The sequence below is a fragment of the Sceloporus undulatus genome, chromosome 2 (assembly GCF_019175285.1).
Source record: "Sceloporus undulatus isolate JIND9_A2432 ecotype Alabama chromosome 2, SceUnd_v1.1, whole genome shotgun sequence".
Lineage (NCBI taxonomy): Eukaryota > Metazoa > Chordata > Lepidosauria > Squamata > Phrynosomatidae > Sceloporus > Sceloporus undulatus.
Genome location: NC_056523.1, coordinates 84,910,711 through 85,054,889, shown reverse-complemented (window position 1 = coordinate 85,054,889; position 144,179 = coordinate 84,910,711). Strand labels below are relative to the sequence as shown.

The 144,179-nt window shown below is 41.0% G+C and overlaps 3 protein-coding genes and 1 long non-coding RNA gene across 9 annotated transcripts in view; 3 read left to right on the top strand and 1 right to left on the bottom strand.

Moving 5' to 3' along the window:
* CYFIP2 (cytoplasmic FMR1 interacting protein 2) overlaps nucleotides 1-3,729 on the top strand; it is a 101,972-nt gene extending 98,243 nt beyond the window's left edge. For all 4 annotated transcript variants that reach the window (XM_042451370.1, XM_042451371.1, XM_042451368.1 and 1 more), the window contains 3 exons: nucleotides 1,098-1,336; nucleotides 1,780-1,927; nucleotides 2,637-3,729. In XM_042451370.1, the coding sequence (XP_042307304.1) occupies nucleotides 1,098-1,336; nucleotides 1,780-1,927; nucleotides 2,637-2,804 (555 nt within the window). In that variant the 3' untranslated portion in view covers nucleotides 2,805-3,729. The remainder of the gene's footprint in view (nucleotides 1-1,097; nucleotides 1,337-1,779; nucleotides 1,928-2,636) is intronic.
* Nucleotides 3,730-22,198: 18,469 nt separating this feature from the next.
* Nucleotides 22,199-39,632, top strand: NIPAL4 (NIPA like domain containing 4). Its single transcript, XM_042452867.1, has 6 exons — nucleotides 22,199-22,428; nucleotides 31,203-31,451; nucleotides 35,913-35,969; nucleotides 36,803-36,893; nucleotides 37,429-37,589; nucleotides 38,856-39,632. Exons 1-6 carry the CDS (start codon nucleotides 22,374-22,376, stop codon nucleotides 39,458-39,460), a joined length of 1,218 nt encoding a protein of 405 aa, XP_042308801.1. The 5' UTR covers nucleotides 22,199-22,373; the 3' UTR covers nucleotides 39,461-39,632.
* A 4,993-nt stretch (nucleotides 39,633-44,625) lies between these two features.
* On the bottom strand, nucleotides 44,626-131,026 carry ADAM19 (ADAM metallopeptidase domain 19). Of its 3 annotated transcripts, XM_042453609.1 has the most exons (23): nucleotides 130,863-131,026; nucleotides 126,636-126,721; nucleotides 119,052-119,122; nucleotides 93,508-93,586; nucleotides 89,461-89,537; nucleotides 83,819-84,011; nucleotides 82,750-82,815; nucleotides 79,140-79,211; nucleotides 76,828-76,994; nucleotides 74,887-74,971; nucleotides 69,969-70,108; nucleotides 68,158-68,335; nucleotides 66,044-66,133; nucleotides 62,501-62,696; nucleotides 60,677-60,785; nucleotides 59,573-59,777; nucleotides 58,988-59,065; nucleotides 57,131-57,239; nucleotides 56,674-56,818; nucleotides 54,804-54,885; nucleotides 53,576-53,791; nucleotides 50,438-50,590; nucleotides 44,626-47,642 (listed from the first exon to the last, which is right to left on the bottom strand). In XM_042453609.1, exons 1-23 carry the CDS (start codon nucleotides 130,957-130,959, stop codon nucleotides 47,589-47,591), a joined length of 2,748 nt encoding a protein of 915 aa, XP_042309543.1. In that variant the 5' UTR covers nucleotides 130,960-131,026; the 3' UTR covers nucleotides 44,626-47,588. The 3 variants fall into 3 exon arrangements, with proteins under 3 accessions (XP_042309543.1, XP_042309544.1, XP_042309545.1); XM_042453610.1 differs by lacking the exon at nucleotides 53,576-53,791; XM_042453611.1 differs by lacking the exon at nucleotides 130,863-131,026 and having other exon boundaries at nucleotides 119,048-119,122.
* LOC121923301 lies at nucleotides 95,688-103,111 on the top strand. Its single transcript, XR_006102353.1, has 3 exons — nucleotides 95,688-95,812; nucleotides 98,903-99,000; nucleotides 102,379-103,111. It is a non-coding gene; the product is annotated as an uncharacterized LOC121923301 (long non-coding RNA).
* Nucleotides 131,027-144,179: the final 13,153 nt, after the last annotated feature.

Below are 144,179 nucleotides of genomic sequence, written 5' to 3'. Positions count from 1 at the left end.
AGGAGGGAGCTGTGTTTATTCAACCATGTCAAAGGGAATGAAACAGTACAAAATTAAATGCTACACATTGAGCTCATCATTAAGTAATAACAGGTGATTCCTTAATGGGAGGTGTGGTTCTCTGGTTGTCAAGATATATGAAGCTGGAGCAGCACAACAAGCACCTTGTGCAGATTTGGATGCTGTTGTAGCATCCTTTGCAAAGAGAAGCAATCTAGGTCCTTGCTACTACACTCTTTATTCATTTAATTTATTCAAGATTTAATACCAAGATGAAATAACTGTATCTTGGCCAAAATGCCTTTAATTTTTCCCTGTGCTACCCCATCTCATTCTACCATCCTACCTCCCATTTCTATGCTACATATTTGTATTCTCATCATTTTACTGTTCTACATCAAGTGAAAGCTTACAACCTATAAGAACAATTCTCCAGACAGTGGTCCCATGAACCCTTATTCAGTTTAATGTGCAAGAGTTGCCCTATTTATATGGAAAGAGGTGGATTTTTCTAGCACTGAGTACTACAAAACTGGGCAGACGGAGAAATCCTATAGAACAGATACTAAAAGTAACTAGCATTGATATGTAGACTTGGATTAATAATTCGCAATAACCAGTGGTTACTAACAACATTTTAACATATAGGTTTATAAAAAATATGACCATATGTAAACTACACTGTGTAGCAGTTGAACGTTTGCTACAGATGCTACAGTAACAAGGTATCACTACAAAACTGTAATAGTGACTTATGCAGCATCAATGCAATGTGCAGGAAATCTTGAAGATTAAAAAAAATCCTGATAGAGAAGCAAATTTTAGCTTTCCTTTTCCAACATATTGTTGCTTTGCAAGGACATCCTTAAGGTAACAAAACTATGGATAAAATCAGCCCCTTTCAGACAACTATTTCCTTATTTTACATAATAAAACAGCTCAATGCTTAGTTGATGTCTGATAGGAGCAAAGTCCTACATTAACTCCATTACCAAGTGCAAAACGCTGGGTGAGGATGGGAAGGGTCAGAATGAAAAGTTTAAAAGGAAATGACATCTAACACCACCTTCTGCTGTTGGGTTTTCCTTCTTCTTCAGCAAATAGCCATAGCCCGTGAAGGAGACTTACTGACCAAGGAGAGGTTATGCTGTGGCCTGTCTATGTTTGAGGTTATCCTGACGCGCATTCGGAGCTACCTCCAGGACCCCATCTGGCGTGGGCCTCCCCCAACCAATGGTGTAATGCATGTTGATGAATGTGTTGAGTTCCACCGACTCTGGAGTGCCATGCAGTTTGTGTACTGCATTCCTGTGGGAACAAATGAATTTACTGCTGAGTGAGTAGGCCCCACACTACACTGAACTGAAGTCTCATTAACATTTGAAACTATAGATCTTCTCCACAGATAGTAAAAGCTGTAGCAGATCTGCAAATGCTTATGTACTCAAATTTTGGCTTTATGTCAATGAATGCAGGCCAATTAACCAGTTGGCTTGTGTCTCTGATTACAACTTTCTATCTTGGGTCTAACTGTTGAATCAGGAAAGAGAAACAGGATTCCCTAGCTGTATCTTCTGAACAACTCTCACTGGTTGATCTGAGATCATAACTGAATAACAGTTTTCGTTACATTAGCTTTTAAATTCATGCACTTGTTTGCTGTTATTTTAGACAGAATTAAACAACCAGGAATTAATCAATTACAGAATAAGCAACAATAGCATAATGTCAGTCTGTCATGATCTCAGTAATTTATACCTTGTTGTTTTCCTCCTCTAGACAATGCTTTGGAGATGGTTTGAACTGGGCTGGTTGTTCAGTTATAGTTCTTCTGGGTCAGCAGCGTCGCTTTGATCTTTTTGATTTTTGTTACCACCTGTTAAAGGTGCAGAGACAGGATGGGAAGGATGAAATCATAAAAAATGTGGTAAGTCTGGGATTGAGCAATGAGATACAGAAACCTGCTTTAGCAGGTCATACTGCTTGTCCATCTAGTTTCTTTCTCCATTTAGTCCAGTATTTTCCAAATGCATCTGTGGAAGTAGACTTAAGTCTACAAAAGCTCATGCTGCCAACTTCTTTCTTTCAGTTAGTCTCAAAGGTCTCTCTACATACTTGCCCACTATTGTCTACTCTGATGAACTGTAGTTCATTGGGGTATTGTGCTGAGGTTTTCATATTATACCACCTGATACCTGGAGTAGAAGATGTCTTTACAGCATATGAGATCATTTATTCATTCAGTATTGTTTGTACTGACTACCAGAGTTTCTCCACTACTAGTATTTTGATCAGAGGTGGGAACCCACACCTTCTTCATTTAACTCCCATCACCTTTAACCAACATAACCAGCAGTGAGGAATACTCATAGTCCAACAATATCTGGAGAGCTGCACCATTCACACCCCTGTTCTTGATGTTAAGAAGTACCATCAAAAATATCAATGGGTAGCTGAAGCATCTCCATATAAAACTAGGAAGGATCAGCACCAACCATCAATTTCTCCAGTTGTCTTTGTAGTTTCTGTCGGCAACAATCTAGTTGCAAAAACAAAGGCCAGTTGCTCACCTTTCTTTTCTTTTCTTTTCTTTTCTTTCTTTCTTTCTTTCTTTCTTTCTTTCTTTCTTTCTCCAGCCACTTAAGAAAATGGCTGACAGGATAAGGAAGTACCAAATTCTGAACAATGAGATTTTTGCCATTTTGAACAAGTACATGAAGTCAGTGGAAACAGACAGCTCTACAGTTGAGCATGTGCGTTGCTTCCAACCTCCCATCCACCAGTCTTTGGCCACCACCTGTTAAGTGGCTGATGTTGGAAATGCAGCATGAATATTTGTGTCTCTCCATCTGAAATCAGTGAAAAAGACGATACCAGATCCCAGTGAAGACCTGGACGGGAACACCCGAGAACACAGATTTGGCAACAATGCAAATGAGGATGGACTCAGTTGACAAAGATACATTTTCCTAAAAGGCCCAGTTTGAATGCATGTTCTTCTATATCCAATGTGGCGAGGAGCAAAATGTGTTGTTTTTTCCTCTTATAGTTTCTTCAGATTTCATAATGACCCAGAACCACCCAGTCAAGCACAAACTGTATGGTGTTTAAAATTAGTGATTGTTATGACGATTCCAGTTGAGGTGGCCAGTGTTTCAAAATGTTGGAAGTCTTCCTCTGAATGCACAATAAGGTAAACAACATTCCTGCTTATATAAAAATGTGGTTTCATGATATGAGTCTTTAACACTTGGATGTAATTAGTTTTCCCCCTTGCAGTTGATGGGAAGATTAATGCATGTAGTTAAGCATTCCCACCCCACCCCCTTTGGAATAAATGCAGTAGAATAATTAGAACAAACAGTACCTTTTTGTATTCTGGGAAATTCAGTAATTAGTTCAGGATTGAATATCTAAGCATTGGTAATCAGGTGGTAATGATATTAAGAATACACCCAACATGACACTTGGTCCTTTGCTTTACAGCAGGTAGCAGTTGATCTTTCATGAGTATATATATGCATTCCACAAACATTTAGCTAACAAGCTCCCTATGGCAACTCTGTCTGTGTGGACAATTCATAAAGTCATGGGCTCATATTAGAGTCCCTCCCACTGATGCCTTTTATATGATAGCCCTGCTTAAATATTTGAAGGGATTTCATATTGAGAAGGGAATAAGCTTGTTTTCTGCTGCTCCAGAGACTAGGACCCAGAGCAATGGATGCAAGCTACAGGAAAAGAGATTCCACCTCAACATTAGGAGGAACTTCCTGACAGTAAAGGTTGTTCGGAGTGTAGTGGAGTCTCCTTCCTTGGAGGTCTTTAAACAGAGGCCGGATGGCCATCTGTCAGGGATGCTTTGATTGAGAGTTCCTGCATGGCAGGGGATTGGACTGGATGTTCCTTGTGGTCTCTTCCATGTCTGCAATTCTGTGATTCTATGTCAGATACATCTGCTGCCACCAGTACACCCAAAAGATTAGCCTGTATAGTTTGTTAAGAATATACAGTGCGCCTGCGTTAAATTCAGGTGCGTCATATGTGGCTTCCAGCATACGCTGGAAGCCTGTGCCAGAAGAAGCCATGGCGCACCCCGAAAAAGTAATGGGGCGTGCTGCAGGTACAAGTCCCATTACTTCCAATGGAGCTCCAGCATACACATTTTTTCCTTACACGGAGGGGTCTGGAATGGATCCCCCGCATAAGGAAAGGGCACACTGTACTACCCACAGGCAATAGAAATAACATGACCAACATGAGAACAAAATGCAAACTTGGAGAAACAATGCCATATATTTCAAGCAAAAAAGTAATGCATACCATAGAAAACTCAAGCTAATAAACTAGAATCTTTCCAGATCCTTTATATGATGATAAACTGGACTTCAGGTTTTAAGATGAATCCAGTGATTCAGACCTAACACTACTGGGTCATAAAAGGATAAGAAATAAAATCTTAAGGAAATAATTTCTTTCTGTGACTGTTAGGCCATCATAAAGCCGCTAAGTAAAATTTAGCCATGTAGTTTGGCCCTGACTGGTGTTACTGTTTATGGAAGAGCTTTTTAGAAATGCTGTCCTCTAACGTTTAGATTGTTCCAGTTTAATGTTCAGCAAGCAAAGGACAGCATTTCATTTCCCATCTCATTTACTCTCCAAAATTAATTTTAAAAATAAACTTTAGAGAGGTAGTTAAAACTCAACCACTTTCCTCATTAGATGTTCCAGAGAATCTATCAGAGAAGTCAGCAAAGGGCACAGTGTACCAGAAAGTACTAATCTGCTACCCACAATATAAGGAATGGGATAGTGCAAGAACATACCCCAGTTAGTTTCGTGGAGGCTTTTTTCAGGATACCTTATTGAGAAAGTATACCCAACACTACATCAGAATTAACACAATAGAATTCTATCTTATCATGTTGAAAGACATGGTCTCTTTCAGTAATAGGACAGATCTTAGAAAATCAGATTGCTTCAGGTTTGTCATTTCTTCTTAGCCTTCTCTCAGCAAGGACAGTCTCCTTGCACCTGATAGATTTCAGATGCTTCTGTCTGGGGTTTTCCTTCATCACCTCACTATACAAACATTAATTGCTTTAATTGCTGATGTTTGGTAGATCAGTGACCGATGTTATGAACTTAGAGACTACAAACAGGTTTCCCCTCTTGTTGGGCAGAAAGCACATAAGGTACAATATGTTAATGCTCTGTCTCTGTTCCAAGTGAGAATGTTCTGTCTGAAAGAGCAACAGTAACATAAAATTATGAGCATGAGTGATACTCCTGTTGCAAATGCCTTTGTGGTTTTAAAGACTTGTAATGTGTTTGTACAATGAATCATTAAAATATGCATCCACAGAACATGGGAGCATATTTATGAGTCATGAATACTGAGGAAACTATTCAAACTGAAAGATACTTCTTGTACATTTTGATATGAAGTCAAGGCATGGCTTATAGACATCACATAGGCGGGTTACACACCGCCAAAAAATACGTATTCCATATGTATTAGGGTTAGGAAGGGGCGGTGCTTCCGCACCCCCCTAACCCTAGTATGTATGGAATACGTACAATATGGCAGCGCCCCTTCCACATGGGGGCTGCCATATTAATGTAACGGACGCTCTGCGTCCGCACGTGGCGCACCAGAAGTGACGCTGCGAGGGCGCCCTTTGGCACTTGCGGCGCCTCTTCCGGGGCCCGAGAAGGAGCGCAATTTCCGTGCTCCTTCTCTGCAGCGTCCAGGAGTCGCGCCGTTTAAAGGCTGTATCTCCCGGACGCTGCAGGCGGTGGCGGAGCCAGACCGCCACTTTTCAGCGGTCTATAACCCGCCATAGAAATTGACTCAGGCAAGAACAAAGAGCAAAGGAGCTGAAGAGTGTAAAGGGAAGACAATGTCCTCCTTTCACTGATCATTTGAAGCTTCTATGGGAAGAGTTTAGGGGCTTCAGGATTTTTGTGGGGAGCACATGCTGCAGTGTGTCACTTAAGCTAATTAACATCATGCCTCCAGGAGCCTATGACTTTAGAAGAAAACTACTCCAAACACAAGTGTATAAAAATGCAAGAGTTAAGAGTCCAGCCATAATAGGTAACTGTCAGGTTGTAAATGCTGGCCTAAATCAAGGGATCCTGTCAGATATTTGTCATATGCATCTCTCTTTTCTTTCTGCTTCACAAAAATGTACCTTTCACTCACTCTTCAAATGCTTTCTTTTTTAAAAAAAAAAGTTAATGAGGAGTGATCTCTTTCAGTTAGAGGATATTGATTCACTACACAATGCAGCAAACAAGTGGATAACTACAAAGTCAGGCAGGGATAAGAGTGAGAATCTTAATCAGATATTTTGAGAGCCTCTCTGCATATGCAAAACATACTTCTTCACAATTGAATCGGTGCATCCTTGGTACTTTCCCTCTCTCAACCAAGACATCATGTCTACCAGAATCGGGTAGGCCTGTGACATCTCCATTTAATGAACAGAATCCAATAAGCCCCTCCTCTTTTCTGTACTTGTTGTTGTGGTTCTTCAAGTTGGTTCCAACTTATGGTGTTTTCTTGGCAAGATTTGTTCAGAGGGGTTTACCTATGGAGGTCATCACAGAGGGTTTATCCTGTCAGAAACTGATTTAAATGGGAAAATCCCACAAAAGCAGGATTGTTTCACATGACATCACACATTAACAGTACAGAAAATGGACAAGTCCAACAAAAGATGATTATTTTCACAAACATTGGGGCATTGACCATAATCCAGCATTAACCCGCATAGAAAGTGGACAAAATTGGTTGCTTTTTACTTTCAGGATTCATCCATGAGTAAAGAATGCAAATTTTGTCCACTTTCTTTGCAGGTTTTTTCACATTAATGCCCAATGCCCTTGATGGTCTGAAAACGATCTCACTTTGTGATTTTTCTGGGATTTAGGGCAGAAAAATGAAATGCACAGATATAGGATGGGCAACACCTGGCTGAATGAAACTATGTGTGAAGGGATCTAGGGTCCAAGTAGACCACAAGTTGAACATGAGTCGCAGTGTGATGTGGCGCTAAAAGGCAATGCAATTTTGGTTGCATCAATAAAAGTATAGTGTCTAGATCAGGGAAGTAATAGTGCCACTCTATTCTGTTTGGTCAGGCCCTACCTGGAATACTGTGTCCAGTTCTGGCACCACAATTCAAAAGTGTTGAGAAACTGGAGCATATCCAGAGGAGGGTGACTAAAATGGTGAAGGGCCTGGAAACCCATGCCTTATGAGGAACAACTTGAGAGTGGGATGTAAGTCGAAGGCTTTCATGCCGGCATCCATAGTTTTTTGTGGGTTTTTCGGGCTATGTGGCCTGTTCTAGCAGAGTTTCTTGGCCATGTTCTAGCAGAAACTCTGCTAGAACATGGCCACATAGCCCCAGAAACCCACAAAAAACTTGGAGCTGGGGATGTTAGCCTCGAGGACAGAAGGTTAGAAGGTGATTAGAGTCCCTCCCACTGATGCCCTCATATGATAGCCTGTTTAAATATTTAAAGGGATGTCATATTGAGGAGGGGAGCAAGCTTGTTTTCTGTTGCTCCAGAGAGACAAGACCTGGAACAATGGATGCAAGCTACAGGAAAAGAGATTTTACCTCAACATTAGGAGGAACTTCCTGACAGTAGGGCTGTTTGACAGTGAACAACTCCCTCAGAGTGTGGTGGAATCTCCTTCCTGGAAGTCTTTAAACGAGGCTGGATGGCCATCTGTCGGGGATGCTTTGATTGAGAGTTCCTGCATGGCAGAAAGGTTGGACTGGATGTCCCTTGTGGTCTCTTCCAACTTTATGATTCTATGAAAGATAGAGTTAATTGCCTGGTATAATGTGAGGAATAATGTGAGGAAAATACTGAGTAAGTTCAATGCATTTTCTAGCGTTTAAAATAACTTGCCCACTGTTGGCCCTTACCAAGAAGTTTTCACCCTGAGATATCCTGTTCTGTGAATCTTTGCCATCATAATGCCTTCATTGAATGTTATTCATGAGATAGGTCGGATACATCCTCCTTCATCTACACTGTTAAGTTATGTAGGGGGTTGTGCTGAAGGGACTAGGATTTCCACCTTGCAGAAAAGTATAACATCCAAGTCAGCCATTCCAATGCTCTTCTGGGACTATAAATCAACCATTAATGATGCCTCCAAGCTCACAGTAACCGCACACACGAGAGGGTGATGATCTATCTCAGCTTATACTGGCCTTGATTCCAGCTGCAACCCAAAACTCTGCTGTATCTTTGCACTGGACATGCCTACCTGGATCGTTACATCCATTCCCTGTTAACACATCATAAATAAAATAATAAATAAAAATTTATTTTATACCCCTTCCATAGATCAGGGGGTTGCAGAAAACATCAAAAACTATACACGGGTTAAAACAATTACACACAACAGAATAAACCCCGTTCCAGTCCCTTGCCACAGAAGAGGAAGGAGCCCTGGACTTGATCGGGAATCAAGCTGAATAGAAGGTTTTTAGGTCCTTTCTAAATGGCAGGGAGGTGGCCGAGCGGAGCTCTGTGGCAGCGTGTTCCAAAGGGCGGGGCGGCGATGAAAATTCTCCTCGCGGGGAGGTCAACCTAGAGACAAGAGACATGGGTGGAACTCCTATAAGGAACACACTGTTCTTATTGATGTAAAAGTATCTATTTGGTGGAATCACTGTGAAATGCATCTCCCCATTTTATTTGGGTGAAAAGATGTTCCTTTCAGACAGCTGGGAAACACTGTCTGTGACCCAAATCTCAGGTGGAAGGACAATGTTATTTTGATAAACCAAAAACAGGAAGAAAGGGATTAAGCAACACCTTCCCTGCTACTTTTCTGTGCTTAACTGGAGGTATATGGTACTTTTTCAGTTTAACGTGATCAAGAGGAAGAAGAAAAACATGCATGTAATGTATAGATTGGTTCTTAGTGTTAATAGTGGAGGGAAAATTTTTTAATCTATTTTGGAAAATAAGTCCTGGCACGAGTCATGTAAGGCTAAACCAGGCGAGACAAAGTGTTCAGGTTTTCTCGCAATGCTAATGAAACAGCCATGGTCACTCTATAACTATCAGGCTTTCCGCTTGGTTTTTCATGACTGGGTGTATACACTGAACAAGCTCTGTGCAACCATTTCCCTTTCTCAATAAGACTCTTGAAGGTATCATGGTCCTTAATCCTCTGTGTTACTCTGGTTTTAATATATTCGTCTATTTAAAAATATGAGCAAAGTATTGGTTTTTAAAAAAAAGTTTGAAGAAAAAAATTGCATAATTCTCAATGTACCATATTTATGAAGTATGTCCAGGATTTTTGTACAATGGATTTACATTTAGTTTATGGTGCCGTATATTTACAGTAGTGATCAACTATGGTGTTTGATTCATGAATCACACTGGTATGCAGACAGAAAAGAAAATGATATATATGTTTTGTATGTTTTGTTTTTTCATTGTTGATCAATAGACATTTTTTTTCACTCCATTCAAAAGCTTCTGTAATGATAAGACACCGGAGTGGTGACATACTTATTGTTTGACAACTTCCCAACATGTGTACAGCAAAAGCTGGGATGAATCCTCTTAACAACGAGGGCAAAAAAAAAATTCAGTGGTTGTAAACAAAAGGGCCAAGAATTATGTTTGAGCAAGGTAGGGTCTGTGGGCACCAACAACTTAATTGCTATGGAGTTGGACCGGAATCCTCCAGTGTTGCTGTTGGAACTGGCTCTCCCGGTAGAAGCAGAACCACTGCAGAACAGTGCCTCCAATTCTCATCACCACAAAGCTGGTCCAGGAAGATATCATGAGCATGTGGTTCAAAAGATTCTGTGAGATCCAGGATGATAACAGGATGCCGTCCACTCCTTTCCCTGGAGGAGGTCATCAATCAGAAGCGCTAAAGCCATTTCAGTGCCATATCCTGTTCTGAAACCAGACTAAAATGGGCCCAAAGATGAAGTCACAGTCCTTGGTCAAGGTAATTACCAAAAGTGATTAGAAGGAAAACAAATAAATTGGATTTATACTTCAATTCCAATCCTTATGAAGTATAACAAAGACATAGAAAAAGTGGATGGATGCTCTATGGCTCTTCCAACTCAAAATTCTTTTATTCATCTCAAGGAATCAGAAAAAGCTTCTGGGTCTTCAAACGTGTTCACAAGTTTGCTTGGGTCTTCAACTATATTTATAGTACTTTAACCAGCTTGGAGACCTCAAGTGGAACATAAGGAACGCTCACTCAATTCATAGTCTAAGGTTGAAGAGACTGCAAGGCCATCCATCTCTCTGACATGCCAAACACAGTCAAAGCATTCCCAACAGATGATCATCCAGTTATGCTTAAAATTTCCAAGGAGACTTGCCACAGCTTATGTTCTACTTCAAACAGCTCTTCAAGTTGATTGGATTTCTTTCTGTAGTTGAAAGAGACTCTTTGAGTCTAGGATCCTGCAAACATGGCTATAATCCAAATGAATATAATATGGTGTGGATGCCAAATGGGATGAATTACACCTTTAATGGGAAGTTGCTGGAATCATATGCTCATACCTTATCTGAAAAAGTACAACAGAATCTATTTTTGGAGCATGGAACGCAAGTAACTGGAACCGTATGAGACATGTTCTAATAAGTTAGTGGTGGCATGTGATACAGGCTGCATGTGGCCTGCATACCAGGGCACATGCCCCCAGGGCACCGAATCTTCTCTAAAAAAATCTAAAAGAATCCGCAAAGAAACTTTTTGGATCAAACGATTTCAAAACGCATGAAATATCAAAAATATAGTGAGCCTGCCATATCGGGGGCAGCCATCCGAGATTTGAGCTCCCGTGCAGGCCTGCCCCAATTAGTGAATGTGGCCCTGCCCTGGGCACATTATGCGGCAGTGCTGTTGACTAATGACTTGAGTCCATGGTGTTTTTATTCATGGGGTGGGGGAGACAAACAAAATCTTGAATGGAAACGGCCCTGTATGTTCTGGCCTTGGTCCCGTGTGATTTTAGTCCCCAAAATGCATATATTAGCAGCTGAAAATGGCCTTCGCCCATGACATGTCCCCCCCCCCATGACAAGTAATTATGCCTCATTTCCACTTACATTTAAACCATCTGTGATTGCTTTCCTCCAGATAGATGAATCAATTCCATATGGTGCCTCTCTATGAAGCAAATTTTCTAATCCCAGATCATTTTTAACACTTTCTTTTCCACGCTCTGAATCTTTTTTTAAAATATGAAAATATTGCATCTTGGTGGCCGGTTAAACACCATTTGCAGGAGAGGAACCTTTTAGTGTATTCCGTGCATCTAGTCACATTTCTGGCCCTTACCATGGTTGCCTCAGGGTCATGACCTGTGTCATAGCCATTTTGTGGCATGCTACATTCGAATTCACTTGCTGATTGTCCTGGAGAGGAAACTCCGCGCAGATTAAAACAGTATGCCAACATGCTTGCAAAGAATGTGGACAATATCGGGGCTTCCCACCTGGATGGCACCATTGATGCCTGTGTGTTGGTGGGCAGTGCATCCGCCATGAGACAATGGGACTCAAGGTCTGCTTTTTTTCTTATCCGTTCTTTTCTTATCAGGGGGAGGGGTGCGGAATGGATCCCCAGCAGATACAAGGGTGGACGTATGTTAAAGGCTTGTAATCACTATTAATTACCTTTTTTTTATTTATTTATTTTCTTTTTTTTTGCTTTGCCTTTACATCTTTTTTGAAAAGTGCCTTGTTTTTATCCTGCCAAACCTGGTCACCTTCCGCCACACATACACACAGACACCATTTGTGGTCCGTCAGCCCTCTTTATTCACATATTCCATGGATTCAACCATTCCCGGCTGAATATAATGTGTGTGGGTGTGTGTTTTGTGTGTGTGTGTTGATTATATATATATATATTAATATATATATTATTATTTATATTCCAATAAACAACCTGGTTTTGCCATTTTTATAAAAAGGAAACCATTTTACTAGGCTTTTGGTATTAATCAGACCTGGTATCCACAGATTGGGTATTCATGGGGGTCTGGAACCAACTCCATCAGATACCATGGGTCCACTGTAGTTCCCTCTTCATCTACCCTGCTTACTGTGAGCACAAACAGTATGCCTGGTGGAATTTTGTTAGTTTCTTGGTATTTTTTTCTTTTACTTCATCCTTTGTAAGGAGGCAGACAGCGGGAGGAATTTCACCCAGGAAGTAGGCCAAGAAGGAATTGTTCGGGGAGCGTGCAGCTAGAGATCGATTCGAAGCTCTTTCCCTATCAAGGGGGATGAAGAAGGCAGCATGGACAGACTTCAGGGACAGAGCAGGCCAAGCCTGAGATCCCAAAAGGAACAGCCACTGCTAAACCTGTAGGAGGCATGTGGTCATAGTGGGGGGACTCCTTGCTGAGAGGTACAGAAGCAGTGATTTGTAGGCCTGACAAGATGTCTCGAGAGGTGTGTGTTGTCTCCCAGGGGCAAAGATCCGTGATGTGACAAGAGAGGCTGACAAGACTGGGCAAGCCTACTGACCAATACCCCTTCCTTTTGGTCCACGTGGGAACCAATGATACTGCCAAACATAGCCTGCAGCACATCCAAAGGATTACGAGGCGCTTGGTAAGAATCTGAAAGGAATGGATGTACAGGTTGTCATCTCGTCTCTTCTGCCGTTGAGGGCACGGTCCAGGGAAAGGAAGAGGAAAATAGCGATGTAGTAAACAACTGGCTTCGCAAGTGGGGGCCGCCACAGAACTTTGGATTCTTTGATCATGGGCTGCGGTTCCATGAGGAGGGCTTCTTGCAGCCAACGGGTTGCATCTCCACCCAGTTGGAAGAATTTTTTTGCCAACAGTCTCAAGAACTTGATCAGGAGGGCTTTAAACTGAGTCGTCCATGGGGAAGGGAGGACAATATTAGGAAGGCGAAAGGGCTGGAGGAAATAGTCAGACATAGAGGACAACAAGAAAAAAAGTGCAAGGACCCCAACAGTGGGAGGCAATAAACTTGCACAGCACAGTAATGGGGACCCGTGGTCTGCGATGCCTCTACACAATGCACAGAGCCTAGAAATAAGCAGATGAATTGAACTCCTAGTACGCAAGAAATGATATAATAGGCCTCACTGAAACCTGGTGGGTGAGTCTCATGATTGGAATGTGGAAATAATGGGTAAACCTTTAAAGAGAATAGGCCAACAAGAGGATAGCACTATATGTCAGAGATTTACACCAGTGAAGAGATCCAGGACATCTTCATGGAAGCGAGGGAGGCATCTGGATAAGAATCAAAGGGGGAAACAACAAGGATGTTACGGTGGGAGTCTACTATACCCCCAGTCAGACTGAGGAATTGGTGATATCTTCTAGAACAGATACCACACGTCAGAAAAGAGATGTAGTAGTATGGGCGACTTCAACACCCTGATATTTGCTGGAAGTCAAACTCAGCCAAATCCAAGGTCTAGCAATTCCTCACTTGCCTGGAAGACTGTTTTCTGCCAAAGGTGTGAAGGCACAAGGGGTACTATTTTGGATCGATCCAACCACAGATGACTTGGTTAAGGGTGCAAGTGTGGGATCATTCGGTGAAGTGACATGTTCTCCTGGAATTTGTTATACATGGAAAGGAAGCCAGGCATAGTCAACACGCATTCTGACTTAGGAGAGGATTCAGTAAACTAGAGAAGTATTGAGGGTGATCCGTGGTCAAAATACTAAAGGGAAGGGAGTTCAAGACGGATGGATTTCTCAAAAGAGAGATACTGAAGGCACAATCTCAAACAGTTCCAGTGAGAAAGAAAAATGGAGGTGTTCAGAAACCAGGTGGATGACTAAGGAACTTCAACTGAGCTAAGTTTGAAACGGAAATGTATAAGAAATGAAAAAGGGAGGAAATCACAAAAAAAGATTCAAAGAAGCAGGCATTGTGGGTTGGTAAGTAGAAAAGCTAAGCACAGAATGAACTCGCTTGTCGAGAGGTTAAAAACTATAAAAAGGGCTTTTTTGGATATGCCACAGCAAAGAAGAAGAAGAAACGGTAGGGCCTGTGTGGAGAAGTGGCAAAGCTAACAGAAGACCAGAGAAAAGGCAAATTACTCAACATCTTCTTTGCCTCAGTCTCTCCGAAAAGGCAAAGGGTGCTCAACTGAGGATAATGGAGCAGAGACAGAAAAGGGAATTCAGCACAAATAAGTAAAAGATAGTAGAGGACTACTTTATCTAAATGAATTTATATCCAGGACCAGATGAACTACATCCAAGGGTACTAAAAGAACTAACAAATGTATATCGGAGCCATTGACATCATATTGAAACTCCTGGAAAACAGGAGAAATCCCAGCAATGAGGAGGGAAGTTGTCCCATCTTCAAAAAGGGGAAAAAAAGGATCCCAACATATCATCCAGTTATCTGACATCAATACCAGGAAGATCGAGGATCATTAAACAGAGAGTCTGTGAACACTAGAAGGATGCCATATCACAAAAAGTCACATGGGTTTCAGAAAACAAGTCATCCGACAATCTGATCCTTCTTTGATAAAATTACCAGCTTGGTGAATGAAGGGAATGCGATATAGATTCTTGATTTCAGTAGCCTTTGGCAAGGTTTCCCATGATATTCTTGCAAACAAGCTTGTAAATGTGGACTAGACAAGTTAACTGTTAAATGGATCTGTATGGTTGACCGGCGAACCCAAGGGTGCTCAACATGGCTCTTTATCAGCCTGGAGAAAGTGACCAGTGGGGTCCCACAGGGCTCTGTCCTGGGCCCCAGTGCTATTCAACATCTTTATCAATGACCTGGATGACAGAATTGGGAGATACTTATCAATTTGCAGATGACACCAAATTAGGAGGAATAGCTAATATCCAGAGGACAGGATAAACATTCAAAATGATCTGAAATACTAGAAAGCTGGGCCAAAACTACACAAATGAAATTCAACACAGAGAAATGTAAGGTACTGCACTTAGGGCAGAAAAATGAAATGCACAGATATAGGATGGGACACACATTGTTGAATGAAAGTACATGTGAAGGGATACTAGGAGTCCAGTAGACCATAAGTTGTACATGAGTCAACAGTGCGATGCGGCAGCAAAAGGCCAATGCAATTTTAGCTGCATCAATAAAAGTATAGTGTCTAGATCAGAGACGTAATAGTGCCACTGTATTCTGCTCTGGTCAGGCCCCACCTGGAATATGCACCACATTCAAAAAGGACATTGAGAAACTGGCGAGTGTCCAGGAGGGCGACTAAAATGGTGAAAGGTCTGGAACTTTGCCCTATGAGGAACGACTCAGGGCTGGGGATGTTTAGCCTGGAGAAGAGAAGGTTAAGAGTGATATGATGCCCTGTTTAAATATTGAAAGGATGTCTTGAGGAGGGAGCACTTGTTTCTGCTACTCCAGGAGAACAGAAACCCGGACATGGTCAACTAAGAAAGAGTTCCACCTCAACACTGAGTCCTGACAGTAAGGCTGTATGTACGACAGTGGATGGAACAACACTCCCTTAGGAAGTGTGGTGGATTTCCTTGGAGAGGCTGGATGGCCATCTGTCAGGGATGCTTTGATTTTGATTTCCTGCATGGCAGGGGGTTGGACTGGATGGCCCGTGCGGTCTCTTCCAACTCTATGATTCTATGTGTCCCTAAATCTTACCCTTGACTTATCCATGGCCACATCAAAATCATAATCTTGTCCCCCAAACCTGCCCTTGACTTACATGAGGCTGACTTACACACAAGTTTATGTGGTAGCTATTAATTAGCTGCTTCATTCCTCTGTTGACTACAATATAAACATTTATTGATTTATTGAGCAGTTGATTTGTTCATTAAAATGCCTGTTGGTTTGGAAAATCTTTCAATAATTCAACAATATGAGATAAGGTATGGAAGAAACAAAGGAATAAAACATTATAAACAAACTAATAGAACAGGTAAAAGGCTTATGAAGGGGACATCATTAAAACTCCAAAGCACAGCAGACTATATCTAACTGATGGATATTTCAACCACGCTTCCTTGAATTCCCAACTTTTGAGCATGGGTATTTCTCTTTTAGTGCTAATATTAGATTGTTGATACCCAGACTCATTCCATGATTTGTCTTCCTGTGCAGTGGAAGTACAGAAAGCCTTCTTTGGACATCAGCTGGCATTAACCTATACTCCAGATTCTTGCAGTTTCTTCAGACTCACAACACCTGGTTTGAAAACTAGTATTTCAAGTGTAGCTGCATTGCTGAGAGACCAACATTCTGTCAAGAAGTTTCATGGGGAAGGATGGGGTCTTGTTCTAAAAGGAGTCATTTGAGAAATGACCCCACTTCACATGGGTTTAAATGCACAGTTGGCAAGACAAATCCCCTTTCTGCTTAAAACTGCATCAACAGAAAATTTTATATTGGTTTAATCCACAGATTACCCCCACCATGACAGTTGGGCAAGACAAACTACCTAATATGTTCAGGGAAGAGCACCAATATATTTTCCTTCCTGCTGGGCATGTAAATACTAAATACATATTAGCTGTTTGCAACCATAGAGGAGTGTAGAGGAGGACGAAGAGCCATAGGGCAAAATTCAAGAGCTAATCCCAACTGCAGTAGACTCATTGGATCAATTGCTGAATGATATGTAGAAAAACTAGAGCTAAGATGCAGAATCTTAACCCTGGCTGGAATTATGTGGGGAAGGCTTTCTTTACACCCAGCCACCCCCAGAGATATGTTTGGAGAGGACCTTCTCAGTAGCTTCCCCCAAATTGCAAAATTCGCTCATATAGGAGGATGAATTGGCCCCCTTGTGTGCTTTCTTTCAGCCAGCAGGCAAAGACCTTTTTTTTCAACAGCGTTTGAGGGATCTTACTATGAAAGAAGAATGTTTGAAAGTTCATGTGCACTGTAGAAATAATGCAGTTTGACACCACTCTAAATGCCCTAGCTTCATCCTATGGAATCCTGGGATTTGTAGTTTTACAAGGTCTTTAGCCTTCACAGGAAAACAAGAGGTGTACTCTGGTGTTGTTAACAAAACGTTGTTAAGATGTGCTATTATTAAAAAGGCTTTTATTTTTCCTGCTGACGAGTTTCTGCTGGTCTCTTCTATGACCAGGGTTTCTAACACTGAATCAAAACATTTTGATTTAATGTTAAAACTGGCCACATAAAGAGAGAACAAAAGAATCAGCTCTTGATGAAGGTCTTCCCAAAATGCATGAGCAGGATAAATAAAAGCCTTTTTAACCAGTGGTGTCATTAGAGTGGTTGTCACCCGGAGTAACTCATGGTGTCAACCCCCCATTGACCTCCTCCCATACCATACCGTACAGAATCCTCAATTATGCTTATTTGGACAAATGTTATTCATAAATTGTTATTCCCATATACCACTGAATGTAATGCTAAGAGCTGTGTCATGAACAACTAGCAAAATTAAATGTATACCTTCAAATTACAATATCATACACACAACCTGAATGTATTTACATATACAGTCTGCCCTCCCCATATGCAGGGGATCCATTCCGGACACCCACCCACCCCGGCGTATGGGGAAAAGAGAGTATGTTCAAGCCCCATAGAAAATAATGGGGCACGCAGTGCAAGTATGTGCCCCATTATTTCTGCTGGGGCTTGCCTTCCGCATAAGCTCAAAGCTGCGGAAGGCAAGCCTGCCCATAAGGAGGGCCAACTGTACATAATGAAGTTTTGGTTAAAGTGTGATGTTTTAAAATAAAATTTTAAATAAGAAGTTTTTAAAATTTAAAAATATATATTTTTAATTTAAAATTTTGACACTTGAAATTTTAATTTAAAAAAATTCTGGGGCCTCTCCTTTGTCCTCCAACTGAGCTTCACCCCACTCCCACCATCTCTTAAATAATTTTAAAGGGAAGCAGATGAATGCCACAGCCCCTTTCTGTCAAAAGGTAGGTGTTTGAGGACCAGTGATGTCACCGCACCTTAGGGTGTCATCTGGTGTGATTTGCACCCCCCGCACCCATCTAGTGATGCCATTGTTTTTAACAACAGCACAGCTTAACAATGTTTTGTCCACAACATCTCTCATTTTTCAGCTTTAGCCTTTGCAGCCAAAGAGTGCTGGTACCTCACAAAACAAAACTACAAATCCCAGAATTCTAGAGGATGGAGCTATGCCAGTTAAAGTGGAGTCAAACTGCATTATTTCTACAGTGTAGATGCACCCTTAGCAAGGTGTGTTATGCTTTTATCCTTTTAATGTTGTTTAATGTATTTTAAACTGTTTAGCATTTTTAACAGAGCTGCTTATTTAAAGGTTTACATTTTTAAAAGAGAAAACTTGTGTATCAAATATTTTATTATAATAAGCTGTATTTTATTATAATCTACCAAAGGTCTCATATTGGGAAAGACAGGAGAGAATTAATTAATTAGAACAATTCATAAACAGAAAGCAGAATAAAAGTTAGTAAAAGACAATGGCAAATGTGTATGTACATGTGTACTGCATTAACTTATGCATATGCTTAGTACATTTGTTCACCTTCTCTACAGGAATATTTCAGCAGCTTATGTGCACAATGCACAACCACCTCTTGTATTACCTAAGACTTCTATTCATACAAGATCTTTTTTGTGTTTAATTTCTGCCCCAGGCAGCTTATATGGAAAGATGTGAATAAAGATCAGTGTGATTGTCTGAGGTGCTTCATTTCAGTTTAGCCAAACAAAAAATTAGGCAACATTGTGCCTAACTGGAAATCTCCATGCAGAAAACCTCATGTATTAACTCGTATTTATTTTATTTTTCATTTATCTACTTTATATCTCATCTGTCTCCTGAATGGGACCCATGGCAACTCACAATTTGAATTAAAACAGGTACATTCATTATGCATAGATCATGAAAGGCTATGGAACGGCCTTAAGGACATGGGAATGCCAACACATCTAATAGTCTTGATGAGGAATCTGTATTCAGGACAAGAGGCAATAGTTAGAATAGAACACGGAGAAACAGAATGGTTCCCAATTGGCAAAGGGGTCAGACAAGGCTGCATCTTATCACCTTACCTATTAAGCTTATATGCAGAACATATTGTAAGAAAAGCAGGCTTGGACAAAGAATGAGGAGGAGTGAAAATAGGAGGAAGGAATATTAACAATCTAAGATATGCCGATGACACCATAATACTAGCAGAAAACCTCAAAGACCTGGAACAACTACTAAGAAAGATCAAGGAAAAAGTGCTGTTGAACATAAAGAAAATAAAAATAATACCACAGAGAACAAATTTGAATTAGACAATGAAGAAATAGAAATAGCAAAAGAATTCTCATACCTGGGATCAAACATTGATATAAATGGAGACTGCAGCCAGGAAATCAGAAGAAGATTAATAATGGGAAGGGCAGCCATGAAAGAACTAGAGAAGATCCTAAAATGCAAGAATATACAAATGAGCACAAAAGTTAGAATCGTACAAGCCATTGTATTCCTATTACCATGAATGGATGTGAGGGCTGGCCAGTTAAGGAGGATAGGAGGAAAATCAACTCATTTGATATGTGATTCTGGAGAACAGTGCTAATGATCCCATGGACGGCTAAAAGACAAACAAATGGGTCCTGGAGCAGATCAAGCCAGAAATCTCCCTAGAAACCAAAATGACAGGAATTTTAATGAACAAAAAGGGAGGAAGGCTGCATGTGAGATTAATGGACTCTATTAAAGAGATCACAAGTATGAGTTTGCAGGAGTTGGACAGAACAGTGGAGGACAGAGGGTCTTGGAGATGTCTCATCAGCAGGGCCACCATGGGTTGAAATCAACTCAAAGACAGTTAACAACAACAAACATTCAGTCAAACCTAATAATAATCATAATAATAATAACAACAAACTTAAAAAAACCTACCATATAAAAACTCCAAAACTTTTAAATAATATAAAATCATTTAAAAACCATAACAATAACAATGTAGAACACAGAGTTCACAGCAGATTTTTCTGTACAGTCACTTAATCCTTATATATCTATTGAAGTAAAAAGATCTTTATCTGTCAGCAAAAGGAGAACAGGGAAGAAGCCAGCCTACACTTACAATGAAAGTGGGCTCCATGTTAAGAGCAACTATTGCTCATGTCTGGAAATCACACATGCCACTCTGAAAGCCTTTACTACACCTGAGTCCCACATATATAGGCACTAGCTACAGTTCATGTCATCTATTTGATGTATTCATTTGGCCTGGTTACATTTATCAAAACAGACGTTTTGCACAATCTCCACACCTAATGACTACACCTTCTCTGTTTTGAAGGCTGGTTCACCTAGATGTGCCCACAGTGGATTACTCACGAGGCATGGCACTTAGTCACATGTGCAAGATGCACTGACAAGTCTATACCACACCTTTCCATTAAAAAATGCCTGAGGCAGCTGACAACAAATCCACATGTAAAAAACAATATAAATTTAAATGAATAAAAAGAATTCATACATATAAATATGCAATGTCACAGTTTTTAAAATATCTAAAACTCACACAAGGGGCAGATTTTTTAAAAAAACAAGTTAAAAGTACAGGCTGGAATCCTGTTACTGATTTCTCACAGTAGAAATTGGATTTATGCCACTGTAACTCACTTTTTTTGTCATTGCAGAGGCTGAATTTCTTTACCAAGGCGGGGTACAGACCGCCCAAAAAGGTCTGTACCTGTACCTTGTTTTGCCATGCGAGGAAGCCACAGTGGACAAACCACACAGCTTCATCGCGTGGTAAAAAGAACCCACAAAAAGCAGGTTCTTTCTGTGGTGCCATTGTGATGCTGCAGTGCGCCAATGGTGCACTTGCAACGTCACAAGGGGGCGCGATGTGCGGACACTAAGCATCCGTCACGTCAAAATGTTGGCGTCCATGTGTACAGGGTGCCATTTTGATGCCCTTGTCATGTGCTAGGGGTGAGGCACGTATGGGCAGTGTGCCCTCAGCCAACCCCTAGCACATGATGAGGGTGCACTATAGGGCTGTCTGTCCAGGGCCCAAAATCCCCTCCCAGCCCACACTTCCTCAGCTGTAGTTGATGGAAAAGGTGAGGGGAGCAGCAGCAAGCATCCACTCCCTGATGGTCTTTGGGCATCTTGCTATAAGAATATACACATGTCAGCTGCTCCCTTCACTGTCCACCAACTGGGAAAAGGATGCTGAGAAAGGGTGGATTTTGGAGCGGGAACGGTCAACTATCCTAGTTATGCCTCCCAATACAACTCATCCCAGTAGGCCACACGTCTGTTTATGTAACATACCCTCCAACATTTTGCAGATGAAAACCAGGAGGGATGTGTCCAAGCAGCATCAGAGTGTGGTCGAGATGGCAAAATGAGAAGAAACGCCCAAACTAGGAAAGGCTTGCCTCAGTTTGCTTTTGTCTGAGCCAACTGGCAAAAGGGCCCTGGCTTCTTCCACCTGCTGAGCTCAGTCTGAATTATTTCTCCACTCTGAACTCTTCAGGTTGCAGCAACTGAAGTAACCTGGGGAAGGGAAGAGGAGAGAGGAACTGGGACATTTTAAAAACCACTAGGGATGTGGAAGAACAGTAAGGGCCCAAACAGACAGGCCAAAATAAAGCTGCTTCGGGTCACTTTGAGGGTATGCTGTTTAAATGACACACGCATCTTAAGAGGCCAGAAGCTGCACCAAATCTGGACTGGAGCATGGCTTTGGCATGGCTTCCGGCCCCTTAGGACACATGCCTTATTTAAAGAGCATACCTCCAAAGTGACCTGAAGCACCTGTCTGTACGGCCCCACAGTTGGCATTGAAGCACTGTGCAGACAGGAATAAGGCGTAGCAATATATATTTGGTTACTCCTCATCCCTCCTGCTGCTGCCCCTGTTCCACCTCTTCCTCCTTGACTCCTCAGCCCTGGATTTCAGAGGAAGGGGCTGGCAAAGCCACCTCTGGGTCTCCTCCTCCTCGCCTAAAGAAGAGAAGCCCACCATGAAATGAAAGGGAAATGAGGGGGCCGCCCTGAGGCGACCTGGAGGGAGGCCCACTAGCCCCACACTCCTCCTGGCGTCTTCGCGGGGCAACCAGGAGGAGGAGGAGGAGGAGGAGGCGGAGGTGGAGCCTGCTGCTGCCCTGGCTGAGTGAGGCGGCAGGTGAGCCTGGGGCCACTTTCCAGCTCCCTCCCGCTGCTGACGAAGGAAGGGACGCAACAACCCACCCCCAGGTCCCTGGGCCCGTCTCCCTCCGCCTCTGCCCCTCCGGCTGCAGATTTGGAGGATGCTCTGAGCTCGGGCAGAAGAGGAAGCAGCAGCAGCAGCAGCAGAAGCAGCCGCCCCTCCATGGAGCGCCCAGGGCCCCTGCTGCCGCTGGCGCTGAACCGAAGTTGTGCCGAAGGTGAGGCAGGCAGGGAAAGCGCGGGAAGAGGGGCTGGGGGGGGGTCCTCCTTTTCCAGGAGGACATGCCCCATTCCCCGCCTTCTGCCCGGGAGGAATGACAACATGCCCTCCTCCCTTTAGAGGCTCACCAAGAAGCCTGGGTTTATCTTTGGCTGCATCCACACTGGAGAAATAACCCAGTTTGGTACCGCTTTAGGTCTTTGTCTGGCTCAAGGCTATGGGATTCCGGGAGTTGGAGTTTGTTGTGGGGCCCAGAGCGGAGCCATTCCCAGGGTGACCAAAGAGCCTCCATTCCCAGGACATGTCCTACATTTTAATCTGCTGTCCAAGAGGAATGTCCTCCATTTGGAGCAGGACTAAGAAACACGGGTTTCTCTTTCCAGGAGTGTTTTGAGCTTTTCCTTGGTCGTGTCCCCCCATTTTTCTTGAAGGTCCTCCATTTTGCCAAGCCTGGTCCTCCTTTATGCCCATCTCCCTCCCCTCAGGCTGGTGGTCCATGAAGCAGGTGAAGGCGCTTTGGCTGGTTGGAGCCTTTGGGGGTTGGGGGGGATTGTCGTTGCCAGCCTCCCTCCGCCCCTGTGGGGCCCAACAGGCAAGGGCAGCTGGGCATAATAAGCACAAGGAAGGACAGGGCACCATAAAATGGGGGACACTGGACAAAAATGACATGACAAGATAAAAGCTGAAAACACTCATATATATCTACGTTCATTCTATCTGGTTTATTCACAGCTATATTATGTATGCTATAGTTGATTGTACAATCAACCGTATTTTTCTGATGAAGATCTTTGTTAAAATACTTTGTCAGCTTTTGTTGTTGTTGTGTGCCTTCTTCACAATGTTTCTGATTTATGGCAACCCTAAGATGAACCTATGGTTTCTTGACAAGTTTTGCTCAGAGAAGGTCTGCCATCACCTTCCCCTGAGGCTGAGAGAGTGTAACCTGCCCAAGGTGATCCAATGGGCTTCATGGTTGAACTGGAAATCGAACTCTGGTCCCCAGAGTCATAGTCCAACACTCAAACCACTGTGTACTCTTGAGCAAGACAGATACTTCAAATTGTACTTTTCTAGCTACAAGCCCTTGAGCCTCCCCTTCTCACTTTCAAAATGGAAGATATTTCAGAATTCCTCCCAGACCTCTGGACAGAAGGTTGAAGTGGAGAACTTGTCTGAGAAAAGGAGGACCTCTAGTCACCTTGTCAACACGTAATATTTCACAGGTACGCACATCTAGATGATTGGAAAAGGCAAGAATGGAAGCGTTCTCCTTGGCTTCCCAGGAGTTTGGTAAAAGTGCACCTGAGAAGAGCAGCCAAAAGGAGCTGCTGGTTTTGCAAGAGGGCCCTTTCCCACTTTTCTCCCTCTGCAATGCATGAGGAGGGGGATTGAGGACAAGCATTTGCTTTACTGCAACCGATGCGGTGATTCTGAGGTCATACTAGAAGCAAGGGTAGACTTTTACAAGACTTTTATCCCATCACCCTGCCTTAATCCTTTAAAGAGGAAAAAATGTGCTGGCTATTAAAATTTTTAGCATGACCAGTACTCACTTTCTTTTGTATTTTATGTTAAGGAAAGGCTTCTGCTTGTGACAAATGGAAGATTTTGTGGAAGGAAGCTTTCCTTCTTGAGGTTTCTGTTAGGCCTTCATGGGAGATCCAACACTCCCAGCAACACACCCAGGAAGGTGGGAAGAAATCCTGGTAGTGGACCTTATCACACTACTAGTGAAATCCCAAAGAGAAATGGGATTTAAACGAGATTTAATTTTTAAAAAAACACCCACAAATGCGAGAAGTTTCACACGAAATGACTGCCAAAGTGAAATAACATGAAGGTACAGTGAAGGTAAAACAGAGAAAAACGGCAGCTTTTTACTTTCGGGAAGTTCCAAAAGTAAAAAGCTGTCATTTTTCTCCATTTTCACTTTAACTTCACATTATTTCACGTTAACAGTGATGTCACATGATAAATTTCCTGCATTTGTGGGTTTTTTCTAATTTAAATTGTGTTTAAATCCCGTTTCTCTTTGGGATTGCCCTAGTGTGATAAGGTCCTATGATTTGTTGCTGGTTTATTACCTGGTTATTGCTGGGATAAGTCCTTTTTAATCATGATAAAGTCCACAGAGGCTGGTCAGAAATCAGAAAAGTAAATCCAGTGAGATGATCTCCTAAGGACCTAACATCTCCTCTCAGCTATGCCTATAAAGCTGATATCCACCCTCCAAGCCTTGATGTATGATCCACCTTTTCCCCCCAGACTGGGACATTAACTGGGATATGTTTAATATGAAATTAAACATATATTTGAAAAGGATTCTTTCTACATTCCAACTTTTTATTTTGAAGGAAAAGCAGCCCATTGGTGAGGCGAGGTGATCAAAAAGTAAATACTACTTTTTCCCTTTTGCCCTACCCTATAAAGGCTGGCTCCAAGTCTGGAAAATTGCTTTTGGAAGGCTATAGCTCCTAGAATTTCCCAACCAGTTTAGCCATGCTGGTTGGGAATTTGAAAGTTGTAGCCCCTTTCTGAACTTTGGGCAGGGTGGAAAGAAAGAAAAGCAAACAGTCTGCCGCACCTACTTCCAGAAAAGTCCTGGAAAATTCCCCCTGGCTCATAAGTCCTCCTCTGAGTTCTTCTGCTAGGAGAGAACTAGGGAGTGTGTATGGAAGAGAAGGCAGTGGCTGCTCTGACCTGGTTTCCTGCTTGCTTATCCTTACATCAGCTTGGAGGAATGGCCATAGAAAGAGTCGCCATCTCAGCCTGATCCGCTTCTCCCCAACCCTCTTACCTCTTCAAAGGTGTGATACAGGGATTGGGCCCAACTAGTCCTAGTCTTCCATTCCAGACACCACAGAAGTGATTAACCCACAAGGCCCTGTCCTTAATTGTGCAAAAAGAAGAAGATCAGCAACCCTTGCAGGTTATCAGGAAGAGGCAATCACTCCTCCATTCCTGGGTACCTCAGAATCCAGCCCAGCCTTTCTGCATCTAGGGAGTTTATCACACAGGGAGAAATTAGAAGTTTAAAATGGTAAGAAATCATTATTAACTCACAGATGTGCAAATGGGTTTCACTTGTGAAGTGCTGTTATCCCATGCAGAATCTAAGATCAATCTGCACTTATGAGCAGATTGATGGAACCAAATGTGCTTCCATCCCAATAATGATAATATATCCCAAAAAGTGATCAAATGCACAAATGATTTTCACACGTAGACCACAAAAAATCTCTCTGTGTGTCCGTCCATCCATCTGTGTCTCTGCCTTTCCCTGGTTATGGAGGAAGGCTGAAGCAGGAGACAGACAGGCGTACATAGGAAAGAGTGAGGGGAACTCAGTATTTTCTCTATCTTGCTTGCTCTGTCCCTGCATTATTTTACTTGTGAAGTTGAAGACTTTCATAGTTGGCATCCATAGTTTTTTGTGGATGCCAGCCACAGATGCTGGCGAAACGTCAATAATAAACTCTTCTAAAACATGGTCACATAACCTGAAAAATCCACATGGTCACATAACCTGAAAAACCTCAGAGGAGGAGCACAAGTCAGTGAATGCGAGGATGAGGTTACTGCTCCTCTGGCCTCCTATCATGCACTGTCCAATGGATGAATGAGTGGGCTGAGGCAGATGCTCATCCTCTCACTCTAGGCAGTAGAGGAGTCCCTGCTGGGAGCTAATGTGGTGTAACTGTTTGACTCCTGGACTAGGATTCAAATCCTAATATGTTCTGGAAAGCTATTGGATAATCTTGGCCAAGTCATCCTCTTTCAGCCTCAGCAGAAGACAAAAACCCCTCTGAAAATATCTTGCCACAAAACCCTCTATAATAGGTTTGCCATTAAGTAGTCAGTTGACTGGAAGGCACATAAGAACAAGTCTATGCTGTTGTGCCCAGAGGGAGAAAGCCAAGAGAAGTAAGTGCAGGGAGGAGTAGCTGCTGCCTCTTCTTGCTTGCAAACTTCCCTGCCTGCCTTCAGAAGGGGTAGAGCTCAGAGCAAGTGCCACCGTAGGCACTGGGGGTCAGAGAAGGCTTTGGGAGCATTGGGTCTGAGGATTTCTCTTTCCTGCCCCTTCTTTCTTTTCTGGCCTTTTCTGAAGGCATAGGAAAAAGAAAGAAAGGTGTGTGGTGGTAAACCTTCTGATCACTTCCAGTTTGGGGGGGGGAAAACCCTCCCTGTCCTCTGGGTTTGAAACAGAGCTCCAGGGGCGTGAAAATGATGGCCAGTTGTAGGTTTCTGGGTATGTCTGTTTGTTTGGTTTTAGGACCACTCTGTGGGTTGCTGTTTGCTTCTTTCCACCCTATCTCTTGTGGGGGGTTTTCTTCAAACTATAGTGGTAATTTTAAATATGCTAAAAAGCCATAATAGCCATCTGAGGCGATTCCACTTCTACCTATGCTGAGGGTGGAGTCAAAGTTAAGGTGACAAGAGAAGCTGGTGCAGAAGATATTTTGAGAGACCATGTCATGAGAGTGACTTGTGAATTCTACAGAGTGATGTGTGCTCCTTAAATTACAGTGTATATGTGCTTTAATCAGTGTTTAAAAATTTATAAAATGGAATACTCAGTCAGGCACAAAGAATATAAAAGATGGTTCCTGCCCCCCCCCCCAATTCTTTTGCCACTGAATTTACTGTGTAAATAAGTCTTGTACTGTATTGAAGTATGTATAAAATTACCAAGGGAATACAAACACAGCAAATATAAGAGTTCTAGGAGTGAACACTTTTCAAAATCTCACTTTCTGAAAAGGTAACTATGGCAGGTTACAGACCGCCAGTTTGAAAAAGGGGCATCTCTTCCAGACGCCCCTAACCCTATCATGGACAGAGTCCGTGACAAATGGCGGCGGCCATTCCACACAGCCACCACCATATTGATGTAGCAGACTCTGTGTGTCCGCACGTCGTGCCCCGGAAGTGACACCGCGAGTGCGCGACTAGCGCCTCGCGGCGTCTCTTCCGGGGCCCAGGAAGGAGCGTGATTTCCACGCTCCTTCCTCGGAGCATCCGGGAGCCGCGCGGTTTGGCCGCTGTGGCTCCCGGATGCTGCAAGCAGAGGCAGAGCCAGACCGCCGCAATCCGGTGGTCTGTAACGCACCCATGGGAGCAGAAAATGTCCCTCCAAATAGCAATTCTGTGCCCTAGTAAAATTTTCCTTCAGTTTTCAAATTTCTAGCATTTCAGAAAATGAGATGTTGAAAATTGTTCACTCCTAGCACTCTTACCTTTGCTTTGTTTGTACTCCCTTGATAATTTTGTCCATCCCTTTTTGTTTTAGTTGCATAAACTGTATTTCTAAATGCTCAACTAAGATCTTAAGTTACTGAAATTCTGAAAATTTGGGGACTGAAGAGAGAAATGTCATGGGAGTACAAAATTATTACCACTGAATGGGTAATGCTCTCATTTTGTTTCTCCAAAAAGAGTCACAAATTCAGTCCCTAGACTGAGAAGTGAGTAAACTTTAGATCAACCGCCTGTGATTCTTTCAGGCATTTTGTCTGTGAGTCCAATTGGAGGTGGGACATATTTGTCAGTAAACATGACCTACAGTAAACACGACCTACATCTTTTTGTGGGCCTTTACAGACAGGCCAAAATAAAGCTGCTTCGGGTCACTTTGGAGGTATGCTGTTTAAATGATGCATGCGTCCAAAGCTGCGCCAAAGCCATACCCCAATTCTTAGGACTGGAGAGTGGCTTTGGCATGACTTTCGGACTCTTAGGACACATGCATCATTTAAACAGCATACCTCCAAAGTGACCCGAAGCAGCTTTATTTTGTCCTGTCTGTATGGGGCCTATATATCATAGTTTCCATGTAAGTGATACATTTATGTACTTATTTTTGGCTTCAGTGGTTTTTTATGTACCCTGACCAGGAACTTCTGAGGCCCTGTCCATACATAAAGCAGGGTGGTGTGTGTATGTGTGTGTGTTGAATTTATTTTCATTTGCTTCCTGTTGCTACATCAATGACGCTTGCTGAATTAGAAATAACAAGTTTTAAAATTTGTAAACTAAACAAAAGGAAGCACTAGAGGAGAAACAGGAGAAGGTGAGGATTGGAAATGAGGTGACCATCAGGAGGCAGGCAGGGAGATTGGACACACCCACAGTCACAGCCCATAAGCTAAGATTCCCACAAATGAACCAGAATGCCCCACTCTTATGACCTACACTCATTGAGACTTAAATTAAGAGGAACAAAAGGGCAGCGTTTGGAAGACAAAACAAGGAAAAAGTAATGCTGAACAAAGAAAGCTACAAATATCTCTAAACAGACCCATCTGGAAGAACCTGAAGTGGTAAATTCTTATGGTACAAAGAGTAGATGATATCGCTTAGTAGGTGGTGGAGATGTTCCTTTCTACATCTCATGTATACTAAACTTCTAGCAAGTAAAAACAAGCAAATTTACACATGAGAGAAAAAATGTATCTGCAAAGGCCTACAGCTATGTCCCTTCAAAGAGCTTTGCATTTACTGATTTACTGGTTTTCTTCTCACAGAATATCACAGAATTGGAAGTATGATTGGTGCCCATCCTCACCCTTCTCCTTTCTTGCTAGGAGACCTTTGCTTTTGTGTATGTTAGTGGTACTGTCAATGACTGAGGAAGGAAAAGGCTAGCTTTTGGATGACATTAAGACATTGTTCTTAAGATAAGAATTCACTTTTTGTTTTCTGGTTCACAAAGGCTGGCCTGTATCAGGCAAAGTGCCAGGGTCTAAGCAACATGCCACATTTGCATTTCTCTCTTTGCTGCTTAACTGAGTATTTATGTTTGATGGAAAAAATCTGTCCATAGGTAGATTTGGTTTTCTTGTTTTCTCAGGAAATCTGCTATGTCCCTCTTATCCTACAGTTACAGAGCTGTATGAAACAGATTATGCACAATTTTAGTTTGTCTTTCCAGGGTTCCTATGCCCATAAGAGTTTGTGTTTGTATTTATTTATTTAATGTCAATACAGTGCCACAGCTGGGTGACCTATGATACAATATCACTTAAAATGTAGAAACAAATAAGAGCCTAGGATGAAAAACAAAGGAATCCAGCTCTTGTCCTGCCCCTCAACCTCTAAATACTTTTTGAAATAAAAAGCTTGGATCTATGGCTTGAATGGCTCACCCAGACAAAAAGGCACATCTGTTTGTGCATAGCAGCCCCACCAGTTTCCCCACTGCTTTACTACATCACTTTACAAGTGGATATCACTTTTTGATCACTTGACACCCAGGAGTAGATGGAGAAGGTTCTGTAGTGGTAGGAAAGAACCAGAAAATTCTGGATCCACTTGGCCTCCTCCAGATCTGACCTAATAGATTTTCACCTCCACCCTGAAAGCTAATCAGGAAGATGCCCAATAAACCTTTTGCATCCATTCCACAGTCGAGGTTCAGCCATGGTGAATCTTAGGAGTTCATCACACTGCCCTTTTCTGTCCTTCCCTCCCAACCTAGGCACAAGATGAAAACTTTTAAGCATGGATTACACACCTCCATGCCCAGGCCAGAGGAATCCCGTACCCAATTTGGAATTCTCCCATACTTTGCAAAGAATGGGAAAACCCTGTTCTTTCAAAACGTGAGGGAAAAGTCCAGATCAGCGACAGGATACCATGATCCAGTACAGGATGCCTCCAGCCTGGGCACAGAGGTGTGCAATAAAATCCATGCTTAAACGTTTTCATCCTGTGCCTACATTGAGAGGGAAGGATGGAAAAGGACAGTGCTATCAAGTCCTTAGAGTGACCCATCATACTTCAAATGGTTGGGGGAATCATAAAGAAATATATATCTCTGGGCACTTGTGCTGACCTACTCATTTATTTAGTCACCATACTGTATTGCTAAAGGGACAAGAATAGCCCAGTTCCCTCTCTGCTTGCTTGTAGCAGTTAATGTAGCAGACTATCCATGATGTAGGGAGATCAGCACACTCAAGCACTGCAAGAGCCATTTAATTGTAAGAATCATTATCCATCCTCCCCACCTATTCCTATGAATTTTGTGGTTTCCTATGCCCAGTCCTTAGCAACCCCACTTTTAACCACTCATTAAATTAATGTAATTCTAGCAATCAACTTCTTAAAGAGCTTTCAGTAATCTCCACCTATCCTATATGAAGATCTAAATGAATAATTGTCTTGGGTGTGGGAATCACAGAAGCTCAACAGTTATTCTACCTTGGTTGACACATCTTAGTTGTGCATGTTAATAGTAAATTATTATCTGATATAACTTGATGAAAAGCTGTGTTTTTTTCTCATTAGAAATAATATTTCATTTCGCAAAAGTATGCGATAATTTTTCACAGTCCCAGTTTTAACAAGGTTTGGTTTTAACACAGACTCATTAGTCTTAGCTATGAAACGTTAACATTTTCTGACTTTTGTTTTAGGAAATCAGATAGAAACAGCTATCTGTATTTAGTGTTTTATGAATTTTTGCTGTGTTTAGTTGTTTTGGTATGTATTTTCATGTTTTTATTTGGTCTATGACCATAATAAATGATTGATTGGCTGATTGACAAGGTTCAAACAACAATATTTCTTCTCATGTTTCTGTTGGTACATAGTCAAATATCACATTTTTAGAGGATGCAGAAATAAATTGAAGAAGCCAAATAGTTTAACTTTGAGATGTGACCTCTCAGACAACAAGGAGGAAACTACTATCAGATAGTAACTATCTATTAAAATATTCATTACCTTTCTCCCCCACCCCCTCCATCCCTGCTCTTGTTTTCCCAGGTTCGTTGTTCACCCTGACTTGCCTGTCTCATCAGGTTGTTTGTCAGGTTATTGAGAATATCAGCTCTGCAGCCTCACCTTCCAAGAATCTCACTTTAAACACTGACTGGACAGTGCAGATAGAGGACAAATATGGCTTCTACATTGGCTTGGCTTTGGCCATCATCTCCAGCTTCCTTGTTGGCAGCAGTGTCATCCTGAAGAAGAAAGGACTGTGCCGGTTGGTGGAGAAAGGAGGCACCAGAGCTGGTATGCTTTCATTGGCTGAGTGTAATAGAACACCAAGTATTTTCTGGCAGACCAATGGAAGAATCTTTCATGCATCTGATCCTGCAGTCAGCAGTGAATGTTCCCTGTGTATGCTCCTCCTCCTTTCCCCTCTCTTAGGGAATGGAAACACACTTGACACATAGCCTGCATGTCTACACTAGCCTCCTGCCCTCAGGTGCCATAGAGGCTACTGTCCCATCACTAGTATTAATACACACAAACATGCACGCACACACATTCCCCCCCCCCCCAATTTGTAACTTAGCAAATCCCACTAATTCCAATGAGCCTCTTTTAAGTAAAAGTAAGGTTAGATGGACCCTTAAGATAGGGAGGGGAATTATTGAGATACTGTTGGATTGCAGCACTCTTCACCATTAGCTATGCTGAATAGATCTGATGGATATTACAGTCCAGTCGCATCTGGAGAGGCACATACAGTAATTCCATTGGCCTCCCTAACAAATGCGTCTCCACATGCTTGCTGTGTGTCAAGGTGGATTCCAGCTCTGAAAAGACTGACTGATCCAAATTCTGAGTACTTGGGAAAGGCTGCTCAACTTGACTCCTTGTGGATGTGTTAGACAACAGTCCCCATCATCTCCAAATAGCATTGCCATTGGATGTGCTGCTTGGTATTAATGGAAGTTGTAGTCAAACCCATCCAGAGGGCACTAAGTTGAAGAAGGTTGCCTTAGAGAAAATTTTGCAATCCAAACTAAAATATAGGAAACCTCTGGACAAGAACATATGCAGGTGTGGTTACTCTTTCAGGACTGAGAAACAGCCTGTTCTGCTGTTTATGATAGCCATCTAATCACTTCATCTAGGCATCCAAGGCTGATTTGTTGCTGTTGTAGCTTGGTGCGTCCCATTTACATTCCTATCAGTCAGACATGCGTTGATAGATAGCATTACCTGCTCTGCCACTATATATTTCCAGTCTAAAGTCTTTTCTGCTCCTAATTAAACCCTGGAATAGAATGAGGAATTTTTCGTGTAGCTGCTGATAATCTCAGTGTTTCCACATCATCAGTTTTAAATATTGCTCATGATGCAATGTTACAAAATACTCATTGCTAAACAGGCATATTTTATAATGGCCTGAATCCTATTGTTAATCCAGACAAGAGTAGACCTGTGAAATGATTGGGATTTACCTATGAAAGAATAAATCTTTATTACCATCATAGACCAGCACAATATCTACTCAGTTATTGATTAAATGATCTAATTTAGTTGGGACTAAACACTAGGATTCAGACCACCATCTCCTTTGTTTTTGTGGCCATTGTTATTTTCACTTAGCTTTCCACTAATATAATAGGATTCACTGTATTGATTTTGTTGAAATCTGTACAAGATCTAGAACTTTGGTCATTAGAGGGTTGATGGTGAGCTGCTGAGATAGAAATGGCCTTCAGCTGTATGTATAAATCTTAAATCTCCCCTTCTCTAAGCAGTTTTTTTCCTTTTGCACTATATTTTGTATTACCTTACTTCAGTGTATTTTTTATTGTTGTATGTTTGCTAGTTTGTATTATTTTGCTTGTCATTGTTGCTCTTCTTCATTTTGTATCTTTTGTGGTATTTGTTTTGAATACTTTTGTTATACACATAGTTTGTTACTATTTATCAGAAATAGATAAAGTTTATATTATTTTTGCTTTTTCTTCTTTTCACTCTCTTTCAACAAATTTGAGCCAATATACATGCCTGTAGGAAGAGCCAGTGTGCCGTAATAGTCTGGGTGTTAGATTAGGGCTCTGGAAACCAGGCTTCAAATCTCTGCTCAGCCATGGAAACCCATTAGGTGCCCTTCCTCAGAGGAAGGCAAAGGCAAACCCCCTCTGAATAACTCTTGCCAAGAAAACTTTAGGGTTGCCATAAGTTAGAAATTACTTGAAGGGACACAATAGCACATGTCTATATGAAAATAAAATATTGGAAACATGCTTTATTTATATTTTTTTAAAAACATGCAGACTTCCCTAATCTTTTGTCTTCTGCTGACCTGTCTCGGTAATCGACAGATTTCATGAAAAGCATTGTCAATGGCAAGGTGAAATGCAATAAAAGGATAACAGCTTTGATAAGGAAATTGTTCATTATCTCTCTCATTATCCCCATTAGTCTTTGTAGGCATTATCACCAAGCATTACTACATTAGAAAGGGTAGAAAGAAGAAGAAGAAGAAGAAGAAGAAGAAGAAGAAGAAGAAGAAGATGATGATGATGATGATGATGATATTTATACCCCGCTTTTGATATGGGAGAGTAATTATTCTGTCACTTGCTAATATGGACTTGGTTAGTGGTCTGAAATTCTGGATGAGCATAAATGTGTCATCTGGATACAATTTTTATACCATCCAGTTCCATGTTCCGTGACTATACCAGATGGAAAGACAGCCACATTGTTCTTAGTACTGATGGCTCAATTATCAAATCTATGCTGATGGCAAGTTAAAGATTGAATGGCAAAGCTGTATTGCACGTACTGCTAGGGTGTATTTAGTGCCACGAGAATGGGTCACGTTATCATGCCCTTCCTTCTCATTGTTTTAAGTTCTGTCTGAAAAGGAATCATAAAATCATAGAATTGTAGATTTAGAAGAGACCACATGAGCCATCCAGTCAAACCCCCTGCCATGTAGGAAATCACAATCAAAACATCCCCAACACCAACAGATGGCCATCCAGCCTCTGTTTAAAGACCTCCAAGGAAGGAGATTCCACTACACTTTGAGGGAGTGTGTTCCACTGTCAAACAGCTCTTAACAGCTCTTACTGTCAGAAAGTTCCTCCTAATGATGATGTGGAATCTCTGTTCCTGGAGCTTGCATCGGTTGTTCCATGTTCTAGTCTCTGGAGCAACTGAAAACAAGCTTGCTCCATCCTCAATGTGACACCCTTCAAATGCTTAAAGAGGGCTATCATATCGCCCCTTAAACATCTCTTCTCCAGGCTAAACATACCCAGCTCCCTAAGTCTTTCCTCATAAGGCATGGTTTCCAGACCCTTCACCATTTTAGTCGCCCTCCTCTGGACATGCTCCAATTTGTTAACATCCTTTTTAAATTGTGGTGCCCAGAACTGGACACAGTAGTCTAGGTGAGGCCTGATCAAGGCAGAATAGAGTGGCACTATTACTTTCCATGATCTAGACACTATACTTCTATTGATGCAGCTTAGAATCGCATTGGCCTTTTCAGCTGCTGCGTCACAATGTTGGCTCATGTTCAACTTGTAATCTACTAGAACTCCTAGATCCCTTTCACACGTAGTTTCCTTAAGTCAGGTGTCCCCCATCCTATATCTATGTGTTTCAGGTTTTTTTTTTCCCTAAGTGTGCAGTACCTTACATTTCTCTGTGTTGAAATTCATTTTGTTAGCTTTGACCCAGCTTTCTAATCTCTTAAGGTCATTCTGCTTATACTTTGAAACTAGCTATAGTTTCCTGAAATAACCAAACTCATAAAAATGTGGTTAATTTAACCATGGGTTCTTCAAACAGTCAAGAGTAAACCATGTTTTTCACAATTTACTCTGGTGAGTAGGTGGACTCACAGCCCTTCCCCAGAGCTGCATGCTGGCTGTGGGTCACATGATTGTCACCCTGGTTTAATCAGCATTTATCTTCAGTTTGGACTGGGAAAATGCTAGTTTGAAAATGGAAGTAAAAGCTTCCAGTCTTCTCCTTATAGATATGCTAGAAGAAGAAAGGGAAACACGGGGACAGGTAATCCTGAAGCTTATTCTAGTAGTACCAAACTATGCTTTAGCATTACATGCAGAAAAAAAAAAGAATAACAATATTTTCAGTGTTATACCAAGAGGGTGAATATACAAGGAATGTGTGCCATCACCACCCAAAAAACTGCCATGTGGTTGTTTTAACCACGTACTATTTCTATTTTTGTTTGAAAGGACGTTTAAAATGCTGCCATGGAGCCCTGGTGGCGCAGTGGTTAAATGCCTGTACTGCAGCCACTCACTCAAAAACCATAAGGTTGTGAGTTCAAGACCAGCAAAAGGGCTCAAGCTTGACTCAGGCTTGCATCCTTCCGAGGTCGCTAAAATGAGTACCCAGATTATTGGGGGCAAATTAGCTTACAGTTGTAAACTACTTAGACACTGCTTAGGCGGTATGAAGCAGTATATAAATGAAGCTGTTTGTTTGTTTGTTTGCTAATGTATCTCCTCTTCCCCAGCTGAAAATACCTAAATCCTTATACCTAAAGCCATTGATTTTCTAAACCAGAGTTTTGAGAGTTTTGTTTTATTTTGTTTTATATTTTATATTTATATTTATATATACAACTGGCCATATAGTCTAATCTGCTATCTAGCTACAGTATTTGTTTTTGTTTTGTCATGGGCAATATGAATGTGTTTTCTTCTGTTAGTCCCTAAGCACATGTATTTTTTGCTTTTCCAGGGGATGGAGGACATGGCTATCTAAAGGACTGGCTATGGTGGGCTGGTTTGCTTACCAGTAAGTATGATTATTCCACAGTAGTCTGATTTACATGCACCTTCATGAGCAATGAGCCACCTTCACTGTTTCCCAGTGTGCTGAGTGCTGCTTTGTATACTACAGCTACTGTGCAGATGTCATTTCAGGCTAGTGTGTCTAGAAAAACTGTCTATAGTCACCTTTGCCTGTCTAGTTGTGTTCCTTAGGCAGAATGTGGAAGCTGCCTCGGACAACACATTTTGGATATTATGAAGGGATGGCAAATAGTTATATAATTGGCATTTAGTATATTTTTGCTTACATACCGAGTGCACCAGTGGCACACTCATTATACCGCCGCCACGGGGTAAAAAGAACCTGCTTTTCTTGGGTTCTTTTTCCTCCACAGGGAAGCCGCACAGTTTGGCGGCTGCAGCTTCCCTGTGGAGGAAAAAAGGTGCGAGCAGGCCTTCCTTTTTGGGAGGTCTGTACCATGCCAGAGAAGCATAAGAAAAATCAAACATTTCCCCCAACACACACACATTTTTGACACGAATTAAGAAAGGAAACAATTAGATCTCTAACACAATGGAGTTTCATAACAAGGGTGCTACCAGGGAAGGCCCTGTCACAAGTAGCAACTTTCCAGAGCACACTATTCTGGAGTACATAAACACAGTTGCCTCACCTGATCTTAAATCCAAGGTAGATCAGCCATGGGGAAAGCAGTCCTTGGGCTGCTGATCAGGACTGTGTACACTAATACCTGAATACTTAAAACTTTACTGCAAACAAGACTAGCAAGATTTGCTCATGAATAATACTTGTTATAATTCACTTGTTCTTTGTTTGTCCTTTGGCTGTTTACTCAGTGGGAGGAGGAGAAGCTGCCAATTTTGCTGCCTATGCCTTTGCACCTGCAACAATTGTTACTCCACTTGGAGCATTGAGTGTGCTCATAAGGTGATTGCTTTTCATTTCTACTTTGTCCTCCCATATTTATTCTGATATCTGAAAATCTCCAGCTGGTAGTGATATGATTTGCCATGCAAACAGAAAAATAGTTTGATAAAATTGTCCTAGTGTACAGAGAACCAGGTTCCTTGTAGTTTTCACAAAGCTGAGTGTAGTAGTTATTTTGGCCATGGGGTGACTTCCTCACAGCATTCATTTTACAAACAGAAACTTTCATCATTTTACTTTTTTGCCACTGCCAAGTAATGATACCTCTCTTTTCATTGGCATAGACCATTATTAGAATCTGCCATATTGTACGATGAGCATTATTTGGGAATTAAAGTCTACATTTCTCCAAGAAGAGACAGTGTCAGATTGCTGATTCCTGTTATGGAGTATACAAATACATTTTGTATCTGAAATAAATTTTTGTAAATCTGTTATCAGTCAGACAAGCCTTGACTTTCTGACTACAAGTTAATTTTTTCTAAATTCATTATCTCATAGATATGTTCTTGGTTTCTTTTTCTTTTATCTCCAGTGCCATTTTGTCTTCCTATCTGCTTGGAGAGCGTCTCAACCTGCTGGGCAAGTTAGGTTGCATGCTGAGCATTGTAGGTAGTACAGTTCTTGTGATTCATGCTCCAGAGGAAGAAGAAGTCACCACTCTAGATGAAATGTCTTCTAAACTGAAAGAGCCAGGTAACCACAAGGCAGAGCAACTTTGGATGCTGTTCAAAAATGTGAACAATTTGACTGAAACTTTAGCCTATCTGGTAACCAAGTGGATGATTGTGTTATCATAGCTGGCCTAGTCTTCTCATTTGTCAGAGTGAGTTGGCTACTATGCCAAATAGCGAGGAGCAGACAGAGGTGTTTACCACTATGGTCAGCTTTCTGCCCCCTAAGCTGTCCTCGGGTGTTCTAGAGGACACTGTGCAGTTTCTGATGTTTTGGTAAAATTCATTAACTACTCAGAGTGAAACTATGGAGGACAAAATGAGGGCATTGCTTTCCCAAATAAGAAATTTACCCTCTGCAATAAAATTTTATGCAGTACAAGAAATTTGGGAACTGAAGGAAAATTTCATTTGGAGAGGCCAACTTCTTCTTTGGGAGACGCAAAGTCCTCAGTACTTCCACATCCCCAGTTGTATCCTTGCTGCCATTCCAGTCAATCTTTGTATAGGGAATGGAGTTGGTATCATGTTTTCCTATGCGTCAGGCATCAGTATGCCTTGGAGCAGCTTCACTGATTGTTCAAAAACTGCTTCCACAGAAAGTGAGTTCTAGCAGGATGACCAATTTATTTTTACATAGTGTTGTAGAGTTCTGTTGTATGGAATGTTACCACACCAGTGTTGCTCTTTCATGGGAGATAACAGTTCCTCAAAAAACAAAACAAACTCTTATGCCACATTTCTTTTCTGAACTTAGGAAAATTTTAGAACAGTATTTGCAATGGAGCTTCTGAAATGCAAACTACAGTTCCACATATAGAGCATGCACCCAAATCTTCCCCTTGATGCTCCAGTTAAGAGTCTTTCTAATTATTTTCTGTTACTTGTGTATTGCTGCTTTGCTCTGCCCTTTGTTCAGTAACTAATAGCATGTAACTGCCACAACACAGGAAATGTCCTTACTACTCAGTGAAACCAGTATTATTGACACAGCCAGGAAGTAGATCTCCAGATTTTCAGACAGGACTTTTTTCATAATCCTATCTGGAGGTGCCAAGGGTTGAACCCAGGTCAGTGATTCCCAAACTTTGGTCCTCTAAATGCTTTGGACTTCAGCTCCAGCATTCCTGGCTGTTGGTCAAGCTAGCTGGGCCTTCTTTCTAAGAAACCTCAAGGACCATTGTTTGGGAACCATGGCCTAGTCCATTTTTCATGCCAACCAAGTACTCTACCAGTGAAATTCCAATGTGATTTAATTCTGACGTCCTCACTGTTCTTTCTTTTCTAGGTTTTCTTGTTTATGCTGGCATTCTCTTGGTGATCTGTCTAGTTCTGATTTTCTTCTTAGCCCCACGCTATGGCCAGACAAATATTCTCATCTACCTCACCATCTGTTCTGTGATTGGAGCTTTCTCCGTGTCTTCAGTCAAAGGGCTGGGCATTGCCATCAAGGGCTTTTTTGCTCACCGGCCTGTTCTGCAGCACCCCCTGACCTGGATTCTTGTCCTCACATTAGTGGCCTCTATCACCACACAGATAAACTACCTTAATAAGGCTCTTGACATTTTCAACACCTCCATGGTTTTCCCCATCTACTATGTGCTGTTTACCACCATTGTCATCACTACATCAGTCATCCTCTTTAAGGAATGGGTCACCATGTCTGTGGTGGACATTATTGGAACTGTATGTGGATTCTTCACTATTATTTTAGGAGTGTTTTTACTCCATGCCTTCAAAGATATGGACTTCAGCTTGAGGAATCTACCACAAACGCTTCAGAATGCTGAAGAGGCCCCAGCAATTAAGGATGACAAGAACATCCTAATAGAACTGGATAGCACAAGTAACAAGGATGATGGGAAACCCAAAGTATTCATGATCTACAGTTGAAACCTAAAATCAGCAATCCTGCAGCTGCAGGACCTGGAACCAAAGGGCTGTGTGTGCGTGTACACAAAGAATTTGCATTAAATGAAAACTTGCCATATACAGAGGGCCGTTGATATCTGTTGGGGTTTGGTTACAGAACCCCCCACGAATACCAAAATCCATGGCTGCTCAAGTCCCATTATATACAGTGGGGTAGTAAAATGGTGCCTCTTATATAAAATGGAAAAATCAAGGTTTCTCTTTTAGATTTAAAAAACAAAATCAAGCCATGGATGGTTGAATCTGTGGATACAGAGGGCCAACTCTGTATCTTCTGAAAAGAACAACCAGTTTGAACATAATGAGCCATTCCTTTCCCTCTTCCCTGCTTAGTGATCCCTTCTTTTTATCCATTGGAACTGCAGCACATGTTTTCCACTACATGGAATTACCATGGCTATTCTGACTGTGCCTGTTTCAAACAAGCAAGTTTTCACTGATTATTTGAAGAAATGTGGTGGCTGCAATTGCTTCTCAGTTTCTATAGAGGATGATTTTCTCCTAAGATTAGAAAGAAAGGCTATATCTGAGCCATGATATAGGCCAAGAAGAGCTTTAAAGTATGTTCAGTGAAACTTTGGAGGAAGCTTTTGTGCCCCTAAGTGCACAATGCTTTATTGAAATTGTTATGGAAAAGAAATTATATTTACTTTTAAGGGGCTAATTATATCAGCTGGCCCTGTCTATCCTAAAGTCACCAGATCCTGCCTGATATCAGAAGCTAAGCAGAGTCATGCCTGGTTAGTACTTGGATGGTAGACCAATGAAATTCAGGTGCTGTAGGCTATATTTCAGAGGAAGGAACTGCCAAAGCACTGAAGGGGTGCAGCACCAAAGAGGTGTCATAAAGCCATGCCACCATAGCTATAGTGCCCCTTGGAGGGTGCAAAAAGCTTTCTGCAGCTCTTTTTTGCACTCTCCAGCGGCAGGATAAGGGCCACAGCATGGGGTTGCCACGACCCCGATCCGGCCAGTAAAGGTGTGACTGCATGCCGCCCATCTGTACAGCCCTATATTCTCAATCTGAATATACCCATTAAATCAATGAGATTTACCCACCTGCTAAATCACCATTCAACAACTGAGTAAATTCTTGTTAGGAATAACCACTAGGGTGGTTATGCCACATTTTAATGGAGTAGACATTTTTAATAAGTTGGGACTGACTGTTTCTAGATGCCTTCTTTAAGCAGAGGATAAGATACAATAATGCTAGGAATGTTAACTTCCTAATGTTCAATTGTAATGTGTATATTGACCCATATATCTTTCTGTAAGGCTCAGATCCCGGTTATGATCACAGCAGTGTGAAATGGGATCAAGGCTGGCAAAGTCTCTGGGATTTATTGTATGATGATAGGCTGAATGAGTTAAGGATTGGTTCCTGTGATCATCACAAGCTTCCTGAATGATTAGCTCCTTTCCTTGGTCAATGAAAGTCTTGTCTCCTAGTCTGGATGTCCAAGAAATTGTAAAATTTCTGTAAACAGCACAGTGTCTTTGAACGTGGGAAGCTATTTTTTTAAGAAGGCCAGTCTTTTTCAGCATCAAGAGTGTGTTGACCGCAGCAAGAGCTGTTTTAATTTTAGTTTGTTTTTAATATATACTGTCTAGTTCATGTGCTTTTAGAAATCATGTTTTTCAGTATACGTTTCCCTTCTTCATTGCTTTAAAGGAATGGAATTCAAGAGCAGTCCAGAAGAGTCGATTTCCATGAAACTGAAATACTGTAGCTCACAGGCTGTTCTACTGTGCTTCAGCAGCACACAGTAGTTTTGAGTGGGTTGAATACATCCCCATTTATCCTAGCTATTTGTTCTTTCAACTGCTTGCAGCTTAGAAGTGCTTTCTGCAGCCAGATTTAATACATTTCTGTTGGTTTTTATGCAGTATGTGTGCTAAGAGAGTTAGATCAAGGTTGCAGCAATTTCGGAAGGATTTATGGACCTTAGTATGAATGATCAGCCATCTACAATGTTTTTGTGTTTGAGATATTTCTTATTATGTACATGTGTTGTATTATTTTATTGATATTGTGTAATTTAGATAAATTTGTATTATAAAATTTTATTACGTTCACAACTGTACTTCTGTGTGGTTTAATAATAGTAGTGATAGCCACATGAGGCTTTTAAAAAGAGTACCCTCCTCAGACTTAAAAGGTGTGGAGATCTGGTCAAAACATACACACTCTGCCACTTCGACATGCTTTACTATGGTCATAGATGCCTTGGAACCCTGCAGACAGTTGCTCATCTTTGAGATATTTTCCCCCTTTCTCATCATTTAATGCAGTATCTTTTATTCCAGACAAATTTTTGCCTGTATGGCTAAAATAAAATGTTCTTTCTGATGGCAAGAGCCCTTAAGCTTACTAGTATTTTTGCATTTTGATTGAACTGAATTACTTTCTCACTCCCCTTCCCAGTTCATTCTATTTGATGTTTTCATTCTGCTGCACACTTAGCTTTGCTGATATTTGTTGGCCTTTGAAGTTTTGACATGTGTTTGATATCAGGCAAGAAGAATTTATATACTTCTAAACTGAAGTTTCATCTTAACTTTTAAGACTGGAGTAAATATTTTGATACATCCTGGATATTTAGATCCAGTGGGCTAAATGGTAAATGCTGTTTTTCTATGTCAGGAAGCAGGAATAACATGTTTCCTTGCAATAGTGGTAGGACCAAACTGATGCACAGCAGCTGCTTGCAGTGTTCATCGACTGATATTTCTTCCAAGACCATGTGCAGCACATAGGAACCATAGTCTTCCAAGACCATGTGCAGCACTTGAGAACTATAGGAGCTTGGTGCAGGAAGGGAGGTTTTGTGGGAGATGAGGAGTGGGGCAGTCAGCCAGCCTAACCTTACCAGAGATAGGAAAGCTTGGGAAAGTTACTTGAGATATAGCTACATCTCCAGATGCAGGATATTGGGAACATGACTCTTTAGTACACAACTGGCTATCGCCATGCAAATACAATATTGGTGGGAAGACTGACAAGTGGAACTGTAGAAAGATTTGACGAGTTTCCAAGATCATCTCAGTGGAATTACAACATGCACCACTGTTAGTATCAGCCAGACAACTCACTTTTGGCAGACATGCCATTTTCTTTGACTAACAAAACCCATTTGGCTAGATACAGGAGAAGAGGTATCTCTAGTAGATCTGAGAGGAAATAAAAATAACTCAGTTGAGAGAACAATAGTTGCAACTTGTTGACATATGCCCATGACTCCTCAATGTCCACAAATGGTTGTTAAAACTTGCTAGTGAATGTATCTTACAATTGAACAACTGCAATCCAGCTTTGTACATCATTTCGATTGGGGGTATTGGGATTTGTCAACCTAGTTTTGAGTATATGATATTTCAGTACTGCTCATTTATACTTCGAGAGGGAGAATAAAGATTGTTTTATATAAACTCTTCAAGCTGGGTCTCTGTTACAAGTTTGCTCCTTTTGTATTGCTCTACATAAGGGTTATGGTTAGTGGCCAGCCCACCAAATGCAGCACCCTCTTCTGACAATGGAAAATTATTATTTGTGTTATGTTTTCTTCAGGCAGGGGGAGGGGAGAGAATGGGGGAAAATTTTGCAACCAAACTATAGTCCCCTACCTCTGAGATCAATCTGCCTGCTGAGTAACAATGGTAACACTTCGTAGTGGTTCAAGGTCTTTGTCTCTCTTTCCCCAACTCTCAAGCATAACTCACATGCAAAGATTTGATAAGTGATCACAGCAATAATAATCAGAAATTTTATTAAATATAACAAGGCAAAAGGCACAACAAACTGCATTATTCAAGTATTTGCATAGATGCACAGATATTGTATTGTAAACTTGCAAGACATAAAATGCCAACACGTGGTGCATAGGCTCTCCCAAAATCAGAAAAATAAGAACCTCACAGCATAATACTGTGCAGGTTTCTTGGATGCAAGTTCCACTGTTCAGTGAGCCTTGCACCTTAGTAAATGGGCACAGAACTGCCCCACATTTAATGAATTTTCTCCCAATCCAGCCTTTCAACATACACATAAAAAGACAAAATTATTTATGAAGCACATATTGGTTTGAGGTAAGGCTGCCAATCCCCAATCCTGAAAGGGCTCCTTTAAAAAAAATCTCTGTATAAAGAAAAAAAATGAGTAAATCTAGGCTCTCTCTATGGTGCATCAGCTATGAGGCTGCAATTCTTCTGCATCTCATAGCACAGGGAGAATTTATTTTCACACCACAGAAGATAAGTATTCAAGATACACATAGGCATATTTTTGCAGCATTGAAGGGGAAACAGAGTTCTAATGTTTTCATTGTGGAGTTTGTAAGCAGTCCCTTGGGAGACCTGGTAACTTCTTTGGAAGCTTTTCTTTGCAACGTTCTGTGACGGCTGAAACCAAGGCTTCATAAAGCCAATGGCAAGACGTAGCATTAACTCAGAAAATAGTACATTAAGTCCAGCACACATTTCTTGCCTCTTCATTTGTCACAGTTATAAATTAAATATTACTGGCCACATTACCCTGATAGTGCCTAGGATTTAAAGGACAGAGACCAGCTCTGGTGGCTGCTTCATCTTCTAGAGACAAACATTTCCCATCTTGGAAATAGCTACAGAGCTAGTGTGGCCACTGGCAGGAAGTCATGAGCACTATTTGAGGATCAGGAAAAGAACCTGCTCAAAAGAACCTGGAAAACAACCTGTTCAAAATCACTTGGTTACATATATTCCACAGAAGAAAATAAACATCGTATTCAGTAAGATGGCAGCAACATAGGTGCAAAGTTAAGATAATGTTTGAGAATCACAAAGTTATGTAAGTAGGAATTGTAGATGCCCAGCTTGGAACATGTTTCTAGGACCATGATGTTGGGCTTCCATTTGGTCTTTAGCCTGTATGACGTAGCATTGCTCTGGAGAAAGAAGATAACCAAACCTAAAGACAACACTTGAGCAATTTAAAAAAAATAACAATTTCAAAACACAATGTTCTCTGTATTACCAGCACCTAGATACATTGTTTTGATTCAAGTTCCATCTTTTCAAGATAGGAAAACAAACAGCTCCTCCATATTTTAGCACCAGCATATTGCAAAGCATATGGGGGGGGGGGGGGGGGGGGATTCACAAGGAAAAAAGATTACCACACCACCAAAAAAAAGAAGAAAAGACAAACTTTTAAAACCTGAGAGAATATACGCAAAGCCTCCATTCAGTAATGTTGCAGACAAACATTGAATATAATGACCTGCCCAACAATTAAAGCACCATGAAGCAAATTGGTTGTTCTTTTGAGCCAACTGGACACCAAATTAGATGAGTGATTTAAGTAACCACAAGTTAATTGGAACATGGGACCCAGAAGGATGGCACAAAGCTTATGAGCTTTGGTTGTCTGTTGAGTATCCAGATTGTTGGGGGCAACTGGCTTACAGCTGTAAACTGCTTAGATATTGTTAGTTCAGTATGAAGCTGTATATAAATGAATCTGTTTGTTCATTTGAAATGATGTGCAGCAAAATAGTGTGGTAACAGGGTAACCTATAGCTAACTACCCATTATGCCATGCTTATGGAATTCATTTGAATTACCTTGTCTGAACACTTTGGGACTCAACACCACCCCTTTTAGCCCCAGAAGCAGGCCGTGGTAACCACACGCCGCAGCCTGTGCATGGAGCAAAAAGAAGTCCCAAAAAGGGGCTTCTTTTTGCACCATAGAAGGGGTGCCATAACTGCTGTGGTTATGATGCCCGTTGTGCACAGTGCTGTTTAGGTGCGCACAAGGGATTTCATCGTGGCACACCCCATGTAAATAGGCATGTACCAAGATGGCACCCCGGGGGAGGAAGAAGGGCTTTGAGTATGTAAACACTCAGCCCTTCTTCACCCCTAGAATGCAGTCAGGCTGGCACGAAGTGCTGGTCTATACTGCCTCTTTGTCTTATTGCAGATTTGTTATCATTTTCTTTTTAATCTCTTCAGATCTTTCTACTTTTCTAATTCTAATTTAGAGCTGGTTTCCAAGAGATTACAATTCTTTTTTTTTTTTAAAAACCCTTTTATTTATTTATTTCAATTCCTCAAAGAATACTAAAGAGTTTACATTTCTAATTTGGAGCTGTTTTTAGAGAGATTTGGATTGAATTTTTCTAAATACAAAGGGCATTTTGGATCCACTGAGATTTAATCAAAAGTTATTTCCAAATTGCTTGGCAATAACTGGTATTAACTAAAAGCTATAAACAAACACTTAGGTAGAGAGGGGTAAGTGTAAATTTGGAATAACCCAGGTTATGGGTCAAGAATGTAGATAACCTGAAGTAAACAAAAGAAGCAAATTTCCTGAGTACACAAGTCCAGTCCAAATGAAAGATAAGTTCCCTAAAACTCAAGCTGAGTGTACTGATTATGTAAACAAAATGATAAGTGACAGAACTGATCATTACATGCCATTAATTATGTGAAAACAAATTACTAATGACTGATTGGCAAGGTACTTCTTTCTTAAACACCAGCATAAGATCAAAACTTGGGTTATCTGGAGCTCAAATAATTGCTCTCTCACAATTCCCTTGATTGCTCAATAACCTAGAATTTAAAATCTGATGCTGCTTCATACATTGAAATGCTTCCATATGGATATAATGCCCTTGTAGGGAAAAGTATGAATACATCAAAGTATACAATGTGTCTGGCAGAGCAGGAACTGAAAGAGCTGTTTTGCACTGCAGCTCACATAAACCATTGAAGTGGTCCTGCTGTCTGGGTCTTTTGGAAGCAAAAGTTCAAAACATCTGGAGAAGCAACATCTTCCCCACCATTGTGATCCTATACTCTACAGAGGAGAAAAAAGAGCTCAAAAGATGCATCTGACAAGAGTCTGTATTTGTGATGGAATGGTCCTGCTTGTCCTAATATTTCCAATGAGGAAATTATTCTCCTCAACTGCATCCCCAATTCTTTAGTATACCTCTAGTAATATGTTTTGGAATTTAATACTAATGAAACACAAGCTGGTCACCTCTAACCTCTCACCTGCAGGAGTGAGCATGGCAGACATCTGACTGTAGATCTGATACAAACACAGCTGAGACTAAAAGAGTAGAGGAAGGGACAACTGGAGCCCAGTGTGGAATCTCTAAAATACCAGATCCGTGAAGGCTATTGCAAGAGTAGTGTCCCCCCCTACAAAAAAATAAAAATAAAAAAACCAACAACACCATTCTGTTCAGCCAAACAGACCCTGTTGTTAAGATCCCAAATGGGAACAGGGCTGCATAGCTTTCAAAGGACCACAGAAGCTGAGTAATAGCTCACTGCACTGATGCCACTAATGTTTCCAAGACCTGAAATCAATAATCAGGGAAATATTTGACTGGGAGAAGTGGATGGCTCACCCCACAGAAGAACAGAAAAATCCATAACAGTGGGAAAATACACAAATAAAAGACTGAGAAGTGGAGAATTCTCTTAGAAGAAGGAGGAAATTCTCCTCCAAAGAGTCTATCTTGCAAAATTAAGCAAGGCTGGGAAATGCTTCCATGTGTTGTAAAGTACTTTGGAGGCAATTTTATTAGCCACAAGGTAACAGCAAGGGCCTCAGAGTTTTGTGTTCTTCATATGACTATGATTTTAGCAATGTACATTGGTGTTCTGGGAAAACTGAGAAGAATGCACTGGCTCATGATGAGAGGCTGATTAAGATTGTCATCTGGGAGCAAACTGAGGCCTCTCGCTCTCTCATTTCAGCATATTGCACTATAACCTGTAAGTGCCATTTAAAGCATGTAAATCCTGTAATAAGGAAGGAGAAACAAACACACAGAAAGTCAATTGGTGTGTAATGATGGAATCTCCTCTCATTTTCAAGGGAGTCTACCTGTGCCAAGATTGGTAGATCCTTTTGCTAAAGCCATCCCTGAAACTGGCTTCTGTGAGTCACATGAGAAGCAGGAGAGTAATTTGAGAGTTGTACATGACTCTCATATGTCATCCTCCCAGGGGGGAAAGCCCATGGAAATCCCAGGTCAAACCAGAAAGATGCCGATGTGAATATCAAAGTTGAAAGGTGAAATTCAGCTTCTAAACTTTTGCGTATTCACTGCTTCCACACTCTTGAGGGCTGAGTTCTAAGAAAGAGGAAATGACTGTGAGTATTTGAGCAATGGATGCAAAGTGAGATAAGAGGAGCAATAAACAGTTCTTCGACCTAGATGGCATAGTGGACAGTGAATAATATAACTTAACTGAGAACATATTTTGTAGCTATTTTCTCTTAATATAACAAGAGTGAAAGTCTGACCTGTGTTTACTCAGAAATAAGGTCCACTAACTACTGTTCACCTTCACAATTAGTTAACTGGAATATCTGGGCCTAGGATATTTTTTATTTTGCTTTACAAGAGTTCTGTGTAGTTCATAGTCATCACTATCTGTGTACTTTATGAAAACAAATCATAAAATTGCAGAAGAAAAGTTTCCAGCACACTTTTATGCTTCAATTTTTATGATGTTATTGTATTAAAAAAAAAAACTCTGTGAGCCACAGAGAACTGGGTTATTAGGTGCATGATAAAAAAAACCATAAATACAGTATATACTAACACATTTGTTGCTGTGTGCCTTCTAGTTATTTCTAACTTATGGCAACCCTAAATCAATGCTATCACAAGGTTTTATTGGCAAGATTTGTCCAGGCAGTGGGGTAGCCACTGCCTGCCTCTGAGGTGGAGACTTGCCCAATGTCACCCAGTGGGTTTCCATGAACAAACGGAGATGTCAGCCCTCGTCTCCAGAGTCATAGTCCAATGCTCAAACCACTACACCACACTGGTTCTTTATATTTATTCATTACTTACATTTATATCCTGCCTTTCCTCCAACAAACATAAGGGCCCACTCTTCTCCACAGTATTCTCATAACAGCCCTTTAAAGAAGATCAGGCTGAGAAAGAGTGAGTGGCCCAAGTCATCTATCATCCCCCGATAAGAAATAATTACAGGCCAGTGTCATTGCTGCCATTTTTGGGTAAGGTGATCGAGAGAGCGGTTGCCTTCCAGCTCCAAGCAGTCTTGGAAGAAACCGATTATCTGGACCCATTTCAAACTGGCTTCAGGGCGGGCTATGGAGTTGAGACTACCATGGTCGCCTTAGTTGATGATCTCCGTCTGGGCATTGACAGGGGAAGTGTGTCCTTGTTAGTGCTCTTGGACATCTCAGTGGCTTTCGATACCATTGACCATGGTATCCTTCTGGAATGCCTGAGGGAGTTGGGTATCGGGGCACTGTGCTCCAGTGGTTCCGTTCCTACCTCTCGGGCAGATTCCAGATGGTGCAGCTGGGGGACATTTGCTCCTCTAAGAGGGAATTGACATCCGGTGTCCCTCAGGGAGCTATTTTGTCCCCCATGCTATTTAACATTTACATGAAACCGCTGGGAGAGATCATCCGGAGACACAGGGCGCGGTGTTATCAGTACGCTGATGACACCCAGATATGTTTCTCTGTGTCGCCGACTGCTGCAGTGTCTAAGGATGGTGTCTCTCCTCTAAATGCCTGCTTAGAGTCAGTAATGGGCTGGATGAGGAAAAACAAACTCAGCTTGAATCCAGAGAAAACAGAAGTACTAGTGATAGGTTCCCCAGGCCCGGGGAAGGAAATTTATCCCCCTGTCCTGAAGGGGGTCACACTTCCCCTGAAGGACTCAATTCGCAGTTTGGGAGTGCTTCTGGACTCGTCCCTGCAATTGTCATCCCAAGTTGATGCGATGGTCAGAAGCACTCATTATCAACTTCGGTTGATACGCCAACTGCGACCCTACCTGGGATAAAGGGACCTTGAAACGGTGGTACATGCTCTGGTAACCTCTCGTTTGGATTTCTGTAATGCACTCTACATGGGGCAACCCTTGTACCTAACTCGGAAGCTTCAATTAGTACAAAACATGGCTGCCAGATTGGTCACCGGTCGTTCCAGGTTTGACCACATAACACCAATCTTAAAAGATCTTCACTGGCTGCCTATTAGCTTCCGAGCACAATACAAGGTGTTGGTAATTATCTATAAAGCCCTACATGGCTTGGGCCCAAGTTACTTGAAGGACCGCATCTCCCCATATAATCTGCCCCGCACTCTCAGAACAACTGGGAAGAACTTGCTCGAAGTCCCTACTTCGAGATATGTTACTACTTCTCAGAGGGCCTTTTCAGTAACGGCCCCCAAACATTGGAATAATCTTCCCGAGGAGCTCCGTCTCACTACCTCCCTTGAACTGTTTAAAAAGAGACTTAAAACCTTTCTCTTTAACCAAGCATTCCCCCATGTACACTGAAGTTATGTTCGATCCCCTTTTCTCCCTCTCACTTACATACACCTATGAATTGGATTTTAATTGTATATTGTAATTAATGTAAAGTGGTTTTAATTTTATGTTGTTTTAATAATTTTACTATGTACACCACTTTGATCACTGCAGAAAAGCGGTATACAAATACATATTATTATTAATATTATTATCATCATCATCATCATCATCATCATCATCATCATCATCATCATCCAGGGAGTGTCATGGCTCAGAGGGGGACTCAAATCTCAGTTCTCCAAATCTAGTCCAATATTCTAATCATAGCATTTTGGGGAAACATGCTTCTCTGTACTTTATTGTTTCTGTGTGCCTTCAAGTTGTTTCAACTTATGGCAACCTTAAAGCAAACTTATCATGGGGTTTTCTTAGCAATATTTGTTCATGGGAGGTTTGCCATTGCCTTCCCCCAAGACTGAGAGCATGTGACTTGCCCAAGGTCACCCAGTGGGTTTCCTGGCCAAGTGGAGAAGCAAATATTGGTATCAAGAGTCACACCCCAACACTCAAACTGTATTGCCACACTGGTTGTCCTTTATAGTTATCCTCATATATTTCACCTGTGTCAAGGTCTGATGTAGTCCCACACTCCTTGAACCATGTGATGGTACTGCTGCTGTGCTTGTATTTATCCTAGGCATCCCAGCTCTGTTGTTTGCAGGAACTGGATTAGCAGGAAGAGCTTTCTGAGGTGGTTGGGGTCGGGAAGGATTCTAGGACAAGAGAGTAACATCTAGCATTAAGACCCTTTTCTTAAGATCTTTTGACAACTGTATAAAAACAGGAGTGACAAGGGATGCAACTCTTTGCTTGTTTTCTTCTCAAAGGAAGCATCAAATAATTTCTGCAATTTTCTTCTCATTGCAAGAATGACATTGACAGCTGTGCAATTCTTGAAGACTATTTGCGACTTATTCTGAGCAAAAATAAACAAACCAACATGTCATTGTTCTAGGCAGAAAACAGCATCTTCTGTGCAGAACAGGCTGTTCAGACAATAGGCTGTACAGACCCAAGGCACAAGCTATATTGCTAACGTGCAATACCTGAATGGCCCTTCAGAGTAGGAACATACATTTCTAGTGGGTGAAAAAATGGGAAGTGTCCTGTGGCAACCTAAAGATTGAAGTTTAAAGCATGAGCTGTTCCTGACTTCAGCCCACTTCCTAAAATACACGGGTCAGTTTCTTGTTAGTGACACATGCAAATTTAAATCTAGCATATGCCTGCATACATCCTTTTGGGGGGTTATTATTTTATTCCTCCCTCCACAATGTCCAACTCCCCCATCAATTCATTGTTTTGTTGTAACAATCTACTTGCCTTCCCGCCCATGGCCATTCCATGGCCGGCAGAGACTGGGAAGGATCAAAGAACCATTTGGCTATGCCTCCATAGCTAGATGCAGAATAATTACATCATCTGCTGTGCACTCTGGAGGAGATAGTCAGGGTCTGGCTGTGAGGACATAGACAGAGGCTTTTTTTTTCATTCTTCCTACTCTCCACCAGCTACTGAATGCTCATGGGAGTGGGGTGGCAATAACTCAGTAGTGAGTCTGGGGTGGGTAGATTAAAATGAGAGGCATTCTGCCAACATAATGTTTATGCATGACAGGATTTCTACCATCCAGAAGGTGAGGTATAAATACACCACACAAAGCAGGGGGTTGGACTGTTGAGAGGGAAATGAAAGAAAAATTGAGAACAGAAGGTACCAACCTTTTGGAGCTTTATTAGCACTGGCCATTCAGAAAATGGTTGTTGGATAACACAAACATCCCTGGTACCAATGGGGAATGAAATAGCATTAGAGGAAGGGGAGAGTGTTTGATTCTTTCCTTGCCTACACTCACACAGGGTGGCTTTCAGTCAATCCAATCTCTCTGTCAGAGATGTATATACAGTGAGTCCTTGGTATCCACTGGGGTTTGGTTTCAGGCCCACTGGGGAACACCGAAATCCATGGATGTTCAAGCCTCATTAAATACAATCATATGATAAAATTATGTCCCTTACACAAAATGGCAACATGAACGTTTGCCTTATGGAATTTATATATTTTAAAAATATTTTCATATTGTGGGTGCTTGAACCTATGAATAAGAAATCCTTGGATATGGAAGGCTGACTGTACCAAACTAGAATGCCTCACAGGCTCACTATAAGGAGCAAAGAGGAAAACAATTCCATCTTATAAACGGGGTAGGCAAAGTGCAGCCCTCCAGATATTGTACTGCAACTCCCTGTATTCTTCACAATGGACTGTGCTGACTAGGGTTCATGGACGTTGCAGTCCAACAGCATCTGGAAGGCTACACCTTGTGCACTAATACAATCTGAGAATCACAAAAGAAGGATGTACATTATATACAGAAGTCTGAATGCAGTGAATGCTAAGCTGAGTGCTTCATTCAGCAGATGAGGAACGACAGGAAGTCTGTTGGTAGCCCAGAAACAAGATAACTTGGGAAAGGAGGGATATCTTTACAAGCTTTACATCAGTCTCAGGTGGTCTCTTGCTTGATGTTCTCCATTTACTCCAACTAGCTCTTTGTACAGGATAGCGGAAATCAAAACTGGATTAGGAAAATTGATACAAGTTCACCCCCTGCAGGGAGTTCAGTGCCAGTGCATGAACTCTGTGCATCAGCAGTGCCAAGGAAAATACAGTGCTCCCTCCATTTTTGTGAGAGATCCATTTCGGACCACCACCACCACCCCACGAAAATGAAAAAACATGCCTATTCAAGCCTTTTTGGCTTACTGAATGGAGGCGAACTCCCATGGGGGTGTGCAGATGCATGCCTTGAGCGCCATGCCCCATTTTAACTCACTCTGTTTGGCCCCTGCGGATCCAAAATCCATGAGAATGGAGGGAGCACTGTACTGTCAATTTGGTTCTACAAACCTTTATGGCTGATGTACATAACCTAGCAGACAAAAGTGATTGCTGAGCAGCACTAACAAAACTACAACATCGAAATGTTACTTTTTTCAACAATAACTCTAAAAAAAAAAAAACCTTAGCCAACAGCATGGTCATGCTCCCTGGGGGATTCTGAAAGCCCAAAAATATTTTCCCAATTTCTTCCAAACAGATATTTAAATATTAAAGCAAACACTGCTATCCTAATATCGTCATTGTACACATTTACTAATATACAAGCAGTGATGTCAAAAGCAGGTCATAGGTGCCTTGAAGGCATACATTTTCTCTGTGGAGATTATCACACACAGATAGGATAGGGACAGGATTGCTCCCCTGTCCTTATTCTGTCATTAACCCAGTGGCTTTGCAATAATGCAAACTTCCATTAATGCAAAACACTGGCCAATGTTGCTTTAATGATGGGTTAATGGCATGATCGGCACTACTATTTGTAAGCCTTTTCTGCTATTGTAGTCCCAGATGGGTTAATGATAGGATAAGGATGGGGGTTATTGATGGGATCTGCACGATGTCATCTGAAAGTCTTTTGTGCAATCGTGGTCAATCACGCTTTTCAGACAAGTTAATGATGGGATCTGCAGAACGTCGTTTGAAAGTCCTTCCTGCGATCGCGCAGAAAGGATGAAACAGGAATGGGACAAATTTGGGATAACCCCCATGTGATAATCTCCTGTGAGTTCCCAGCAAGTGAGGGAAGCAAGTGTCCACTGCTGGAGAGGTCCTTCATCTTACAGAAACATTCTTACCTGTGGAACAGTGATTTTAGGAGCTGGAGGTGCTGGCCTATTTGGTGGAGTCCGTCTGGGCAAATTCTTTACCTCACTCGGACACACTGGAATGGGAGATTTCCTTGTATAGTTAGCTGGGAGAGGAGGTGGAAGCTGGGCATGGACTCCAACCTCTGGAGGCGGTTGGCAATAAAGCACTTCTGGTTTAGGAGGAATACTCTGTATGCCAAGAACCTACATGAAAACCACAAAAGATTATATGCTGTGTAGGCATTGTTCAGCTTTCTTTCTTTGAGACTTCAGATAGCCAAAGAGAAGTGTTGGCACTGGGTTGGATTTGGATTTTATATGACGGCAACTGGGCAAGCAGAAGTAGATACTCCAGCTCCCTTTTCCCCATGACAGTCCCTCCAATCATGACTAAAAGGTCATAAGACTCTACTGGTGGAAGCTGAAAATCAGGAGGAGGTACCTCTCATAAGCTAAGCCCTTCCAACCTCAGACTGCATATCCTGAACCCAATTCAACATGTTTATGTACTGGCTGCCAATTTAAATGGTATTATCATGTTGTTATTGTGTTGTTGTGTGCATTCAAGTCATTTCTGACTTATGGCAACCTTAAGGTGAACCTATCTTAGGGTTTTCTGGGGCTGAGAGCGTCTCATTCACCCAAAACCCAGTCTGTTCCCATGGTTGAGTGGGGAACTGAAACCTGATCTCCAGAGTCATAGTCCATTGCTCAAATCATTACACTATGCTGGTTCTCGGTTACCATGTACATCTTCCTTATATTTGTTTATTAAATTTGACATTTCTGCCCCACTGCATGCCTCCATAGGGCCCTTGGTTGTGGCTTATGTCTAAAATATGAACAATATTAATTCATAGTTCAAAACAATAAGTTAATTTTTAAAAAAATGAAAAATAGCAATGGAGTGAAATTTACAAGCAAAATTTGCAGCAGAAAATTGGTCCTTTGGAAAGCCCAGAATTCTCCACCAAGAAATCTGTTTGATTATGTGTTTGTAGAATACAGCAGCCCTGTAAAGCTTTGGAAAACAACTTTTTAGTCTACACCTTACAGAGGCCCCAGCCCTGTGGGAGTCTGGGAGTCATAATGCCAAACAATACCTTTACCAACATCTTGGCTTTGAGTCATATGTTTCATAGTGTGAGGGAACCATCAACATGGAGCAATACTGGAGATGAGGCTTATTCATAACATTCAACACTGTCTCAAGTACCTTCCTCTGTTCCTGTGGAGTTTTCAGTTTGAAGCCTGGGTTGGCATGACCATTAGCAACATTCTGAATAGGAGGAGGGGTGCTGTTTTAGATGAACACAAGGAAACAAACATTACAAACCATTCTATATTCTATATTGACAGTTGTTTGCCAATACATATGGTTAATGGTTACCTGTTATTTAAACTTAAGATTCCCTAGACAGACAAAACAGAGGAGGCTAACCTAGATAAGAACTGCAAAGAGACATATCAAATGGATGAATATGATGTTTTGACAGACCAATCTACACTTATGGTCAAAATAAACCTACAATAACAGTACAATCTAAGAGGTTGTCTACACTTTTAAAAAAACCCTCACTCACCCTGAATTGGTGGTGATCTGGAAACATGGCATTCTTTGCAATTTGCAGTGTGTGTGAAGTTTTAGGCACCACTGATAGTTTTGGTGGGAAAATAATGGTTTTCTGTGATAAGTCTGATCAATAGATTTGCCCTGGCAGTGGATGAGGAACCTGGGCTGTGTGGGCAGGATGCCAGGACCATTCCCACCGTGAAGTGACAGGTCCCCAAGAAACGTCTGGAAGGTCTGAGTGGCCTGATCACCTGAAAAAGTTACTGCCTTTGTGCATAGCCACATATAAATATACCTCTTTGCCTGATAATTTTTACCTACACTCCTCTGAATTTGCATCTCCATGGAAATATGTAAGTGTTCATCCTTGACTGACAGATAAAAATAATAATAATGCAGAGCAGCTACTTTTGTGTGGCTGAAAATAATCTGAGGAATATCACCATTTTAAATCAATGCAACCTCTTAATGGCGGAACTTGTGGCTGCTTAATCCGAATTTGTTGTGAATAGCCTCAATGTCACTTTTAATAGTATAGACAATCCCTAGGGTCATTGCAAATATGGAAAATCTGGGGCACTCTGGATTTTACTGTATGTGTAGATAAGCCCTTAATTCAAAGGTGTGCTGGCTGTAGTGGGTTAGAAACAGATAGAAACCAGCACAACCACCTCCTGCTGGTTGATTTTAGAGATGAACCAACAGAAAAGCCCAAAAGAGGATATAAAAGTGGGGTGGGGAGAAAGACAGGGGCTGAGAACTAAACCTAAGAGACATGTGTCTGTTACAGACTGCCAAAATAAAGCTGCTTCGGGTCTCTTTGGAGGTATGCTGTTTAACTGATGCATGCATCCTAAGAATCCAGAAGCTGCACCAAAGCTGCACTCCAGTGCTTAGGAATGGAGTGTGGCTTTGGCGTGACCTCCGGACTCTTAGGACCCATGCATCATTTAAATAGCATACCTCCAATAAGACCCGAAGCAGCTTTATTTTGGCAGTCTGTAACAGGCCACAGTTGACTCTATGTTAAGATAGGCCGAGACCAGAGCAGTACTAAGCAATTTCCAGCATTTCTAGGCTGGGAGGGATTTGGATTCAACATCGTTTCAGTAAACCCAAAGTCAGTTCAGCTGGCCCTCAGCCATGTTGGTAAATTAGGCTCACAGTCCAAAACTAGATTTAATAAATCTATATTAAATTTTGAAGCAGGCAAGCTTTGAATGATGAACTGAAATGAACTGAAAGAGGACATAACTGGAATGTTTGCATATAATAAAGGAATTAGCCACAGTACTTACACTGTTAAATATATTTTTGTGATTATAAATGTGAGGGAAATACACACACACACACACAAATACAGTATACACACAAACACACATGGGTGCTTGCTCTTTCTCCAGGAAACTTGAGTGGTATGCATGGGGCCACAAGATAGTTCACATTCAGTCCTAGGCCTGTTTAAATTAAGAATTGAACATATATGAGTTATCATTATACAATAAATATTCACCGGAATTGCTGTGTTTTCTTTGGTGTTATGATCATCTGCTTTAGTGGCACAAGCCTGGCTCTCCATTTATAGCAGCAAAAAGCCACTCCAATCACAATCAAAAGTACAATAGAAACCAGGACTCCTGCTATGATTGGAAGTGGACCTGATATGAAAAAAATGAGGGGAAATGATGTTATTTATGTCCTGCTTTCATGCTTCTTTGCCCATGGTGATCAGATGCAAGAAATCAGAAGACAGGTATCCTGTATTTTTAATAGCTGAGTGGAATACTCAGCAAGTGCCTTTTTTTTTTTTTGTCACATGGGTGAGAAAAACTCTACCTGTCTAATGCCCACTGCCATTCAGCTATATCAGTCCAAATGTCCTCTCTTGCATCTGGTCACTTTAATCTCCAGCCCCAACTACCCCCTCCATTCACATGCTATTCCCACAAATAAGGTTGAGTTACACCCACTTTTTGGAGGCATGGGGCCACTGTCTAGGCTTCCTCCATTCCCGGGTTTATCACAAAAAGGAGGTGCCCATCCACTGAAACAATGACAGTTCTGGTTGTTGTTGCAAACCTGTAGAGAAGACATTGATGGGATTTCCTAATTAAAACAAACACCGGGATCATTTCAGCCCTCCACAAACCCCCGCCCACACATAAATGCTTTGATGAATAAGAAGCACTTGAATCATTCATTGGCATCTGTTAGTGAACAAGACTTGTAAAATTCTAGATCTACATGAAGAATGTTGCCCTAAGAACCAGTGTTCATATCAACCAGCCTTTCTCAGAAATGCAAGGTTTGAACATTCTTTTCATTGCTACCAAATGCTATCCAAGTTCCAGAGGATATATTTCTACCCTTGAAAAGTCTCTCAGGCCCAAAACACATTCCTGAAGTGGGCTGGAGACAGCTCCCCACTATTTTTAAACTCTCAGCATAATTTCTCCATAACATTGTCTAGCTGTAACAGGTGGGGAACAGCATCTTCTCAATGCAGCTTAAGATGCTCATTTGATGCTCAGGAACACTCAGTACAGTCAGCCCTCCATATTCATGGATTCTTTATCCATGGGATTCAAACATCCACAGTTTGAAATAAATAAATTCCAAAAAGCAAGCCTAGATTTTCCCATTTAACATAAGAGACACTATTTTATGATGCCATTGTATATAATGAGACTTGAGCATCCACGGATCTTGATGTCCACAAGGGGTCCTAGAACCAAACTCTAGTAGATACCAAGCACCCACTGTAGTCTATTCTTCTCTGCCTAACAAATCTTTAAATGCTTTCATTCAATGCCTTTGTTAGGTTCTGTGGGAAACTCCAGCAAGCTCCAGTCAAATTTCTTCCTGAAGGACACTATTCCCTAACATTCTGTGTTGCAACTGGTGCCTCAGCATCCAACCACCTCTAACAGCTGACTTTGCAAAGTCCAATGGAAGATCTGGTTGCATGGGGATTTTATGATGAAAAACCGTCTAACAGGAAAACTGAGTGAATCATGGTTTGCATAGACCATTTAATTTGCCTGCCATTCTCATCATTTAATATGAAAAGTATGTACTGTATGTCAAAATCTAAAGTCTTTTAAGATTTTTCAATTTACTCTAAGAGCATTTTCACACTAAAAAGATTATTCCCTTTACCTGCATTTTGGTAGCCCAGGACAGAAAGCAAAGAGGACTTTTAAACTTCAGTGTCTATTTTTGGGCCAGTATCATGCTACAAACTCATTTAAACATTTTCACCCAAAACACATGCAGCTGAACATTTTTGCTATCCCTGAACTAAGCATTTCTATAACAGGACTAGAAATATGGAAGCCTGGCAAGGGGATTAAAAAAAACAACACAGTTTTCACCCATTTTTGAAGCCTTTTTGTTTTTTGAAAGATTGAAAGTGAAAAAATGAATAGAGGTTGTTCTTCATCTCTCTTCATAGGGAGAGGCAGGTAAATACAATTGCCCCTCCTTTATCACGGACTTGAGATACGTGATCTTGAATATTCAGAGGGGCGACCTCCGTTATTGAATATCTGTGAGTCTCCGTTTTTGCTGGGGGTGTGTGTCCAGAATGAATCCCCCATGCAAATGGAGGGCCAACTGTATTACTACTTCTGCTACTACTGCTACCAATAAGAATATTAATAATAATAAACATTACTATTGCTGTTGTTAATGCTGTTATTTAGGTTAGGTTTTCTGAATATCAAAACATCAAATACGCAAATAATAGAGCAGCTAATAAAACAGGCAAGCAATAAGCATAAATCCACACCATGCCCTCTTGGAAAGCCAGAAGCCAAGATACTTACTCCGTGGCCATTGCACTTCTTCCCACAGTCTCCAGTCTCAAAAAAGGAGGTGTTCCGACATTGTCCTTCAAAGCAAATCTACAGGGGAAAAGCAGACATCCAAAACTACAGTGGAGAAATGGATGATACTGTGAAGTTGTATATTACAAATATTACAAAAGTGTGTTACACTTAACCACACTTTAAAGTGTTCACGGTGGATAAGATGTCAGAGTGTAGTAGAGATATGAGAGACACAGCCATGTTAGTCTGGAATATCAGCATGCAAAGGGATCTTGTAGCACCTTGGAAACAAACTGCAAAACAAGTTGAAGAATATGCATTCATAGACTTGGTCTACTTCCTCAGATGAATAAAATGAACTGATGCCCAGGGAGGACCTCTATAATTAGACTGTATGAATACCCATAGAAATGAAAAACCTGAGGATATGGTGATGAGGTGAAAGTTTCAGTTTTAACTACCTCCTCAGATGCTTGCAAATAAACCCAGTCTATGAAAGCTTATGCTACAACATCTCGCACACAGTCTCAAAGGTGTATAAGATCCCTTTGCATAAGGGTCCAGTAGGAAACTAGCACTTACATGACTGTCTCCACACTTGGTTCCTGCCATCACCAATCCAGGGTCCAACATATCCCCTTCATCTTCTTCATTTCGATATACATGAGTTCCACGACAGTGGATCTGCCTTCCATTTAACATGATGGTTGTGTCGATTGCAACAGCATTGGACTCTAAAGGCTTGGAAGCAGAGCTTTGGCACTGTATCTTGCCACATTTAGCATCTCTGGTAAAATAAGACACTATACATTAAAAAGCTAACATTCTGACTGATGTTTCAGCTTTCTTCAGAACAAATGCATGATTATTTCCTTATTATGAAAACAGGAGATTTGAGGGGATGACTAGGAGTCAGAGTCTTCTATAGTATCAATGGCTGAAACCATAATTCAAGTTTGTTAAATTCAAGACTAGATTAATGTGAGAAAAATAAAACCATAACATTTTAGAAGTTTTGTTGTCTTTGGGAGAATTGTGGGGTGAAATTCATCTGAAAAAAATAAAATGGAGGTTCCTGAAGGCCCACAAAATTGGGATCGTGGGTTGCATGCATTTATACCAGCTGGGAAGAAGCTCTGCTACAATTGGCAAATCTACTCAGAATGGGCACCCATATTTGCTATTTTGCACAGCAATTTGAGTACTTCCTCACAAAGCATTCTTTTGCCATTCTTCTCACATTTTAATTTATTTATTTACTGTGAACCATAGACTCACAAAGAACAGCAGAGAAAAGTTCTGAGAGAAGGTGACCTGAGGAGGAGCTTCCCTTCCTTTTTCCTTTTCCTCAACAGGAATCCCCATGGTGTGAACATATCTTAGAGCATAGGTGGAAAATCTGTTGTCCTTCAGAGGTCACTGAACTACAACTCCCATCATGCATTATCACTGGCCAGGCTCCCTAAGGCTGTTGGGTATTGGAGTCCAGCAGACTGAGAGCGGGTCACAGTTTCCCTAGCCCTAAAGAAGCGAATATAACCAAAGTGTCACCAAAATTAGGAACTCCATTTAAATAGGTTAACAACATTGTTAAAGAATCAGCACTAATTTGTAGCCTGTATAGTTTTCCTTAATTTTTCAGCTTTTAGCTTCTGAGGACGCAGAACAGTTTGGACTACTTTCTACCTTGTGTTGCACTTCTTGTATCTGCCATTGATGTCCTTCCCACAGTTTCCGTAAGAATCTCCAGCAGCATTAACCCGCTCAAAGCAGATATCAGGTCCAGGCCTTGCTCCTGTATGGAAGAGATTCATATGACTAGTCTCTGTAGAAGAGGGCTGTTTACCCAAACCTATCACCCATCTGCAGTGGCAACATATGGTTTCCATGCCATAGAGTGGTGAACCTGCTCTGCATTTTACTGTATATAGATTTTTTGTCAAAAAATAGACCCAAAAAATCTGAGTCAACTTATCCACAGGTCAAGGTTAAATACTGTACTTTAACACTCATAAAAAATAGAAACCATCCCCTGGTAAAAAGCAAGAATATAATCTGTCCTAGAAGTACTAGAAGATTATTATTATTATTATTATTACTAACCCTCCTTTACTCTTTCATCCATCCATCCTTCGCTGTGAACACAAACAGTTATGCCTCTTGAAATTTTGTAAGTTCTTTGGCATCACCTTCCTTTGTTTCATCCTTTAGATCCTTTTGTTGCATGATCTTAAGTCTTATGATCGACTTATCCATGGGTCATATCAAAATCTATAATTTTGCTCCCAAAACCTCCCCTCAACTTATACATGAGATCAACATAGTTGAGTATATACTGTAGTTTAAATTTATCTATGGTGCTGAACTTATTTTGGAGAAGGTAGATTTCAGCACCTTGGATAATTCCTTTAAAGTGCAGACTGAAATTGGAGTGGTTTAGTGACACAGAAGCCATGAACTGCCACTGCCCATCTAATTTCATCCATGTCACTGGATCCACGCTCATTACTCTTCTTCTCAGATTAAAAAAAAAAGCAGGAAGATGAAAAGGGACTGTACCACTTGAGACAGTAATCTGAGATAGCATTGCTCTTCTTATGACACAGGCAGAATTGAAAAATACACACCATGTAACCAATGTAGCACATGAATTTGTGATAAAAATCACACAGAATTTATTTGATGAAGGTTTCTAGTCCTTATGTTTTAGAAAAATAAAATGAAAAGAGATTATCCGAGACTAGATGCAAAATGAAAAGAATAAAAGAAATTGAGCCAGATTATAAATCTGCTAAATTTGTGTGTAATTCAAATCCACGGGTATACTCTTCAAACACCTGAGGATTTGACCAAATGGATAAAATTCACCATTGGTAAGACTGGAGGAGTGTGCAGAATTACTTCTCTTTTCAGCTTCCAGATGTTTGGAAATTTAACAAAATGGGAATAAGGTTTTGTTGTGTGCTTTCAAGTTGTTTCTGACTTTATGGTGATCCAACGGCAGCAAGATTTGTTCAGAGGGGGATTGCCTGTGCCTTTCTTTGAGACTGAAAGAATGTGACTTGCCCAAGGTCACCCAGTGGATTCCCATGGCTGAGTGGGGATTCAAACCCTGGTCTCCAGAATCATATGCTCAAACCACTACACCACACTGGATCTCTTACAATGCAATAGCAGACAGCCATTAACAGCTGAGGTACAGATGGAATTTCAAGAGATGCTATTTTTCTTAGCCCATGCCACTTAATTTAGCTACCTCTCCTACAACTCCTTCTTCTAATTAAATGAACAAATCCCATCCATGATCGTATTTGGTCACAGCAGTCTCAAAGTATGGAGACTCAAGTCCATATCCCAGCCTCTCTCTTTACCATTTCCTCCAGTCTGAATAAAACTACAGTCCTGCAAGTGCAGCAGAGGAACCTTTTGTTTCTTAATTCCCGGTAACCTTCAAAATGAAAGTCCTCTCCCTGCCATTTGAGCACTTCTCCTTCTCAGAGAACAACTTACCAGAACCCCAGAGCTGCAAGCACTGTTGTTCATAAGTGAGGCACATTCCACTGTAGCAGTAGGCTCTCCCATCCACACATGGAGTGCCATCCAACTGGTAGAAATTTGCAGGGCAGAATGGCGATCTGCCAGTACAATATTCAGGCAAGTCACACGGTCTAGCCTGGTCCCGGCAAAGAGTTCCTGGGGAGATCAACTAAAGAAAGGATTCAGATAGTGATTTCATTGACTTCTGGGTGACTTAGGTGGAATCTAAGGTGGTGTTTTAAGTGAAAAGGCTACTTTTTTGGCCTATGGTGGCTTCTCCCATCAGTTAAATATCCATACTAATTTGATTCTACAGGACATCATCCACCCATCCATCCCTTTATCCATCCCATCCTGCCATTCTTCCCCACTGGGATTCAAGGCAGCTTACAAAAAGCTTATAAAAGGCAGAAAATTACAATGGAAGCACATATAGTTAAAAACAGACGAGAGTCAAGATTAGACTAGCAGAATTAAAAACATTTTAAATTTTACTTTAAAACAAATATTAAACACAGAACAGCAAAATAAAAAGCCCTTCTCTTGTTAATAATCAATTCCAAAAGGCTTGCTGGAACAGAAAGGTCTTAATCAGCAACCAAAAAGACAGCAAAAAGGGAGACACCCTAACTTCCCCAGGGAGAGGGTTCCAAAGTGTGGGAACAGCCACAGAGAAGGCCTTCTCCCATGTTTCCACCTGTGAAAGTTTGGGATAGAGAGAAGTGTCTCCCCCAGAGATCTTAAAGCTCAAGCAGGTTCATGTGGGAACATAATGGCCATTCAAACAGCCTGGATTTGAGTTGCACAATGCTTTATAGGACATCACCAACACTTTTAAATTGTGCCTGGAAATAGTGGTTAGACATAGTTAGAGGCTCCCTATAACGAGCACCCATTAGTAATCTGGTTGCAGCTTTTTGGATCACTTGAAGTACTAGCCTAAATAACAGTGGTTTCTTTTGAACAATGAGCTTCTTGTCAAGATTCCTATCAGTGTCCAGCTACTTATCCTTCCTGGTAAGTGCTTTACCACTTTGCCTCACTATAGCACAATCTGAAGAGGCAATGTACATATACATAGCTCAGGATTTGTTTGCAGCTATAGCACAGAAGAAAGAAACCTGTAATAAACAGACAACTCCCATCACATCATTATTCAGAATTATCTTGGTTAAGGACCACTGAAAAGATGAGTCCAAAATGCTTTGGAATAATGAATAAAATTGTCTGTTGTTGCTGTATACCTTCAAGTTATTTCTGACTTATGACAACCCTAAGACAACCCTATCACAGAGTTTTCTTAACAAGATTTGTGCTGATAGGGTTGCTCTTGCCTTCCTCTATGGCTGAGAGTGTGTGACTTGCCCAAGGCCATCCAGTAGGTTTCCAAGGATGAATGGGGATTTGAACTCTGCACTCCTGGAATGCTAGTCCAATGCTCAAATCACTATACCACACTGTCTCTCTGGGAAAATGTGTCTATTCCATTGTTTTGTTTTACTCTTAGTAGCCTATTTTGTGGTTCCTTTTTTGTTGGATTCTATGAAAGACCTGTTCCTGATACATAGCTCAGTTTTCTCTGCTATTCAGAGTAGATAATGCTGGGCTTGATAGACAGAGAAGGGACCAGACAGTTTCTGCATTCTTGGCAGTGCCTGGTATATTATTTAGTGATAATTTTTGAGTCCATGGTTCTAGATTCATCAGTGATATTCTGTTAGCTGAGCAAGCTGCTGACTAGTACCATCAAGTGATCCCTACTTGCTTGAATAGGTGACACACCAATGGTATCTGTAGCATTTTCTACCAAGATTCAACAGAGTGATAAAAAAGAAAACAATTTCTGTGTTTGTAAAATCAAAAGGAAACCTGGATATATGCAAACCAAACAACACTAAGAATTAATGATAACTCAGAAAATATACTTTGCTGGACTATAACTCACAGACTCCCCTAACTGGGATGTCAAGGAGATATAGTCCAAAAAAGTAACTTGTCCAAGCTCTGGAACCGATTCTCACCATCACTGGAGAAGCAATGGCCGCTTGAAATTGCTGTGTATGTTGACTCTATGCCAGTATGCAGACAGCTGTATGCAGCTGCTAACATGTAGAGCATTAAGGTGCCACATGCCATCACAAACAACCAAAAATATAGGCTGGCACTGGTGTGCAAGAAGCTGAATCCTGCTGACAAAGTGGTCCTGTCTGACTGGTTTGCCACAAGCACAAAGCCAACATGTGCAAGGATTTTAGGCACCCTTCAGGCACCTGGAATTAGCCCTCAGGGAGGAGTATGGAAGGAGTTCACATACCAAGACTATTTTAACTACATTTTCCTAGGAAATCTGAGATGTAAACTGAGATGCAGACATCACTTGCCTCCATAAAGAGCCAGCCCAACCCTAACCTAAAGTTACTGGTAAAAAAAAATTCAGCTCTGCAATATGCAAGAGAATAGTCAGCCATTGGCCAAGACACCAAGAGAGTTTAATCCCCCTGAAGAACACCCTCTGTGTTCCTAAGTGCATGCTTTGTCTGTGCAGTCAGTGAGGCACACAACAGCAGCCCACAAAAAGAGACACTGGTAAACTAGTAATACAATCAAGCTGGAAGGTTCTCCTCTGATCCCCACCCGGCCAGTGGCCTGCTTTGAAAGACAAGCTCTCCACTTGCTGTTGTTAAATCCCATAATCTCCAGCAGTCTCCAGTATAAGCCAAAACAGCTGGTGTGGGAGGGGGTGACTCTCCAAAGATACAAAAGAGAATAAAATAAGTGGCTCTTTCACAGTTCTGCTTGGGCCTACAGACACCTGGAGATTTCAGTCCATAGACTGTCACAAAACATGCAGTAACAGAAGACATGCCAGGCAAAATCTGCCCAAAAGAAAGGGAGTATAAATCTGACATTGTCTAATATCATTGGCACATGGATAGTTAAAATAGCCAGGTGTCCATGGATTAAGTCCAGATATAAGGTCTGTGTGTTCATTTTCAGATTGCTACTATAACAGTCTACACTCTTCTACAAGAAAACACAAGCATTTTAATATACAGTATGTATGACAGTGTGGAATAGCAATTTTGAGAATTGAACAGGGACTGTAGTAGGCTGAGTCTGCCATCCCTATTTAGCCATGAAACTTACAATAGGCTAGTTACTTTCTCTCAGACTAATCTACTTAACAGAGTTGATGTGAGGGTAAAGTGGGAAAGAAGGGAGATATATATATGCCACTTTAGCTCATTCAAAAAAGGTGGGATATAAAGATGGCAAACAAAGAGATAAATGTACAATGTTTAGTATTACAGTGCTGCACATGTATTCTTCCACTTAACATTACTACCTGAGTTTCTGAAGAGAACTGTGATGACTAAAATCAACACAGCCTAATCTCCACACTGGCCCCAAATTGACTGATTCCTCCATCTGCTTCTCATTCATTGAGTTATAGAGAGATGAGTCAAACCTTTCTTTCTGTGTGTTGTGCAGAGAGTAACCAGGTAGTAAGCTTACCTTGCACAGGTGACAACAAGTTCCATGGGCACACTCAGCACCAGGCTTCAGAGAGCAATCAGCAGCATTGCAGCAAGGATTATTACATTCCTGGGAAACAAATGGGAGAAATGACACAGGACAAATGTTCTGAAGCTAAAAACATTGGAAAGCATTTGCATCTTCTGTCAGGCTGGATTGTAAAAGTGTTGCAGCTGCACATGCTCTCAGTCTTCAACCCAAGCATACCAAGGAATCTGGAGCAAGCCACCATAGCATACTTTCTAATCGCCCTACAATTTTCACATAAATGTGGATCAAAGTACTACTGTCTGTTCTGAATTTCTTGCCAGAGCCACTACTCCCATTTTATGTTACAACTAGTACAAATACTTGACCACTGTGGATACATTTTAGAAGACCTATTCCTTTGGGCTGTGATGACATCTGACTATCTGCACAGTGGGCAAAAGGGAGAAAACAAGCACTAGGGAAAGGATTGCCCTCTAAAGCAACTAATCATTCTTCTGACATTCTATAGTCAACTGAACATATAGGACCCTCAATTTCAACTTGCATTGGAAGTCTCAAGCTGGTACTTTTTGGAGTTTTAGTCCTGGAGTAGCTCAATGGAAAAATAAAATATGGACATTTTCAGAGGTTGGGAGTTCCTTTCAACTATAACTCAGTTGAATGCATACACTTTGCATGCCAATGGCTCCAGGTTCAGATATTCATATCTCCAGTTTAAAAGATCAGGATATAGGTGATGCTGGACATCTGAGATCCTTCATCAGTCAATGTAGACCAGCCTTCCACAGTACCTTCAGAGGTGCTTGACCATAACTCACATTATTTCCAGCCTGTATTGCACAATCATGATGTGTGCGTGGGGGGGTGCTATGTTGGTGGAAATGACTGGTGTAGACTAATGTTTCCTAAACTATCTGATGTGGGAGACTGATAGGTTTTTGTTTTTGTTTTTTATTTAATGTGCCAGGGACCCACACATTTGTGCCAACTGACTGTAACAACTATTTCTTTCTTTCTTGGAAACTCAGCATGGACCAGCAGCCAATAGCTCATGGACTGGCACCAATTTCCAGGTCACCACTTTGAGCAGCACTGGTATAGACAATACTAAAACAGAAGGGCAAATACTGTAGTCTAATGTGGTACAATAGTTTTCTATGTTACAGCTTATTCAATTCTTGATGGACTAGAAAATTAATAGGATTAGAAAATTTATAATCTGTACAATCAAACCCCGTTATAGAGAATGATAAGGCTTAATCTCAACACTTTTAGTGTTAAACTAGGGTGGAATTGGTTTTGGCTGAAGGAACAGCAAGAGATTTTAGGATATCCCAAATGGACCTCTCCTATTGCTGCCAATAAAAAAAACCTATGCATATCTCCTTCAACTTTTCTTCCTTGTGAACTTTGGAACGAAAACATGAAAAAGGTAGGAATGAAAGATTAATGGCAAAAGTATGTGACTGAGACAGGGCAATGTAAACTTCCAGGTTCACATAAAGGAGTTATTATAGAGAATGAAAAACACTGGGGCAGGGGGAGTCTTTTAAGTAGGATCTAGAGATAATAGTTTGAATTCACTGAACCAGAGACCTCATAGTTTCATTTTCCCCATTCTTTGTCTACACTGGACACATTTTAGCTTTCATTTATAGTAAGAGTTGTAGTAAACCAATAGAAGAGGATGTTATTGGCAATGCCACTAATTAGGAAATCTATGTAACAAACCAAATCAGAATAGAAACGAAGGAGAGGGAGAAAAAAAGAAATGTGGCACAATCTTTTAGACTGTTTTTTAAATCTCAGCATGAGCTTTTGAGGATATAAACACACTTCTTCAGATACAATATTGAGTGGTATTAGGTATACAGCATATTTTTACAGTTACTATTACACTTGCCTCCTTGAATCCCAAGATAGGAGAAAGGTCAGATATTAATCCTGCCTCTCTCCCATCTTGAAATTCAAGGTGGCAAATGTAATAATTAATTAATTAAACTTGCATTCTATCCCACTCCCACAACTGTACAGATATGCTTTATACCGTATGCTGCAAGAGACTAACAAGGCTACTTCTTTGAAAACCAAAAGGGAGTTACCTCCACCTCTCCACAATCACATTCTTCCCCTTCTTCCAGATAGCCATTTCCACACCGCTGTCCTCCATATAAAGTCTTAGTATCTGGCATATTATAGAGACACATCCCTCCACCAGACTGAAGAAATCGGTCCAGCTCCTTCCTATTGCACCTGTTGAAAACCCTGGGAAATGGGTGCCTGTCAAGAAGCAGGGGAAGGGTATGCATTATTTGAATTGATCATCACGTATTGTAATTAGGGATAATGAAGGTTTCCATTTGGGCTGCATATTAAAGCAAATCAACCTGATCTACACTACCCAGAGTAGTGTGCAGATCAAAACACAGCTAGTCTTAACATTTCAGACTTCTCTAGAAGTTGTGATGGAATTCTTCCCTGTATGGTAAGAGTATGTTGACTATGCCCTTTTCTTTCTTTTTTCCCATATATTTTATTAAATTCAATACTCTTTATCCATCAAGCATTATATCTCTTATTATAATCACAACTTTATACTTTACAAAATGCATTCCCAAATCTCCCCCCCCCCCCTTATATTACATTTCTTACTTTGGATTTGGTCTGTAGATTTAGTACCACTCCCTATATCCCCCTACGAAACCCAGAACGATCTTAAATATTATTAATACACATAACTTCTTGTGACACTGACACACAATACAGATAGCACACTCGCTTATCTCCCACGCCCTATTCCAACAATCCTTATTATTTTAATTGTAATACAGAAAAACAAATTAAACAAAATATGTAACGCTTTGCCTCATCTTCTAATGTGAGTCTAAGTATTTTGATTATTCCATTTAAGGGGGTAGCCCCTTTACACCTCATTTTCAATTCTTGTATTTTAGTTCTCACTTACTCTGGATTATCGATCTCTATCAGCTCGAATTTGTAAAGTAAAAGAAAAGTAAAAAAGAAATAAAAATTCCTTTGACATGTAGTATGTCCCTTCTTTTATCCTTACAAATTCTAATCTCGTTATCATAAATTTTTTATACAATTTCATCCATTTAGCCATTTCTCCCCATTTTCTTTCCATAAATCTTATGACAGATTCCCAGCTTATCCTCCATTTGGAGCTATCTTGATTTTCCATTTTATGTGATAATAAATCTAGTTCCATCATATGAAACAGCTTCATTCTCCATTCTTCAATTTCTGTTGCTTTGTCAGACTTCCAAAAGGACTATGCCCTTTTCAGTGGGAAGAGGGCATAGTTGACTGGTTACCCCAAACATCTCTCTGGCCTTTACATCCCAGAAGAGGTCACTGATGTACTAGGCTATACTTGCTTGCTCTGCATGTGTGAATATATCTTGGACTAGGAATGTGCATGTGTGTTATGTGTCTTCAAGTTATTTCCGATTTATGGTGGCAAATTTATAAGGCAAATTTATCATGGGGTTTCTTGGCAAGATTTGTTCAGATGAGGTTTGCCATTGCCTTTCCCTGAGGCCCAAGGTCACCCAGTGGGTTTCATGGCTGAGCTAGGAATCAAACCCTGGTCTCCAAAGTCATAATCCAACATTCAAACCACTATGTTACATTGGCTTGTATTCAAATCCCCACTCAGCCATGGAAACCCACTGGATGGCCTTCGACAAGTCATCCTCTCTCAGCCTCAGAGAAGAAGGCAATGGCAAACCTCCTCTGAATCAATCTTGCCAAGAAAACCCTATGATATGGTTGCCATAAGTCAAAGAGGACTCCAAGGCACATAACAACAAAGATACCAACTAGCAACAGATCTTAATTCAGCCTAAAATGAAAACAATGTATTAGGCAGGGAGGGAGGGAGGAGACTCACCCTGTTGCAGCAGCCATGATGCACCCTCCATCTTTAGCACTGGCAGTGCAGCAGCCAGCTGAGTCATGGCTCATCCCAAAGTTATGCCCCATTTCATGGGCCATTGTGGCAGCAACTCCAATTGCATTTTCAGAGTGATCCTGTCCAGGTAGAAAAACAAAAGTAAAAGTCAATATGTTGTGTAGCAAAGTATGGATGGAAATGTATACCATCCAGCTGAAAAGAAAATGACATGGCTGATGGTGTAAAACATGAAAATGCAATTTGAATGTAGGTGTGTCATCTGCAGGCATCAAATACCACCACTGTCTACTTCTCCTCTCTCCCCTTGAGGATAGCAGTCATCTGACACAGTGGTCTAGGCTAACAGTCTGGGTAGGTAGGCATGCTTTAGAACAGGGGTAGGCAACATTTTTGAGCTGGGGGCCGGGTTGCTGTCCCTCAGACAACTGGGGGGCCGAAGCCAAAAAATAAATAATTAAATAATTTTTTTTAAAATAAATAAATAAACCAGGACAAATGTAGGACACAAATTTCAAATGGAGGATACTTTTTTTAAAAAATTGGAGGACACGCTAAAAAAATTGCTGATTTTTTAAAAAAATGTTAATATAAATGCATGTTTTGGAGGCTTCTATAGACAATTGCCCCCCTTGCCTGCCGCTTGCCCCCCTTGCCCGCCTCCTCCTGATAGGCCAAAGGCCCCACGCCCTCACGCGAGAGGCCAAAGGCTCCGGCGGCAATCGGTGGCAGGACCGGGCTGGGGCCGGTCCCAAGGCCTTGCCGGGCCGCATCCGGCCCACGGGCCGCAGGTTGCCTACCCCTGCTTTAGAAGAACAGGATCCATGTGTTCAAAGGGACTTTCACTCAAGTGAGTGTACTAGGCAACCAACTTATACCAAGTCAGAATATTAGTTCATCTAGCCCAGTATTTTGTCTGACTTGAAAACTGCAAAGGCTCAGTTTTTCAGGCAAGATTCTTTCTTAGCTCTACCTGCGGATCTCTGGTATTTCCCTGGTTGTGCTCCATCAAAGTACTAACCAATTCACTGTCTTGAATCCCATGCTGGGAGAAAGACAAGGTATAAATCAATTAATCAACCAGGCCCTGCTTATCTTCCAAAATCAGACAAATATAATCAAGAATGATCATAGTGGTATGATACTACCTAAGTCTGTAGTTGTAATCTATCAGTCTATAACAGTGATCCCCAAACTGTCTCTTGGGTGACAATCCCAGCACCCACTCGTCACTGTGTATTTTTTGATATAAGGTCTACTGTTCTACTGCAAATTCAAAACAATCAATCTTGGTCACTGCTCCCTTTTCCATCCAGTCACCTTGGGAGCAGCAATTGAGCAGCTGGCTGAGCAGTGACTGAGAAGCCTCTCGCTCTTGCCAGCCTCATGGCTCTGATTTGCTTCCAAAATCAGACAAACATAATCAGGTATAATCAGTTTGATATGGTGCTACATAAGACTGCAGTTCTAATCTATCCATCTGTTTACAGAGCTTTGTATCAGACAACTTCTTCAAAAGTAGTTCTATTCCTAGGGAGTTACTACTATACAGTGGGTTCTCTGTATCCACGGATTCTGCATCCGTGGATTCAACCATCCACTGTATTTGACAATACTGACAATATTCAGAAACAAAAATTCCCAAAATAAACCTTGATTTTGCCATTTTATATAAGGGACACATTGTTACTATGTGATTGTATATAATGGACAAGCATCCATGGATTTTGGTATCGGGGGGGGGGGAACCAAACCCCAGTGGATACCAAGGGCTCACTGTACAACATCTATAGGTGGTAGTAGTAGTAGTAGTAGTAGTAGTAGTTTTCATTACTAATAGATCAATGTTGCCAGCATCTTTGGGAAGCTATGGGATGCATATTTCTCCTGCATACTGAGAACACTTGGATTCTCTCTCTGCTACTTAACCCCATTTACTTCTTCTCTAAAGATACTACTACCAGCTAAACTAGATGACATGAAGCTCAGCTTGATAAAGGTAGGGACTGATCCATCCTGGCAATGATGATGTGGTTTTAGAAACAATTTAAAACACTGCCTCCTGAATAATTTGAGAGGGATTCAATATATAATAACTGCTACTTTAGGATTCAATATATAATAATTATTTATTTGCTTTGTACTTGTCAATGTGATTATTCTTTCTGAGTATAATAGTTATGAGTTGATACAGAGATGAATGAAAATAATGATAGATGTAATCAACTGTCAATTATATGGGTTGGAAGTCTAAAAGAATTTAGTTTTAGGTTTGGAGGAAATATTTTTTATTTTTTATTTATAGTTTTTTGTGGATTTTTTGGGCTATGTGGCCATGTTTTAGAAGAGTTTCTTCCTGACATTTTGCCAGCATCTGTGGCTGGCATCTTCAGATAATTTTTTATTTATTTATTCTTCTTTTTTCTATTTCTTTTTTCTTTTTCTTTTAATTGTATGTTCACCAATGTTATTATTGTAATTTAACAATTTGTTTATTCACTAATAAAATATTTTTAAAAAACAACCAAAAAAACCACTGCCTCCTAATTCATGAGATAAATGAGAAGATATAGCTTCTATTACATTTTCTTGTTCCTCAAAGTCATATCGCTAGGATTAAAAAACATAAAATCATGGATTTATTGTTTTATGGGATGATCTGCTGTTAAAAAACATAAGAGCCACCTTGCTAGATTATAGTCATCGTTCATTTAATCCAGAGTGGGGCACCTATGGGCTACTAGGTGTTTCTGGGTTCTAAATTCCATCAGTTGGAGCCATCACAGACACAGGCAGGAGAGTATAAGTGTTATATTCCAAAAACTATTCAAAATTCTGGCTGTAACCTAAAAAGCCCTAAAAGGCCCATATTCAGGTTATCTGAAGGGCCATATTCTGGCATATGAGCATGAACATGTTTTCACGTCCTCTGAGGAAGCCCTTCTCTTTGTTCCACCATCCTCAGAGGTACATCTGGTGGGAACATGGGAGAGGGCCTTTTCAGTGCCTGTCCCCAGGCTCTGGAACTCACTTTTTGGAGAGGTTCTACTAGCACCCTCCCTGCTATACTAACACAGGCAAGAACTATTTCTTTCAGCAGGCCTTGGATGACTGATTTCTTGGGGGGGGGGCTTTCAGAATGTGCTTGTCCTGCTTATTTGTGGTTTTCTATTTAATAGTCAAGCTTTTAATACTATTGTAAGTTTAGTTATGTTTTCAATTTTTGCATGTGATTTATTTATTCATTTATTTTTAGTGGTACCTGCTGTAACCTTTGTAAGCTGTCTTTAAGTCCCAAACTGGGGAAAAGGTAGGATATAGAGTACAACCCCATTGGTGCTCTTAGACTTGTCAGCAACGTTCAATACCACTGAGCAAGGTATCCTTCTGGAATGCCCAAGGGGGTTGGGAATGGGAGGCACTGTGTTGCAATGGCTCCAGTACTACCTCTCAAACAGGTTCCAGAGGATGGTGCTTCAGGATAGCTGCTCCTCTAAAAAGGAGCTGTTATATGGCGTATCACAAGGTGCTGTCCTATCCCCAATGCTATGAAACATATACATGAAACCACTGGGAGAGATCATCTGGAGGCAGGGGATGGGGTGCTATCAGTATGCTGACGACACCCAAATATACTTCTCCATGTTTTCAAGAACAGCTTCAGCTAAGGATAGTGTGTCTCTTCTGAATGAATGCTTGGAAGAAGTAATGGGCTGAATGAAGAAAAGTATTGTATTTTAACTGTGGGTTTATGTATTTTTAATTGTGTCTTAATGTGTTGTACCCTGACTCAAGCCTTGAGGAGAGGCAGAAAAGAAAAAAAGATGATGATGATTATTATGTAACAGCAACAGTGATTGAATAGCCAAAGTTGCCTAACACAGAATTAAATATTTATCTTTGACAATGGCCAACCACATGTTTTTGGACAGTTCACTGGCAAGGCATGTAGGCTACAGCCCTTTTTGACCGTTTGTTGTCTCAGGAAATGGTATTTGAAATTACAGTCATCCCTCCTGATTCGTGGGGCATCCATTCTGGACACACACCCACACACCACCCACCCGCAAATCAGAATGCAAAGCCCCTTAGTTAAAATGGGTGCACGCTCTCATGTGTGGCATGTGTGCCTCAAACACATGCACCATTTTGTCCCTCCATGCTTGCCGTCCATGATGGAGTGAGACAACAGACTCCAAGTCCATGAACAGAGAGAGACAGATGTAGTTCTATTTAGCTACTGTAAACAGTATCTATCTTTCTCCAGTAGCTAGCCAATAAACATATCTTTCATGAATTTGTTTAATCCCATTCAAAGCTGTCTAGTTTATCAGCTGTCAGGGCCAATCAAGATACTGTATTGTGTTCTCTGAACCAGAGCAGCAAATGGAATATCTTTCCCTGACTCAAGCAGCATATACCACCAAAGGCTAACCAGATTCCCACAAATTTCTCTTCTAGGGAGCAAAAAATACAATTGTCATACAAAAATAACAAGAATTTGCTGCCTTTGGGCAGCACTGAAACCTATCTAATGGTAGATCCAGTTCTAGTGGCCATCATCACATCATTTGGAACCAATTCTATATGTTATTTTTGTAGTGCTCAAAATAGTGGAATAGTCATAAATCCACTGTCACCCAATTTCACTGGACAATCTTGAATTCTGTTAAAATAAAACTGCTGGACCAGGACTCTGGGACACCAGCGTTTGAATACCTGCTCAGCCAAGCCAAGCAAACCTACTGGGTGACTTTGGGCAAGTTATACTTTCTCAGCCTGAGAGGAAAGCAAGGACAACCTTATGACAGGCTTGCCATAGGTAAGAATCAATCTGGAGAGACATAAAAATAAGAACAATAATTGCTCTCTAATTAGTTGATCAAGAATAACTCACCATATTCACTCCTCCAGACTGATAGGTAGAACACATTGCCATCAAAGGAGCCAAGCCTATAGTAGTACCATGGAAGGACATGCCACTGAAATACAGAGTGAAATTTCAAATTTAAGAGTTGTATTACAGTCCTGAACATTAAAAGATTCACACCAAGCCTTGTTGGTGTTGGTGTTGTGTGCCTGGAAGTCATTTCCAACTTATGGCAATCTTGAGGTGACCCTATCACATGGTTTTCTGGGGCTGAGAGTGTGTGACTCACTCAAGATCATCCAGTGGGTTTTCATGGCCAAGTGGGGAATTGAATCCTGATTTCATAGAATCATAGAGTTGGAAGAGACAACAAGAGCCATCCAATCCAACTTCCTGCCATGCAAGAAGACATAATCAAAGCACTTCTGATAGATGACATCCCAGCCTCTGCTTAAAAACCTCCAAAGAAGGAGAATCCATCACTCTCTGTGACACTGCTGAACATCTTTTACCATCAGAAAGTTCTTCCTAACATTTAGGTGGAATCTCTTTTCCTGTAGTTTGAATCCATTGCTGGTTATCATGACACTTAAAATCAGAGAATCATAGAGTTGGAAGAGATCTCAAGGGCCATCCATTCCAACCGCTGCCATGCAGGAAACACAATCAAAGCACTCCTGACAGATGACTATCCAGCCTCTGTTTAAAAACCTCAGAAGAGGACTCCACAACTGCCTACAGTTGTAGTCCAACACTCAAACCACTACACCATATCAGTTCTCCCACTGTAAATGTATGTCCAGCTAATCAAAAAGTTACGTTTTAAAAGCAAATCTGGAAATAAAGCCCCAGATGAATGTCACTGCCCCCCTCCCACTGATCTCGAAAATTACATGCCACTGAGTATTTCTACAGAAGAATGTGCTGCTACAGGTCTTTTTCAAAACATTTTTTTTTTAATTTACAAGGACATACCAGCAAGATTTTTGAAGAAAATAAAGGATTGTAACTTTTTCACAGAGTCTAAGCATTATGGAATACGGTTTAAGTGGGAGAAACTGGAAGGAGTAATTTTTCATTTTCAGCAAAGATTCACTCTTAACACTATCCTAAAGGCAAAAGGTTTTGTTTTGGTTTGGTCTGATTTTTTCCCCCATAAATATGGTAAGGAATTGCATGGTTCCAGAAGTGGAAATTGAAATGACAAAACTAAGGCTACAGCTGATCAAAGTTCAGAGGCAAGTTCAGAAGAAGAAAGATGGGCTAAAGAAAAAAGGAATACCCTGTCACCAAAGAAAGATGAAACAGATACAGACTCTGTTGGTACTACTCTCTGATGGTGGAAATCAAATGTGTCTCATGGAACCTCTAGGAAATGAATTTGTCTCAAAAAAGGAAGAAGATCTTTCACCATTTGGCAAAATTTAAATATTATTTGATTTGCCTTCACGAGGCACATATTAAAAAACAGATGAAAAATACTTAGCTATTTGAGAACTTCAAGTATACTTGAAGTGAAGTGAAAAAAGCTTTACGTAGTTTTTAGCACTGCCCCTCTTCTTTGTTAAATTACTAAGGGATGTATACAATGGCTGTTTCTTTATAAACCATATACTCCAGAACCATTGTATAAATGGTTGTGGGAATTATACACATATTCACAATTGGAGATGAATACAACATCACTATCTCCCTTGGCTGTGGACGTAATACCCACTGTAAATGTGGTATATAACTCTACAATACATTTACAATCAACAAATGATGTGGCATATGTTCAGATGCATTTCTTTATGTGCAGACATGCATTAATGTTTTCTTTTTTTAAAAAGTGCTCCTAGATTTACAATCATAATTGCAGCCTATTCAACTGAAACCCAAAGCATAATACATAGCAACAACAGAATAAGTTCAATCATTTCTTACAACTAGAAGAAAGGCCACAGTACTTGTGTTAAAATCACTTACGTGATCAGCTGGGCATTGTCATGCTTCCTATGTTTGAGTATTTTTCTCCTCCAAGAAAGAAAGGACCACAAGGTTGAATGTGGGTTCTCAGAGATCTCACACTTATTGTGGTCATTCCAGACCTCAAGTCCAACGAGAGCAATCCGTATGTTTAGAGATTTGTAAAACTGAGAGGTTGAAACCAAAAGGAAGAGCTGTGGTTAATTGTCTATCTATCCCAGACTATAACACAAACCTTTAAGTGAAATACAGACACCAAAGCCACTTTAAACCATTTAAAAACAATTCAAAATAATTTTAAAGTATAAAACATATAAAACCATTTAAAGCCACAAATACCCTGAAGGCACTACATCCCATCTGATCTTGGAAGCTAAACAGGCCAGCCCTGGTTAGAATCATATGTCCAAAACACACTGCAGAAATAATCCAGTTTGAGATTGCTGTAACAGCCCTGGTTCAGTGATAGGGATTCCTGGGAACTGCAGTTTATTGTGACACCAGAGCTCTCTGACAGAGAAGGCTAAATGTCTCACAGAACTACACTTCCCAGGATTCCCTAGCACCGAAACAAGGCAGTTAAAGTGGTTTCAAACTGGATTATTTCTGCAGTGTCTTTTGGACCACAGAATCATAGAGTTGGTAAGGGGCCCTATGGACCATCAGATCCAATCCCCCACTTAAATTAGGATTTCCAGCTAGAGCATCCAAAGCAGGTAACTGCCCAACCTACTTCTGAAGACATCCAGAGAAGGAAACCCCGCTACCTCTCGACGGAATTGGTTCCATTGCTCAACTACTCTCACTGTCAAGAAGTTCCTTCTAATGTTAAATCAAAATCTACCCTGCTGTAACTCAAAACCACTAAACTATGGGCTGGAACAGACAGGCAAGAAGCTGCCCCTGCCAAAGACAGATTGGGGCTGTGGCAAAAACATACCATGGCCCCAATTCACCTTGAGCCCAGCGCAAATTAGAACGGAAAAGATCTGCTCCTATTTGGATTGGGAAAGAGCCAGCTTTCCCAGCCCCACCACAACCCCAGGGTGGCTTCAAGATGCTCTGGCAGCATGTGGCATGTAAATGCCAGGCCATCAGAGCATCTTGAAGTTACCCACATCTGGGCAGCTTCCAAGAATCATCTGAGCATGCAGCATGTAGCTGCACTCCTAAGATGTCCACAAGTGAAAAGTGATATAAATAGTAGAGTTTTTTTGGTGTTTTTTTGGGCTGTGTGGCCATGTTCTAGAAGATTTTCTTCCTGATGTTTCGCCAGCATCTGTGGCTGGCATTTTCAGAGAATGCTTGCCTGGAAAAGGTAGGGGTGTGTGTGTGTGTACTGTGTGAGCCTGGGAATGCAGGAGTGATTTGCATGTGTATTGTTCAGTTGCTGATGGCAAGCCTCAGGCTGGGAGGCTAATGCAAAAGAGGATCAGTGTTTGCTAATTGGTGATCATTATCTGCTGGAAAAGCCCCTGACTCTGAATGGTTTCGCATTTGCATTTGCTGAGTCCTTATTTTGCTATTCTTCAGGACTGGTAGCCAAATTTGGTTCACTTTAAGGGTTTCTTTTTTCCAGTTGAAACTGTCCAGGTGTTTGTGGATTTCAATGGCTTGCCTGTGCATCCTGATATGGTAGTGGTTGGCATGGTCCAGAACTTCGGTGTTTTCAAACAGTATTTTATGCCTAGGATGGTTTGTGGTATGTTCTGCTATTGCTGATTTTTCTGGCTGGCCCAGTCTGCAGTGTCTCTTGTGTGAACAAAACTTGGCTACCAGTCCTGAGGAATAGCAAAATAAGGACTCAGCAAATGCAAATGGGAAACCACTCAGTCAGGGGCTTTCCCAGCAGATAATGATCACCAATTAGCAGACATTAATCCTCTTTTGCATTAGCCTCCCAGCCTGAGGCCTGCCATCAGCACAGAACAATACACATGCAAATCACTCCTGCATTCCCAGGCTCACACTATATATATATATATACCCACTTTTTTCCAGGCAAGCATTCTCTGAAGATGCCAGCCACAGCTGCTGGCGCGAAACATCAGGAAGAAAATCTTCTAGAACATGGCCACATAGCCCCCAAAAAACACAAAAAACTATGGATGCCGGCCATGAAAGCCTTCAACTTCACAAATAGTAGAGTGTTAGGATGATGAGAAGGGAAAGGCTAAGCACCCTTCCCAATGACTGCTTTTTTTCCACCAACCTGTTGTCTTCTCAAAAAATAAGATTGACATTGAGGTTTTTAAACTTTTGCCCTTTTAAGGGTGCCAGTCTTCTTGTTAAACTTACACATCTGATCTCACCTTGTCTACGTAATTTGCAACCTCCACTAATTTATTCTTGGTTGCTTGGATATCATAATTGTTCTTCTGAAACTGAAAAGAAAATTAAGGAGCAATTCAGAATCATTCTGAAACAGATGGTTGTCATTCCTATGTTTTACAAAAAATAAATTTCTGTAGAATTCTGGGCTGATTCTCTCAAGATGCTCCCCTCATCCTGGCCATCCACTGCATCTGGCTATGTAATGATGATGCATAAATGTCAGTGTATTCCATGGACATTTTACAAGTGAATGCCTTGTTTTTAAAAAGACAGCTAACAAATTTCTGCCACTGATGTCTACACTTCCAGAGCATGCTTAAATCAAATGCTGAAAATTTTTAAGATAAATAATGAATTAGAATAAATTATTCAAAGTAATCACGTGCATACTTTTTTTCCATTGGCTGATTTTATTATTTCACTCTCCCAGTTTCCTGAATGGTAGGATGGTCAGGCTAGTCTTTACATGGCTTGTTTTGTTTGTTTGTTTTTTAAAAAAAAATACAGAGTACCCAGGAAATGCCCATGTACACAATATTAGCACAGTATACCAAACTCTAAAACCATCTCTTAAGAGCATTAATTCTGGATTGCTTCTACACCAAACCCTCCATCCACAGTGCCTAACTGTTGGTGTTTTACTGTCCATGCAAATCAGATTAGTGGGACTCAATGTATGCTCAAAGTAGTTTAGATATCTGAAAACAATGGTTCTTCAGATGTTATTGGACATCAGTTCCCACCAGTCCCAGCCAGTTTGGCCAATGCAGAGGGATGGTGGGAGCAGTAGTCTATCAAAACCTGGGGGATTGCAAGTTATCCGGTCCTGATTCTAAAGGGTTCCTGCCGCAGCCTATTGCTCATTAATCAATGTGAATTATCCATCTGAATAAGATGGATACACAATAGTAAATAAATCAACAGGGGAGCATCTTTCCATTCTGCATAATGCAGAACAGTTGTAACATTATCCTGAACATGGAATCTGGAAGTTTTTGGCTGAGATTACCTGGATTCTCTCCATGCACACAGCATGTGTTACATACAACAATGTTCTAAATCCCTTTCCCTTCTGCTCATCTAGTGACATCACCCCACTAGCCTCAGGGCGACTCATTCTCTCCAGCTGTTTGCTTAGCAACCTTGGCAATTTACAATGCTGGCCATAATTCATGACTCTAACAAGCACAGATGAAGTTTCTGTTTTGCAGCCTCTGTGAGAGAAGCACAGCAAAAAGATATAGACACCTCACAGTTCCCTTTAAATATATCATCTACTAGTAGTGTTAATGGCATGATCATTAATGGAACATATAGTCAGCCCTCTGCATATTCAACCCACCTTGGATGCCTTCAAGGTGGTAAGGTTCCTTTGCAAAGCAGAAGCAGGAGGCTCATGGGGCTTACCGCTTGCCTTACTTGCTGCCCTATGCAATTTTAAATAGGGATTTGCAAGCCTTGCTACACATTTGCAGTCTAACTTTGCAGTCCCTCTTAAAAATGGCATAGGGCAGCAGTGGAGGTGGAAGCAAATAATCCATGAATAATCAAATCTGCAAAAGTCAAATTTGCAAATGTGGAGGGCCAACTGTATATTGCTTCACCCCAGGAACTATTATTAGAGGCAAGGAATATGTGCCCCTCCATACACCAAGGAACTGTAATCTCAGAGCACAGCCCTTGCTGGGTGGAACTACTGGGCCTTTGAGCATGGCATCATCTGGAGGGCCACAGTTTCCCCATACCTATATTAATGGAGCTGTCCACTCTTTTTTTTAAAAAAATGAGATATTTATTTGTTTTCCATTGCCCATCCTCATCAAGATCCCTAAATAAATTGTTATATTTTAATTTATTTAGTACAGTTATAAGGAAAACAGACATCTGGAAATCCCAGAAGCCTAAGATTTGTGTTAAACAAAAATCTGCCATATCTTGGCCACACCATTTGCACAGCTTTTCAATGATTTTGGAAGAGACAAATGCCATGTTACTCCAGTCTCAATTAGAGGAAAGGGGCAAAACCTTTTCAACCTTGACAGCCACATCTGGGATTGACTACAGGCTACCCATGCACATCCAAGGCCACACATGCTACTAGCAGAACATAGTGGGTTCAGCTTTACTTTAGACAACCTCCTGTGATTTCAGAAGCCAAGAGGAAGTGTCACCACTGTCCCTCCATAATACCTCTGATCCCCTGAGCTTCAAGGGAAAGCCCTATCAACATCGGGGACCACACAAGCAACAGACAAAGGTTTACGTGGCCCCAGGGCCTCACACTGTGCACCCTTGACACAGAATAAATTATAGCCAGCAGCTCAGCAGAGTCTGCACCATCTGCCTGTAAGACATATGCCATTAAACAGCCTATTCTCTCCTTGATAGGGAATCAGAAATTATTAGGCATGATAGCAAACATTTTAGGCACAGAAAACTCAGGGACACGGTTTATAGCATCATCAAAGTCTGGTGTGGATTTTTGCATATGTGAGTGTGTTTGTGGTAGGGGTGATCCTGGTGAGAACACACTCTCCTCTCAATTGCTAATCTGAAAAGCGAAAACAAATGTTACAAAGAGACCCAGTGAGAGGCTTGTGTTACTTTACATAAGTCATATGAGCAGCAGCCATGTCTTAGAACCAGAAGTGTGTAGGGAGGAGGGAATATCAAAATAAAATGATCTCATGTGCCTGGGAACAGTTAGCTAGACATGGGTGCAACCAGCTCCAGGTCACTTGATTAGAAACAGATTTCAGGCATTTTCAAGACAGAATGTTTTTTACATCTCTGTCAATTGCTTACATGCAGTACGTGAAACAAAAAGGTGGTCTCAGCACAGTTTTATCTTTTAGTACATGTCTCAGAAGAAGGGTTGGTAGCTAAATGAACTGGAAAGGAGACTGGTGACTGCAAATCTAGGCAGACCACCACTGCAAAGCTGGCTTTCGAAAATGCATTGAAACAAACAATACTGATACTGCTGGTAGCTCACCAAGGCCAAAAAATATCTTGCATGAGTGATTCATGACCTGAGCTTCTCCCAGTTCACAATTTTTAGATAAAAACAGCCACATACAAATACAAATTTAACTGGAGGTTGCGACTCAGATCTTTTCTCTCCAAGCCTATTAAAAGTCCTGCCCCATCTCCAACTTACTATCAGCCCTTTTGGAGATAATGTTTTATTTCTATATACTATAAAAACACAGATACAGATATATTGACACATACAGATTGTGGCTAGTGGCTTCCATTTCAGGAGTACAGTACATTTTAACTCCAGATTTTGGAGGAGCTGTCTAAGGTGTTGAACCAGTTTGGGGAAGGGCATCAGCCAACTTGGAGAGCTCCTTTAAAATCTGATATAAAACCCAGAATGGTTTTTCCATCACACTCTGACATAAAATTTACTGACCACTGTTCATACATTTCTCACTAGCATTCACACATAAACTTACATATACACTTGGACGTGGTTCCAAGTACTCACCTCCTGTGTAATGTCTAGTTTGGTCCTGAACTATCCACCAGCTGTATGATACTTGTTTGATTATGATCTGGCATAAAGTCACACACAGATCTTACCTCTGCATAATCAGCCACTAACAGAAGCTCCACATATTTCGTAGACTGCTGATCATCCCTCTTTACCTATGATGGAAGCATAGAAACACACATACTGAATTATTTTATGAGGCTTGTCAAAATACAAATTATAATTTCTGGCAAAAAAAACCCACACACCTCATTTTGAAAGGTACAATTTAAAAAAAAACCTTGGATAATCTTTGGCAAATCATACACTCTCAGCCTCAGAGAAAGGCATAGCCTTCCAAGAAAAGGCTTCAAAATCTTGTGAAGAAACCTCCATGATAGAATTCACCTTAGGGTCACCATAAATCAGAAATGACTTGGAGGCGCACAAAACAAAATGTCCAGATCATTAGAAAATGTTTCAAGGAAAAGTTTGGGTATATGAACAGCTGTGTCATACCAATTCTCAAGGCTTAAAGTCTGTTTTAGAATATGGCATTTTGTGATCTAGTGAAGCAATTTGAAACTATCTGAACCTGATCAGTCCTTCTCCCAGCTAAACAATTAGTGACTAAACTTTCAGTAAGATAATTAAAATAAATGTGTAACAGAAAAATATCTCACATAGCAAAGAAGTCATAGTCATGTGGCCATAGAATCACAATATCCTAGAGTTCAAAGAGACCACAAGGGCCATGCAGCCAACCCCTGCCATGCAGATGGTCATGCAAACTTTATTTACAAACCTCCAAAGAAGGTAACTCCACTACACTCCAAGGGAGTGTGTTCCACTGTAGAACAGCTCTTACTGTCAGAAAGTTCTCTCTAATGTTTAGGGTGAGACAGAAAACCAGGGTTCAGTTCTCAATTGAGAGATGACCTCAGCATGATTTCATCCCATGTCTTCAATCTGCCATCTGCAACGAGGGTGCAATGAACTATCCTATCTCATATATTTGTTGTCAGGAAGATTGAGGTAAAATGTGTGAACCAGGCTGAATACTTAGAAAGAGGTTTGTATTAATTTCTTAAGCATCCCAGCAAATATATCTTATGGGATGTAATGGGAAAACAGCCAAGAGTTCTGTGACACCTTAAAAACTAATTTAGAGGGACTCACCCTGTGATAACCTGGCTCAGCTTGGCCTGTCAACTCATTAAACCAGTCCATGGCCATAGACCCTGAATTCTGGTTTCCACAGCTCCCCCTGGGAATCTTGAGATGTTCTGACCTATAGATCAAGTGTTGCTCCAGGCTGTGAGGAAGTGGTTCCAAGATATAACTCAAGTTGTTCCTTAATGTTATAAGGCCACTAAAAACAAAAACAATAAGAGAAGCTGTAGAAGAAAAATACTTTTTCATGACTTTTTTAAATAGAAGCAATTTGACCATACATCAATAGTTATCTTCCCTTGTGCATATTTTGCATGATACACTTCTTTGGCTTCCACTTTCATTACCTGTTAATGTAGGATGGATCATCCTTAGTTAGACTTATTATGAAATAGTATGCCAGTCTAAAATATATCTTCAGTCAGCAACCTAACACTTATCCAGATGTGCTCAGACTAGAGATGTAAATCATCATTTATTTAATTTTCACAGGCAAGGATGAAAAATTGCCATAGTTTTCTTCCCTCCTGTGAGAGAAAATAAATATGTCTCTACAGTATCTTTTCCATATTCATATGCTGCAGATGAATTATTGCAAGGAGAAAAACACATGGTAGGTTTTGTGTGTGTGTTTTCTGCACAGAAAATGTGTTTTCTGTTGAGGAAATGGCTTTCTCCACAGGAAGCCCATATTTTGCACACACACACACACACACAAAGCACCACACATTTCTATCTGTATAATAATTCCTCTGTTGTACTTCAAGACATTCAAATACCAGGAGGATTCTGCACAAAAGTTTTGCTACTCTATTATTGTTCCTCGTGGAGTTTCCTGACTAGCAGAAACCCCATTTTTCAATGTGAAAATGAATAAATATGAACATTCTTTCCATCTCTAGCTCAAACTGCAATTCCCATTATCACCAGCCATCATACTTGTTATGGATGGTGGGGCAGGGGGGACTTTGTATTCCAAACACATCTCAAGAGCATAAGGTTGAGAGACCTGTCTGTAATTGTTTCTCAACTGGGGATCTAGGGAGGGCTTTTTCAATATCGGTTTCACTATAGCTTGTTTTAGTGAAGATGGAAATATTCCATCCCGAAAGGATGCATTTATTATGAGTTGTAATGACATTTTCATTGCATCACCTCCCTGAACGGTCAGCCAGGATGGGCATGGGTTGAGAAGGTAAGTCGTCTTCCTTACACTTCCAAGGAGCTTGTTCACGTCATTGGTATTTACAAACTCAAAATGATCCAGTTTAATTCCGTCCACGGAGTCACTGGATATCTCTCTTATTGATTCTTTTGTAATGCCAGTGTCAAGATCAGCCCTTATGTGAGAGATTTTATCTGCAAAGAAGTCATTGAAAGCATCACAGCAGACCTTTTTAACCTCACAACTGGATTACTGGAATATACTATCTTGAAAAACTGCAATACACTATACTTTTGGCAACTTTGTGTAATAGAACTGCTAGTTAACTAACAGGGGCTGAATGGTAAGTGATCATATGGTGCCAGTGCTTCATCAGATAATCTCCCTCTTGGTTGCTGATCTTGCTGATCTTTAAAACCCCAAATAGATCAGGCCCAGAATATCTAAAGGAGGAGTGGGCAGAGTGTTTTGAGGTGGCAGTTCCCATAACCTCTTATCACTGGCTATGCTAACTAGGCCTATAGGCCAAAAACATTTGGACGACCACAGCTGGCCTTCTTCTGGTCTAAAGTAGCTAACCCCATCACCCTTGCACATCTACCCTGACAGTTACATCAATTGCAGAGGTCCTTCTCTGGCTTCCCCACCAAATTAAGTTAGACATGGGGCTAAGAGAGAGAGAGAAGGCCCTTCTTGGTTGTGGTGCTTCCTCTTTTAGAACACCTAGCAAAGTTTGCCTGATGTCCACATGGTTATCTTTTCCACACCAAACAAATACTTGCCTCTTCACCCGGACATTTTTGCTTTGGAAGTTAGATCTAATAGTTAACTATGGTTTTTTAAGTGTTGTAATGACTGGCACCAGTCATTTGAGGACTTCTCTCAGACAACAAAGGGTTAAGCTGGGGGAGGTACATGCTATTGAGAGTTTAATCATACGCTAATGAGATTTACATCATAGCTGACCTAAGGCCAAACTGGCCAATCAGTTGAGCAGGACTGGGAGTTTCAAGAACCTTCCAACAGAGGTCTTTAAAAAGGCCTCTGAGACCATACGTCTGCGTCTTTTCCCTTGTGAGGCCATGTGGCCTTTTGGGTCTTCTTTTGTTTGGAAGCCCAGCTGTTGGGCCTGTGCTAAAAGGGCAGACTTAAGAGATGTGGTTGGAGCTAGGCAATGGGAGCCAGCTCCTTGCATCCAAAACCTATTAAGGACTGCAAATCCCATCTCTGTGTGAGTAGCTTAGGAAATGTGTTAGCTAGAGCATCTAGGCTTTTGTTATGTTTATCTTTTGGCTTGCCTGAAATGAACATCTTTTAACTATGTATTCTGTACCTGCAGTGCACGGAGGCCTTGCATGAATGATACCTTATTGCTCTATTCTGTCTAGTTAAACTAAATACTTTCTTTAAAAGTATCTGCTGTCTCTATACTCCTATACAACTGAGCCTTAGCTCAGTTGTTGCTTGATTAGGTTAGCAAGGGAAGGAGCCTAAGTCCTTAGCAAGTCCCAGTGTGTTCGGATGCTAAGGGGAGTTCACTGGAGATTCACTGGGTGATGGCAGCTTGACTAGAGGGTCTCAAGGGGTTCATTCAGCTCAGCAGGGAGCAGGAACAGAGACCCAGAAGACTCTAGAGGAAATTAAAGGGATACGCTGGGTCTCTGGGCCAAGACAGGATGGCTGCTTGGACCACAGGGATCATCACAAGTGTCCATGACTTTCTTCAGTTTATATTGTGTGTTTTTAAAAAATCATCTGTGCCATGGTTGTTTATTTTGCATTGTGCTCTTAAAATTTCTTCTAATATCATGCAATCTGCCCAGAAAACCTTTGTTGTTGGGAAGACTAAAATATATTAAATCAATAAAAACTCTTGCCAGGCACATACATACTGAAAAGGCACTCATCCACTGGAACTCACAGATTGCAGGAAGGTCTGTATGGCACGGTGAAGAACAAGACAATGCATTTGGGTGTAAACATGCATATATGATACTGACTAATTTAGTTGTATTTTATGCAGAAAATTGAGAACATTTTCTCAGGCAGGTACAGGAGAAGGAAAAGAAGGACTGGTTTGTAGGGATAAAGTTACTCCTTTTCCCACCTGCTTCCCTCACTGAAGTAGTACAAACATCTGCAAGCACATTGCTTCTGAATGCTTCTATTAACCCAAAATACAAATTAAGACAATGTGAAGGATACTAGTTTACACTGAGAGACACTACTGTAAATGAAAAATAAGCTTTCAGATGAGAATATTGCTGCCAAGAATAAAAGCCGGAAAATGGCGAGGATGGGGAGAATGAAAGTGGGTCAGGTTGCACCTGCATTGCTTCCTATTTTGTGTGGCCCATGTGGATTCTGTCAGCCATAAAGGGCCATGGTTTACTTTGTTTACACTGTTGCACAGTTTGTTTATAGTAAAGTAAATTGAGGTCACTGAGGGATTTATATATATAAAAAAAGAATAAGATTGGCCAAAACTGTTTCCTGACTGGATAGAAGCCCAGCTTTCAAATGACTTTGAATAAATGTGACCAAAAGCCAATGCGTCCTGTTTATGAAAGCACTATGTTTAATTTATTGTATTTGGAGGTTAAATCTTCCGACTATGGAGTAAATGTGTGCACATCTACACTGAAGACTCATAACTAACAAGTAATGTTGAAGAATTCCATTGTCTCAAGGGATAAATAATTGAGAACAGCTTTGCAAATGAAGTGTGTTTTTAAAAGTATCTACAGATGCTAAGACACCACAAGAAATGAGCAGATTCGAAGTGTATTATAAGAACACAGAAATGTGCATATAACTCAAAACTGCACAATTTACAGCAATTTCATACTGTCTCATGGAATTCTGGGGACTGGCAATTTGATGCATCAGAGAATTCTCTGTAGACAAGCCCTAGAAACCTCCAGTTGAGAATTCTAAGTGGCCCATGAAACTATAAATCCCACAACTATGTCAGGCAGAAGCAATTAAAGTGGTATGAAATTGAAATAACTTAATAGCACAGATGACTCCTGAGTATCTTGAAATAAGTCAAGATAAAGTAAGTCTGAAACTCAATGGCAGAACACTAGCTTTGAATGCAGAACCTCCCAGCTTCAACCCTTGGCATCTCCAGGTGCAACTAGGGAAGACCGATGCTTGAAACTCTGGAGAACTGTTGTGAGTCCCCAACAGTGGTAGGGGTGGAGATTTTGTTTGGTTTGCATTTTGATAAGAAGGTACTTATGTTTCTTTAAAAAATATGCAAAAGACATCACAATTATCCTTTGGTATTTGCATTTCTCGGAATTTTTTGGCCCAGTTCAAGAAACAAAAATATTAAGGGAAAATGCATACAAAAGTATGTATAGTAGAGCTTTTTTCTTTTTTAAAAAAAATATAAAATCTGCTTGCAAGGATGAGGCTATTAAGCAAATATGCACAAAAATATATATTCAAAGACATACACAGATGTATTTTCATGTGGATATTTTGTTAAAGTTCAAACAGATGTTTGCATGGCAGGGGGTTGGACTGGATGGCCCTTGTGGTCTCTTCTAACTCTATGATTCTAAACAAAAAATTGACAGAAACAAAGACTGGGAAAATGAGAAAGGACTATTGATAAATTGATCCTTTCTTTGAGCCTTATCACTTGATAAAAGAAAGCCAAAACATAGCGGTAGAGAAGCTTCTTTCTCTTTGCCTCCCCGCATGCTGTCATAGCACTTCCATTCTCCTTCCTGAGAGAGATGGTTGTAAGAATGTGCCTTTTGCCAAATAGATTTTTCCAGTGTGACAAAAGGCATATTTCTATTACTGTCTCCTTTGGAAAAAGAATGGAAGTATTTTGATGGCACATGGAGATGCACATGCCACATGGGAAGGAAATTCTGGCAGGGTTAGGGAGGTCCACCATCACCATTGCTTCTCCCCCATCCCACAACTGACTGGCATAGTAAGTCATGCAGCCATGTTTTAGATACATAATGTGCATTTGTTCAGATGTCATTTGAAATTTCAAAAACAAAAATGCAGGTAATAGCCTTTGGAGTGTATAGTTCTAGGGATCCCACACTAATGTCTTTTGATATGTCTTGGATTGTAAAACATTTAAAATGCCCTGTGAATTAAGGGTGGGCAATTCTGTCCCTCCCAACATTATTGGACAGCAATTCTCATGTGCCCTCATCATTGTGTATGTTGACTGCTGAGGTTGGGAACTGAAGTGAAACAACATTTGGATGGCATACATTGATCAGCCCTGCCTTAAATGTTCACAAGAAGAACTTGAAGGTGATGGTTAAAAGGTATCATAGAACTCCATTATCATTCCACCATGAATTTGTCCACTTTTTTTTTAAGGAAGCGTATAAACTGTTGGCTGTCTTCCCATTTTGCAGAAGTAGATTATGACATAATAAGGAGGTCACTATACAAGACTGAGACTAACATAAGATTTTGTAAGAAGGAGCTTGGACCTTACCGTAGACCACTGCAGGTGCTGAGTACCACACTTGAGTCTTCTATCCCCCTCACTATGCCATGGTAAAAGCAATGATCCTGCAAGGAGAGAATGGAGACCGTCAAAGCGACACAACTCCCCAGTATCAGAGTGTGGTCAAGATAGCAAAAATTATTCATAAGGAAGAACATACAAGCTAGGAGATGCTGCAGCAGCTTGCTTTTGCCTGAGTCTACTGGAAAGGGCAAGCTTCTGCCTCTTCTCTACCCTCTGCCATGTTAATTAAGTGCAAACTGTTTTTATATTTTGAACTCAGCTTTCAGCATCTGAGACAAACTGGGTACAAAGTGAGAAAGAGGGAGGAGGCCATGGAAACCAGGACATTTTTTAAAAATCTGGAAAAGTAGAACAACAGAGGATTAATCAGAACTTTCTCTGCCAAACTGGGAAAGTTGTTGGGTATGCAGCTTGCCTCAAGAAGTAGAATAATTTGGGCTAGGCTTATTGAGTTCACAGTAGTACTGGTAACATTGCACATTTTGCCTTATAAATGAAATCTTATGGTCTGAGGTTTATAGCTTTAGCAAAACTTTGGTTTCTTAAAAATAGGTAGGCTTCATGTATCTTGCCAGGAGAATGGTCCAAGAAAGTTCTCCCTAGCCATGATGGCATGGAGGGGAGGCCGAATGACATTGCAAAGGAGAAATAAGCAGTTCCCAGCTCATCTTGGACCCTTGATTTGATAAACACCTTGTTGAGGGGCATGCGAATGTCTTTCCCCCTCTGTCCCTTCATGCAGACTATGTAGGATACGTGATGACGTAGTATATGCTAAGTTGGTAGGAAAAGATTACAATATATAAGGTCAGGGGTAGGCAACCTTTTTGAGCCGAGGGCCGGGTTTCTGTCCCTCAGACAACTGAGGAGCCGAAGCCGGGGGGTGGAGCTTCCACCCTCCGGGGGCGGTGCCACACACTGGGGGTGGAGCTTCCACCCCCAGGGGCGGGGCCAGCGCTGGAGGCCTCGCCCTCTTTCCGGGCCCCTGGCTCCGTGAGGGGCCTGCAAAAAAGCCAACGGCGGGCACCAGCGCTAGAGGCCTGGCCCTCTTTGCCAGACCTGCCACCCCCCATCTCACATTCATTCTCTTTTCTTCCTCCCTTTTCCTTCTTCCATCTCCTTTTCTCATTCTCCCACTTCCTTCGCTCACTCCCACTCTTTTTCCTTCCATCCGTCTCTCTCTTCCTCCCTTTTCCTTATTCTTCCTTTTCTATTTCCCTTCCACCTTCTTACTACCCTTCCATGCCTTTCTTCCTCCATTTCCTTTCTTCCCCCTCTCACTCTCCCTTTTTCTCTTTCTCTCTTCCCCTTCTCTCCCTCCTCACTTCTTTCTTTCCTTCCCTCCTTTCCACTCTCCTTCCTTCCTTCCATCTCTTCTTCTTTCCCTATCTTTCTCCCTTTCTTTCTCTCCCTTCCACTCTCTCTCCTTCCTTCCTTCCTGTCCTCCCTTCCCTCACCTGCTGGAGGCAGAGGTCCAGGAAGGAGGAGGCCAGCGGCTCCCCAAAGGCCCTGCCCGCTCGTGCGACAGACCTTTGGCCTCTCCCGCGAGCGAGCGGTGCCTGCAGCGGCTCGCGCGAGAGGGAGGAGGCCGGCGGCCCCCCCAAAGGGCCTGGTGCTGCCGCTGATTGCCACCGCGGCAGCAGCACCAGGCACAGGGTGGTCCCCTGGCCTTGGCCGGCTGCATGCGGCCCACGGGCCGGGGGTTGCCGACCCCTGTATAAGGTGCTAGCACACAAATAAGCTTTCCTCCTTGCAGATCACATGTGCAGGACTGCCTGGCCTTATGTATGTATGTTTTTGTCTTTGTTTATGTTAACCTGCTTGAAACTATGGTTCTATGCTTTTTACTTCTTTCTACCTCTTAAATAAATAACCTTCTTGAGACCAGAACTGAGTGAGTATTTCACTTGTTCATACCCTCTGAACCCACACTTGGCAGCTAGAGACTGTGAGTGTTGCATTCAACAGCTAGAAGTTAGGCTGTGAGTATTTGCACTAAGCCAGGCTTGGGCTGAGTGTGATAGTGATATCATCACTTTTTTAAGGCACAATGTGATAAAGCTCTCATTAGATGGGTCTCCAACAAAACAATTGTCAAAAAAAGTGAGTTTTACAATCCAGTCACTGATGAAATCCCATCACAAACAATAATCCAAAGAAACTTCCTGGTGGGAAGAAACAAAAGGACAAACAATATCAAGGAGGATGATCTCAGCTTCTACTAGCTTTTATTTTAAAATCTGTATAATTAGCTGTGTACATTTTTGTGCCATTTCAGCAAAGTGACAACCAATCAAGGAATTTACAGGCAGTTCATAACGAACAACCTGCTGGGCATGAGCCAGCTGGCATAGCTTTTGCAAAGAACTGGGAGTATAACAAGCATTCAGATCCTCTTAGCTGTGGAACAGAGCAGACGACTCATGGATGTTTAGTTTTAGATTCACAGATCTTCTAGAGAAGATCCATGCCCTTCCATGGCTAGAAAAGAGACATTCCAGTTTGTTTGTGTATGCACACACATTCACATATACAGATGCCTTAGTTTTAGAGCTTGACATTTGTAGATATGAAGGTTTTACTTAGTAAAACAAAGGTTTAAGTAAGAAGTTTGCAGTGGACATTAAGGACTATAAAGTGGGCATGAATCACAATGGTTTAATAATAAGTGCCTGGTGCCATTTCTTGTTACAGAGAAAAGTAAAGTCCAGTCTTATTTAATAAAACATCTGAAACAGCTTTAGGAAAACTAAAAAAAGTACATAAGTTTTTGTATTCTTTCAAAAGTCACCATTTGTTCATAAGGAGCAATGTGCTGGAGAACCAAACAACTAGGCAATTTCCCTTGTTATCAAATCTAAATAGCTATGCCAAAATTTCCTTTTAGGAAAAGGAATATATATATCCTTTTAAAGAGGCTTCAGTACTGGCATACAAAGGAAAGTATGGGAAGAGGAAGCATGGCAGTCCTGCTTATATGATCTCCAGGGGTTTTCCACCAATCTCATCATAGGCTGTGCCCAGTTAAACAGTTTCCCCAAATGAAAGTGAACTGAATCTTGGAAAAGTCTTCCCCATATGCAAGGAAAGCTGAGTTCTCAGAGGTAAACAAACACCAGAAGTCTCTGTGCCTGTCTACATTTTGAAACTGAAAGATATATGATCTGTATATATGAGCAAGCTATGTTCCAAATTTGTCCTAAAATTTTCTTTTGATACTAAATCATCCTAATTGTCCCATTTCATTTAAGATGAGCTGCCGATCCAAACTAGGAGTGGAAAACCATTACCTATCTAATGGTTTTTGGACTGTAACACACCTGACCATGTTGGATGGGTATGATGGGAGTTACAGTCTTCCAGTTTATGAAAGACTATAGATGTCCTGTCCCTACTTTAAAGACCGAACACAGCACAAAACCTCCAATGATAGGGGACTGCCATCTCAGAGCTCTAAGAGCCAAAACTGATTTGAGTGTCATTTAGTCACAGGTATCTATGACCACAGAAAATGTGTTTGTCCATCAGTCTTCTATACTTATCAGGCTTCCAGGGAATGCAGGGCTAACAGCAGGCTTGCAATGTGGCAAGAATAGTATTAAGCACCTCTTCCACCAGAGGTGATACAGCCCCTACATTTAGTGTTATTGCAACAGTCTGAATAAAGGCTTCTGCCCTTGTGAAGTAGCCATACCTAAGATCCCCACATAGAGCTGCTAGATCATACAACTGCCCAGTCACATGATTCGATCAGGTCACAAACCTGTCTATGGCTTCATCTGGGATGACTTTCAAGAGCTGTAAGTGCTCCTCTACAATAGCTCCTGCTCCCCCATTTGCTCCCGTGTTCACTCAAAGTATATTTGTACCAGTTTCACTCTTATTCCCCTTTCTTTCCCTTGTTCCCCCAAACAAGATTTTCTGCAGTTACCGCTGGATACTATTCTTACAATGTCCTAAGTGGTATCCACCAAGTGTCCAATCTGTTTTACCCAACTCTGGAACACTTACTGTATTGTTCAGTGTGACAGTTTGTGGAATTCCACTTTCAGTATAATGAATTTCGGTGTAGTTTGGTGCAAAGAGGTCCCTGCAAGGAGAGAGTAAAGGAGGAATTATATGTTACACAGTATTTCCCATTCTAAACTATAAGCCACATTTATGAAATTGTGCTATCATAACCAGTCATGGGCTTACCCCAATATCTGACAAAAAATGTACACACACTCCTTCAGTTTATTTGCTTGCCGTTTCAGTTGTCTCTACCTAAATATGTTCAGCAACAGTAAACTTTGAGATGGTTTGGACAATATATATTGAAAAAGATATACCACAGTATTTTATAGTATATATACTGTTTTGAGTGTGTGTGTGTAATATCGATATAGCATAATATATCTACTCAACCTCTGAGGAAGGCAAAGGCAAATCTCCTCTGAATAAAACTTGCTAAACAAGATTTGTCTTAGGGTCACCAGAAGCCAGAAACAACATGAAGGCACATAGCAAGAAGTGAAATAAAAGAAATAAACAATTGGTGAAAGATAGGCTTTGAAGGCCTATTAGGGTTGCCAATTCAAATATGGGATGAGGCATCCACACCTTTAATATTAATAGATCCTGGGGCAGTAAGATGAAGCATAAAATTCCTCCAGGCAAAACTACTCATCCTTCCCCACAAACCCATCTGCCAGCTGCTGAACCTCCCCCAACCCCAGTACAGCCAGTATAGAGCAGGGGATGATGGAGAAGCATCCAGCTATAGTCCTACACACAGCATGCCATCCTACAGGTAGCTGAAGCTTTTCCACCACCTCCTCTACTTTCCAACAGAAAATTGCCATTTCGAGGTGGGAGGTTTAGTAGCTAAATGATAGTTTGGAGACTGTGTGGTAGAATATGTTGCATAGTTTCACCTAGCAGAAGATTACACCACATCTTCCTGCCTTCAGTTGAGGTCAACCTGATGACAAATAACAAAAAACAACAAAAAGCTATACTGTATATGCCAACTCCATTTCAGTTTCATTTTTCCTAAATCCAAAGGTGAATTGTGAGAGGCATCCATAGCCTTTCCCTAGTACCTCTGACATGCCCATCTAATCTCCTCATTCTCTGGCCTCTTTTTTTTCCCCTACCCATAAAAGGCAAAGGAGATTCCTGTTGGATTGTCTTCCATTCTCTCTTTACCAAGAGAAAAGAGTCCCATGCCACTCCAAATTCCTGGAGAGTTTCCCTCCCCTCCACTAGGGAGCAGTGGCATCACTAGGGGACATGGGAGGTGTGGCTTATACCAGGTGACAACACAGAAGAGAGGTGGCACTTGGTTCAGCCCTCTTTCTGCTGTGGGGTGAGAAGAGGCAAGTGTACCCCTCCCAGATTCACTGAAGTGGCAACTTCCTCCCAGGAGAAAGAAGCCACGGCAGTAGCAAAGGAGAAAGGTGAGCGTGCCCCTCCTGGATTCACTATAGCGACAGTGTCCTCCTCAGGAGGAGTTTGCCACCATGACAAAGGAGAAGGGCAAGCATGCCTTTTTGGCTGCTGCCCCTCAGTAGCCCCCTCAGCATTGGGTGGCACCAGGGTGGGGACACCATTGCTAGGGAGTAACTAGATATGTGACTCTTTTGCTAAAGCATGGAGCAAGGTGGGTTTAAAAGAATTAAAGTTTATTCTTGTACTGGCCATATAATAAAATACTAGGGACACACTTCTGGATATAATTTGTAAACATCATTATAACAGCCTCCCCACCACCATCAATGTTCTAATATTCAAGAAGCAAAGGATATGGAAACGCATAGGCTGGATGGGGAAGGCTGAAAGATCTCCTTCCCTGAAGTAGGACTTTTTCTACTGTCCTGAGAGGGTAAATCCAAAACTTCCCATGGCCTTTGGTTTAGACCACAGGGTGTTTTGCAGAAGGGAAGGACAAGCAATCTTCCAGGAAAACAAAACAGTGGCTTCTGTTATTTCAGCAAATCAGAAAAATACTTAGCACAATGAATGTTCTATAGAGATAATGAAAGTTATCTGATGCCATCATGCCAGTTTTCATCTTTACTTTTATGTATTCCAGCAAAATTAATTTTGCCTCTCACTGCTACAGATCATTCAGTAATTCAGTAAGTCACTTAGGCCTTGCATCTGTTCCTACAGATAGCAGCTACAAGAAACTGCAAAGAAAGCCTATCTTATCTGCTCTGCTATCATGACCTGGAGAATATGAGTCTTCAAGTAACATGTTCCATTTTTACTTGCATTAACTTCCAAGAAAATGGCGTAAGAAGGGACGCAGAGTAAACAATGGCCTTGGCAGGTTGGTATGGGGGGCTCTAAATGTGTTTAAATAATAATAATAATAATAATAATAATAATAATAATAATAATAATAATAAATTTTATTTATATCTCCCGCTTCTCCCTTCGGGTAGGGAATAAAAAGAGGACAAAGAAAATCAATATTGTCCAATAATATCTGGAAGGCCACACTTTCCACATCACTGAAATAGATTATAGTGAGCTCTTCCAGTTCAGTTTCACTAAAGCTCTTGTGATTCAAAAAGTGGGTATCACACTTATTTTTATTACTATGTACCAAATGATGTAATAGTACATTTTTTTGGTCAGTTAGTTTTATGAAGTGACTCCAAGTTCCTTTAGAACTTGGAATTTCATTTTGAGAGAAATAAATCCAATTAAATCAAGTTAAATCATACATACATACATACTATGAGAAAAAACTAACACTACCTATTTTTTCCATGCTGCCCACAACTTCATACACTTTTATCCCATCCTCCTTTGGCCATTTAAAAACTAAACTAAACTTTCATTCTTGAACCTGGGTTGGCAACAAGAACCTGAAAGCAACTTGTCTGTAAAACAAATGGAAACAGAAATAATAGTCAGTACCTCTCCCTAGGAACTTTAGTTGTGTATGGATCACATGTTGAAATCAACCAAATTCTCAAGAACCTCATCAAACTACAATTTCCAGTATTCTGGTGGGGGGAGCTATAATACTTACACTGGTATAAGGCAGATAGGCTTCTAAAGTAAACATATCCCAAATGAATAAAAAGTGCAAATCATGATCCACACATGTAGAGAAGTTGACAAAATCTTGAGTACTTGAGACAGTGTGAAATCTTGTTTCTACAAAATGTAGGGCCCTTTCATTATAGCACTATATTCAACTTTAACTCCTATGGCTCCATCCTATGAAATCTTGTGTTCTGTAATTTGGTTAAGGCACTATGCAGGCTTTTTGGCTGAGAATTCTAACTACCTGTCCCTGAACTTCACATCCTAGGATCCCATAGGATATCAGTTTATATTTGTGCTATAATTGTGCAGTGTGAAGGGACCTAAAGAGTTATCAGGGGAACATGGAGTTGGAATATGGTCACATGAGATATAGCTCACTATAGAATCATTGCTCTCCTATGTAGAGAGGAGATCATTCTTCATTAGATTAATGGATGCACATCAAAGTGCATCAAGACTATCATAACCTGCATCTTCTGCATATCCTAGTGTACCACATTCTCCATTTATCCTCAGCTATATCATTGCACTTGGGTACTTGCACACCAGAACTTCATTTTACTGTATAAGAATTTATCTTTGATTTCCTTCCACCACCAAGCTTCTGATTAAAAGAGGATATCTGACTAGCCATTACAATTTACACTCCAGCAAAGTATGTTAAGAGCACTGTACACTCAGTGAATATTGTTTATGAATTCACTTTATTGTTTGCCTCTCACTCCATTTCCCCTTATTGTTTCCCAACCTATGATGCCATTCTTTAGAATACCAAAGGAACAGGAAATATTGCAAGTATTTACGATGAACAAACAAAATCTCACAATCTATTGTACTCTACAAACTGTATGCTATTGTTTGCTGGCAGAAGTATTCAACTGCACATGAAATAGAAGCACAATAGTTCCTAATCTCACCTCAATGCTTACTGATGCTCTTTCTTTTATGCTCGTTCTCTTCTCTTATTCACTTGGAATCATAGAGTTGGAAGAGACCCCAAGGGCCACCCAGTCCAGCCTTCTGCCATGCAAGATTATACAGTCAAAGTGCTCCCAACAGGTGGCCATCTAGCCTCTGTTCAAAAATCTCCAGAGGACACTCCACCACACTCTAAGGCAGCATGTTCCACTTACCATTGGGAAATTTTTCCTCCTCATCCCCCCCACCCCAGTCTTTCTCTGGAGATTCTCTTTCTCTCTCTTGCTCACTTTTTCTGAAACATTTGAAGAGCTGGATGTGAAGGAGCAAAGGGAATCACTATGGAGAGCTAGCCTCAGGTGCTTTGGGGAAGAGAATGAATATTCCAAGCCTGCTTTCATTTTCATCTCTATGGCAAATTAGAAATGTTTGACACTAGTGACTGAAGGTGGTACTACAAATTACAGAAAGATTTTAACAAATCCAGTTCAATATAAAATAGTGCATGCTCTAGGATTCTTTTAGCATCAGTGTCAAGGTTCAGATGTCTAGACTCATAGACCCACATTCTCTTGTTATTACAAACAAGACTAGCAAAGGTGGGTATTTGCCAGGACCTGCAGACCTTGCGCAGGCCCATCGTTAACAGTGCTATTATTTATTTCCACATTGAACAGTGTACCCAGATGTAGTTTAAGAGAATTCGTCATTAGTATGTCTTGCCTCTTATTGGATAAAATTCACCTAGAAAGCCATTCTCCAGAACCCCACAACTCTTGAGGTTGATTATAGCCTACAGATATTAATCCGTAAGAAACATATCTTTTGTGCATATTGCATTCGATCAAGATGACCCCAGTTATAGCTGCAATGGTTGTGCACACTTTCATAGTAACAAGCCCTACTGAACTTCCTTCCAAGTAAAATAGGCATAGATTGTACCTTAAGTGAAAACCACAAGCCAAATCATAATAGCAATCTGAGTCATACATGTGGCTGCAATACAGGCAATCATATGATATCTTTTATAGAAAAGCAAGATAAAACATTCTAAAAATAAAATGAATATTCCAGTTCCACTAATCCATTAATTTCCTTATTTGTCAGCCCACCCTATAAACATCACTAAAGGTTTCTTCTTATGACTAACGAGTGTGGGCTAAGCCAGATGGAAGGCAGATGCAAAAAGAAACTTTTCTGAAACAAAGTGAATCACACATTATAGTCTTTCCTTTGTACCTTCCTAACTAGACGTGTTTTACCTCTGACTATGGCTACATGCCTATAAATGTCTCCAAAATGGCTGCTATTGTGTCAGAAGGAAAGCACATGATACACCCAAGGAGCTGCATGTGTCACTATGCTGTGTGGAACATTTTGTTTTAAGGTTATTAGGAATCTATTTTTTTTTATTTTAAAAAAATGTCTCTTTAATCTTCAGATTAAAAATGTATTGTCCAGAACAAGGATCAAGCAACCATAACAAGGAAGAAGCGTTTAATGGCTACAAACAGAGATCTATTCTTCAGGCAAGACAAGGTAAAAATATTGATTGAAATGGCAATATAATTCTGTTGAAGCCTGGCCAATGCCAGTTCAGAAGAAGGAATTATTTGTAAATGCTATTAGTTATAATTTGAAAAAAGAAACTCTTGTGTGTTTTCCCCCCCAATGGTTATCAATGTCCATGTTGACAAAGGTAAAGTTAAACATTTAGTTCTGTGTGCTAACAATTACACTGCATATTCAAGAGAATAAAGAATGTCCTTTATTATAATATAAGGAACATTATTCCACCTTTCCTCTACATCTGTTGAAGGCAATTGATGAACTCTTAATGAAGACAAGAGCTATCCTTAGAGCTATGGCTGCTGGTGTCCATTGAGGTTAGTAGGGCAGAAGCCAGGAGAGCAATTTGTGGTAGATGATGGTTGGATGTAGTTGCAGACTAGGGCTGTGAAATGTGTTGCCCTCCAAATGTTATTGGACCACACATCCCGATATTGCTCCATTATGGAGGCTCAAGGTACCGTTGTTGTTGTTTTGTGCCTTCAAGTCATTTCTAGCTTATGGTGTACTTAAGGTCAACTTTTCATGGGTTATTATTGGCCAGGACCAGAACTCTGGGAGACTAAGGTCTGAATCCCACTCAGCCTTGGAAAACCACTGTGTAATCGTAGGCAAGTCATTCTCTCTCAGCTTCAGAAGAAGGGAATGGCAAATCCCCTCTGAATAAATCTTGCCAAGAAAACCCCAACTTAGGGTCACCATAAGTTGAAAATGAATTGAAGGTACACAACAATGAACATATTACTGATGTTTTTGTATGTTTTTAATCTGTACTGGGTTGATATAGTAGTCCCTTCTGGGTTTTAGTTCGAGGACTTCCTGTGGATATCAAAATCCATGGATGCTCTAGTCTCATTAAATATAGTGGTGAAGTAAAATGGTGTCCCTTATATAAAATGGCAAAATCAAGGTTTGCTTCTTGGAATGTATATATTTTAAAAATATGTTTGTGCCATGAATGGTTGAACCCATGGATAAAGAGTTCCAATGTTGGGAGGAAAGGCAGGATATAAAAGAATATTATTTTTATTATCTTCTTTTATTATTATTTAAGGAAACCATATTAAAATAAATAACAGAAAATGTTTCAGATCTCTCTCAGATACTTTTTCATGCTTAAAGACCTGAACTTTGATGAGTTGTCCTGCTATGTAATGTGCTGATTAATTCTTTAACTCTCACAATTAATAACCCTCAGGAAAAATGAAAGTTTACAGTAACAAATAATGTAGTGCAAAAGCACCCAAATCCACAATACCTGTCAGCAAAGCGGATAGATTAGGATTTGTTGTAGGAGACTACTCAGATAATTACAAAAAGAAGAGAGAGAGAAAGGCCATTTGAGCATTAGCCCAACTCTGTGAAGTGCTGATAGCAGCATTTTTTTTTCTGGGTTCTGTTTTCAATCTAATATTGTATCTACACTGCTTCAGAAAGGAAGCAGCTTGTGTAGATAAGGTTAATCTACAAATTTGAAGCAATGTTTCCCAGCTGCTGTGATCATAGAAATGGTTGGGTCTGACTCTCTTTTTCTACCAGATTCACATACAACATTTTCGACCTGATCATGCATTGAGTGTACTGTATATACTCATGCATAAGTCTAGAAATTTTAGTCAAAAAATTGACCCAAAAAAATTGAGTCGACTTATCCACGGGTCAGTGTAAGTACTCTCATAAAAAGTGTACCTTAACTCTCATAAAAACAGAAACCATCTCCTGGTGAAACGCAAGAGTAGAATCTCTTCTGGAAGCACTGACCTCCCTCTACTCTTTCATCCATCCATCCTTCAGTGTGAACACAGTCATGCCTCTTGCAATTTTGTTAGTTCTTTGGCATTATCTACCTTTGCTTCATCCTTTAGATCTTTTGTTACATGACCATAATTCTTACTCTCTACTTATCCACGGGTTATACCAAAATCCATAGTTTTGGCCCCAAAACCTGCCCTCAACTTATACATGAAGTCAACTTATAGTCGAGTATATACGGTATATCACACAGTGAAAATAAGCATTGCCTGTATCTGTAAAACAGGCCCAAAGCACAGGTAAGAATAAACAGAGCTTGAGTCCAGATCCTCCAACATTTTAGAGATGAAAACTGGGGAACACATGGCCAAACAACATTAGAGAGTGTTCAAGACTGCAAAAGTTATTAATGAGGAAGAACACACAAGCTAGGCGAGGCTGCAGCAGTTTGTTTTTGCCTGAGCCTCCTAGGAAGGGCACGATTCTGTCCCCTATCTCAATCCCATCTGCTGAGTTAATAAAAACTACTTTCACCCTTTGGACTCAGTTTGCAACAAATGAAGCAAGCTCCGGCCAAAGGGGAAATGTGGGGAAAGGAGAAATAAATTAGACATTTTAATAATATTTGAAAAAGTGGGACAACAGAGTTTTAATAGGAACTGTCCCTACAAAGTCAATACAGTTGGCAGGTATCTGAGTTTAGGCATGTTAGCACACAGGTATGCCCCACTAAATTCAATGGGATTTATTTCAGTTGTGCATGCACTGGAAGGTAACTTTAGAGTATCCCTCGGAGTGTAGTGGAGTCTCCTTCCTTAAAGGTTTTTAAACAGAGGCTGGATGGCCATCTGTCAGGGATGCTTCAATTTAGATTTCCTGCATGGCAGGGGGTTGGACTGGATGGCCCTTGTGGTCTCTTCCAACTCTATGATTCTATTGATTTCTACTGAAAAAATTGGGGGGGAAAGGATGCTCTAAAGAATAAATTTGGTAACTGTACATAAATGTTTAGTTTAAACATCTTAAGTACTTGAGTTTTTCCAAGGCCATTGAACATTACAGAATGATCGTATGCCCTTTTACTTAGAAGCAAGATCAGTGGGATTATGCCCAAGTAACGACATAGTTTATGCTTATGCATTTTTACTGGGAATTAAATTATATCAAGCTCAGTATGGTTTATTCTTAGATCAATTTGCAGAATCAATCCTTAAGGATGCACCCTGACAAAGATCATGATCTGGGCAACTGAGAGCTGACCTTTTTACTTCCACAAACCATGCACTTATCCTGACTTTCTCAACCTGGCACTGGACTACAGCTCCCATCATCCCCAAACACAGAGATTATGTTGGCTGTAGTTGGTTGGAACTGTAGTCCAACAGATCTGAAATTCCCAAATTGGAGAAGGCCTGCTGCCTTTAATTTCCAGGGTGTCCTTCTAATGAAGTGTATTTGATGACTGAACATGGGCAGCTGTTGCCAGTTTTCATTGAGCTGAAAGCCTCAGCAGCAGGGTTAGATCCAAAGAGTGAGCAAGGGCCTGGCCTACAGCCATAACGTACAGATGTCCTAAAGACTGTGTTTCCTTTCCAGCTCCCTTCAGTGCGCTCTTGGCCTGGCTCCACTTCGTCAATGATCCCATTGTCTGGAACAAAGCTTCCATCTTAAGGCCATGGAGCTGATCAGTGAAAGCAACTGCACAGTGAAGGGGGCTTCTATGTTGCACTATTAAGTACTATTTACAGGCCGAGAGTGTCAAATACTTTGTGAATGAGACAGAAAGAACCTTAGGTTAGAAAAAACCATTATGTCATAAACATGGAAGCACTAGGGAAGAGTGGGGGAGAGAGAGAGATCACATCTTCTTTGTTGCATGGCTGTTCTGGAAGTTTCATCAGCTCCCACACAGCTAAAGCCCACATGCAGAAAGATATTAAAGATAAATTTTCACTATGCCTACATGGTCAATCCTATCTTGTTTACGGACACTTCCCATATTAAAGCTGCAAAAACATGGATGTGGATGTTTGAATTAGTCCCATCCCTTCAAAAAATAATAATGACTATTAATATGAACATAAATCATAACTACCTGAAAGAAGAGATATGCAGCATTTTTATTTGGGCTTATCCTTAGATGTACTTTGGTACCATGGACCCCCTCATCTATCACTCCCCAACTAACAAGATCACCATCAAATATTATTTGAGAGCATCCTATGCTGGAAAATATTCAACAATAATCTCTTGGGGTTTAAAGAAGGGAACCTGTGCTTCAAAGAATTTACCAAAGTCACCATTCTTCAGTCATCACCTTGCACAGAAGTTTACATGGAGAACAGAATATGAGGTATGATAGCAATAAGATCTGATGAACTGGGTGATAGCAAAGCTGCCTCATTAAAACATCTATCAGGAAACTGTATTTAAAGGATTGAGAAGAATCTTCTAGAGAAACAAAAGGGCAGATTATACCCCTGAATAATCTGCCCTTTTGTTTCTCCAGAAACAAGTCCCAGTTCAAGAGAATGTTGTCCCTAAAGCGAAAATCAAATTATGGTTTTCCTTCCTTTGTGTTTGAAAATTCTTGGGGTGCCATTCAGCTGTCTGTTTCAGATGTAACTTATTTCCACCTTAACTCCACACAGAGAAAGAGATCCATGAATCACCAAAGAGGCAACTGTGATCTAAAACAGAAAGCTGTTCTTGCATAACAGAGATGGCTCCACTTCAGAAACATGATCTTTCTAAATTCAAAGAGTTGGGTCAAAGGAGATGTTAGATATTTATAATGGCTTCTGACCTAATTGCAGAAATCAACAAGAATGCCAGCTTAAATGCTCTGATTTTTTTTCCTCAGCAAGAATTGTCGCAAATGATGTTCTAGGTGCCCTACTTCTCTCAACAAACGAAAGTTATAAGTAAATGTAAACATGAAAGGTGGTGCTGGTCAGCTGCCCCAGTGTCTTTTCAGTTTTTCAGGTGCATGGTATCTGCATGGAAGGAAGAGACAAGGAACTGCCTCTAAAACAAAATTCAGGACACTGGCCTATCTGGTATTAAGACATCATTTATCTAGATTAGGCTGAGGACATATCGCTGTGCTGTTTACCAATACCTAAATGCAGATCTTAGAAAAACACACAGGGTTGTTTGTACATGGCCTTAAATACTGGGATACTTCCTTCCAATGATCTCAACAAATTATCAGATTAATTTTTGTTTTTAAAGAAACTTCTTAAAAGAGGCTATCTTTGCCTCAATATAATGCTTTTCTAAAATGTCTGTATCCATGTGTATACAAATATTACTATGAAAATCCAATACCACCCCTCAGATCTCTTTAGGGACATGTCAATATGAGTCACATGTGCCAAGGCCTTCTGGCAGCAAACACTTAATCTGAAACAAGATACGTATATGTCTAAATGGCTTGCCAAGAAGACTTGGAAATAGAGGAAGGTTATATTTCATTGTGATGTTTTTATACACAGCTGGTTTAGGACCCAAATCAAATCCTCATCCCTATTCTGCTGCCATTTCTTTTGAGCGTATACCAATGCCTTCAAGTAAGTGATAGACTGACTTTCTCAAGCCACGACTCCAATGACTATTTGTTATGAGAAACAAAACTGTCCCACCCATGCTATACATGGCCAGGAGAGCTGTAACAATCAGAACAGCTTTTTGCATTACCAGTCTCAAGTGACACTGGTAATATTCAAATCCTGAAAAAAATAATGAAGGCTTGAGATTTTTAGCTGGCTTACAAGCCTTGTTAAACATCACGCTTACTTCATAATTTACCACACTTACCCTTGGGACAGATATGAATATGCTTATCCACCAAGTCAAAAAGAAGATGTAAGACAATAGCTCTTAGATGAACAGTTCAGGACTTTCATCCCTTTGTATGAAGTTTACTATGAGGCTTACCTGAAGCCAACAGTGTTAGAGTATCTGAATTGCAGGACATAGCTGGAAATGGTGGGTATTTATTTGTACATCACCTTTTTCCCTGCACAGAAATCAAGGCAGCTTAAAACCATTTAAAACAAAACACAACTAAAGTGTTTTCTTGGTGACCCAAAGTAATGGCTTGAGGGTCAGACTAGGATCCCAGGAGACCAGGGTTTGTATTCCTGCTCAGCCATGGAAACTCACTGGGTAACCTTTGGCATGTCACACTCTCTCAGCCAGGGAGAAAGACAATAGCAAACGTCCTCAAAATTAATCTTGCTAATAAAACCCTATGATTGGGTTGCTCTAAATCATAATTAGCTTGAAAGCACATAGCAGTAACATATCCCTATACATCATTTTGCTGTTCCTTAGCCTGCTCGCCAACAGACTAAGATTAAAAGCATTTTAAGAGGATTTTGCATATAACTCATGAATTGAAAACACCATTCATTTGCACAACTAGCTGAAGATATACAGCTCCAACTTTGGTCTTTCATCTCAGATTCTACTGTACCACTCTCTCAGTCCTGCTGATGTAAGAGATTTGGATGCTGTTTACCTTCCCACCCTACTGTCTATGGAGAAAGTTTGCCTAGAAAGTTTTCCTGTTTCAGGTATATGAAGTTCAGCTAAGGCCTTCTCCCCTCTTATGTATCCAAAGATCAAAGAACTGTATGGTGAAGTTACAGGGCCTAAGGGACAGCACATCCTCCTGCAAGATAAATACAAAGAGAACCGGACACAGGAGAGAAGGAAGGAAGCATCCCTCCTGCCTAGGAAATTGTCCAATGTTTAGAGTCAAGGAAGAGATAACTTACAGAGAGTCACTTCCTTTCTCTAACCCTCTGAGAATGAAGTCATTTTTTCAGGGGAAGATGAACTGACATTCCCCAGGTGCCAAGACAGTTTTTCTAACCGTTAAGAAACTCTCTGCTGAGACCTGCAGGAAAAGGTCACTCCTTTCTGCCATTTGTCTCTATTAGCATTCAGGCACAGAGGACATTAACTAGATAATGGCAGTGCAGCCATCCACCATGCAGAGGCTCTTAGCTATCCTTCCTACCTATAGCTAAAATGAATCCTCCCCTCTCCTTCTCCAAAGCTTTAAATGAGCTCTGCAGAGGAAACTAGATAAGGCAGCCAAGGAGCAACAGGAAGTGACCCAATATCCAACAGGTCAATTCTTGGGCCAGGCAGGAGGTTTTTCTTGTTAGCGCTGACACAAGAATATACAGTGCAATGCATTTTGCAGGGACTGTTTTGTTTTCCAAGGTACAGTACAGTAGTTCTCAAATTAGATCTCTGAATTGGTCTGTGAGACAGGACAGTTTTTGCAGCAGCTGAATGTGTTAACAAGCCAGTAACTGCCTATTTTGACTATGATCACAAAGACATTCTTCTTTAATGAGTATAAATGATAATTCTGGACAAAAATATGAAGAGGCACTGTGCCCACAAAATGCCATGCTATCAGTGTTAAGTGCCCAGTTCATTCATTTAGGCAAAGAACAGCACAAGCAAAGTACAACTGCATTTCCCGAGACCAGCATTTTATTGAGGTTTTTTGGGAAGGGGCAGGGATAGTAATTCTTCCTTTCAAATAATTCAAAGAAGAGATTTAGACACATGCTATTTTTCTGACCAAAACCAGAAGCAACAAAGTGCTCTCTCCCACATAGAAGAGGCCACTCTTCATTTTCTTCTCTGTTGTTGCTGTCATTTGCTTCAAGTCAGCTCTAACAATGGCACTATCACCAGGTTTTCTCTGCAAGATTATTCAGAGATGGATTGCTATTGCCTTCCTCTAAGTCTGAGAGAGTGAAAGTTGCCCAAGGTCACCAACCGGGTTTCCATGGCCAAAGAGGATTTCAAACTCTGGTCTCCCAGAGTCCTAGTCCAAGAATTAAAGCACTACACCATGCTGATTCTTCCTGTCTGTTTATGCTTAAATTAAAAGCACCAAACTCCAATTGCACTTCAGTTAAAAGTACAATGGTAAATAAATCAACAATAGACTCCCACATTACATGTAATCTGGCCCATACAGAAACAAATATAAGCTATTTTGTTCTTGATTGGTTCAGCAGGAGTATATAAATATCAGCATGAACAGGACTTTTTGACCAAAATCCAGTTGTCTCAACTAGAAAAAACGCACTGAATCAATTAAATTTACATATGTGTTGACCAACCTATGTATATTTTGTAAGTTCCCATAGATTCAGTGGGAGTAATAACTGCTTGAACACCTTTGTGGCAAGCGTGTTGCACTTAATCTTGTAAAATATGTGTTAAAATTGTTCACTGTTTTTCATTAGTACAACACCATGCCAATATCTAGATCCAGATTTCCCAGTAAGTGCCTGGAAAATGGGTGAACCATAGAAGATAGTGTTTTTAGATTACCAGCAATAATCTTCATTCTCAAAAATATATTATTATAGTGCTATAATAATTTTTCACCAAATAAACATTTTGCATTGAAATTTGTCTCAAGCTGCTTTGTGCAAATATCCAGCATTCACCTAAAGGGTCTATGTCTTAAAACCTCATTGTATGTTTTCATCATATCCATGGACCCTGGAAGGCAAGTACTCAAGCTGCCCCCTTAAATGATCTGGCAAAATTGGACTGCCATGGTTCCTATGTTGTTGAGCCACCCGAGGAATTATCAGAAGGGTACAAAATGATCAAGCACTAAGAAATACTAAGACAACTATTGTTGTTGACCCCTTCCAGGAATAATAAAAGCTGCTTCCAGTCTATCTGATTCATGCTTACTTGAAAGTAAGCCACACGGCCACACAGATGGTACTTCTAAGTACCCATTGTTCTTGTAAGAGTCTTCAAATAACATACAAGGATATTTCAATGATAATGTAATTTGCCCTCCCTCTGCAAGTACCTGCAACAGACAAAATGAACAACAGTATACCTGCCAAAATTGAATTTCCCCTGCCTTTGCTTAAAAACACTTTGCCATGTTCAGTCAAAGATGACTTCTTCCTCTTGCTCGCATTCTTTCAAAAACCTTTGTTTACATTTGAGATCTTTCCTGAGTTATCGGCAATGCTATTCTTAGTATCCCTGTCCAAAACTTTTGCTATCCATCTGTCTTGTTTTTTTGTTTTGTTTTGTTTTGCAGCTGCAAGCTTAAGCACCTCAACAACTCATTTTATAAAAATAAATGGGACTACACCAAGTGTTTGGGAAGCTATGAAGAGATCGTATCTAACAGAGCAACTTCCTGAGGAATTACATGTGGCTTGCATCTCTTCGGTATTGCAAAAGTAACCACCCAAACAAATTAGAATGGGTTCATACAAGTTCAACATATTCTTGGATGTATGGAGATTGAGTTTAAGTATATGCTGAATTTACTTTAAAATGTCAGCAATGTACTCAATAGAGCTTACTTATTACAAGACATACAGAAAATTGCACAAGAAGGCTACAATCCTATATTCCCATTCCTAACAATAAGTACCACTGCAGTAAATGCTTGTGCAAGCAAAGTCATGCTCAAAATTCTGCAGCAAAGACTCCTACCATATATAGAGTGAGAAATTCCAAAAGTGCAAGCTGGATTCAGGAAAGGAAGAGGCATTAAGAATAACACTGCAGACATACAATGGATAATGGAGAGAACAAGAGAATTCCAAAAGAAAATCTACATGTGTTCTATTGACCACAGCAAAGCCTTTCCCTGCATAGTTCATGAAAAGCTATGGAATGCCCTCAAAGAAACAAGAGTGCCACTACACTTGATTGCCCTGACGTACTCAGGATAAGAGGATGCTGTCAGAACTGAAGACAGAGAAACAGAATGGTTCCCAATCATCAAAGGTATGCATTCTATAACCCCATTTAACAAGGCTGCATTCGATAACCCCATTTATTCAACAGACATGCAGAAAATATTGTACGCAGAAAAGGCTCAGACTCAGAGGCAGGAGGAGTGAAGTTTGGAGGAAGGAACATTAACAACTTTTGATATGAAGATAACACAATACTACTAGCCAGTGCCATTCCACACCAAGATATCACCCAGTGCAGAGGAAAGGGCTTTGGGGGCAGGGTCAAAAGGGCAGGCATTCACCTGCCTGCCTGGTATGGCTTTACACTGAAGTAAAGTCATGCCAGGCAGGGAGGAAATGGTGTCCTGGGCCTCTCTTTCCCTGCCCGGCATGGCTTTACATGTAAGTAAAGCCACATCGGGCAGGGAGGAACAAAGTCAGTCTTTGTTGTTAATATGTGACTTCAAGTCATTTCTGGCTTATGGCGATCATTGGGTTTTGGTGGCAAACAGAGGAGGTTAGCCATTGCCTTCCCCTGAGGCTGAGAGCATGCAACCTGCCCAAAGTCACCCAGTGAGTTTCATGGCCAAGCTGGGAGTTGAACCCTGGTCTCCAGAGTCATAGTCTAACACTCAGACTACTACACCATGCAAGTTTGTAAAGCCAGGGTACTTCGTTTTAATTAAACACACTTAGGATTCTATTAAAGATTCCAATTGTTCATCATGTAAATCTAAAGTTCTCAATTCAAAAACATATAAGACTAATAAAAACAGATGTTAAAAATAAAAAAACTCTCAAAGAACATATGGAAGTTTGCCAGTAATCTCATCCAAAACTTGATCCTACATTGACTTGGAAGGAAGTCTTGTTGATTTCATCTTGAGTCTACAGGAAATCTATCAGTTTTTCGTTTTCGCTGGCAATTTGTCCCAGTACAATGCATTTGTACCATGAGTGAAGAGATGGACAGTGCTGATGAAGTAAAAAAGCCACAACTTCATTGTCGCAAAAAATACATACAGACTAACATACAGGCTAATTACCACAGAAGGTATGAAAAGAAATGCTTTCTAAAAGCTTAGAGAGGCCACTTGGCTACACAGACCAATGCTGCCCCATCAGGATGTCTGGACCCTCAAGAATGAGCAGGCTGTGAGAATTAGATAAATTCATGTAGTAAATTGGTGGGACAGCAAATTAACACATTGTGGCGGGTATTTAGCTTCAGTATGCACTCACACTTCTAACAAGAAAGCAAGAAATCATGTTTAAAATTTTTTGTGTTATTTAATTTTTTGTATTGTGGAACGAGTATATTTTAAAATGTTTGTATTTGTGGGATATGTTTCTGATGTTCTGCACATTGTTTACTATGTATTTATGTGTATTTATGTAAATACATTGATCACTGTTTTACATAATTACTTATTAAGCCTCTTGGAATCTGCAATCCTTGAGGATTCCAGTCAGATGGGTCAGGGTACTATATCTCTGCAGTGGCCCAAAGCTGCAGGATAGCCCCCCACACACACACACACACTTTTTTTTTAATCTCATTCCATTTCCTCCAACCAGTTCTGGGTTTCATCCCACTGCCTGGGAGTTGTAGTCCCAAAAAATAACTTTCCTATGCTCTGGCCAATCTAGCCAACTTTTAATTGAGATGCGTTATGAAGTCAACCCGCTGTTTCACAAGAAAGGAGATGAAAACTTTCTTGCATTTTAAAAACTTCACATTTCCTACACTTTGTGGCATCATTTCTATTTGTTTTGTATATATACATATAATGTGAGAGCACACACTGTGGTTGGCTGACATGCCAAAATTGATGAGCCTTTTCTGCCAGTTGTTGCCAATTTTACTGTGCAGCCTATCCCCCATTAAGACATCTACAGTATTTGCATGGCAGCACATTTTTCTGGCTCCCAGACCACAGTCTTTAGACCATATAGGGTTTCCTTCAAAATACAGAAGTTTGCCACCGCTGAGAAGCTCAGAGCATCCAGTTACTGAGGTTGTCCTGTTCTGCTTACAGGCATGCTGAAACCAAGCACTTCCTTTGCTAATTTCAGAGAACCTGGAAACTTGTAGTGCAACACTGTGGTTATTCAAAAGAAAATGACATAAGCCACACAAAAAAACAACAACATCTTGTCATGGCAAAGGTTGCATGTCTATGCAAGCTGCCCGATTATTTCTACTGTACTTGAGAGTAGATAAACCAGGGGTTGGGAAAGCATGATCCTCCAGATGTTGTTAAGACTACAGGTCCCACAAGGCCTAGCCAGCCTAGCTAATGGTAAAGGATGATGGGTTTACAGTCCAACAATATCTTGAGACCTGCACATTTCCCCATCCCTGGGTTAAACAAACCACGGACTTTCTCATCTGTGTGTCTTTTTTGTAACATATAAACCCATCAATCTGGCTTTTCCAGTACAGCAGAGGAATAATCCATAATTTGCTTCATTGCTGTTTGCTTCTCTGGCTTGTCTTTGGGAAAACAAGCCACAGTCCTGGATTCAAACATCATGATAAACAAGCCATATTTAGGTACGTGGTTTGCAGTCTTCTGACTTGAAGAAGAAACAACCAGCATGCTATCTCATCCACAAAGGGTATGTTTGAATGAGCAACCTTCTATGTTTAGTAGAGTCTGTATCCTCAGGCCTAGTGAGGATTGCACACACAGACTTTCTCTCCTTGAGCTGCAGCATCAGTACTCTTACAATGCCAACACAAAAGAACTAATTTACCTCAGGATTTGGGGTGTAAACCTGGCACTATAGTTTTATCTAGAAAAGGCTCATCCAATCTTCCAATCTAGGTTATTCATGTTACACAGAAGTAGTTCTAAGTCCAGGCATATGTTTATCCTGATATGGTGCACCTTTCTAACTGTTTTTTCTCCCTACCCTGGCCTATCAGCCTACACATTAATCTACTTTACATTATTAAATACAGTAATAATAAAACAATGGTTGTTGCTGCCAAAACCATCCTGACACTGGGTAAGCTTGTGATTTTGATTTTATTATTTATTTATTTATTTGATTAAAAAAAATCAACTTCATTCAAGCTTCTGAAAATGGAAATGAATCATTTGCTAGTTGTAATAAACTCTGCCACCCTGATATACCACAAGTATACCATTCTTGTCAGAGGATGTGGGTTCTTGACAGAGGATGTGGGTAGTTACACCTAAAGCAAGTGCAAGGTGTTTGCCCTGCTGAAAGAGAAGATCCAGCAATCTGAAGCCCATGTATCTACTCTTCCGCATGTTAGGGAGCATGAAGCACATAGGGGATGTCAGGTCAGTTACAGGAGGTAGACAATTGGAAGTATGTGACACAAAGAAGTAGAAGGACCAGGGATCATTCTGTGAGTTTTTTGCTACAGAACTGATTCAAAGTTCTCTCCCATATCAGTGATGATGAGCAGCAGCAAGAAGAACAACATGACAGTCCTCAGAGAATGTGCAGGTGATGTTGTAAGATTCAGTGCATGAAATGGCCTCTGACAATTCTCAGAGATGTATGGTAGTGGTAGAGGATTCCCTGGTGACTTGAGAGGTGTGCTCAGGAGGGCTTTAAACTGAGTTATGTGGGGGAGGGAGACAGTAGTCTGGAAGGTAAAAGTGCTGGAGAAAATAGTCAAACTGCCATATAGGGAACAAGGCAAATAGTGCAAGGACCCAACAGTGGGAGACAAAAAAAAACTTGCACAGGCAGCAAGTCAAGGGAACACATTGTCTTAAATGTCTCTCTGCTAATACACAGAGCATGGGAAATAAAGAAGATAACCTTGAACTCTTAAAACAGCAAAGCAAATATAATAAGCATCACTGAACCTGGTGGGGTGAGTCTCATGTTTGGAATTTATTAACATTATTGTTTTATTATTTTATTTATTTCTCATCTTTCTCCCAATATAGGGACTCAAGGCAGTAAGAGAGATATATAACAATTTAAGAGTAATAAACCAAACATGAAAGGAATAGCATTATATGTCAAGAATATTTAAATCTATAAAGAGATCCATGACTTAAATCCTGGAAATCAGGTTGAGAGCATCTGGGTTAAAATTTAGGGGGACAGAAACAGCAGTGATGTCAGACTGAGGACTTGGATGATGATTTCCTGGAGCACATGACCAAGCAATCATAAGTAAGACATGTAGTAGTAATGAGGATTTCAACTACAGTGGTACCCCGGGTTACGAAAGTAATCCGTTCCGCGGAGCCCTTCGTAACCCAAAATCTTTCGCAAGCCGAAATTGCCATAGGCGCTAGCACTGGAAGCCGCGATTCCGTGTGAAAAAGCGCCGAAAAGCACCAAAAAAAATTTTCGTAACCCCAAAAAAAAAAACATAACCCGAAACAGTTTTTTCTAATGGATTTTTTTCGTAACCCGGAAATTTCGTAAGGCGGTGATTTCGTATCCCGGGGTACCACTGTATTCAGATATTTGTTTGAAGTCAAACTCTGCCAAGAATATAAGGTCCAACTAATTCCTGATTTGCCTTGCAGACAATTTCATTGTTCAGAAGGTGGAAGAGGCATTAAGGAGATCAGCTATTTTAACTGTTCCTAACCAGAAATGGTCAGGTTAATGGGGTGGAAGAGGGAGGATCCTCAGATGGAAGTGACTATGTTCTTCTTGAGTATATTTTACAGTGGGAAGCCAAGCATAGTCAGACACACATTCTAAACTTTAGGAAGCTGATATTTTTATATTTTTCCATATCTGGAGCCAGGCATGTTTTAAGATGTCGTCATGACCTTTGGAATGTTGGGACATTTTTCCATGGGAAAAGTCCATTGACCCAAAGACATGTGAAGGACCCAGGTAATACCAAGATAAAGGTTAAATGGGTTCGTTGGTCACGTCATCCTCTCTCCACACTTTCTGCATATGCTCTTGCAGTGGAGACAACTGCATGGTTGAGTATAACTATACCTCCTATCTATCCCCTACCATGTTCCCAGCCAACTTCTCTATTCATTTGTTTTTGTTGTCCTAGATCCAACCACTGCTTTATTAATCCAGAGTTAGGACCATCTCCTGAAATTACCCTTTTTGTCAGTTCTGTGAGAAAGAACTCACACTCTTTGTACTTCATGTTAAGTACCCTTTGAGAGCACCAAACAGGATATAAATGTCCAACACACACATGGTCACTCTGCACATACAGCTGCCTCCTATAAGAGCTCTGTGTAACTGTCCAGAGCCTCCTCTTTTTGTATTACCCTCAGGCACCATCTGAGCCACACCCTGCTTTCCATGGATTCCTCTTTAGGACTGGTAAATATCACCTTCTTTACAACACTAAGCTTCCATTATCCAATTTTAAATACCTTCCTTTCAGTTAGCCTTGTATATCTGAGATTGATTTTTTTTTACTGTGTGTCTGTGTGCTCTCTAAATAATTATATTTCTTTAAAAAAAACCTTCTTTATTCACCAAACCTGGAGTCCTCCCGCAGTTAATATTAGTATATATAGGTGAAAATGGTCCCTTGGGTTACCCAATCTCTCACAGGCCTCTTCTGAACTAAATTCCCCCAACATTTAAGGAGACAAGTCTCTCCACCTGATTGGGTAACAAGGACCAGATGAACTACATCCAAGAGTACTGAAAGGACTTTAAGTAATCTCAGAATCACTAGCAATAATCTTTGAGAATTCCTGAAGAACAGAAGAAATTTCAGCAGACTGGAGGAGGGCAAATGGTGTTCCCTTCTTCTAAGGGGCGGGGCGGGGCAGTGAAGACCCAAACAATTACTGACATCAATGCCAACAAAGATTCTAGAGCAGATCAGTAAACAGACAATCTGTAAGCACTTAGAAAAGAATGCTGGGATCACTAAAAGTCAATATGGGTTTGTCAAAAACAAGTCATATGAGACTTATCTTATTGCTCCTTTTTGATAGAGTTAAAAACTTGGCAGATTAAATGAATGCTATGTATCTTGATTTCAGTAAGGCCTTTGAAAAGGCCCCCCCCGTGATGTTCTTTCAAACAAGCTAGTAAAATGTGACCTAGACAATGGTACTGTAAGGTTGATCTATAATTGGTTGCTCACTAATGGCTCCTCTTCAAAGGCACACAGCCCACCTAGTCACAGTTTTCCCCATCTGGGTAGGATCTATTGTAATTCTGTTTCAATTGTTTTTTAAAAAAGTCTAATTTTGCATCTGCATGTAGATAATATATACCCCCAAAGATAACATATCTCCCAAGGATTGAGTTCATAAGGAAAATGTAGTTTGCATTTAATTAATTTGACAGGAGGAAAGGAGAAAAAAGGGCAGAAAAGCACCTTTCCTAAAGTTTGTGCTCTTTTTCATTAATTACTTTTGCCAACGTGACCATATGTGTACCAGTTTTTAACCAGTTTCATACAAATTGGTGCCCTCTGGCTCAGGATAACCATACAATCCTTTTCTTGTTTTGTTTTTTTAAACTTATGTGATATAAAATGTTAAGTCTTTAACAGTGGAGCTACAAGACTTTCTGTTATTACCACAATAAGCTACTATTCTAGAAATTATAAAACTGGATACATGACCTTCCCTTCTTTTTTTTTCTTTTTTTGATTGGAGTGCTACCCATCAGGTGAAGAACAACTATTATATATCATTTCAAACACTATAAAACTTAGATAAAATAACAGCATTATTCCTACAGGTATAAAGATATATGGTTTGGAAACTTACCGTAATAAAAATTAGTTCAAATAATAAAGGTATTCCTACTGGTATAGATATATACATTTTAGGAACTTAACAGTATAAAGATGAAGGATTGCATTTATTATATACTTTATCAAACAAAAATCAGGAATCCAGTTCATTTGATCCTGCATTCCCTTACACAGTTGAACGTCAGTGTGAGCCTGTCTGAATGAATGGGGGGCCCACTGGGGAAACAAACACAATATATGTGTTCCGTTTTGTAAGTAAGTTGAGAGCAGGCCTCAGATGAAAATAGCATAGCACAGTTCCCAGGAGGCACCTGGAGGAGGTTATGTCATAATACTCAGAGTTAATCGACAGCTAATGTTTTGCTCAGGACTCTGTTTCTGCCAGTCCGTTGTGCCATTAATAGGCTTACCTTGTTTTGTAGTTCTGCACAATCAAAAATGCTGCAGGAAATGTAAGCATAAATGGTCCTATTTACAGTAGGATGCAGACCCAAAGCAACTCAAGGGGACAGATTTAGGACTTTTCTTGATAAAGGCTCTGATCTAAAGCTAGTTCTGACTTTGTAACATGGAAGTCTTAAATGCATTTACCACTGCTCCATCACTTTCCAAATCCAGTGGTGAAGAAATGTATTTCATTAGAGTCAGAATGTAAGTTGGATTCCTTTGAGGTCAACAAAATTTGCCTTAGTTCCAAGGAAACAAATATTTTATTTGCAATGCAAGTAGCGAGTATAGTTGCTTTTCTCACTATACATACATCAGTCCCTCAAGACATTCTTACACTGACAAAAGGAGATACAATGTTATATGGCACGTTATACAATATGGGACCACATGGAGCCCTGTGGAAATTAGCGCTTGCATAAACTGTGCAGTTTCTATTACTCTCCTATGATGATATTTGGGAATCATTTCAGATGTCTTAATTCCAATCCTGAAAGCCCTGTGCAAACCTTCCTTTCACTGGAATCAAACAGAGCAAACTTATTTTACAAACCATTCATCAGTACTACTTTCTGTGCACTTTAATCAATTGCTGTCTTCTGCTCCAGAACTGCCTGTTGCGGATTATCATCCTTTGATCAAAGCAAAGTAACAATAAACTTCGAGTTTTGAAATCAAAGTCCTTCTGATAGGCATGGTACTACATTGGGTACAATTATGAGATGCTAAAGAAGTATGCCATCTGTTGATTTGTTAGAAATGGAGAAACAGATTCTTAAACAGTGGTCTAAGCAGCTATGAGCAAAACCACGGAAATTTTTTTAAGGATATAGCTCTACTCATAGAATGTATAGATTTCAAGAAATCAACCCTAACTTGACAGCATTTCTCTTCTTTCTTCTGCTCTTCTTCCCACAATAATTTGGGAAGTGAGTTTTACAGGTTTCACTCAATATCTCATTGTTATTTGAAGGACAAGGTATGATAAGATGATACCTTGAGATGCCAGTGACTCATAGCAATAAGGGGCTCATAAGAAGTAGGATCTGTGAATCATGCTTTCTCCATTACTAAATGACCAAGAAAAGAAAAAAATTAGACTCAACATTTTATCTTCCTTTGTCAGTGTCAAACTATATACTGTATTAGACTGAGAGCCTTGTCACATGGAAAAGCCAAAATAGAGCGGGAGAGTGGCAGCTTTCTTCATGCCTCTTAGCATGCCATCGTTGGTTCTCTTCCTGAGGGATACAGTCATAAATCATAGAATCATAGAATTGTAGAGTTAGAAGAGACCACAAGGGCCATCCAGTCCAACCCCCTGCCATGCAGGAACTCTCAATCAAAGCATCCCCAACAGATGGCCATCCAGCCTCTGCTTAAAGACTTCCAAGGAGAGAGATTCCACCACTCTCCGAGGGAGTGTGTTCCACTGTCAAACAGCCCTTACTGTCAGGACGTTCCTCCTAATGTTGAGATGGAATCTCTTTTCCTGTAGCTTGCAACCATTGTTCTGGGTCCTGTTCTCTGGAGCAACAGAAAACAAGCTTGCTCCCTCCTCAATATAACATCCCTTCAAATATTTAAACAGGGCTATCATATAAAGGGCATCAGTGGGAGGGACTCTAATATGAGCCCATGACTTTATGAATTGTCCACACAGACAGAGTTGCCATAGGGAGCTGGTTAGCTAAATGTTTGTGGAATGCATATATATACTCATGAAAGATCAACTGCTACCTGCTGTAAAGCAAAGACCAAGTGTCATGTTGGGTGTATTCTTAATATCATTACCACCTGATTACCAATGCTTAGATATTCAGTCCTTTGTTCTAATTATTCTACTGCAATTATTCCAGGGGGGGGGGATGCTTAACTACATGCATTAATGCTCACATTTCTCACAGAATTTACTGATTCTGACCTGACCAGTTTTGACAGTATTTTGATACTAGTATTTCATCAAGGATCTAGCCCATGACAATTTCAGTCTCTTCCACAGAATGTCTAACATGCCCATACCAGAGAAAAACACTAATTCATGTCCATGTGAAACAAGAACTGGTCTAAAAAACGCTATTACCATGTTTGACTTTGTAGGGCCATCACAGCAGTAGCAGTGAACACATTATGAATTTGGCTCAGCAAAATGAATGATCCTGGAAGGTCATATGTGGAGACATGGCAATGGTAAAACCCTGCTATTTCTAGAGGGACAGTTTAGTCTGTTCAGACTCTAAAACAACCTAATTTTCTTTGCTTGAGTCAATCAGCTATCTTCCCATCACCTGCAAGGGGGAAATCTAATTACATGCTGGAAAAATCTGTTTGACAACAAGCATGCTTTTATGATCATCTCCCTCAGGAAGGAGAAGGGAAGTGCTACAAAAGCATGCAGAGAGGCACAGAAGGTCCTTAACCATCATGCAATAAAACCTGGGTAGCTCCTTGTCCTTCACAGAAACATCCATGGGAGGGAGAAGAAAGGTTTAACCCTTTTACTACCCTCTGAAGTCTTCCCATAACCCCTTTAACCAACACAGCTTACCTTACAGTGTCTGTAAGGTAAACATGGAACCTAACATACTGGCAAGGATAGAAGTAACTGAGAAGACACTTCAAGGAGAAAAAGCAACTGGTGGGTGAAACGTTATGTATTCCCTTTCCTCCTACCCCTTTTTTGATGATGATCAGTTCCATCTGAGGGTGTTTTATAAGAAAGAAAGTAATTTTATAAGTAATATTTTTAAAAATTTGGGGCATGAAATAAAGTTTATGTACATTGAGCCATTGGTGTCCCCACAAAGGGTGACATCTGGAGTGGGTGGGACTTCCAGCCCTGGACTTCCAGTGGGGGTTCTGGAAATCTGTGGCTGGAAGGACGTCTGTGAGGGCTGCAGCCATGCTCCCACATGCCAGAGCCACACCGCACACCAATGAGCAGCATCCACGCAGGCCCAGGGAGTGCCAGCGTGGGCCCTGGGAGCACTCATGTGGCCTGAGGTGCACTTGGCAGTGTGGGCCTGGGTGGCACTGGCACAGTACCAGCATAGCTTGAGGCGCTCCCACAGAGGGGCGGAGCAGTGCCCGGAGGGTGAAGAAGCACCCATGGGAGGCAGGGAGGTGGCTGGGTATCATCGCCCTTCTGGGGTGTCACCCAGTGAGGCCTGCACCCACACACACCGTGACACTACTGCATTGAGCCATCAGAAAGCAAAGGTGTCACAATCTCAGCCATCCATGTGGACAATTCTGGATTTTGGAATACTTTGGATTTCTGACTAAGGGATACTCAGCATGTACACATATACCTTTTCTTATCTTACAAAATTTCAAGATAGCTTACTTACGTGTTCTTCTCAACATCTAAGATGAAGTTTCTTCCTTCTGCTGTTATAATGACTTCTGCTCTGGGAGGATGCTGCAAATAGCAAAGAATGTTTTGTTATGCATACACATACACACAAATACACATACATGGCAGATTTAACAATCATATCTTGGCTGATGAAACTGGGATATGAATAAATATTGTGCTCACAGACATAAGCCTTTTGCTTATTAAACTTTGATGCAGAAGTGAACCAGAAAACTTCCATTAATGACATTTGCTTGCCCCATGTGAACCAAGATAATAGTTAACCCTCAGATTCACAGTAAGCGGCTTCAAGCTATGGCTTCACATGTCTTTGATTCATATCCCTACCAGTTAATGATAGCTTTGAGGCAGAGCTGAAGTAGCAAACTTTAGTAAAGGGATGACTTCCTGCAAGGGCTGGTCTAAGGCATTTTGCTACTTGAGGCAGAAAAGCTATTAGCATTCCACTCAGTTCAGGGTCTCTATTGCTCATAGGCAGTCAAGTTGTTTGGGCACAGGAGACAAAATTTCTCAAACACCTCTCAAAATGCAATGACAACACATTAACTAATGAACAACTTTCTGCTAATGGCAGTTGATTGATCCTGTGTTGTTGGGGTGGTGAATCAGGGACATAGCCAAGTTGGGGAGGGTCCATGGGGTCCAGACCCCCCCTTCTGTTAGATACAATGAATGGTGTGTGCCACCCCACCACCGCACCCAAGCCCCATTATAATGGTGGTACTTAGTCTGGACCCCCCTTCCCCCGTCCACCTCTGCTTGCTACTCTTTCCTGACTCCTAAAATCTGCTACCTAAGGCAGATGCTATAACCTTTCCTAATGGTAAGGTTAGCCCTGATTTTGATTTGTTAGTTTGTTTGGTTGCTGCCATAAATGTAATTCCCCCAAAGCCTTTTCATACCAAAGCTTATTAACAAAACTAAGGCTGCACCTGCACTGCAGAAATAATGCAGTTTGTCACTGCTTTAACTTCCATGGCTCAGTGCTATGGAATACTAGGATGTGTAGTTTGTTGTGACAGAGCAGGGTGAATATTTCACAAAATTACAAATCCCACAATTCAAAAGCATTGAGCCATTGCAGTTAAAGCAGTATCAAACTACATTATTTTTGCAGTGCAGATACAGCCTGAGATAGGATCAGGCAGATGTGGATGCTGCATAGCTTAACAAACATCTATTCACTAACAACAAGCAGACACAAGAGTTTGTGTATTTTGGTGATTCCAAAGCCATAATCTGCAGAACGATTGCAGCCCAATAATATGCATTTTACTTAGATGGAAATTCTTTATAGCTCAACAGGACCCATGCAAGTATATACTGTATTGCATATTTATTGGTCCACAGTGTGGCCACAATATAAATAAGGGGAGATAATACCGAACATGCAGAAGGCTAAAAAAGAAATTTTGCAAGTTAGTATCACTTCAGTGAATTAAGGGAAGATATTAAGATCCCATACTTTTTACAGCAATACATGGAAATTAAATATAAGTGACTCATATAAACCACAGCCTTTTCTTACAATACACTAATGTATGGACCAATTGAAGTTACTAGGAAATATGATTTGAAGAAGAAAAGAACAGTCATTTCACTACAGCTACGGATATTGACTCAGAAGGGGGAAGTAGGACCAAAAGAATAATTTTGTTGTTGTAGTGTAAGAAACTACCAACTAATGTTTGGCAACTGTTAACTAACAGGCCAATTAAGGAGGAAGAAACATGTAAATTGGTTATATACCGGACACATAACAAATCATTTTCCCATTTCCTTGCCACTGCCAACACATTTGAGACATAAATAGCATAACTGGCAATTAACAAAAAACAAAATGAATAATTGAAATTCTCACTAATCGCCCCCCCCCAATGGAAAACAAAATGAGTAATTTTGATTCCCAGTAACACTTACTTAATAACCACAAATTGCACCAACCTAAGATGGATGCTGTTATCTTCAACATGGGGCAACAAGATCCATCTTCTTCAATGGGTTCTTCCATTGAAGCTGCACTATTTTGGTGACTCCCTTCTACTCAGATGGTTGGAGCAATTAATATGATAAGGAACATCATCTTCATAAGGTGTTAACCGACCCACATGGTTCTTCAGATTGCACACAGCAGGTACTTTTCTTTCCTGATCTATTTTCAAAGGATTCCATCTTCTCAGTGTCAATCATTTAGTAATTTGTCTGAGAAGTGGAACTGGGGAGAGCACTTCATGAACCTAGATCCAAACATCAGTGTGTACAGAGGCTCTCAGGGTGGCAGATAGTACAGACTTGTAATATGTGTCCCATCCCACACAATAAATTACATTAGGCATGAAAGAAAACAATTTTAATTCTGAGACTACATTTTCTATCTTTCTGAAATTACACCATGGCCCATGCTGAGGCTTTCCTACTGCACTTTTACTTACTCCAACTTCCAAAGGTTTTGTTTAATATAAGATCCCGCCACAAAAAGAGTCCCACAATGTTTGCTGTCTGTTTTGATTGGTTAAACAATCAACACTTGTTATCACACATTCAGTGGAAAGAGAAAAGGGACAGTTACATGGTTCCTGATGTTTTTTCCCCACCTTTTCTTAGATCTACATAGATGTACTTAGGCCTTTTGCTTCCCTTTTTCCTTTTGTTGTCACTCCTTTGAGGAAGATAATCAGATTTTTGTTCCCTTTCTCTGGCTGGCAATCATCAAAAACTGAATGATGGGTACCAGCCTACGCCCATCTATAACAGACAGCTTTAGGAGTTCCTGTAACCATGTCTATTTCATTTTATTAAAAAATTTCCTTTCTTATCCTTGGATGGATTTCCTAAGACAGTAAACACAACTTACCCTTTACTTTTACAAGAAGGATATAGAATAATTACAGTATGACTGCCACCCTTATATCCACAGGATTGTTATTGTGGTTTCACTTACTCACGTCTGAAAAAATATGTTCTCTCTAGGCATTTTCTAGGTCTTCCAACACAATTCTATGGTATGCTCCTGACAGAAGTTGACCATAGATTCATACTGGAGGATCTAGAAATGCCCAGAGAGGTGTTTTCTCCAGGAATTTCTATTTCCTCTAGTGCCACTATATGGTCAACTTCCTCTGAAAGTCATTCAGTTCAATAGGATTTGCTGTTATCCATGTTTCCACAGTAAGTCCAGGAATGTATCCCCCATAGATACACGGGTCACACCGTACTCCTCTTTTTTAAAAACAAACAAACCATGAGCTCCTTTGGGTTTCTCCATTTTTGGCTGTTTTATTTGCATTTATCAGCAAACATGGCAATATATTGAGTACGCATGTTTTCTGAGGAAACATTTGTGTGTGCGTGCATGCATGCGTATGCACCTTCAAGTCACCAGTCAACTTGCGTATGCACCAACAAGTCACCAGTCAACCAGTCAAGCCCCCAAATATGTTCATAGGGTTTTTTTTAAAGGCAAGGAATACTCAGAAGTGTATTTGCCAGTACCTTCCTCTGAAATATTACCTATAACATCTGGTATCCATTGGTGGTCTTCCATTCAAGTACTAACCAGGACTGACCCCTGCTTAGTTTCCAAGATCAGATGGGATCTGGTGCCTTTAAATCTGTAGCATTAGCTGTCATAGTCCCATGGATCAATGTTTCTGATTATTACACTGTTTTGCCCTCCTATCCCTCTCTTCTGTCTATGCAGAAGAACTTCTGGGATTGATAGTTCTTGTCAAAGCACTGTTATATGGGGAAATAGCAAGCATTCATTGAAATGTGAACACACACTCTCTTCATTCTAGGTGGCTGGGGCAAAAACTCAGGGCTCATCCAGACTGACAATTTGTCCTGATTCATGTCATGTAACACTTCTTGCCACTTTTCCATCCAAATGCAGAAAGGTGGCATATTTCAGTTCACTTGTGGGCATTTTGTTTGTGACATGGGCTATATTAGATGTGGGTGTGACCAGCCCCTTCACACCCCATCCCAAATGTGTCTTCAGAAACATGGCATTCCTCACATGATCTTCTCTTTCTCCCCCATGGGTTCCTTACAATTTACATTTGTCCTCACTATAGAAGTATAGTGGCAAAGTGGTAAACCGTAATGGTGCTATGCCTGTATTTGTTTCCTGGCAGCAATATTACTCTAGTGCTCCAAGGAAACAAACTTTGCAATAGAACTTATAGTTTACTACTATGTCTCTACTGTTTATACACACACAATTGGGAAGCACTAGGGAAAAACAGAAGGAGACCACATGATGATTGAAAAGTGGAAATACATTTGGAGCCAAAATGGGGAAGAGGCAGATGGACAGATATACAGTTGGCCTTCCATACCCAAGGATTCTGTATCCACAGATTCAAGCATCCATGGCTTGAAAATGTATTTTTTTTAAAAAATTCCAAAAAGCAAGCCTTGATTTTGCTATTCATTTTACAGCTTCATTGTATATAATGTGACTTGAGCATCCACTTATTTTGGTAACCCCAGCAGGTCCTGGAACAAAACCCAGAGGATATCAAGGGCCCACTGTTCTGATACCCCCACAGAAGTTTACAGAATTATCACTAATGTTCTAGAGGTATTTTTAAAATAAAATAAAAAACTCTTTATGGCAAGAAAGGGCATCTCTCTGGGCCTTTACTGGTCAAGAGGAGAAATAAAATGGGGTCTTGAGAGAGGCTGAAAAAACATTGCCTGTAGCTGCTTTGACATCAAGGTTTGAAATCTTTGGTCACATTTATTCCAGTCCTGATGGCTCCCCAATTATCTTTCCATTTGCCACAATAACTCAATTTCTTGTCAGCAGTCAGCAAAATGGCTATGGACTGCAGCACTTGCCAATTTTCTCCACAACCCAGAAAGACTACAAAGTTCCTTCTTTCTCTTTTTCTTTTTTTGTCCCTCATACAAATGTAACTAATTTAAAATGGAGCATGAAAATCAGGTTGTGGGTGGAGCATGAAAAAATACCTACAGCCCATGTTACATGCACGGAAAGCATCACCGCAAAACAAAATAAAACGAACCATACCAATAGGTGCCCCTGTGGATTTTGAATTCAAAGTGTTCCAGACTGTACTAAGACAGGACAAAGTACTGCCTTTAGTTAAGGAGTATAAATTTGCAGCAACTAGCAAGAAGTATACATTGAAATTAGGATGGGGCAAGAGAAACATTGAAATAAAAGTGGTAAATTCGGCAAGGAAATCTACCCCTTCCTGACACATCTGGTCAGTCTGGATGAGCCTTCACACCATGGGGAGTTGCTATTCAGATCTAACACTACTTCTGACTGCCTCCATCAAATCTTGTGAGATGCCACATCCTTAGTAGGATGTACAATTTGGACTCATTTCCCCTTTTGTGGTAATGGAATTGCAATTTGAGCACTGGTGGAGTTTGTTCTGCCTATAACTCCTCAAGAGGCAGGTTCAGTTCCTAGTTTGACAGTCCCCTTGTTGGGCAATCTTCTTAACCACTCTGCGACCAAGAACAAAAATATGAAATAGTGTTACTTTATGTTACACAAAGTTTGCCACATCTTTCAAGAGCATATTGTATCATCACACAGCCAAGAAATGGGGGGAAACCCTGTACAGTACTTGCTTTGATTAGAATTGATCTGCTGCACATAAAGTGACCACCTACACATCATCAAAATAGAAGATCTGTGTCATCAAAATGAGGACAAAAGAGGGTGCAGATCCATATGAAACTAGCATATGTTAATTTACATGTATCTATGCAAATTTAGGAATAAACTATTATTATTATTTTTAAAAATGTCATAGCATACTATATGAACCGTATGCCCATCTGCTTAGTTTGCTGTCAAGGTGCTAACCAACTGTTTTAAAACTCCTGCACTCTCTTCTTATGGTTGCTTAACATTAACTGAACTTAGAATAGTCCTTTAAATAGTCCTCTTTATTCCCTGTAAAATAGGACACTTGGCTGCCCTACCTTCACACTTGTCTGTACTTCCACCCCAGCAAAACAGAGAAAAATGACAGCAACTGAATTGTCTCTTCAGACATTTCTGCTACACATTTGTACCATTTCTTTTCCTTTAGGAAATATCTTTTCAGAGATTGGAGAAACTCCCAATGTTGGACTGAGGCCCAGGGCAGATGGAAGACTGACAGCATTATTGAACATTTCCAGCCATGCATTTCACACAGTCAAATTTCTGTGCATACAAAAGCATCCCAACACTACAGAGAAATGGAAAGAATTAACAAAAGCTAGGCTCCCCACAGAGATAGCTGGCAACTATTGCCACAGCTGTAGGTTTTCTAGATGCAGCAACCTCAAGAACTGCTGTTTCCTCGTGCTACTCATTTCTACAGTAATGTATATTTATGTGATTACAATGGCCACAAGAGTGGATACTCTCAGTATGAAAACAATGTGTCCTGCTCCCAATTTGTTTGTCAAGTAGCACAATTTACTTTAAGAATCAGTAATCTTTGGCTCCCTAAATGTATTGGGCCACAACTCCTATAATCCTGCATCACTGGTCATGCCAGGACTCAACCAATGTCAAAGTAAGACTCAAACGAATGCTAAGGTTTGAGCCCTATTTTGGCACTGGACACACAAACACTGGAAGCTAAGGCTGCTAAGACCTCCAGTCTAATGACAACTGGGGGCTGCATATTTCCTAACCCAAGTGTGGACTGTTTGAAGCATATCACACAATCTGTCTCAACACTTACTTATCTTCAAAAAAATAAATGATAGTGGCCTACCTTGCAGGGCAGAATGAATGCAAATGAAGAATTCTTATAGAATAAAGTTTTCCTAAAGCTATCATAAAACCTTTATTTCATATCAAAAGCACTGTTTCATCAAAGGCTCCAAATGAGAACAAGTAGCTACCATTGTGTTAAGCTTTTCCACAAATGACCACAGCTAAATTTAGGGCAGGAGAAGGAGCCACCAAGAACAATCACACAGAAGCAGTTTCTAAAACACAAAAGACCATCTGGTTCTAAAACACACACAAACACACACTCACACACACAACCACCAATACTTCTTAGTTTGTGTTGTGTGCCTTCATGTAGTTTCCAACTTATGAAGACCCTGAGACAAACCTTTCACAGGGTTTTCTTGGTGAGACTTATTGACCTGTATCACCTAAAGCTGCATGTTGTACTTGCGCCAGATCCACATCATAAAATGTGATAGGTTTCTGGGACCAACAACAGATACACAGGAAGTAATGTTTAGAATCAAGTCAGTTTTCAATTAAGGCTCTTCTAAAAGCACTACAAAAAGAAAAAAAAGACCAGAACATTGAAATTCCAAGCTGGGTTCCTTCTTTAGCTTTAATGTTCCTGCCAGATGTCAATTCAAAAGGACACAGAACATCATTACATACACCAGTCTTGTTTTGACGAGGGATGCAAATGGATTTATGGCCATCACTGTACCCAGACAAGACAAATTTCAGAGGTACTTCTCAGCCAGTGAATAACTGATAAATTATGCCGACCAACAATCAGATCTGGAGGACCTTATGAGGGATGGGCAAGCACCTTACCTTATTTTTGCCAGAGCTTCCATATGCTCTCCACTGAGGTATAATGATTTCATGGTGCATCTGGATGTTGATTACCTCCCTCTTCCCTGTGGAAAGACAAGCAAACTCTTCAAAGCCCTGACATGAACTTTTGAAAGGTCATCACAGAAATGCAGCACAAAGTGAAACAACATCTGGTCCATTTAGTTATTCATACCTTTTTAGTGCACCCCCCTCCCCACAACACTTTTCTCTGCCAGTCAGCATCATCCTTTATGTAATTCTCTGGTGCAGCTCAAAATTTAACTCATGAAAAATTTAACTCATGAAAACGCATGTCACCTGGAAAAAATAGCTGATAACAAACAAACAAACAAAAGGTTACAGCAGTGATCCAGATTCTTTTCCATAACCCCAAACCTTAATTAAACATTTTTTATTTCTCTTTTCTCTAAAAAAAAAAAAAAGATGCTCCCTACAGGTTCTACTGTTACTTTCTATATCAAAGGTGGAAGGAGTATGACCTGGGACCCCCCAAGGCCATTTTGAGATCTTCAATGGGTCTCGACACTTCAAAAATAGGAGGGTTTGGATCTTTAAAAAAAAAAATACCTGTGCCAACTAGGTGGTTTGGGGCCAATTTGACTATGTCCTCATGCTTTTTAAGGACCATTACTCCTCCCAGGGCCTACCAGTACCTTTTTTTGGTTTAAATGTTTTTTTTTAAGTAAATAGTCCCCATGGTCCTTAAGGGGCATAGCAAGAGCTCTCCAAGATCCCATGGATAGTAGACAAATGTAGCCCTCACAGCTACCTGATGTTGCCCACCCCACTGTAATACAACTACTACTACCACTACTACTATTATTTATTTATTTATTTATTTATTTATTTATTTACTTATTTATTTATAGCCCGCCCACTCATGGAGAATCAGGGCAGGTTACAACAGTAAAAGAATATATCACTGTAGAGCATACACTGGGATCCAAGATAGAGGCAATCACTCCAGAACCTGAGGGTTCCTTTCCTGCCTAGTTGTGTATTATTTATAGTTGTTATTGTTGTTGTTGTTATTATTATTATTATTATTATTATTGGCATCTTGTTCAGCCTATATAAAAGACACTTTCCAACCCTATAAATAGGGGGCATCCCTTTTATAAGTGACATCTGACAACCCTAGTGGCTATACCAGAAAATATGCAATATGACATTCTTAACAGGGTCTGCTTACCAACTGTCCCATTTTGTCAGGGACAGTCCCCATTAATTCTCTGTCATCCAACTTTTTAAATGCCCTGGTATCCAGAGCAGACTTGGGCTAAAAAAAAGGAAGAGTAGGAGGAATAAATATCAACAGTCTAAGATAGGCAGATGACACGATGCTACTAGTAGAAAACATCATGGACTTGGAACAGTTGCTAAGGAAGATCAAAGAAGAATGTGCAAAGGCAGGCTTAAAGCTGAACATAAAGAAAACAAAAAGAATAGCCACAAGGACCTACATATATTCTACCTAGACAATGAGGAAATCAAAATTGTAAAATAATTCCCATACCTAGCATCAAACATTGATCAGGATAGAGACTGCCTTCAAGAAATCAGAAGAAGATTAGGAATGGGAGGGGCAGCCATGAAAGAGCTAGAAAATATCCTAAAGAATAAGGATATGCAAGTGAGCACAAAGGTGAGAATCGTCGAAGCCACTGTATTCCTCATTACCATGTACAGATGTGAGAGCTGGACAGTGAAGAAAGCAGACAAAAAGAAAATCAATTCATTTGAGATGTGGTACTGGAGAGGAGTACTGAGGATATCATGGACTGCCAAAAATATGACATATGTGTCCTTGAACAGATGAAGCCTGAACTCTCCCTGGAAGCCAAGATGATCAAACAGAGACTGTATGTCATGTACATCCATGTACACAAAAATGGCCTGCCCCAGCAAAATACCTTAGCCCCCTCCTCAAAAAAAAGGGAAAGAAAAGCCAGAAAAGGAAAAAATGTAATAAGACATAGGGAGTGTCCTGTGATGCTCTGCTACAACTTAAGGAAGATTTACATTGGCCATGGAAGTCAACAAGGGAATCAAGACTGAGAAACCTCTGTCTGTTTTACTCATAGACACTTTTGCCGATGTCCTAAGTTTTGAAATTAAGAATGTGGTCCTATATATGTGTACACAGAAGTAAGCCTGATTTAATTCAGTGGCAGTTGCTGATGGGCAAGTATGTGTAGGAGTGCAGACTAGATGGATCTATTTTTAAGCCAAAACTTAACACCCGTCATACAGAAGCAGCTTCCAAAAGGGAGCTGAATATAGATTAAGGCTGTCTTGTCAAACCAACCTAGAACCTCCATCACAGTCCAGCCAGGAACCATTGGAGCTAGGAGTCACTCCCAGAACGGGTTTACAGTATGAGGGTGAGTTGGATCCTAGACTACGTCTCTGAATATGTGGAAACACCTTTCCTTCAGCACTGAAGACCCAGCTTTGGTTAAGAGATTGTGACTAGCTGAAGCCCACCCAATGAGAGTCAGGGATAAATGGGAATTTGAACCCAGGTCTTCTAATTCAATACTACTTTAATCTCTTCATCTCATGCATGGCGTTCTGACAAACAGAGGATTTGGGGTCCCTATTAATAGCATACCATAAAAAAGCTCTGCATTTAGTCCTATTAGGGGGTCCTCTAACTGGCCCCACTAACACAAGATGCTGCATGTTGTTAAGGGAAGAAGAAAAATCATACCCAGTTGTTCTATTCCTGTAACATCCCTGTGGGCATACCTGTTGAACATCCTTTCACAAACAAACATGTTGCCTCTGAATTTAGGTTTCTTTGCAAGCAGAATGAACAACAGCAGTGTAGGGAGTGAAAAATACTGTCTTCTCCCTACTCATTCACCCTGATCTATTGGGCACCTGTTATTTACCAGCACAATCTTGTATATTTGCAAAAGTGGGGGGGGCTCTTTATCAGAAATGCCAACACCTTCCTACCTATTCAGATTCCCATATCAAAAGGCATAAGCTTCCAATTGAAGATCCCATGCTGTAACCAAAAAAGGTAAAAACCTTAAAGACACCTGGGAGAACCAGTCTGGTGTCATGGTTGGAGTATTGGACTACAACTCTGGAGACCAGATTCAAATCCCTGCTCAGCCATGAAACCCACTGGGCAAGTCACACTCTCTCAGCCTCAGAGGATGGCAATGGCAAACCCCCTCTGAAGAAACTTGCCAAGAAAATCTTGTGATAGGATTGCCATAAGTCAAAAATGACTTGAAGGCACACAGCAACAATAGAAGAGACTAAGATTCAGTTCCCTGCTTAGCCATGGAAATCCACTGGTTGATCTTGGGCAAGTCAAGTCGCACACTCTCAGCCCCAGAAAACCCTGTGATACCTTCATCTTAGGCTAGTCTCCATAAGTTGAAAATGACTTGAAGACATACAATAATAACAGCAGTAAGAACAGTAATAAAAGAGACCAGGATCCAATTCCCTGCTCAACCATGGAAACCCACCTTGGGTGAGTCACACACTCTCAGCCCCGGAAAACCCCATGATTGGGTATCCATAAGTCAGAACCGGCTATGTATGGCTGAACATCCAAGCAACTGATTAATACGATATCATGTGCTTATCAAGAAGAGGGGACATTACTGAAACAGAGAGCAACAAACAAAGTGCAGATAACAACAATAAAAACCGTTATATTCTGGAACTCCAATGAATAAATAAAAACTAAATTCAACAAGCAAGACAAAGATCTGTCATGAATGCATTTCGGTGTCTTAGAGGGCCATTGCCTTGTCTTGTCTGTGATGTTTTTGCTTCTGCATGTAGGTGTTAGGAGGTGTCGCGTGACAGGGTCAGGTATGGAACGAATGAGAAAATGTGTGTTATTTTAAGTAGGAAGAAGATTTTATCGATATAGAGATATAAAATCTTACAACTATATATATAGAGAGAGTAATAAAAAGATATAGAGAGAGAGATATAGATATTTATATGTGTATAATACACACACACACACACACACACGCATACAAAGGACAGTGAAAGCACACAACCACAACCCAAAGATGCTTGGCCCAGAGGTTGAAACAGGAAGGCAGTGTTTCCACTTGGGAAGCCGGTGTCTCCCGCAGTGGCCTGCTGGGGTCCTTGGGGGGAAAGGGCATCATCGTCACCCCTAGTTGCTCCCGCTGCTGCCCTGCTGCAGCCCAGGCTTACCTGCAGCCCCGGCCTCCGCCTCCTGCCTCAGCCAGAGCCAGAGCAGGGCAGAGAGGAGGCTCCTTCCAGCAGCCCCAGGCAGACAGCTCCCTGCCATCCTCCCTCGGCGCCTGCAGGAGCCACAGACAGAGAGAGAGAGAGAGAGGGCAGCCAGGGACCTGCTCCTCCAGCCTCCCCAGCTCTGCTGGGCGAAGAAGAAGAAGAAGAGGAGGAGGAGGAGGAGGAGACAGGGCTTCCCCAGGATGCTCTCCCTCCCTCCCTCCCTCTGCCTCCGCCTCCGCCTTCTCTCTCTCTCTGGCTCTTCTTCAGAAAAGCCCCTGGCAGCCTGGGGTCCTCCAGGCCCCGCCCACGACGGAAGCCAGCCTACCCCCTGCCAAGACAGATGTGCAGCGGTGACGTCACCACATCAGCCCCGGGACCCAGGGCCTCAGGAAAGGCAGCCAGGGAAGATGCTGAGAGAGTCCCTGGCTCAGGGCAGCCTAGAGTAGGGAGGGATTCCCCCAGGGGTCAGCCAGACCAAGCCCATTCGGCCAGGCAGGAAGACCCAGGCGAAGCACCCCCTGGGACAGGTGGCCATCCTATCAGGGACCCCCAAGGGACATCCATTCCAACCCCAAACTGCCATGCAGGAACTCCAGCAAATATTTATTATTTATTTTATGTTTATCCCACCTTTCTCCCAAAGTGGGACCCAAGGTGGCTAACAACACATATCAAACACATTAAAACAACAATTAAAATCATATAAAATTACAAATATAAAATTTAAAACATATAAAGTTAAATAATAATAATCTAAAACCAACCCCCTCATCCCCCTATAAAACCGAGACTGCCAGATCTTAAAAGGCCTGTTTCAATAAAAATGCCTTTGCCTGCCTGCGGAAGGCCAGCAGTGAGGGGCCCAGCCTAGTCTCCCATGGTTGAGAGCAGCCACTGAGAAGACTCTGTTTCATGTCCTCATCAGGTAAGCCTGGGATGGTGATGGAACCGAGAGAGAAAGTCTTCTCCTGAGGATCTTAGGGCTCTAGGTGGTTCATATGGGGAGATAGGGCCTCTCAAATAGTCTGGACCTAAGCCATGTAGGGCTTAATAGGTCATAACCAGCACCTTGAATTGCCATCCAGCCTCTGTTTAAAAACCTACAAAGAAGGAGACTCCACTATTCTCCGAGGGAGTGGGTTCCACTGTCAAAGAGATCTTACTGTCAGGTGGTTCTTCCTCATGTCTATGTATACACATAAACACACATACGCACACATTTTGGGGAAGAATATCTAGTGGTAGCCATGTTGGCCATATAGTAAATCCAACAACATCCCAACAATGATACCTTTATTGGAACAACCAAAATGTACAATTACATGTTGCAAGCTTTCGAAGTCACACTCACTTCTTCATCAGGTGGGAAAAAATGGAAGATGTTAGTCCTAGGCTAGCAATTTTGCTGTTTCTGGTCTTAGTTCAGATGGTAGGAAGGGCTATTTGCAGGACCTTTGTAAGTTCAACCTAGACAATGAAGAAAGAGAAATAGTAAAAGAATTCCCAAACCTGGGATCAAACATTGATAGAAATGGGGACTTCAGTCAGGAAATCAGAAGAAGATTAAGAATGGGGAGAGTGGCTATGAAAGAACTAGAAAAGATTATACAATGCAAAGATATACAACTGAGCACAAAGGTTAGAATCATACAAGGCACTTGTATTCCCTGTTACCATGTATGGATGTGAGAGCCGGAGAGTTAAGAAAGAAGATAGGAAGAAAATCCATTCATCTGAGATGTGGTGCTAGAGAAGAGTGCTGAGGATCCCATGGAGAGCCAAAAGGACAAAGAAATGGGTCCTAGAGCAGGTCAAGCCAGAAACCTCCCTGGAAGCCAAGATGACCAAACTGAGGCTGCTGTACTTTGGACACATCATGCGAAAGAAGGACTCATTGGAAAAGACAATAATGTTAGGAAAGGTGGAGGGAAGCAGAAAGAGAGGAAGGCCACATGTCGGATGGATGGACTCTATCTCTCTATTAAGGAGGTCACTATGGGTTTTATGGGGTTGCAGGAATTAAGCAGAGCAGTGGAGGACAGAGGGTCTTGGAGATGTGTCATCCATAGGGTTGCCATGAGTCGAAATCGACTCAAGGGCAGTTAAGAACAACAAACATCCCCCTTTGGCCATGAATTACCGGGAGATTCTCCAAGGACTTTTTGACATGGGGACCTATGTACTTCCATCCCAAAAATGGTTAAAATGTTGGCATCCCAGAAAAGCAAGCCAATCCGCTAATGCTTATCATACAGAGAGCCCAACAAGGGGTTAAAAGCACATTACTTAGGCAAGAAAGTGGGTCAAAAACAAATTTGGGTTTCAGACATATGAGGACAAATCCTTTTGCTGGCTTGAAAATAACTTTTTTGTGAATGCTCCAAACTGTCATTTTCAGAACTGCATACATAGACATGCTCCAGAGAGGGAAGGGAAACAGGGAGGAAAATCTTATTTGCCTCAGAAGCTGTTTCAGAAGAAGACAGGCTGAGGTTTCCCTTTGCAATCTCCCTTAAAATCACACACACACACACACACACGAGAGAAAGAGGAGGTGGCTGTTCCATAAACCTGCCTGATTCCAGCAAGGGCTGAAACTCCCAGATGCCCTTGTTTTCCAGGACATGTCCTCCATTTTCCCCTCCTCTACAGAAGGAATTCTAAAACTTCTCTCTGCCTTCTTCCACCATCTGTTCCCTTAGAGCAGTGATGGCGAACCTATAGCACATGTGCCACAGGTGGCACTCAGAGCCCTCTCTGTGGGCACATATGCTGTCGCCCTAGCACAGAATTTCTTACTAGAAATCCAGAGGGACATGGCACTTTGCAATAAATAAGTGGGGTCTGGGTTCCAATTTGGGCACTCGGTCTGTAAAAGGTTCACCATCACTGCCTTAGAGGTTGCTTAGAGGCTCCATTAGAGGAAGAGAGCAGCTGCACAAGGGAAAGTGGGGTGTGTGTATGGGTGTGTATCCCTTTAATAACAAGGCTTTCTCCCTCTCATTGTCACAGCAAGGAACTCTGGGAAATCTGGGATCAGGGAGAATCAGGGACATGGTTTTCAGACTGCTGCAATTACATGAAGAGAGCGAATTTGTGAATGAATTGGACTTGAAAACATGGTATTTTTGTGGAAATGCTTATTTCCTGATTCACCTTACTTTCTGTCTGGAGTCTGACCAGTTTGTGCACAGCATCATCTGAAAAGCAATTGCGAAATTGTCCCTAATGCCCTGGGTGACCCTGAATTGTGACCAGTTTAACGTTCCATTTTCCCTGTGTGAAGAAGTCCCCAGTCCAGGAAATTTAACGTCCATTTGCAACTCAAAGAAGATTGCTCCTTTGAAATCCATCATGTCTCCTTGCTTTGGGGGTTATTTTGTTGTTACTGTTGTTGTTATTGTGTGACTCCAAGTGGTTTCCAACTTATGGCGACCATATCCTGGGGTTTTCTTGGCAAGATTTGTTCAGAAGAAGTTTGTCCTTGTCTTCCCCTGAGGCTGAAAGAGTAAGGTCCAGTCCAGACGGGTGCGATAGGATACCCTTGTCATGTGCAAGGAGCGGCACTTCTAGATGCCCCTCACCCCTCGCACACGACAAAGGCGTCAAAATGGCGGCGCCATATACAGATGGGTGCCGCCATCATTACGTGACAGACACCTAGCATCCGCACATTGCAGCACCATTATGACATCACGAGTGCACCATTGGCGCACTGCAGCGTCATAATCGCGCCACAAGAAGAAACTGCTTTTTCTGCATTCTTTTTGGTCCACGGGGAAGTCCCACAGTCTGGAGGCTGTGGCTTCCCTGCGGACCAAAGCTAAGCGCCAGGAGACCGTCCTTTATGGACAGTCTGTCCAGCGCCTATGATTTGCTCAGGGCCATCCATTGGGCTTTGTAGCCAAGCTGGGAATTGAGTCCTGGTCTCCAGAGTCATGGTCCACCACTCAAACCACTATGCCACACTGACTATTTGTTGTTGAGTGTTGTTAACTTCCTCCATGTCTGTACTTTGGACTTTATTTTGTTAGTTATCAGAGACAACCATAGAGTTGGGAGAGGGCCATCAAGTCCAACCCCATTCTGTCATGCAGGAACTCACAATCAAAGCATCCTCAACAGATGGCCATCCAGCTTCTGTTTAAAGACCTCCAAAGAAAGAGATTCCAGTACACTCTGAGGAAGTGTGTTCCACTGTCAAACAGCTCTTACTAGCAAGTTCCTCCTAATGTTGAGGTGGAATCTCCAAATACGCACGCGCACTAATGTTAGAAGATCGATGATTGATTTTCATGGGGTTTTTTACATTTTTATTATGAAGCTTTTAAAGTGTTTTGTTATCTGGTGAGCCGCCTTGAGTCACTTTCTGGGAGCAAGGCAACATAGAAATGAAATAAATAAATGTTATCCTCTATATGTGTATGTAGAGAGATCCTGTAGCACCTTTGAAACTAAAGAAATTGGCAGCATGAGCTTTCGTAAACTTAAGTCTACTTCCTCAGAGGCATATATGTATATGTGTGTTCAGAAACCAGCATGGTGTAATGGTTCGAGTGTTGGACTGAGACTCTGGAGACCAGGGTTCTAATCCCAGCTCAGCCATGAAACTCACTGGGTGACCTAGAGCAAGTCACACTTTCTTAACTTCAGAGGATGGCAATGGCAAACTCCCTCTGAAGAAACTCGCCCTATGATAGGTTTGCCTTAGAGTCAGAAATGTCTGGAACCCAAAGAAGCAACAAATGGCTGGCCTCCAGCTTGAGCAAGATTGTAAATGTTGCCACAGTGCTAGATTTCTCTATGCAGGGGGGCCTTTGCGCCAAAATGGTGGGGCTGGTTTTGGGGGGTGATTTCCTGAGATTTGAAAATGGATCTGCAAGGCTTCAGACTGCTGGGAGTGGAACCACACAAGAACTGCATTATGAATGAATGCCTAAGGGAAGCTGCATCCAATGTTTATTTCATTCTGTACATCTGGTGTCTGTCCTCATTTGCACTTGTCTTTTGTTGCCATGTTCCTTCAGGTCAATTCTGACTCATGGCTACCCTATCCTTGGGTTTTCTTTGTTGGTTCCCCTCTGTGAAATGCAAACTAGACCCAAACAGAGGTGCCAATATTCAGCATTGCCTGAGGTGCCTGACCTCAACAGTAGCTCACAAACAGCAGAGTACAGAAGCACAACCCAGTGTGCAGTATTTGACAACCAGGCACTGACCAACCTGAAATAAGGCACAGACATGGTTGACTTCTTCCAAAGTCCATGGAGACTTTTATCTTCAAGCTGCAATATGTACAACAAAATCTCTGACATATACTGTCTGTTATTTTTACAATCCACACTATCCAAAATTCACCAAACCAACTCCCCTCTTCAATCCACACCTGCTCTGGGTTTCAGAGTCCTTACATACATAACTAATTACAAAGGATTGGCACCTGGTGTTTTCCCCCATTTACAGCCACTGACTGCAATTATTTTTATATTTCCTTAAAGGGACATTTAACCCAACATTCTTGGCCAGATGAAGTTTGTTATTGTCTTAGACAGGAAGGTTGAGACTAGGGGTCACCCTCTCTCAGTCTCAGAGCAAGGCAATGGCCAAGCCCCTCTGAACAAATCTTGCCAAGAAAACCCCAGAATAGTTTTGCCTTAGGGTCATCATGCCTGTGGAAGGTACACACACACACAACAAAAAGGTTGAGAAAGTATGGCTTGCCCAATATCATTCATTGCATTTCCATGAGGAATTCCCACCCTGGTCTCCCACAGTCCTAGCCCAAGGGTGCTGTCAAACTGCAGACTTAGGGCCCATACAGACAGGCAAAAATAAAGCTGCTTTGGGTCACTTTGGAGGTATGCTGTTCAAATGATGCATGCATCTTAAAAGGCCAGAAGCTGCACCAAAGCTGCGCTCCAATCCTTAGGGCGGAAAAATGAAATGCACAGATATAGGATGGGGGACCCCTGGCTGAATGAAACTACGTGTGAAAGGGATCTTGGAGTCCAAGTAGACCATAAGTTGAATATGAGTCAACAGTGCGATGCGGCAGCTAACAAGGCCAATGTGTTTTTAGGCTGCATCAATAGAAGTATAGTGTCTAGATCAAGGGAAGTACAGTAATAGTGCCACTGTATTCTGCTTTGGTCAGGCCCCACCTGGAATACTGTGTCCAGTTCTGGGTACCACAATTAAAAAAGGACATTGAGAAACTGGAGCTTGTCCAAAGGAGGGCGACTAAAATGGTGAAGGGTCTAGAAACCATGTCCTATGAGGAACGACTTAGGGAGCTGGGGATGTTTAGCCTGGAGAAGAGAAGGTTAAGAGGTGATATGATAGCCCTATTTAAATATTTGAAGGGATGTCATATTGAGGAGGGAGCAAGCTTGTTTTCTGCTGCTCCAGAGACTAGAACACGGAACAATGGATGCAAGTCCCAGGAAAAGAGATTCCACCTCAACATTAAGAAGAACTTCCTGACAGTGACGGCTGTTTGACAGTGGAACAAACTCCCTTGGAGTGTAGTGGAGTCTCCTTCCTTAGAGGTCTTCAAACAGAGGCTGGATGGCCATCTGTCGGGGATGCTATGATTGTGATTTCCTGCATGGCAGGGGGTTGGACTGGATGGCTCTTGTGGTCTCTTCCAGCTCTGCGATTCTATGATTCTATGATTCTAGGCTTTTGCAGAGACTGGACCTTTGAGGAGGACAATGAGCTCCCAGTTATTTGTAATTGGTGGCCAACAGCTGCTCCAAACCACTAGAATGTGTGCAAGGGCTGAGGAATGTTTGAGAAAAAATAATTTGTGCAGTATGAATGTGGTTAAAAAAGAAAAAAGCAGTATTAGCTTGTAAAAGATTGGTAAGATTCCAGATGGAAGTTAACTGTTGTGTCTTTCTCTCTCTGTCTCTGTTTCAGTCCTATATCCAAACATCTCAGAGGCCTGTTACAGACTGCCAAAATAAAGCTGCTTCGGGTCTCTTTGGAGGTATGCTATTTAAATGATGCATGGGTCCTAAGAATCCAGAAGCTGCACCAAAGTTGCACTCCAGTGCTTAGGAATGGAGTGTGGCTTTGGCGTGACCTCCAGACTCTTAGGACCCATGCATCATTTAAATAGCATACCTCCAAAGAGACCCAAAGCAGCTTTATTTTGGCAGTCTGTAACAGGCCAGAGTAGTGAACAATAATGTTGATTGAACAATCAAACAGTTTTAAGTTGTAAACAGCTTTAGGATTGATGCTGCTGGAATCCAGTTCTCCAGCAATCTCTCTTTAAAAGGTAATTTACCTTGTAAAAAGTCCTACAGAGACTGCTTTAATTGCCCTGGCTCAATGCCATGGAATGCTGGGAACTGTAGTTTTGTGAAACATTTACCCTTCTCTGTCAGAGAGCTCTGATGCCACAATAAACTACAATTCCCAGGATTCCCCAGCACTGTTAAAGTGGTCTCAAATTGGATTATTTCTGCAGGGTATTTTGGACCAGTGTTCCATATTGTGTGAGTGGTAGGTGGGGAGAGTTTCTCAACATTTGCATGATGATAACAGATCTTTTAGGTTTGATTTTTGTTTTTGCATTTGCCCATAGTTCTACAGAAATGTGATAATCTTTCATTATAAAGATGAATTATAAAGGTGCATCAGATTACCTTCCACCAACTCTTTATGCTACTGTATACCTTATGCCTGACAGCTGGGGATCACGCTTCATGATGCATCTGATAGAAAGATTCACAAAAGGTTATGGCATAATAAGGTGCTACAGGACTGTTTTTCATTTTTGCTACAAGAGAATACCATGGCTATCCCTTTGCAGATTATTAAAGTGGAAAAGGAATACAAAATCATTTGTGGTAGATGATTTGAAATCTGTCCAGGTTTTCTCAGGCACATAGGCCCCATACAGACAGGCCAAAATAAAGCTGCTTCAGGTCACTTTGGAGGTATGCTGTTTAGATGATGCATACGTCTTAAGAGTCCGGAAGCCATGCAAAAGCCATGCTCCACTCCTAAGGACTAGAGTGTGGCTTTGGTGGGGCTTCTGGACTCTTAGGACGCATGCATCATTTAAACAGCATATCTCCAAAGTGACCCGAAGCAGCTTTATTTTGGCCTGTCTGTACGAGCCCATAGATACTCTGTGGGGTTCCTTGAGACTCACTGACTCTTAAATTTCTTCTTGCAGATGCTCTTGTGCTATCTATATGTCAGATGATTAGATGTGGTTTGAAAATGAGAATACTCTGCTCAACATGTACACTTTTGCCTCTACTAAACAGATGGCAACAGGTTTTTAGTCGTCTCAAAACCCTTTTATAAAGTCTTTTAGCAGAAGTGAAAACTGCCTGGGAAATCTTTATGACCAGAACACAGGGGAGAAATTCCTCTCAAATTTTTCAGAAAGTGACAGTGAAACAAACCAAATATGTATGGATGCAACTGAATGCAAAATTTGTCTCTAAACATTACTCTTTTAAAAATCCTTTTAGGATTAGGTACAAGCTTCTTCTCTTAACATTTAAAGCTTTATACAACCTAGCTCTCCCTTACCTGTCAGTCCTTGGCCCCATACAGACAGACCAAAATAAAGCTGCTTCGGGACACTTTGAAGGTATGCTGTTTAAATGCTGCATGCGTCCTAAGAATCCAGAAGCCACACCAAAGCAACGATCTAGTCCTAAGACTGGAGCACAGCTTTGGCACAGCTTCCGGACTCTTAGGACGCATGCAACATTTAAACAGCATACCTTCAAAGTGTCCTGAAGCAGCTTTATTTTGGCAGTCTGTATGGGTCCCTTGTTTCATCTCACCATTCTGTCTGAGATTTGTGGTACAGGAGTTCAGGGCTCCTTACTCAGCCAAGGGTTTCTTCTTCATTGGCTCGGCTTCATCCTTTTTCACTTGCTGCACCATACTCCTGGAACTGCCTTCCTAAACATCTGTGGACTATCACTTGCTAGTTTAAATCTGAATTAAAGACGTTCTTATTCTCTAAAGCATTTGGAACTGTATTTTAATGTTGTTTTACCATTTTATATTTAATTTTCTATATATTAGGTTTTTTTACAGTTTGTATTTTAACTGCATAAATTGCTTAATTTTGTATAGTTTATATTTTATTATATTTTAGATTGTATGCCACTGGCAGGTTATATGCCATTTTGATGATGCCTGTAAAGTGCCATGCAAATTTATGGCACTATATATATAAACAACAACAACAAAAAGTTTGCCTCTAGCGCCAAAGATCTTGTTTCTTTATAAATACAGAAGGACTACCTAAGCTTCCTGCCTTGCACAGACCAACCTGTTTTCTGACAAGCTGTTTCTCTGACTGCTCTCCCAGTAAGGGGCAGGAGAACTAGATCTAAAAGGATTCAGTAACAGGAAGATAGATTTCTGTTGAATATGAAAAGAACTGTCTTCATCATCAGTATATCTGACAACGTCTCACAGATATGTGACCAAACATGTGTGACCAAACAATGTCAGAGTGTTGTCAAGAGGACAACAGTTATTAATAAAGAAGAACATAATTAAGAAAAGCTGCAGCAGCTTACTTTAGACTGAGCCTCCCTTGCTCTTTTCTCCTCTCCTTCCCCCCACATAGTTAACTGAGTGCAAATTACTTTTGCACTTTGAACTCAGTTTGCAACCATGGATATAAGTTGATGATGAAGGGGAAAAGTGGGACATGTTCACAGCAGCTGAAAAAGTCATGATAGAGGATTGAGACTGGCCCTGCCAAATTGGGACAGATGGAGGATGTGCATCAGTAGGCAGTGGCACAGATAACAGAAAAGTTGGGTAGGTGGTCTCTATCTTATTGGAGGTCTTCAAGCAAAAGCTGGACAGCAGACATCTGAATTTTTTGCACCAAACAGGAGGATGGATAATCGTAAGAGGTATATGGGGAAAAAGAGTGCATAACTCCTGTATCTTTAACTGTTGTGTAGAAGTTGGGAATGTGATTAGGTCAAGCTTGCACAGAAGCATGTCACTGGCTATAATGGCTGGGGAAATCTATGAGAGGAAATTGAAAATAATAAAACAGAATAATATAATCTTAGAAGTGGAATGGTCCACAAAGGCCACCAAGTCCAACGCCCTAACCTTCAGGAAGACATAACTTAAGCAGCCCTGAAAGATGCCCACGCAACCTCTGTTGAAAGACCTCCAAAGATGGGCAGTCCACCACCCACTGAGGCAATCTCTTCCACTATTAAACAGTTCTTACAGGTAAAGAAATTGTTACTAATATTTAGGTGGAATCTCTTTCCTTGTGAACTGAATTCATTCATTTGTGTTCTGGTTTTTGGAGCAGCAGGGGGAAAAATTACTCCATCTTCTACATGACATCCCTTCAAATATTTAGAAATGGCTGTCATATCACCTCTCATCTGTTCTTCATGCTAAATATATTTAGCACCCTAAATAATTCCTCCTAATACATAGTTTCTAGATATCTACCATTCTTAGTTATCTTTCTCTGGACATGCCCCAGCTTGCCAATAACCATCTTGAACTGTGGTGTCCAGAACCGTACACAGTATTCCAGGTGAGGTCTGACTAAAGCATAATAGAGTGGACCTACTAGTTCCCTAAATCTGGACACTATAGTGCAGCCCAGAATTGCATTGACTTTTTTGGCTGCTGCCTCAAACAGGTGACTTATGTTTATGTTGTGACCTACTAAGATCCTTTTCACACGTACTGCTTTCAGATCAGGGATCACCCATTCTATATTTTTATCTGCCCTGATGTAATACCTTACATTTACCAGTGCTGAAATTCATTTTGTTAGTTTTGGCCTAGTTTATTCTATACCCTGGGAACACTTTGGGATACTAGCTTCTTGCCTTAATTTGGTGTCTTCTGAAAATTTGATAAGCATCTTTCTATTCCATTGTCCAAATTCCATTGTCCAAATCATTTCTATTCCATTGACCAAATCATTTATAAAGATGCTAAATAACAATGGGCCCAGGATAGAACTCTGAGAAACTGTCACTTCTCTCCAAAGTGAAGAGCAACCATCGATGAACACTTTGGATTTGATCAGTCAATCAATAATAGATTCATCTTTATAAAACTGTCTAGCATATAGTTCACCAGCCTGCCTGCAAGAATATCATGTAGCACCTTGTCAAAAGCCTTAGTGAAATCAGAATATACATTCACTGCACTCTCCTGATCTATAAAACTTGAAACTACCAAATAAAGAAATAAGTATTTAGTTCTCTATTCTGAGAATTCTGATTATTTGTATTGACTTGTTTTTGAGAAACCTATGCTGCCTTGTAATAATCATGACATTTCTTTTATGTTTTCACAGACTTACTATGTTCTGCTCTAGACCCTTTCCTAGTACTGACATCAAACTAAATGGTTGGGAGTTGCTCGGGTTCTCTTTTTTGCCCTTTTTGAAAATGGGGACATTTGCCCCCCCTCCAGTCCTCCTGTCCTCCAAGAAGACTCAAAGACTATTGACACTGACTCTGAGATTACATCTGCATGCTCCTTTAGTATTCTTGCATGCAGCTCATCTGGCCATAGAGACTTGAATTCATCTCCCTACACTTTGGAAGTAAAAAAATAAATAAAAAATCTTTCCCTTGCCCTCACCCTTCTTTAGAAACTTTATATTTTATTAGTTCTCAGAATAGAAAACTAATAAAATATAAAGAAAGAAAGCATGCTATATTTGAACACACACCATATGGTAGTATTTTTATCATTGGGTTCTAGTAATCTGATCTTTTGCCTTACCCTTTCCTATGTCTCAGAAACCACCACTACCACTCTGTATAAAAATGTGAGCTTCCACTGGCCAATGTGTGCATATTTTATTCCAAATACACATGTACATACAATCAGAAGAGAGAGAGAGAGAGATTCAAAATTAGGATTCAAAACATGAAGCCGTCTTGAGAAATTCCGTGTTCTCTACCTTCATAGGAGCCTGTGGCTTCACAAAGGAAGAAGACATGCTGGATTCCAAGGAAACATCTTCTTTCAGTTGTAAATAGGCATTACATTTCCTTGAGTTTGAAAATCCCCCAATGACACATGGTCAAAGGGGGAGCTGCCAGCCTGCAGATAGCCTCCCTAAATGCAGGCCTATGACTAACATCTTAATTTTCCCCCTGTTTGTCTGCTGAAGAAGCCAATGTGACTTTGAAAGTTTGCAACATATAATTGTGCATTTGGTTGTTCCAATAAAGGTATCATTTTTGGATGTTATTGGATTTAGCAGAGGAAGTAGACTGAAGTCTACGAAAGCTCATACTGCCACCTTCTTTCTTTCAGTTAGTTTCATAAAATGCTACAAGATCTCTCTACATACTGATTCTACAGACTGACACGGCTATATATTTGAATTCTACCATGTGTGTGTTGTAAATTGATTTTGACTTATGGTGACAAATGAGAGATCTCCAACAAACCCTATCATCAACAGCCCTGCTCATGTCTGGCAGACTCAAGGCCATGGCTTCAGTGAGTGACTCTATCCATCTGGAATACAGTCTTCCTCTTTTCCTAACTGCCTTCTACCTTACAAAGTAAGTCTTTTCTAATGAGTCATGTCTTCTCATTATATGCCCAAAGTATGACAGTCTCAGCTTAGTCAATTTGGCTTCTAGGAGAGGTCGGGCTTGATTCACTCTAGGACCTATTTATTTGTCTTTTTATACATCCACAGTACCTGTAGAGCTATTCTCTAGCACATTTCAAATGAGTTGATTTTCCTCCTGTCAGCTTTCTTCACTGTCCAGCTTTCACAAGCATAGATAGAAATAGGAAATACAATGGCATGGACAATCCTGACTTTGGTATTCAATGCAATATCTTTACACTTGAGGATCTTGTCTGGTTCCTTCATAGCTGCCCTTCCAAATCCTAGTCTTCTGATTTCTGACTACAGTCTTCATTCTGATTAGTGACTGAGCCAAAGTATGGGAAAATCTTGAACTAAGATTTAAATGTCTTGACTGACTACTTTAAAATTATGTAAATCATCTGTGGTAATTATTTTTGTTTTCTTAATGTTCAGCTGCCTTTGGACTTTCTTCAGCAGTCATTCCACATCTTTGTTATTTTCTACCAGTAGTATGGTGTCATCAGCACTTATGTAGCAATGGCAGCACCCATCTATACAGGACACCGTCATTGTTACGGTACGGTGCCGTATTAGGGTTAGGGACTGTGCGATTGCCACATTGGGCTCATCTGTACTGGGCCATAGTTCTTCCATTTGTTGTTTCAACC

What these genes read in the sequence shown, in the direction of transcription:
- NIPAL4 (XM_042452867.1), top strand. Translation starts at nt 22,374, where the DNA reads ATGGAGCGCCCAGGGCCCCTGCTGCCGCTGGCGCTGAACCGAAGTTGT. An exon ending in GAACCGAAGTTGTGCCGAAG is followed by an intron (nt 22,429 to 31,202) that starts GTGAGGCAGGCA and finishes TTGTTTTCCCAG; the next exon opens with GTTCGTTGTTCACCCTGACT. An exon ending in GAAAGGAGGCACCAGAGCTG is followed by an intron (nt 31,452 to 35,912) that starts GTATGCTTTCAT and finishes TTGCTTTTCCAG; the next exon opens with GGGATGGAGGACATGGCTAT.
- ADAM19 (XM_042453609.1), bottom strand. Translation starts at nt 130,959, where the DNA reads ATGGCAGGGAGCTGTCTGCCTGGGGCTGCTGGAAGGAGCCTCCTCTCT. An exon ending in GAAGCTCTGGCAAAAATAAG is followed by an intron (nt 119,123 to 126,635) that starts GTAAGGTGCTTG and finishes TGCTATTTGCAG; the next exon opens with CATCCTCCCAGAGCAGAAGT. An exon ending in AGCACCTGCAGTGGTCTACG is followed by an intron (nt 84,012 to 89,460) that starts GTAAGGTCCAAG and finishes TTTTGTTTTTAG; the next exon opens with TGGCCTTATAACATTAAGGA.